Source organism: Pinus tabuliformis, chromosome 3_2, assembly GCF_031772625.1.
Source record: "Pinus tabuliformis cultivar Carrire ecotype Pingquan chromosome 3_2, CPIR1, whole genome shotgun sequence".
NCBI lineage: Eukaryota > Viridiplantae > Streptophyta > Pinopsida > Pinales > Pinaceae > Pinus > Pinus tabuliformis.
Genome location: NC_142302.1, coordinates 285,028,404 through 285,172,582, shown reverse-complemented (window position 1 = coordinate 285,172,582; position 144,179 = coordinate 285,028,404). Strand labels below are relative to the sequence as shown.

Sequence of the window (144,179 nt, the reverse complement as noted above, 5' to 3'; positions counted from 1 at the left end):
ACTTTCACTTAATAATAATATAACTGAGGCAACACATTTTCATGCATATTTTTTTATTGTAGTTGGACTATTGTGGTTTCTTTAGCAATGTATGTTGTTTATCTTATGCATTTTCTTATGAACTATTTTATATGCAATTGTATTAATCTTGTTGAAGGTGTGTTGTTGGATTAAGCTATCACTTTGTTTTGTGGACTATTCCACATTGCATCTTGTGATGTCATTCCACTTGTGTGTTCCTTTTAGTCTACGTACTATTACAGGCTTCTAAGGGACACACTTATTTTTCCCCTCCATCTATTAGAACCCCCACCGATCTCACTTGACTCACTACAAGGTCACACACTTGCTTCTGACCAAAGTCATCATACTTATCTTTGAGCTCTATCACGGTCAAGGCACTACATTACCACCCACTGCTAGGACTCCTACTCCAAATGGTTTGAGGTCTAGTTGGGACTTCTTACTAGGGAGGTCCCCTTAAATGTTGGTGGGTCTAGCACCATCAACATTTTAAGCGCTAGAAGGAGGGCTAGATGATAAGCTAAGCCCTCAAAGTATGTGATGGATCTCTTCACATCATTCATGACTTACATCAAAATCTCAACCTCGACCTATTTTTCTCACGCTCATGATTTCAAAGTGTCATAGGATGTTATAGATGACTTGTCACAACTTAAATATGATGGTGAAAGCAGAACAACCCTGTTAATTCATAGAGATTCCTTTTTGGGTTTCTGTGACAAGAATGAAGTCCCCTCGGACAACATTTCCTATTGGTTGTTCGCTTACACATTCGAAGGGCGCATTAAGAAATGGTGTCTCACATTTCTCGCAACCTCTATACACTCTTTCAATCACATGATAAAACAATTAGGTTTTTCTTTATTTCATTATGACCTTAAAGCACTTAATCAGAAAATTCTAAATTTGTGAAAATCACCTGACGAATCTGATGTGCACTTTTATGAATGCTTCTGTCATCTTTGTTTTGAATTTCTAGAATATGAAGTTGATTGGAAATTTTTTACTGAAATATTTCTGTATTTTCTTCACTTCTCGAAAAATCCACATGAGCTACAATCCTTTAAGCCCCTCCCATCATACCTCAATGTTAGAGCTTTTGGGGAAATTATATGTGTTATAATTCCAACATTAAATTATCAATCAGCAGTTGTAAGACTTAGACGCACAAGCAAAAGTAACGCAAGATCATAGCGTCTAATATAAAATAACATCATGAAATATGAAATATATTAATAAATTAAACACATAATACAAATCACTGAGCAATTTTAATCTCAATCTAAGTAAATTAAACCAATCAAACTTAATCTCAATGCATGCAAAATTTAACTGCAATTCAAACAATAAACTTTAGAAATCTAAAATGAAACAAAACTAATTATCATTCAATATTGTGATGATTCTAATTTAAATCTTAAACAAAACTAATTCTAATCCGAGAAATTCTAAACTAAAGAAAATTGACAATCCAACAAAACCAAATCTAATCACTAAGTCTAGGTCTTGGGATGTGTTGAGCCGTGCAATAGGTATGTATTTACTCTTGATTACATCATCTTTTTCCTCTTTTCTTATCCATTTTGTGCCATGATATAATAACATATTGATAAAATTTTGATGAGGGATGAATGAAACTGCTCTTGATACGATTTGCCCGTCCAAACTAACTTTCATTGTTTTTTATGCAGAAAAACAACAGATGGAATAGTTGTTGTTCCAAAGTCGGAACAACAAAAGCTAATAAAGGGAAATGAGGCATGTCATGTGTGGTCGAACCAAGAAAGGAATCAAGAAGATCAGTACAAGATGAAAGAATTCTCTGAAGATAGCATTTAGTTGTGAATCCCTTAAGATCTCCTGATCCTGAGGGATCACATTTATCTTTTTCCTTTTCACTATAAAGGAGAAAAATGAAGAGAGATCTCTTGCCTTTTACTTCAATTGTAATTTTAATTTACAGAAGCGTGATTCTGAAGAACGAGATCATATTGTAATAAAAAGTGACTTTGATGATTAATATATAACTTGTGTTACTGTTCATTTGGATATTCTGAAGTAGCTAAGTAGTATTTACTGGTGGCTAGGGCCCAGTCTCTAGTCGATCTTACTGTTGTTCCTTGTTTTATACTCTTTCGTTTCCTCCAAGTTTATTCTTCTTTACATCTTTGCAGTTGATTTAATTTCGTTAATTCAGATTTCTGGTATTCATTTTATTAATACATAATTCTAATTGGTTTTATTTATTCATGTCGTGGATTGAATTAGTCATCAGTTAAAGAATCATTTCTGGTTAATTTAAAGGATAGAGTGTTATTAATTAGATCAAATTGGTTATCATTCGAATTGGTTGATTAAGATTGAATTATGGTTTTGTTTGAGATTGAGTCATGATGCTTAGATGAATTACTTCCCTTAAAGTTACAAGCTTGAAATTTATGATTGCATCTTTTTACTCTTGTATTGAATTTAATAACTTTTTTAAAAGCATTACTCTATGGATTTATAGCTTGCACATATTTTGCACAATATTTGAATAAAAGGAATTACCCAGGCTAAAAATTAATGTGAGGTAATTAGGAGTTTTAAAAGACACCTATTAGCACCCAACATTTTGGCGCCATTTTCGGGGAGAGTGTTGCCATTTTACAAAGAGTGATGTATGTTTGATGTTTGTCTACTGAGATAGAATTGGGTATTAAAAATAGAAGGTAAGAACCTACGTAACGAACGAGTAAAATGCTCACTCCTCCGCCTGCTTTCCACCAGAATTGCGTAGGAATTTAAGGTAGAAATGAACGTTTTTATTTTTGTATGAATGATTAAGAAGAAAAGACCAAAAAAATATATAATTCCTCCTCCCAAACCTGAAAAATATAAGGGATCGATGACCCTTGGATGATCAACATTTATTGAAGAAATCATAAGAAAAGTTGAGTCTCAGTCATCCATAGGACCTCGAATTGTAGCTACCAAACATCCTACTGTCTCTCTTCAGGCCACAGGGTCACCATATGTAGCTAACGCTTAGACTCACAATAGGACTAAAGGGTCTGAACAGAGTTTTCAAGACATTGAGAATTCACAACCACACCCTTCACAAGAAGGGAGTTCTTGCAACCTCCATGAAGGAGAATGAGAAATAGGTAATCTTGAAATTAAATCATCAGAACCTAGATCTCCTGAAGTAATGATTGAATAGAGGACACCTAGTGTTCCGGATCGAGGTAGCACTATTAGAATCAATCCAGCCTCTTCTGGACATCCTAGGAATAGCTCTCGAGCTCCAGAGATCTGTGGAGGATACTGGCATATCTTTTACCAAATGGCTAATAATCAACAGCAGCCCCAAACCTCTACGTTACAATACCCTATTGTGGACACAGTTGTCAATGCCCCCATGAAAGCTATCCCATTACAGAATATTCCTACCTTTCATGGACTAACTTCAGAAGATCCCGATGCATTCCTTTTCGAATTCGATGTCCTATGTAGGGGTTATGATTACACCACCGACCCTCAGAAGCTGAAACTATTCCCCTCTACTCTAAAGGGAGCAACCATACATTGGTTTATGGGACTTGGTGAAGGTACCATCAATGACTGGGAATAGATGAAAACATCCTTCCTTAAAAAATACCAAGATTATTGCCAAACTAGAGAACTAAAAGATGAAATCTTTGAAATGGTAGCTAAGCCTAATGAGACTCCGGAAGAATATGTGGAGTATTGCCAATATAATCTACAAATATCTCCTTATGTAAATCTACCTGATAATGTTATAAAAACCACGATGATTAAAGGTATGAAAGACCAATGGGTATAAACAATGAATATAATGGGTAAGGGCAAAATTTATTAAGAAGATTATGACAATATTATAGACTTGTGCATCAAGTGCTCCAAGGATAGTACAAGGCTAAAGCCAGCCGGATGCGATGCGATAACCAGAGACAACAAAGCCTCAGGAGGAAGCATTACACCAGTCAAAATCAGAAATCTATTGGAAAATTTCAAGACTGATATCTTGGGGATCATGACAACACAATTGGATATCATGTAAGCTAAATGAAAGCAGGTTGAAGCAGAACATAACCTTGCTATTTTGTGTCCCCGTTGTAGAAATAAACACAGTCATAAAATATGCCCACTAGATATGATACAAACATGTTCTAAATGCACTAAGGAGCATGCCACATAAAGTTTCCCATCGCTTCCAGGATTAAAAGTAGTCTTCAAGGAAGTGAAAGAAGAAGTTGAACTAGTATATCTATTGAACCAACACCATCAATCACAAGCATGTTAGACAGGTATGCCTACCGATCCATTTTTGTTCTTTCCTCCCTCGCAATATAATTCTCAGCAATATTCAGGGGCAGCATGGTAGAACCAACCACCATTTTATACTTGGCCACCTCAAGAATTTTCTATGCCACCATGGCCCAACCAGTCAAATCCAAACAATAATTGGCCAAATCCCTCTTACCCTCCATCATTCCAGCAGAACAACCCCTATTGATCTCAATGGTCCCCTTCCACCTCACAAAATCATAACTAGCAATCAAATTGGCAAAGATCCACGAACCAGCCTATGGGGACATTTCCTCCACCTCAAACAACTTTGCCAGCACCTTACACGTTGCAGCAAAATCCTTAATCTAATATATGACTACAACTCCCATCTCAACCTAACCGAAATCCTAACAATAAACCAATCCATTCAGTACAAATCATTGAGGGTTTGGACCCTGAAGTTGAGTTGGGAGAGTGTAACAAACTCAAGTTAAGATCTAGACATGTAATCGCTCCAGACGAGGAGAAAAATCCACAACCTAAAGAACCGCACCCAAATAAGCCTTTGACTGTAGATGATCAACAAACAAAACAAGGGGAAGATACAGTCAGGCAAAAAAATCCTGAACAAATCATAACTACTTCCCCCCATTCCCAGAAAGATTGATGATACCACACCCAATTGAATATCCCAACTTTGATCTTTTGGGTGAACTCAAGAATATTTGTATAAAAATACCCCTCCTCCAGGCTATTCAAGAAATTCCAATATATGCCAAAACTATTAAAGAATTGTGTATAAAGAAGTCTATGAGAAAAACAAAAATAACTCCAATTGTCCATGTTGTCGCGACTTTGTCTGATTTATTACTAGGCAAAGAGACACCTGTAAAATATGAAGACCCGGGAAACCCCATTGTCACATTCTAGATAAATGGTTGCTCTTTTCCCAATGCTTTAGTCGATTTAGGGGCAGCCATTAACATTCTCACAACAACAACTTGCGAAATTCTTGGCATCACAACCTTGGAACCACCAACTACCTTGCTAGAACTTGCCGACTACTCAATCATTAAGCCAGGAGAACATTACCAGATGTGATGGTTTCTATAGACACTTGGGAATATCTGATAGATTTTTTGATTATTAACCCTAGGAATTGGCTATATGGACATCCCTTAATATTAGGAAGGCCTTGGCTATCAACTGATGATGCTTATATCAGCTGTCGGACATGTATTATGACCATAACCAGAGGGAATTATGTGAAGAATCTAGCTTTATACCCTCCTACTCAGCCAAGCCTAACCATTGTAAAATTTAGGAAGTAACCTGTAACATATTTAACAGAAAATATTCGGTCACCATTAATTGTGGGAGATGCCCTTGAATTGAAAATCCAAACAGAAGACGATGTCATCAATACTTTTATCAATCACCCTGCTATGGTGTCTGGTTTGAGATGTTACATGATTAAAGAAGTCCTTGATGATGAAATTGAAGAAGATTCCCTAAGAAATATCAATGACCAACCAATAGCAACAACCACAATCTATAATAGAAAACCTATCGCAATCGAGCTAGGGAAGATCCTGAACATTAACAATAATCTGAGTGATGACCGGCAACAAAGGCTTATTCAAGTCCTTAGGAAATATAAAGGGGCTTTTGCTTGGGATTACCTAGACATGAAAGTGATTGACCCTCAACTATGCATTCACCACATCTACACTAAAAAATATGCAAGATCCATTTGACAACCTCAGCATAGATTAAATCCTCACCTAAAGGATATTGTTAAACAAGAACTTCAAAAATTGTTAGATGTGAATTTTATCTATCCTATATATGATAGCAAATGGGTTTCTCCATTAGTTGTGATCCCCAAAAAGAATGGGAAATGGAAGATATTCGTTGACTACGAAGAACTCAACAATGAAACACAAAAAGACCATTTTCCCCTCCCATTTAATGATCAGGTCCTAGATACACTGCCATGGAAGAAATTTTTTTCTATCCTGGATGGTTTTAGTGGCTACAACCAAATTCAGATTGCTCTTGAAGACCAGGATAAAACTACTTTTACCCACTCGTGGGGAACATTTTCTTATAGGATATTTCCTTTTGGATTGTGTAATGCACCTACTACATTCCAAAGAGCCATACTCAGTATTTTTACAGACTTGATGAATGAAGGATTGGAAGTGTACATGGACGATTTCACACCCTATGGAGATGACTTCGAATAGGCATTACAAACATTGGAGAGAGTCCTGGAGTGTTTTATTGCTACTAGGCTATGCTTAAGCCACAAGAAGTACCATATGATAATGATAGAGGGCATGATCCTGGGTCATTACATTTCAGCAGCTGGAATTCAGGTAGATCTAGCAAAAATACAGGTAATCCTCTTATTAGCTACTCCCTGCACTCAAACAGAGGTACGTAGTTTTCTGGGATTTGCTGGATATTATCATATATTTATAAATAAATTTTCACAAATTGCTGCACCATTATATGCCTTGATAGGAAATATTGATTTTATATGGACTGAAAAATGTGACATTTCCTTTGCAGATCTGAAACGGCTAGTATCAATAGCACTAGTATTACGAGGCCCGAAGTGGGATATATCATTCCAATTTTCATCATACGCATTAGATACAACCATTGGAGTAGTTCTTGGCCAAGAAGAAGACAAGAAACCCTATGCTATATATTACATTAGCAAAAACTTAACTCGTACGGAGTTGAATTACACAGTAACATAGAAAGAGTTTCTAGCCGTTATTTATGCTATTAACAAATTCAGACACTATATAATTGGATACCCTGTAGTTCTGTATACTGATCACTCTGTTATCAAATACTTAGCTAATAAACCCATTACGAATGGAAGAGTGACATGTTGGTTACTACTTTTGCAGGAATTTGACATAACTATAAGGGATCGACCAGGGAGGGAAAACCTTGTGGCAGACTTCCACTCCCGAGTGCTAGGAACAGATGATGGAATAGTAGTAGAAGACCAGTTCCTATATGAACACCTATTTTCTATGGCCGTAAAAACACCATGGCACGTAGATGTGGCAAATTACTTAGCAGTGGGAAAACTGCCCAAACATCTGACACCCAGAGAAAGGAAATTGATAGTGCAATGCAACACTCGGTTCTCCTAGATCGAAGGATACCTTTTTCACACAGGGGCTGGTATGCACATCTGCAGGTGTATCAGGGAAGATGAAATTTATGATATCTTAAAATCCTACCATGATGGACCTTGTGGTGGAAATTTTGCAGACCACAAAATTGGACATAAAATTTTACAAATGGGCTACTACTGGCCGACGATTTTTAAGGACGCTAAGAAATTTTTCTAGGCATGTGATAGTTTGCAAAGCATGGGTCGCCTTGGCCAATCTAATGAGATGACCCTGCATCCACAGCTGGTGATAGAACCCTTTGAGAATTGGGCATTAGATTTCATCGGGTCGATCAACTCATTATCCAATCTGAAACCATATATATTGGTTGCGACAGAATACATGACTAAATGGGTCGAGGCAGTAGCGTTACCAAGAACAACAAAGGAAACAGTGATTAATTTTCTTTTTGAAATTTTTGTGCTGTATGGCTTACCCATAGAAGTAATTATTGATGGGGGGCCACAATTTGTAGGCCACAAGATCACTTCTACACTAAAGAATCATCACATTATGCACATAATTACCTCTCCATATCACTTGCAGGCGAATGGGTAGGTGGAGAGTACAAACAAAGTAATTGAAGCTATTCTAATGAACATAGTCTCATCACATAGATGAGATTGGTCTACTCGAGTGCCAGAGGCCTTGTGGACATATCGCATGACTTGGAGGAACACTACTGAACACTCTCCATATCAACTGGTATTTGGTAAGGAACCCATTTTCCCCATAGAATTTGAGATACAAACACTAAGGATAGCCTAGGAGGTGGGACTGGATTTAACTGAAGCCTAGACTAACATAATACAACAAATAAATGAATTAGATGAAATTCAGCTATTGGCTCTAGAAAATACTGTACTCATTCAACAACAAAGAGCCAAATGGCACGATTCTTTGATTAAGAAAAAGACATTTCATGAGGGTGACTAGGCAATTCTTTACGATTCCATGTTTCAAGACTTCCATGGTAAACTATAGACTAGGTGGTTAGGCCCCTATGAAAAAAAGGAAGTGAATGACAATGGCACTCTTACATTGGCCACCACTGATGGGTTTGGTTTTTCCTTTAAAGAAAATGGGCATCGGGTGCACCTCTGCCAAAAACCACTTATAAGAGAATCTTTTTACCAGCAATTCGCGAGGACTCTAGCGTGCAAGTTCTAGCTATAGAAGGCAATCCTTTGGTTGCTTCCTTTTTGTAAAAACTATAAATATGATTGCTGATTTGATTTTCTGTGTTTTTTTCTCTGTTTGTCTACTATTCCAACTTTGGAACAACACTTTTTGTGTCTTTGCTGTTCCAACTTTGGAACAACACTTTTTGCGTCTTTGTTGTTCCAACTTTGGAACAATACCTTTTTGCATCTTTGTTGTTCCAACTTTGGAACAACACTTTTGCATGTTTGCTGTTCCAACTTTGGAATAGAACTTTTGTTTGTTTTTTGTTCCAACTTTGGAACAACACTTTTTGGGAGTTGTTGTTCAAACTTTTGAACAACTTCTGTTCCAACTTTTGAACAGCTTCTATTCCAACTTTGGAACAACACTTTTTGTTGTTTGTTGTCCAAACTTTTGAACGACACCTTTTTCTCTTAGCGTGTTTTGTTGTTCCCACTTTTGAACAGTTGTTGTTCCATCTTTGGAACAACATTTTTTATTCTTATGAACTTTTGTGTTTTCTGAACAACGCCCTTTTCCTTGCATTATTTTGATATCAAACATCACCTCCTTCCTCTTGCGAGATTATTCCTAGCTCATCCCAACCCCATTTTTCTAATTCCATTTCATGGCATGAAGTACAATACTTTGATGAGCACAAGAATTATGGATTCTACTGAAGCAAGTGAATACTCTTAATGTTATGATCTTTAACAAGATAGCTTCTTGATGATAAATTTAAAAGGAAACAAAAAACAAAAGGGACAAAATTATTTATATATTACTTTACTGTATTGATTTCTGTTGTATATCATACTGATTGATCATCTTTACCATGCTGGTTCCATTCCTCCTGGTTATAATCCTCTCTGTCTATTATAAATGAGAGTATGGGTATAATTTTTTTCTATTGACATGTTCAACTTCTTCCACCATCCCTCCTCTTAAGGAGTACTGAACCTCCCTCTATTTATCATAAAAATGTGTAATAACAACAAATTGTTGCCTACTGATAGAGGATAGGGGATCTCATTAAGAGCCAGCCTACAATTTTCATAATGATGTAGTGACGTGACATTCCCACTATGGCCACCACACAAGGGTTATGATCCATTGGATGGCTAAAATATCCTTGCAACATAAGGTCTCATCATGAGCTGGCCTAATCACTTTTGCTACTACCCAGGGAATGGCAGTGTGGTCATCTGGTTACCATGCCAGCACACTGATCTCTTTTGTAGAAACAACAATGGAATTCTCCAACTATAAATTGAGGATCCTAGCTCATATGGGTTAAAAATCAACTCTGTCAAGGCTATGGACGCCTGCTGGCAATAGAAGCTTTTATTATGGTATTGAAGTTCTATTTTCAACATCAATAATTATTATAATACCCTCTTCTTACTTTTATTTTTATCAGAGAGATTATTTCCCTAATTTCTCCCTACTTTGAACCTTTATGAATGAGTTGTTCATGTTTTTAATCAATCATATCATTTTCAGCAAGAATATCATAAGCAAAGCATCTTTTTCTTGCATATTCATATCCTTTTTCCTTACCATATAACCTATCATCAACCAAAGCATCTTGTCTCTTATCAATAACCATCATTACACACCTCGCCTTCATTATACCCATACCTTTTATAGTCCTTTCATTAATATACGTACTCTATCTCATTTACTGTCGTATCTCTTACCCTTGTACATTTCCGTCAGAACAACATTTCCCTCTTCATTTGGTCATAGGCGACCTCTCATTTTGAAGGAGGGAGGGAACCCCCATTATACTCGTGCATGCATTGTAGTTGTTTTATTGGACTTCATAGGTTGATATGGTATCCCATGATCACGTGGCATGTGGCAAAATAGTAGTCCTAGAATTAATTAATTCTCATAGAAATATCGCTTAACATTGTAAAACTTAGCTGTTACAATTACTTGTTGTTCTATCTCTCCGTTGTTGTTTGTTGTTGTGTTTTCTCCATTGCGCTAATCCTTTGTAATAGTAGGAAGAACTAAAGCATTATGGGTGGAAAGATAGTGCACTGAGAACCCTTAGTGCTGGAAGTCTCTGACAGAGGCAAGGAAATTCTGGTTTGTGCAGGGTGGATAACATATTTCACAAGACTTCAGCCCCCTAGTGAGGAAATCGCTATTGAGTTTCTACAACATCTACAAAATGGGAAATCCCTGGTGAGAGGTAGAAGAATCACAGTATCAGACACTGTAATAGCTAAAGTATCTAGGCTGCCAGCAGAAGGAAGTGTATGGCCAAAAAAACACGTAATGTTGCAAGATGCGGTGGAAATTTTTAGAGATGCAGGTGAGGAATTAACCAAAAAAGGCAAGGGAATCCAACCATCTTCTCTGAAAGAACCATGGCATGAGTTGGCAAGTGTTGTCCAGAGGTACATTACTTGTGATGGACGACGAGATGTGGTAAGACCACGAAAACTCAAACTCTTAGTTGTTTTCAAACAAAAGCTCACTATTAATCTGGCATCTTTCTTGGATTCATTGCTGCATGATATTGTTGATAGAATAATATGGGCTAGGCACCCTGAAACCATAGTTAGCCACCATGGATTGATTAGATTAATTGTTAGCCATAATCTTGTTCAACAAAACTTAACTTGGGTGGTCTCATAGTTGCCCTGGAGATTAGTCAAAACCCTGTAATCCAAAATTCTGCAATCTTGGAGATGAGCCAACAGAGCCCTGATCCAAAGAGGAAAAGGATTGCCCACTCAAAAATTGTACCCCATAAGCACAGGCGGTATGCAATGTTAAAACTAGCCTAGAGGATGTCTGTAAATCCTCAGGATAGTGCCGAACAACCTGCGGAGCCATCCAGACCAGTTAGTGTAGAAGACTCTAAGTCAAAACTAGAGGAACAATGCAATTCTGAGCCAGAACCAGAAGAAAAGGATAATTTAGATCCCGAGTCAAAGGAAGAACCTTAACAAGGGGAAGGATGTCATTCACAATTAGAACTTGGGGATGAGGCCAATTCAGAATAAGAACCTAGGGAAGAGGCCAATTTAGAACAAGGACCCGAGGAAGAGGATAGACCAAACTCAAAGCAAGAACAAGCACAACATTTTGATGATGAACTGGAAAATGAAGTAGGGCCTCCTCAAACACCAACCATGAGGCCGAAAAATGATCTTTGCAAGATTTTGAGACAGGGATGGCCCAGGTCCTGGCAAATCTGAATGCATACATGCAGCCTAGAGGATCACTTAATCCTAACCTAATGGAAACCCAATCCCTAGAGGATTCTGGGCATACAAAAATTTTTCCTTCTCGAGAGGCTACAGACTAGGAATAGGAAGCAGACACATAAGTTATTCATGAATCCAACAACCAGTCTGGTGACATGATTCTATTGGAGCACAGCAATGATAAACAACAGAAATCTTTAGATATAGAAGTTATTGACAAGCCCGTTAGTGTAAAAGATGCTCCTCAGAAGAGGCGAGTAGCTGGAGCAAAACTAAAGAGGTGGAGAAAAAATACCAAAAGTTCAAAAGATAGTTAAAAGGCTACGTCAGAAGTTAAAAGAAATTGCAAACGACAAAGCCCAGAGCACTACTCTTGAGGTAGTCACTCTGGCTATGCAAACGGAAATATGTAAGGGTAGGGCAACATAAACCAAAACCAAACTCATTAATACTCAAACAATAGTCACCGAGGAAAATTTTCATGTATAATTAGTGGATGCAACCATTCAAAATGAGGGTTGGTCCTCCCACAATAAGAAAGTGTAGATCGAGGATATATTCTCTTGTAGCATAGGCACTCAGACATAAGAGCAAGCCAAGGATATATTGTCAAGCAAGGACCCTATTCTTCTAAAGCTATAAGAGGAGCTGACACAAGCCCATATTTCTATAGAATGATGTGAAGAGGAGACAGTTCCCCTGCAAAAATATCAGGAGTTGCAGAAGCAGTTTAGGGAATTAACCATAACTAAGAATGGGACTTTTGATAGATTTAGACACGTGGACGAAATGCTGAAGAAGGTGAAGACCAAGCTGGACAGAATCATGAGTCAGATAGATATCATTTTCTCTCTATATTCGGATGTCTTGACATGTAGGTCTCCTGCCACAAATTATGCCTTATTCTTATTCTAACGGTAATTATTGTTAAATATTAAAGCTATAAGAGTTGGCAAGCCAATTGAATTAAAGACAACTAAAGATTTTATAAGTTGCTGTAAGGAACATGGGGCAAAAGTCCAACGGCTTCTTTGTGAATTTTATCTGAATAATTTTGTATTAGAAGAATAAGTGGATAAGAATACTAGCCCTTTTGTTGGGGATATTCAATTCCAGGCTTTTATCTCTTTTGCATTTAATCAACTTAAGTGGTTTAAGGCTTATAATTCATTCGAAAGACAAGAACATGGGTTAGATCTTTGGGTAAGGAGTGAGCCTACTCATCCTTTGCAACTATTTGCTAAACATAAAAGGTTAATGACACAAGAAGGCATGATTCAAATTTTAGGGCCAATACATAAGGAAATTGTACAGAAAGGAACAACATATTTCCTCTCCATTTAGGAAAGATCCTTGATTGCATCCAAAATGAGATGGATGATCTCAACTAATAGTGTTAAGGAAAGAGAACCATTTAATTGTAGGAATTTCAAAGTTGTTGCAAGCCGGTTGATCACATACAACAATATTATCTTGAGGGAAGGGCCTTATTGGTTGGGATGTCGATTTAGAATTCCCATTATTTGGTATCCTCCTGAAGGGTATTGGTCTGACTATGATTTTCCTAAAGGACATGAAAAGGAAACCTTTGCAATTCTAGCACAACATCACGGTTTTAGGCCTGATAAAGTGTAGAAATTCCCACTGTAGATCACCTGGTAATGCAATATACTAAAGCAAAACACTTGATCTACTTCTACAAAAAAATTAGCGTAAGCTTAATCGAACATGAGCAACATCAATAAGAACACATATAACTAATATGGAGAAATCAATCACACATAACATAGAAGAATTTACCCGGGGAAAGCCTCAACCTAAAACCCCACTCTCTGTATTATCATGCATAGGATTTATACAAAACCTTATCTCTCACACAGCTAGCCAGCTCTCAGTACAATCTTCACAGATGAAGGTGGAAATACATCAAGATTACACAAAGCCTTAGCTCTCACAGCTAGCTAGCTCTCAGTGCAATCCTTCTAGATGCTCACGGGCAATCAAGACTTCTCCTAAGCCTTCTCCTTCACCCTCCAAGCCTCCTATTTCCTTGCACAGTTTTTCCTGGGTGATCCTCCTATTACCAAGTGTAACATTGATCCCTCACACTAATCTCACACCCTGTAAAACTGCACAATCCTCAAGGAACCTAAATCCTTCTGCTTGGATGATTTTCCTTTATAGGAAAAATCCATCCAACTAATAGTACATTGTCCCTCCTTTGATCTCAACTGTGTGTTTCTCTAAACTGACATGCATGAGTTATTTATGAGAGAATCTTTAGTTATCTGAAGTGCAGTAGTTACATGCATGCAAGCATTAACTAATTGAACTTACTTAATTGAAACAAACCGTTTAAATCAAATATAACTGGACTTGACTCAGTTAACTGAGCCAACTAATTACTACTCAATAGAGAACTCATCCTTATCTCTTTAACTAATGGATAAATTCCTCAATTAATAGAGAAACTGTTGCATATCGCCACATAGACTTCAAGTTTGATTTTACTTAATAACTAATTAACTCAAGATGAATTAATTAATTAATATACAAACTGTTGTTAATATCAAATTCGAATTTTACTTCTTATTTTTGGTCTAGGGACTGAATAAAATAGGAATCCATCCTGAACTGCTAAAAATAGAATGCTATTTTTAGCATTTCCATTTTTCATTCCCTGTTGGTCAATCTAGCACTGGTACCCAAACTGCTATTTTTAGCATTTCTTGTTGCCATTCTCAACATAAATAAACCTTCTTTCCAACTTACTCTTTAACTACATTACATAGGAATTATTCATTATTCATGAGGGCATGAGGAAAGGTAAGCAGGGGAGTATGTTGAGTCGTGTAATAGGTATGTATTTACTCTTGGTTGCACTATGCTTTTCCTCTTTTCTTATCCATTTTGTGCAATGATATAATAACATATTGATAAGATTTTGATAAGGGATGAATGAAACTGCTCTTGACACGATTTGACCATACAAACTAACTCTTATTTCTTTTTGTGCAGGAAAATAGCAGATGGAACAGCTGCTGCTCCAAAGTCAGAACAACAAAAGCTAATCAGGGGAAATGAGGTGCTTCATGTGTGGTTGAACCAAGGAACGAATCAAGAAGATCAGAGCAAGATGAAAGAATTGTCTGAAGATACCATTTCGTTGTGAATCCCTTAGGATCTCCTGATCCTGAGGGATCACATTTATATTTTTCCTTTTTACTATAAAGGGGAAAACTGAAGAGGGATCTCTCACCTTTTCCTTCAATAGTAATTTTAATTTACAAAAGCATGATTCTGAAGAATGAGATCATATTGTAATGATAAGTTACATTGATGATTAATATATAACTTGTGTTTCTATTCATTTGGATATTCTGAGGTAGCTAAGAAGTATTCGGTGGAGGCTAGGGCCCGGTCTCTTGTGGATATTACTGTTGTTCCTTCTTTTATACTTTTCCATTTCCTACAAGTTTATTCTGATTTACAGCTTTGCAGTTGATTTACTTTCATTAATTTGGATTTATGGTATTGATTTCATTAATACGCAATTCTAATTGGCTTTATTTATTCATGTCGTGGATTGAATTAGTCATCAATTAAAGAATCAATTTTGGTTAATTAAAGGATAGAGTGTTATTAATTAGATCAAATTCTTTCCGACTACCCAGTATTTAAGTCCAGCTGAAAGAGCTTAGTTAATGCTACGGTGCTCTCAATTGATTATCATTCGAATTGGTTGATTAAGATTGAATTATGGTTTTGTTTAAGATTGAGTCATGATGCTTAGATAAATTACTTCCCTTAAAGTTACAAGCTTGAGATTTATGATTGCATCCATTTATGCTTGTATTGAATTTAATAACTTATTTTAAAGCATTACTCTTTGGATTTATAGCTTGCACATATTGTGTACACTCTTGGAATAAGAGGACTTACCCAGGTTGATAATTAATGTGAGGTAATTTGGAGTTTTAAAAGACACCTATTAGCACCCAACAAGATGCAAGCCAATAAGAATTCAAAATAACCTCCAACATCACTCTGCAATTGCTTCAAAAGAAGCTAAGTAAATCAAGATTCTAATTAATATTCTTTCAGAGAAAATACTAAAAAATAAGAAATTATTTTATCCTTAGATCACTTTAATCAAACTCAAGGAATCATTCAAACATAACCACATTGACTAATGGTTCTACCAATAACTAATTAAAACTATAATGAATTTCAAAGCTAAACTACAACTCCAAACAATGATTTAATGGTCTTGTTGCATTGCTTTCAAATACTTGATTACCAAAACAAAATGTTACAAGAAATTATAGTGAATCAATAAGGTACGGGATCAATTTAAAATAAATAGAGTTAGCGATCTCTTGTTTATCCAATTAAGAAGCACCTTTGAGTATTCCAATTGTAAATCTGTAACAAATGGATTGTTCATGCAATAAAACCATTGATAAACACCATTCATTAGCTTGCAATGAGTTGAAGATGATATGTCTATTTAAATTCAAGAAAAACAAATTATAGACTTAAGAAAAGAATCAAAATTATGAGATCTAAGTAACAAATGCTTTCAAAATACAATCCCTACACCTAGATCTAAATCAAACATGCTACCTCTATCCTCTGATGTTTACAAAACTTGTTTCTAGGTCTTCATGAGATCTTGCCACTCCTGGAGGAATATTAAATTAACGCAATACTCCTTTAAAAATAAAAAACACATTAATACTTACAACAAATTGAGTACAAAATGAGAATTATAGTAAAGTTCAAAGTATAAATTCATATGCATACATCCTTTCTCATCCTTTTGAGGCAAAGAAAAAAATGTGTTACAATAGTCATTTCTTCTGTTCAATCCTTCTCCTCCCCAAGATAGGCCATGGCTAAGCAATTTATAAAATTTACAAGGCCATGGCTAAGTCATTTTCCTTAATTGTGGAAAATTGCATATTTTAAATAAATTGGCCTCAAAGATATTTGCATATCTTCCTAACCATGACGAATTTTGGAAAGAGTTTGGATGGAACCTAATTTGTAATATTTTAACAAAAACCTCTCTTATATTTGTCTCATTCAAACCCATGTCCTTGGACAACGTGCCTGAAGTTGGTTGTTTGGCTCTTTTTGCAAAATTCTAGAATTCTAGAAAAACAATGTTTTTTTATGAAACTACCTTAAATGCCCATGTGTGACTTTTGAACCAAAGAAAATATTAAGAAATAGTTTCGGTTATAGATAAGTTGTTATATTTAAAAAAACCCCATTCACTCATATTTTCTAGATTCATCTTCAGTTTCACGTAAATTGAGGTCAGACTTGGCAGTTTGAAAACTATGCAGATTTTGAGCAGATTTGTTGATTTTCTTATAGATACCCATATGTGCGACCTAGTTACAATAAAACTCATGGGAAGGTGTTATAACATCATTTTGGACAATAAACTTCCTCGGTTTTCCCCAGAAGCATGCCGAGATGTCGACGCTCCAAATTGGATATTTTCATGTGCCGGCTTGTGAAGAATTTGGCAATGGAACCCTTGCAGTGAATGAACTTAGAAAAAAACATCATTAGTAAATCATGACTAAATCATCTCTAGTCATAGAAAATATAATAAAAATAATGATAATCAACCATGAAGTGTAGGATATTAAATGGCGATAAGTGACAGAATTATGGTGTGAAATAAGTGTAAACCTGTCAGAATTTGAGTTATGAATAATGGTTTTGTATGACGCAAAAATGGGCATATTCGAGGCCCAACATCCCCCCATGCTTGATTTTTTGAATGTCCTCATGCAAATACATCTCTTTCCCATTAAGAAATTCTTAACACTGTTTTGTAGATGTTGGTTCTTGTGGGACAACATTGCTTGAATATTTGGAGGCGTTGGTTCTTGTGGAGCAGCACTGCTTGAATACATCGAGGTGTTGGTTCTTGTGGAGAAACACTCTTCACATTTAATATGTCACACTAATTTACTAAGAAATTCAAATTGTGGACAAGAAATGAATGGACGAGGAAGAGATGATGGATGAAAATGAGGTGATGATGGAGATGGTGAATGGGTGCTTACATACTCTGTCTTCGTAAGGCCGATGTATATAGGTGGTATCCTTTATCATCTCATGGCTATAATGACTTCATATTGTGAATATAATTATTGGAGAAGACACTATAGAGACTACCTTTATTAATACACCATAAGGCTTTTTCTTTTAGCATGGTCTTGTAATCAGAGTATATGCATAATGAATGGAAGGAAATAAAAGCGCAAGCCCTCGAGACCTTCATTTGGCCCAGCTTCCCTTTCAATCTCTCCTTATGTCATGGGAGCCCTCCTTGTGGGTCGATATTTCAAGGCCTGATATCGTTGTTGGTATGGGATTTGAGTCATATACCACTTGATCCTGCCAGTGGATGCTAGGGTCAGGAAGGGGATGGAAGGCTTAGTTCGACCAGTGATTCCAGTCATGAATGAGATCTATTATATATGTCATTTCTTTCTTTCTTGATTGGCCCATTCATGCACATGACTGGCACCAAAAGATAACGGTTTATGAAAGATGAAATGTGTGGAATAAGAAGTGGTGAATCATTAAGATTATTTAAACTTCCAATGAATTGGAGAATCATAAGGAAAATTTTCCTCAAGTTTTACCATTATTGTTGATGTGCTTGGTGCTGTAAAATGAAGTGGATGATGGAATGCCTGGAGTTGGTGTGACTACTGATCTGATCCGTTGCAGAAGGCTGAAGGATGAACTGAAGGTCTCCTTCTCCCCAATGATTTAGGAATTGTATGTCTCCAAATAACTAGGAAAGATGACCACTACTGCAAATGACAATGGAAATGCTAATACAAAAATCCAAATTGTTGCAAACCTGTTTTGAGATCATAAAATCATATAGCATTCAACCACTACACACCCATGTGAAATATTTCATATGTGAATAAATGGTGTTGATATCAAACATAAGCAAGAATCATTGGATTACCAACCATTGAGGATATCGTTAGCTAATGTGAGATATCCCACTTTTTATGTCAATGGGAATTAAGGCACTAGGTACATTCTACTAGCCATGAATGGATTTGTCAAAGTCGGATGGACTGCATAATTCATCCACCAAGAAAAATTAATGTATTTCCGTAGTAGATGATAAGGATACCTGCCATTAAGGCATGTAGGCTCTCAAGTACCTTATCTAACCCTAAAGTTGGTCCCAAATAATTTACTAATGTCGATGGGAGAAGGCTTGTTGGCAGGTGGGCCTTAAGGGATCCCACATCAACCAACTTGAGTATAAACATAATGACTTGAAAGATACATGATTTGAAGAACTCATACAAATTTACAAACTTTATTGGGAACCTTCCTCGCTAGTTACCTGGTGTCGGATAGGTAAATCCCTTCTGCGGACAGAAGCGATCCCACTAGCCCAACGGGGGTCTAGCGACAATCAATCAAAGCTACTACGCAGGTTCCTAACTGCAAATAACAAAAATAGGTAAAGAAGGACCTACTTGGGGTCCAATGCTAGTGTTGAAGAAGCGGAGCCACTTTCGTTCCCTGGTCCTGGCCGGTCACAATCCTTCGCTATCCTCGCGAACGGACACCTGCACACATAAAGAACGATACAAACACAAGCGTGAAATCTGATATAGGCAATTATATGTCAGTCAGAAAGGACATAACTTTACATTAAACACCATGTAAACGATGAAAGTGGAACCATAATAGTAGTCTTCTATTATTAATGATAAATAGAGAAGAGTACAACCAAGGTTCTGACGCTGAACCTCTCCTCTGTCTGGGCGGGCAGCTATGTGTGTCTTGCAATCGGCAGCATCACCTCTCTATGCTTCACTATCTCTAGCACAAAACTCTAACTCAAGAACTCTAGTACTTCGGAACTCACTCCCAGAACTTAGAACTCCCACCAGCAAACTTGTCAAACTCTAGAACTAGCTTGTCAAATGCATGAGGACAAGCTTATATAGACGAAGAAGGGAGGAGGATACAATGAACCGGGACACCCAATGTGGATTAACATTATCCCTGAAAGCCATAAAAGATGGAGATAGGATAAAGCTCGACATAAGACTGATTTTTTATCCTCAAAAAGCTCCATGTAATGAAGGAAACAACAGTCGGGCGTGCATTAAGGCAAAAAGCATGACCAAATTGGGTTGGCGCGACCGCTGCTCTAATACAGAGCGCTAATAGTCGCGCCCTCTTTTGAGGATTTTCATGATTGGCGCGGGTGAGACACTGGGAACTCGCGCCACTGGAAAAAGAGCACTTTTCAGGGGTAATTTGCAGAAGGTATCTTCAGGGAACATGAAGTACACACTTAGGGGAACATAATGCAAGTGTTTTTAGACTTTGTCACTTCTTATAACTCCCGGGATGAGTCCTCCAAAGTACGACAAGAGGAGTAACAGGGATGGTGACAAATTATTGTGTAACAGATGTCCCCTAAAGCATGAGGTCCGAGAGGTAGAGCGGGGTGAAATGCTTTACAAGAACACACAAGAACACATATAGCTGCCATCGAGGATCTGCATTGAGAAATATGACTGATAGTTCAATTACATGATGTACATGGTATGGTCGCAGCCATCCATATGAGAGTACATAAACAATCTAGATCCATAGTATGGACGCAGCCATCTAGTTAGGATCAATGAATTGACTCAGGTATGGTCGCAGCCATCCAATGAATGAGTCATGTATCAAGAATCACGCCTGGATTACAACAGACACAATCCAGGGTCTTGCGCTCCATCTCGACCCGAACAAGAGTACAAGTTCAAGCATGCGAATATATGAGTTGAAGTCGAACATGCATGAACATCGTCTGATTACCAGTCAATAGTGGAAACTGTTAACAGATGCGAGAGGTACCACCAATAATGACAATGGCCCTTAAGGTACTATAGGTACAATCTACGACGTGCGAATTAATGAGCTGATGTTGAACACCCGTAGAATCATTCGATCGGAGGCCAATGATGAAAAACCTCACGTCGAACACGAAGAACCTGCCATTAAGGCATGCAGGCTCCAAGGCACCGGAAGGGAGTCTCTAGATCAACTTCCTGGATAATGAGCTGGTGTCGACAGGAAGTGACCTTGATCGAAGGTGGGCCATAATGTTTCCCACATCACCGACACGAGACAGAGAAATAATGTTGTGAATCAAGATTATGTGAACTATCAGATGGAGGTTGTTTCTTTTCAGAGGTCAACTTCTCTTGAACATATCGGCGGCACGATATTGGAATTGGCAGTATTTGACATCAATGGATCAGAGGTCATGATGACGAGGCAATGAGCAGATGAGAGGTCAAATAGGATTACCCAAATCCATGGAAGCCAGTGAAAAATGAGATGAGATATCCCCACCCAGACACGAAAACAGATGAGTGCCATGTTCAAGAGCGACATACTGCCGTCACGACAATGGTTATGGTTCCAAAATTTTCTTTTTCCCCACCATTTCTGGCGAGTACCCCAGTTATTTTTAACAAGCTTGATGGGGGTAGCATATGCTTGTGATGTGTCACTCTGACAAAATCCGATGTCATCAGGTTTTAACGAGTCTGACAAAGGAAGAACTCGGCGTCTTTTCATGTTTAGAGAGTTTGAAAAGACAGCGTAAAAGGAAACTCCAGGGGTGTCCTTTTTCGTAAAGTTGTGTCTCCCGAGCCCGAAAAAGTATAAAACAATGCTCGAAAGAACCGCCCGACCATTACGATCGAGGAGTACTTTTCGTAAATAGTGTTCCTAACCTGAAAAAGTAAAAAAGTGGTCAAAGACACGTCGTTTCATGACCATTAACGAGTTTGAAACGACAAAACCCGGTAATCTTTTTGCGTTTTAACGGTCGACAAAAAGAACTTAAAACGACCGCCCCTTATTAACGTTTAACGAGTTAAGAGGAGTAACTCGGCAATCTTTTCTCTTTAAATGGTCAGAAAAAGAGCTTAAAGCGCACCTCCATTTTTATTCTCTTTAAGGAGTCAAAAAGGAAAAATACTCGGCAATCTTTTCATATTTTACGAGTCAAAAAAGAGCGTAAAGGCGACTCGTCCTGAAGGAACGAGTGGTATAAAGGGTAGCAACTGGTTCTGGTAATGGTGGAACTGCTCAAAACATGTAACGGTCAAGAGGCTGGCTAATAAAACCACTCATCGCTGCGGTTCCTCAGGAAAGGATGAACAACCAAGTGAAAGCTTATGATCGGCCAAAGAGATGGTGGCGATGGAATGACACAACCAAGGCTCATCTAGCAGAATTTAGCAGATAAAAGGCAATCACAAGATGTGAATCAGGTATGGGTTCATTTTTACACAAGCTTGAACCATGGAGAACTCTGCTTGGATTCTGTTTCATGTTTACACAAGCTTGAAACGAAAAACTATGCTTGCTATAAATTTGCATGCCCCCAGCATGATAATGCAAATCGAGGTACATGCCCCCCAAGCTTCATGGCATTCACGGAGTGGATGGAATGAAGGTTCACTCTCGAGATCTATGAAAGACTCGACTTGTATTTTACGAGATCTAATCAAGAGACTCGATTTGGAAAGGGAGTTGTTTCATTTTTTAATGAGGTTGACACAGTAAAAGAACTGTCCTCATAACCCTTATTTCATTTTTTAATGAGCTTGATACAAGATCAGGAACTATGCTCGGACACAAGTCGTTTCATTATTTTAACGAGGTTGATACATTGGCAAAACTATCCTCGAGACTCCTTGTTTCATTTTTTAGCGAGCTTGACACAAGACAAGGAACTGTGCTCCATCCAGACTTCATCATAATGAATGGGAAGTAGAGGCTCTCAAGAGGGCCGCTCCGGAGGGAAGCCCAACATCTTGGAAATCAGGGCCCAATGCCCCCAGGACACTATGCACGATGGTGGCATCGCTGGTTACAGGCACGGGATGGGTGCCCACATAGTCGACCTGCGGTGGGGCAGATGCAACTGATGGATGTAAACCAAGAGGGGATGACGACTGCGCAGGGGGGACCCGTGGACGAACGAACGATAATTGATCGATAATCACAATTCTTCCATCGTGTGGAAAGCAAACCACACGGAAAAGTGAAGAGACAAGGGCCCCCATGGCATAAACATAGTCACGACCAAGGAGAAGACTGAAATCTAAAGCACCTGGGGTAACCATTACGTCTATATAGATGGTATTACCTCCCAAAGTAATAGGTAACTTTGGAAGGATCCCTAATGGTTGGTTAGTTCCTCCGTCAAAAGCCGTCAGATTCGATGCGACTGGCACAAGCTGTGGGAAACCCAAAGCTTTCCAAGTAGTGGCAGACATAAGACTAACAGATGCACTCTCATCCAAAACAGTGCCAGGTATTGCCTTGTCATAGGCGTGTACCGTGATCCAGAAAGGCACATGGGATGGGAGGTGGAAGGAAGTCAAACGTCTCCAATCGAAGGAAATGACTGAACTACTTGGTGGGGGAATCGTGTGATTGCCCCCCTGCTCTAAAGAGACCGGAGTAGGACTCTCAGGAACAGCTTGGATAGAAGAGTCTTTTCTGGACTCACGAGAATCTGAGGAGACGAGAAGAACATGATGCTCTTTCGAAATAGAGTGATCGGGTGGTGAAATCGAATCAACACTCTTTCCTACCAATGGTTGGTCGAGAACAGGCTTAGCAGAGCCAGGTTCAGGAAGAGGAGGCTGGACAAGAGAGGAATCTTGGTTGATTTCTTTGTCAGCAGGGGAACGTTCTGCGGATGCAGAAAGACGTTGATAACCAATGGGAAATTTGGGTGAGGGAGCCGTAAGACTTTCCAAAACAATGGAGGCTCTATCCATGAATGGACAAAGGTGAAGGGGATGATTGCCTTCACAAAGTTTGCAGGGGAATCAAATCTTCCCTTTTCCCTTAACATTTCGAGGTGATAAGGTAACATCACCATGATCTCCAGAGGACGATGCAGGGCGGTCTGGATCGTGAGACCATACTTCTAAAACCCTGGGAATGCCAGGACAATCGCGAAGAAGATGGTCTTCCTTGCACAATTTACAAGGAAATTTGACCTTCCGCGGAGGAGCACAAGGTGGCTCGACTTGAGTTACACTTTTAACCTCTCGTTTGGGAGTCTTCTTCTTCTTCGTCTTCTTCTTCTTCTTCTTAGCCACCTGGTTACTTGAATCCGGAGTTTCACCAGGCGAAGTAGAAGATGAGGACGCAGAAATAGGCGAAGAAGGGGAGAGGTCCACCTTGGAATCAACATGATGTTGTTCGGGTGGAGGTGGCGGTGGAACAGGAGTCATCACACTCGGGACCACCGAGGTTGAAAACAACCATATGGGCAAACCGATGGTTAACCCAGGCAAAGATAAAGTTGCCATATACTGAGCACCGACATTTCCAAAAGAAGGAAATGGAGTAGGGTTTCCATCCGGGTGAACACCTTGGCCGGTGGACTCAGGGAAGGATGCCATTGAACGACAAAGAACCGTACTCAAGCTAATGCAAACAACTAACTGGGTAATATTATCGTGGCAAATAAATTTTAAGACACTGAACTTGACCTTTTCATTTTTTAAGAGTCGAGAAAAGGACAAAAAGATGACTCTAGTCTCCTTCGAATATTTAATGAGCACGAAGTGAAAAGAAGCTCACTGGCACCTTTTCTTTTAGAGAGTCTGAAAAGGATCAAAAGTGACTGCTCTGGAGAACTAGGCAAGAGGTTTACCAAACAATCCGTAAAACTGCTTATACACCTTGGCAATCAGATGAAAACCAAGGACTTCCCGTACTGCAGTCAATCTTCCCGAATGCTGTGTTCAGTGCATTACGGCTTGTAAGGCGGCAGAATCAGCTTCCTATGGATAAAGGTTAATAGCCTAGTGGGGTCCCCCAATATATACGCGACGGTACGTGGGAGCACAGTCCGTATTGGCACCTATCGTTTCACCGTGGAGGAATCACCCAACCACTCGACGATAAACTACCAGGTTTAAAGACGCCGGAACACGTCTCTACCTAGACCTCTAGAATGTTCACGTTAGGTTCCAATGCGTTGTTATGTTCATTCAGTTGATTTTAAAGTTTATCTTGAATTATGTTTCAGTTTTTGGTCCTACCGTATGTGATCTCTCAGAAACTTGCTAAATGCAAACTACATGCCAAAATTATATCATTCCATTCAATGAATTCTATCTACAGGAAAGTGGAGATTTTTTCACAAACGAAGTGATCACTCAGCAAAAACAAAGATCCTAATGCAGCTAATAACAAGGAATGAAAATCTTTCTTTTCTTTTTCTTTTTAAAAGCAATAAATCAAAAAAAACTAACTAGTATAATGCAAAAGATTTTTTGTTTTTCTTTCCTTTAAAATGGCATGATGCATGCAAGCAAATTTAAGAGATATTCACAAGTACAGAAAAAAAAAATTCACTTGATAGAAATATGACCAATTCTGAAACACCAAGACGAACTAAGGAAGAACACAAAGACTTTTCAATGGACCATGTGATGAAGTGGAGTAAGCTTCAAACATGCTAGAAGTGAATCACTCAAACCATAGAGAACCAAGCTTTAATAATCACTAGATAGGTGTGAAACACAAGTAACAAGATGACTGGAAAATCAACCAGAACTTCCCACAGAAGGCTCGACATGCAAAGCCACCAGCTATGCTAGGGCAAAGATACAAAATCGATTGAAATAAGCAAACAACTGAAGGATCAAGGCACAACCGGTCAACCAGAGGTCCGACATACTTCCAGATGCTGTGAAAAATATAAAAAACCAAAAATTTGAGCTAAACGAGCTTCCAACCAATCATACAGGCAAAATTCACAGAGCTGGCGTGACTGTCAGCCTGAAACTTGCGCTAACAGTATATTGGCGCGACTGTCAGTCTGCAACCTGCGCCAACTGGCGCGACTGTTGGATGAAATACTGCGCCAATTAAGTTTGGCAGCTTAAAAAATAAATACCACGACCTCAGGTCGGGCTGACAGTATTCAGATGGATCAAACAGTAAAAAAAAAGCTCACAACTGACCCAGAAAGCTCATAGACTCAAGCAAGCAAGAGAAAATTAACATGCAAAGAAAATAGCTTACTCCCCAGTGGAGTCGCCAAATTGTCGGATAGGTAAATCCCTTCTGCGGACAGAAGCGATCCCACTAGCCCAACAGGGGTCTAGCGACAATCAATCAAAGCTACTACGCAGGTTCCTAACTGCAAATAACAAAAATAGGTAAAGAAGGACCTACTTGGGGTCCAATGCTAGTGTTGAAGAAGCGAAGCCACTTTCGTTCCCTGGTCCTGGCCGGTCACAATGCTTCGCTATCCTCGCGAACGGACACCTGCACACATAAAGATCGATACAAACACAAGCGTGAAATCTGATATAGGCAATTATATGTCAGTCAGAAAGGACATAACTTTACATTAAACACCATGTAAACGATGAAAGTGGAACCATAATAGTAGTCTTCTATTATTAATGATAAATAGAGAAGAGTACAACCAAGGTTCTGACGCTGAACCTCTCCTCTGTCTGGGCGGGCAGCTATGTGTGTCTTGCAATCGGCAGCATCACCTCTCTATGCTTCACTATCTCTAGCACAAAACTCTAACTCAAGAACTCTAGTACTTCGGAACTCACTCCCAGAACTCAGAACTCCCACCAGCAAACTTGTCAAACTCTAGAACTAGCTTGTCAAATGCATGAGGACAAGCTTATATAGACGAAGAAGGGAGGAGGATACAATGAACCAGGACACCCAATGTGGATTAACATTATCCCCGAAAGCCATAAAAGATGGAGATAGGATAAAGCTTTACATAAGACTGATTTTTTATCCTCAAAAAGCTCCATGTAATGAAGGAAACAACAGTCGGGCGTGCATTAAGGCAAAAAGCATGACCAAATTGGGTTGGCGCGACCGCTGCTCTAATACAGAGCGCCAATAGTCGCGCCCTCTTTTGAGGATTTTCATGATTGGCGCGGGTGAGACACTGGGAACTCGCACCACTGGAAAAAGAGCACTTTTCGGGGGTAATTTGCAGAAGGTGTCTTCAGGGAACATGAAGTACACACTCAGGGGAACATAATGCAAGTGTTTTTAGACTTTGTCACTTCTTATAACTCCCGGGATGAGTCCTCCAAAGTACGACAAGAGGAGTAACAGGGATGGTGACAAATTATTGTGTAACACCTGGCTTTCAAGCAAAGTTACTACCCAGTTGCGTCAGACAAGCTCATTTTCACAAAAGGACTTATTCTTCTCTTTAATATTTTCATTTCTTTATTTACAATACTAACTTTCCTACTATACTGGAGAAAATATGCCCTCCTTCAAGTAAAAGAGAAATTCCAATGAATCCATGTGTGGATTAGGTACAAACATACATTCATGCGCAGATTTAACATATAAACATTAGAATGTACACAAGCATGAAAAATCAATAGTTTTGAAAGATGTGATACAAAGAGTGTTTGAAGATGAGAGTTTTACTTTCACTGGATTGTGATTTGGAACCAATGCTAGATGTAATCTTGATGGTATTGGCCCATTTCTTCGTTGGAACCACTCTGAAATTCCTCCTCGGTAATTCAAGGAAAAATTGGATAATTGGTCTCCAGAATGTATACAAGTCCTACTAATGGGCATGGTAAAAGTTCTTCGATCTCAGGTTTATTTGGATGATCCCCATTAGATTTGGTACATGATTTCTCAAGCTCCTTGGTAGATAGGCAAGAGGAATCAAGGGATACTTCCAAATCCTTTTCTAGTTGTGGAGAGAGATAATTTCCTAAATGTGGTTAGGATGAACTCGTCTTGAGAGGAAGATATCCTAGCTACTGTTAGGATTTGGGAAAGTACTTCGAGGGACATTCTTCAAGCTCTCTGTCATTCTTGAATTTTTCTTGCTAGTTGATTGTCCCTATCTCGCAACATGAATTAGTACAAAGGATTTCTTACAACACACCAAAAATATTTTGTCATTAAAGAGCTTGAAATTTTAATCTAAATGAATTAAAAAATGTTAATTGAAATAAAACTTGCCAAACTTGAAATCCTTCCTTACTTGGACAACCAAACTTTGGAGTGACCCCAAACAAAAGTGGATGTGTGGCTCTTCACTCACATCTTACCATCTTCTCCGCCCTCTAATTTCTATGTAACTAAGATCACACAAAATGACTTGTGAAACAAACTACGCTCTAGTCCCTTTAGCACCTCCCCCACAATGACACCAAAAAATGTTGGGGAAATTATATATGTTATAATTCCAACATTAAATTATCACTCTGGGGTCATAATACTTAGAGGCACAAGCGCAGGTAATGCAAGATCAGAGCTTCTAATCTAAACTAACATCATGAAATACGAAATCTATTCCTAACTTAAGCACATAATACAAATCACTGAGCAATTTTAATCTAATCTTAAGTAAAGTAAATCAATCAAACTTATTCTCAATGTAGGTAAAACTTAACTGAAATTGAAACAATAAACTTTGGAAATATGAAATCAAACAAAACTGATTATCATTCAATATCAACATTATTCTAATTTAATTCTTAAACAAAACTAATTCTAATCTAGCTGATTCTAAAGTGAAGAAAATAGACAATCCAACAAAACCAAATCTAATCACTAATTCTAAGTCCCTAGATGCAAGCCAACAAGAATTCAAACTAACCTCTAACATCACTATGCAATTTCTTCAAAAGAAGCTAAGTAAATCAAGATTCTAATTAACATGATTTCAGAAAAAAGACTGCAAAATAAGAAATTACTTTATCCTTATATTACTTTAATAAAACTCAAGAAACCATTCAAACATAAGCACATTGACTGATGGTCCTACCAATAACTAATTACAACTATAATGAATTTCAAATCTAAACTACAAATCGAAAAAAAGATTTAATGGTCTCGTTGCATTCCTTTAAAATACTTGATTTCCAAAACACAATGTTACAAGAAATTATAGTGAATCACTAAGGTACGGAATCTATTTCAATTCATATTTAAAATAAATAGAGTTATTGATCTCCTATTTATCTAATTAAGAAGCACCTTTGAGTATTCAAATTGTAAATATGTATGAAATGGATTATTCATGCAATACAATCATTGACCAACACCATTCATTAGCTTGCCATGAGTTGAAGATGATATGTCTATTTAAATTCAATAAAAACAAATTACCTTCTTAAGTACATAATCAAAATTATCAGATGTAATTAACAAATGCTTTCAAAATAAAATCCCTACACCTAGATCTAAATCAAACATGCCACCTCTATCCTGTGATGTTTAAAAAACTTGCTTTCAGGCGATGGTGAGCTCTTGCCACTTTTGTAATAATTTTAAAGTAATGAAGCACTCTTTTAAAAATAAAAAACATATTGATACTTGCAACAAATTGAGTGCAGAATCAAAGTCGTATTAAAGTTCAAAATAGAAATTCACATCCATACATCCATGCTGGTCCTTCTGAGGAAAATACGAAAACATATTACAACAATCCTTTCTATTTTCTATCCTTATCCTTCCCCATAAAGGCTATGGATAAGCCATTTACAAAATTTACAATACAATTTAGTCATTTTCCTCAATTCTGGAAAATTGCATATTTTTAACAAATTAGCCTCAAATATATTGGCATATCTTCCTAACCATGACGAATTTTGGAAAATGGATTGGAGGTAACCTACTTTTTCATATTTTCAACAAAAACCTCTCTTATATTTGTCTCATTCCACTCCATTTCCTCTGAAAGTGTGCCCGGAGTTGGTTTTTGGCTCTTTTTGCAAGATTCTAGAATTTTGGAAAAATAATGTTTTTTTTATGAAACTTCCTTAAAGACCCAAGTTTAAATTTTGAACCAAAGAAAAAATTTCTAATAGGTTTCAGTTATAGGTAACTTGTTATATTTTTGAAAAACCCATATTCTCGTATTTTCCAGATTCACTTCCAGTTGAACGCTAATGGAGGTCAAACTTGGTAGTTTGAAAATTGTGTGGATTTTGAGCAGATTTGTTGATTTTCTTCTAGAGACGTAGATGTGTGACCTGGGTGCAATAAAGCTCATGGAAAAGTGTTATAACATCATTTTGGATAATAACCTTCCTCATTTCCCCCCGAAAGCATGCCGAGATGTCGAAGCTCCAAATTGGATATTTTCACCTAGAGGCTTATGAAGAATTTTCCCAATGGAACCCTACAGAAAACGAAGTCAGCAAAAATTGTCATTAGTGAATCATGACTAAATCATCTCTAATCATATAAAATCTAATAAAACTAATGCTAATAAACCACTAAGTGTAGGATATGAATTGGTGACAAGTGATGGAATTATGGTGTGAAATGATTGTAAAAGTGTCGGAATTTAGATTATGAATAATGCTTTTGTATGACAAACAAATGGGCATATTCAAGGCCTAACATCCTCCGCATGCCTGGGGTTCTTCATTTCCTCATGAAAACAAATCTCTTGGTCATTGACATATTCTTAACATTTTTTTGTAGATGTTGGTTCTTGTGGGACAACATTGCTTGAATATTTGGAGGTGTTGGTTCTTGTGGAGCAACAATGCTTGAATGCTTGTAGGTGTTGGTTCTTGTGGAGAATTACTATTTACATTTAATATGTCACACTAATTTGCTAAGAAATACAAATTGAGGACAAGAAATTAATGGATGCGGAAGAGATGATGGATGAAAATGAGGTGATGCTGGAGATGGTGAATGGGTGCTTACATACTTTGTCTTCTTAAGGCCAATGTATATAGGTGGTTTCCTTTATCATTTCATGGTTGTAATGAATTCATCATGTGAATATAATTCTCGGAGAAGAAACTATAGACATTTTATTTATTAATACACAACAAGGCTTTTTCTTTCAACATGGTCTTGTAATCAGACTATATGTGTAATGAATGGAAGGAAATAGAAGGATAATGGTTTATGAAAGATGAAATGTGTGGAATAAGAAGTGGTGAATCATTAATATTCTTTAAAATTCTAATGAATTAGACAATCATAAGGTAAATTTACCTCAAGTTTTACCTTTGTCATTGATGTGCTCGGTGCAACTGCAAAATGAAGTGGAAGATGGAATGCTTGGAGTTGATGTGACTGCTAATCTGATCTACTGAAGAAGGCTGAACGATGAAGGATGAACTGAAGTGTTGAAGGATAAAATGAAGATCTCCTTCTGCCCCATGCCTATATGTCCCTAAAGAATTGAGGAAAGGTGACTGCTACTACAAATGACAATGAAATGCTGATACAAAAATCCAAACTGCTACAAACATGTTTTGAGATGATAAAATCATATAGTCTTCAACTGTTACACACCCGTGTGTAATATTTCATATGTGAATAAATGGTGTCAATGTCGAACACAAGCAAGAATCATTGGATTACCAACCATTGAGGAGATTGTTAATGAATGCGAGATATCCAACCTTTGATGTCAATGGGAATCAAGGCACTAGGTACATTCTACTAGCCATGAAAGGATTTGTTGAAGTCCAATGGACTACAGAACTCATCCACCAAGAAACATTGATGTATTTCCTTAGTAGATGATAAGGATACCTACCATTAATGCATGTAGGCTCCCAAGTACCTTATCTAACCCTAACCTTGGTCTCAAATAATTTTCCGATGCCGATGGGACAAGGCTTATTGGCAGGTGGGCCTTAAGGGATCCCACACCAACCATATCAAGTATAAGCATAATGACTTGAAAGATACATAATTTGAAGAAATCATAAAAATTTACAAACTTTATTGGGAACCTTCCCCACCAGTTACCTGGTTTTCAAGCAAAGTTCTTGCCTAGTTGTGCCAGACAAGCTCGTTTTCACAAAAGGACTTATTCTTCTCTTTAATATTTTCATTTCTTTATTTACAATACTAACTTTCCTACTATACTAGAGAAAATATGTCCTCCTTCAAGTAAAAGAGAACATTCAATGAAGCCATGTACGAATCAAGTACAAACATACATTCGTGCCCAGATTTAACATATAAACATTAGAATGTACATGAGCATGAAAAATCAATAGTTTTGAAAGATGTGATACAAAGAGTGTTTGAAGATGAGAGTTTTACTTTTACTGGATTGTGATTTGGAACCAATTCTAGATGTAATTATGATGGTATTGGCCCATTTCTTCATCTCAACTACTCTGAAACTCCTCCTCAGTCATCCCAAACAAACTTGGATAATTGCTCTCCAGAATGCATACAAGTCTTGTTGATGGGCACGATAAAAGTTCTCTGATCTCAAGTGTAGTTGGATGCTCCCCATCAGATTTGAAACATGAGTTCTCGATCTCCTTGGTAGATAGGAAAGAGGAATCAAGGGAGACTTCCAAATCCTTTTCTGGTTGTGGAAAGATAGATAATTTCCTGAATGTGGTCAAGATGAACTCTTCTAGACAGGCAGATATCCCAACTACTACTAGGATTTGAGAAAGTACTTTGAGGGACATTCTTCAAGCTCTCAATCATTCTTTGATTTTTCTTGCTGGTTGATGATCCCTGTCTTGCAACCTGATTTAGTATAGAGGAGTTCTTATAGCACCCAAAAAATATTGTCTTTAAAGAGCTTGAAATTTTAATCTAAATGAATTAAAAACTGTTAATTGTAATAAAACTTACCAAAATTGAAATCCTCACTTACTTGGACAACCAGACTTTGGAGTGACCCCAAACCAAAGAGGGTGTGTGGCTCTTCACTAATGTCTTACTATCTTCTCCACCCTCATATGCCCTATAACTAAGATTACACCAAAAATCTTGTGAAAGAAACTATGCTCTAATTCCTTTAGCACTTCCCTGACAACGACGCCAGAAATGGTGGGGAAATTATATATGTTATAATTCCAACATTAAATTATCAATCTGGCGTCATAAGACATACAGGCACAAGCATAGGTAATGCAAGATTAGAGCATATAATCTAAACTAACATCATGAAATATGAAACCTATTCCTAAATTAAGCATGTAATACAAATCACTCAGCAATTGTAATCTCAATCTAGGTAAAGTAAATCAATCAAACTTAATCTCAATGCAAGTAAAACTTAACTGCAATTCAAACAATAAACTTTAGAAATATGAAATCAAACAAAACTAATTATCATTCAATATCAAGATTATTCTATTTTAAATCTTAAACAAAACTAATTCTAATCCAACCGATTCCAAACTAAAGAAAATAGACAATCCAACAACACCAAATCTAACCACTAAGTCTAAGTCCTCAAATGCAAGCCAACAAGAATTCAAATTAACCTCTAACATCACTTTGCAATTGCTTCAAAATAAACTAAGTAAATCAAGATTCTAATTAACATTCTTTCAGAAAAAAGACTACAAAATAAGAAATTATTTTATCCTTAGATTACTTTAATCAAACTCCAGAAATCATTCATAGATAAGCACATTGACTAATGATTATACCAATAACTAATTACAATTATAATGAATTTAAAAACTAAACTACAACTCCAAACAATGATTTAATGATCTTGTTTCATTGCTTTCAAATACTTGATTGTCAAAACACAATGTTGCAAGAAATTATAGTGAATCAGTAAGGTATGGAGTCGATTTCAATTCATATTTGAAAGAAATAGAGTCATCAATCTCTTGTTTATCTAATTAAGAAGCACATTTGAGGATTCCAATCGCAAATCTGTTTCAAAGGTATTATTCTTGCAATAAAATCATTGATAAACACTATTCATTATCTTGCAACGAGTTGAAGATGATATGTCTATTTAATTTCAAGAAAAGCAAATCACAGTCTGAAGTACAGACTCTCAAAATTATGAGATCTAATTAACAAATGCTTTCAAAATAAAATACATACACCTAGATTTAAATCAAACATGCTACCTCTATCATGTGATGTTTACAAAAATTGCTTCCAGGTGATGGTGAGCCCTTGCCACTCATGGAGAATGTTTAAATTAACGCAATACTCTTTCAAAAATCAAAACATTAATACTTACAAAAAATTGAGTGTAGAATCAAAATTGTATTAAAGTTCAAAATATAAATTCATATGCATACATCCTTGTTGGTCCTGTTATCACTCCAAGAAACTCTCCTAGGTTGTAGCTCGGAGATGCCCGGTGACATATAATCTTCAATATTTTTCTCTGAACTATTGGAATAAATGATGGCTTGGATCAAGCTAAATAACCATTTCAACTATGTTTTAAGTCAAGACATGCATGAATACCCTCAACTTACAAATATTTTGTAGATTCAATGAATGGATGGAGAATACTGACCATACTTGCAGATGCATACATAAACATAAATGAATGGCTAGCTATAGGAAACAAAAGACAATACTGACTATATCAGCAGATGCATATATGACCACATATGAATGGCTAGCTATAGGCAGGAAAGAAGCTTGCAAATCTAATTTATCAAAGCAGAGATAAGAAGACAATTATCTAGCCTTAGACACAAAAGAAAACATGAACAAACTATTCAAGTGCAAGCTTAGAACAGAAGAGAAACGGCCATTGAACATATAACAACAAAAGAAGCTTGTATTACTAATGAACGAAGATGAGAAGCTTGAGTAGCAAAGTCTCTATAGTCTCCAAAAGTTTGAACCCATATTAAATTTTTCTTTCAGATATTTATAGCTCTTTACAATGATGTTGAGCCTTTTGAGGCTTGAGAGGTCTTAATCTATCCCTCTATCTCTTCAACTGATTGATTCCCTCAATAGGCAGCATGGTTCAGAGCTTTTTTCTTCTAACAGAAGAATAACCACATTTAGATATTTTGGGTAGCTTGCTGTGCTGTCTGGGAGCTCTCTCGTGCCAAAGATGCCCCATGATGCTTGTTTTTATGAGTTGTGATGTGGCCTTTTATCTTTCTATTTGTTTTGGACAGCTGCGTTGTCTACTCCATGATCTTTGTTGTCTTTGGCTAAGTTGTGTTGATGATGCTCCCTGATTTTGTTTGATTTGGCTATGTGTGTTGTGGTGCTTCTCTTTTCCTTTCCGGGCTCCTGTTTCCCGGTAATATGTCTCTCGGGCCCTGTTATATGGTGGAATGGGTTTTTGGGCCCTTATAATCCCTGTAAATGGCCCCTTTCTGTTAATACATGATAGTTTTCTGTTTTAAACAGAAAACAATGACTGTGAAAATCCCACCCATCTCTGTCCTTTTCAGACTTAAGAAATCCTTAGATATGGCTTATTCTCGATCCACCCTTGCGGTGATAACACATCTCCACCATTGATCTGGGAGTCCTAGATCTGACAGTGATGATCCATTTTGGGCACCTCTTTTGTACTAGATTTCAAATTGTTTTCTCTCTCCTTGTCTTGGACACATGGCAACAGTTGTATGGCATTGAGCAGAACTCAGCCTAAACCACTTACTGCCCATGGCCCACCCGAAATCCTACCTTTTTCTCGATTTCTTTGTCTTTAAAAATGCACCAAAACATTGAAAATCATTAAAAAAGCACTTTGGCAGGCTTGAAAAATTATGTATTTCACTTCTGAAACCCATCAGGTCTAGGTTCCATCACTATCACACCGGCCAATGCTCCCTTAATATTTTCGTTATACAACGAAAATACATGAAATACATTAAAATTTGGGCTTTCGCAGACTTCAAAAAAATATAGTTTTATTTCGAAACCCTTTCGGGTTTGCGTTTTATCGGATTGACGTTCTCTTCCATTCCCTTTTTATTTCATTGAAACAACGAAAATACACAAAAAATGTGGAAAATTTCTTGGGTGCGGATCTCAAAATTTATGAATTCCCAACTATAATGCTGTCAGGTCCAGCTATCAGGTCACCCGTATGTATGTTCATAGGTCCCGCCCCTTGGTATAGCACTGATGCCATATTAGCGATGCGATAAATCGCAATCGCTAATCACTTAGTCCCCGGGCCTCTATATAACAGAACATATGCTTCCCGCTGATCTGATCATCGGTGATCATTGATCGACAGTGTCATGCACCCGCCTTTAAACAGTCCCTTTCGATGGCCACTGCCGATGCGATGAGCCACTTAGATCAGGGTTGTTGATTAGCCAGATCTAATGATAACTCTTCTTTCACTGTTTAAGCCTGTGTTTGTGGGCTTTCCATGGGTTTTTAAGCATTTTAACCTCCCAATAGTGCATTTTTTCCCTTCCAAGGGTTCTCCTCTTATGTCGATTTTGATCACTAGATGATATTTCAGCAGAAATTGAAGATTTCAAGCCCATTAATGGATCCCTTTGCATGATTTTAAGAAAACTTTGGAGACTTTGGGAGTATTTTGGATCCATTTTTGGTCCAAATGTTAACAAAGCTAACACTGGCTCCTTCAAGGGATGAAAGCCTCCCTATGAGGTTTCAAGAACTACAGATCAATGCCTTTCCTGTAAAAAACAAGATCAAATCTTCCTCCTAGTGTTGCATTGGGCATGGAGTCTATTTAGCATGAAATAAAAACTCGAAAACAACATATTTACAATACCAAGGCTTGAAAGCCTTAACTAAAATAAAGTTCGAAGAACAGCCCATTGAATGGGCCATCAAAAACATCTCCTCCTTCCTTTGATGCATTCCTTTTGAGAAAACAGTCACCAAACTGAAAATTGACCCTTTTTACCTTTCTATGAAAGGTTTCTTTCTCTTGGTCAATGTGCATATCAGTTAATTCATCAAAGACTTGCAAAAGCCTATTGATTTGATCCTCTACTTCAAAAACTTTGCAGCATTTGGTATTATCAGGTAGAGATGGTCTATGTTTCACCTCATCTTTGTGTGCTTTCAGCCTTGGATGTTTTGATTAGGAGGTTTTGTACACTTGCTGAATAATAAGGTTTGCTTCATACTTTGTTGTGTCATTTGTGACCTGAAAAGTTAATATGAAGGATGAATCAATTCATTCTTGTGTTGGGGACACAAGGACTTCACCTATTCCTGTAGCTTCCTTAGAGCAAGCCTTATCAAAGAACATGTCCCAAATCCGTGGGCCTTCTTCCTCTGTGATCTGGAAAACTAATTTTTTAAGCTACGTAGAGGCCAACTAATAAGGCTTCGTAATGTTAAGACCGAGCTTATCCACGACAGCCTTGGGCATTGAATTATGGCTGGATCTAGTGTTTAGAGGGAAATTGTGGAGGACTTTATGAAGAATAGTCAGAGAGACATAGAATGATGGGGAGCTGTATTCATAATTTTCAATCATTGGGCTGAGAATAATAGTTGGTTGGTAATCTTGCAGATTTACATAGTCAGTGGAAGCTTGGATGGAACTAGGCTCAAGATCCTCAAGGATATATTTCTTGAAGGACTCATTCTTCACTGGTTCAATCAGAGGCATAGGTATTTTTGGCTTCTAGATTTCTGATTGAAAACTGAAAGAAGAAGGGAACTTGTTAAGGCCTCTTACCTTTGTGGCTACAGCCTTAAGGATGATAGGATCAACTGCTAGTTGCTTCTGCTCATTAGCTTATTGTTCTGAAGGGACAACAGCTTTATGAACAGGAGTTTCTTTGACATTATTCATCATAGACCTCAGATTATATTGCCGTTGATCTATAGTTTGTAGAACAACTACACCATTCCATTCTTGGCTGATCTGGTCCTTAAATAATGACTTCTCATAGGTAGCTTTGGTTAAAAAAGTGGCGTTGCCTTTGTCTTCCATACAATGTATCTCATCATCTTCTTCCAACTGCTCTTCTTCCATGACTGCATTCTGAAAAGGGACCTTCACCCTTTGGTCTTCGTCGGCCTCTTTGCTTCTTTACAAAATCTGGAACTGCACATTAGGTCTTTTATATGGATTTGGATTTGGAAGAGCAAAGGGATTAGGATCCCTTCCTTTCCCAGAATGTTGGTCAACCTTTAGTTTGGAAACTTCAGAGGCTAATGAATCTATCATCTTGGTCATTTTATCGATCTTGGGATCTGAAGATGATGAAGGCTCGCCCCTATGTCTTCTTCTATCATCATTACCTTTGATCTTTTCTGTAGCCATGATGTTTGATTCTACTTCCAGGGCTGCATCTTGTATATCAGCCAAAGAAGCACGTCGCCTCTCCCTCAACAGTAAACAGAAGTTAGAATCAAAGGCATTGGCATAGATGAGTCTAGCAGAGGTAGTGGTGGGTTTTACTTTAGCTATTATCTTGTTGTACATGTGGTTAAGTCTCTTATTGAAATCAGATAGCAGCTCACCATTTTCCCTTTGTAAGTTTCCAAAATCAATGTGGTAGTAAACATGATCCTTCTTATCCCCCCTTTGCTTTAGGAATGCATCATCTAAGGCCTCAATATCTTCTATAGATGTTGGGGTCAGTTCCTTGAACAATTTTATAGCCTCTCCATCTAGGCTTTGGATAAAGACTCTCATCTAGACATCATCTTCACTAATGTCCAGGTTATCAGCATAGCTATAGAATGGCTCAAGATGTTCTTTAGCTAAAACACGTTCGATTCCAATGAACTTAGGCATATACTTCTAATATTCTCCAGTAGGCATGGCATTAAAACGAGTGGGCAGTATAAGAGGTCCATACCTAGCAGCTATGATTCTTTCCATTTTGGTAGGTGCTTGTGGACTTGCCATAGCTGTGGTGGCTAAAAGAGTACTAGCAGTATGAATTATAGAGTGCTGAGCAGTGATTGATAGGACTGAAGGAGTATGATGGATAGGAGGTGAGGTTTCTTTTGGGCATACAACAAAAGGAGAACCTAAAGAATAAGGAGCTTTATGAATCTCTAAGAGTTTTTCTTCATTGCTAGTATTAGAAGCTATACTCTCAACATATATTTGTTCTATTGCATGCCTTTCTTGAAGAGATATAGGAGATTGTTTAGGTTTATCTGAACTTGATGCTCCTTTCTGCAATACCCTTTTTCTTTGATGATCTTTTCCGGGTTAGGTACTGGGTCAGCTTGTAGCTTTTGAGGATTTCTCCAAGTATGCCTCACAAGCTGAGCCAGAACTATGATGTGGAGTCGCCAAGAGATTCGGCCTCTGGTAAAGTCACCAAATAGATGATTACAACCAAAAATGTCCCCAAACATTGTATATCAGCAAAGCTGGATCTATGTCATTTCCCAGGGAAGTTTAGCTTCAGTTTCCTCTCCTTGGCAGTGGCACCAATTATGTTATCACTCGAGGAAACTATCCTAGGCTGTAGCTCGGAGATGCCTGGTAACATATAATATTCAATATTTTTCTCTAAACTATTGGAATAAATGATGGTTTGGATCAAGCCAGATAACCATTTCAACTATGTTTTAACTCAAGACATGCATGAACACCCTCAACTTACAAGGCTTTAGACAAGTAATGCTCAATAGTTTGTAGATTCAATGAGTGGATGGAGAATACTACCCGTACCGGCAGATGCATATGTAAACATAAATGAATGGCTAGCTACAGGCAGCAAAAGAGAATATTGACTATATCGGCAGATGCATATATTACCACATATGAATGGCTAGCTACAGGCAACAAAGAAGCTTGCAAATCTAATTTATCAAAGTAGTGATAAGATGACAGTTATCTAGCCTTAGACACAAAAGAAAACATGAACAAAATTTCAAGTGCAAGCTTAGAACAGAAGAGAAATGGACATTGAACATATAACAACAAAAGAAGCTTGTATTACTAATGAATGAATATGAGAAGCTTGAGTAGCAAAGTCTCTATAGTCTCCAGAAGTTTGAACCCCTATTACATTTTGATTTCAGATATATATATCTCTTTACAATGATGATGAGCCTTTTGAGGCTGGAGAGGTCTTAATCTATCCCTCTGTCTCTTCAACTGATTGATTCCCTCAATAGGCAGCGTCGTTCAGAGGTTTTTTCTTCTAATAGAACAATAATCACATTCAGATATTTTGGGTAGCTTGCTGTGCTATTTGGGAGCTCTCTTGTGCTAGAGGTGCCTAATGATGCTTATGTTGATGAGCTGCGTTGTGGCCCTTGATCTTTCTATTTTTTCTGGACAACCGCGTTGTCTACTCCATGATCTCTATTGTGTTTGGCTAAGCTATGTTGTTGATGCTCCCTGATCATGTTTGATTTGGCTGTGTGTGTTGTGGCCCTTCTCTTTTCCTTTCTAGGCTCTTGCTTCCCGGTAATGTGTCTCTCGGGCTCTGTTATATGGTGGAATAGCTCTTCAGGCCCTTATAATCGCTTTAAATGGCCCCTTTCTATTAATACATGACTGTTTTCTGTTTTAAATAGAAAACACAATGACTGTGAAAATCCTACCCATCTCTGTCCTTTTCAAACTTAAGAAATCCTTAGATATGGCTTATTCTCCTCTTTGGTCCGCCCTTGTAGTGATAACACATCTCCACCATTGACCCGGGAGTCCCAGAGCCAACAATTATGATCCATTTCGGGTGCCTCTTTTGTACTGGAGTTAATCGCCAGATGAGGGTGATTTTCTCTCTCCTCATCTTGGACACATGGCAGTAGCTGTATGGCATTGGTCAAAACTCGGCCTAAACCACTTACCACCCATGGCCCACCTAAAATCTTACCTATTTTGCGATTTCTTTGTGTTTTAAAAAATGTGCCAAAACATTGAAAATCATTAAAAAGGACTTTGGCAGACTTGAAAAATTATGTATTTCAGTTCCTGAAACCCATCGGGTCCGACTTCGATCGCTATCGCACCAACTAATGCTCCCTTTTTATTTTCGTTATCAGGGAAAATTTTAAGAGCCCCCCTAAATTTATATGTATAATAAATGGGCGAATCTCCATGGTATATAGGAAAAATGGAAGGCAAATTTATCAATAATATAATATGTATATATAATTTTTGGCGAATCTCTCACCAGGCATGGCGAATATTTTACTCAATTATATAATCTTGTAAGATCTTGGCGAGTCTTTCACTAAATAATAAAACTTTGTAAAGTCCTAGTGAATCTTAGCATTGTGAACTCTTAGAGAATTTTTTGAAAAAGTATAAAACCATATATGACAAGAGCCACATGGTGGCAATATCACTATTTTTTTTTCACATTTCCACGACATGGAACTTGTTTATAAAATTATAAAAAATCCAACCAAGTCCCTTATAATATGCAGGTAAGCTTATAACAGAGTCTGATACCTCTATTATGCTTTCCTTCATTCAAGTGTCATAGCTACTATACTTAACACTGTGAATCACAACTCTCTCAGAACTCAACTCTATAGAGTAATTAAAACCTTTGGAAATTGAATCTGACAACTCTATAAAAAGGATTAGTGAAATAGAAGATTTTGTGAATGACCCCACTAACTATCACTACTAAACAATCAATCTAGACTATGAAGTCTTCCATCTTGATCACAATTGTGCTCACGATCAAGGGAGTGCGACCCTCTGGCCTGACATAATGGCCATCATAGCTTCCAATAATCAACAACCACCTTGCAAGGACATCCTCGCTCATGTTTCATGAATTTTATTCATCAATCTTAACTGATATAAATCTTATAAAGATAATATTAGAATCCTCTCCAGATTCACTGTTAAAACAAGGGTAAAGGAAATTTTCTAGCTCAAGGCACTAGCCAATACCAACTTTGGTATTTGTGACCCCTTTGTGGGGATGCACCCACCCTACCCCGTTGGGTTTCTGCCTTGTAACATAGTTCAAGGATCACAAGACTTTCCAATCTTCCTACTCCATTAGACACACTTTATGTGCTATACATAGTGAATGGAAAAGAAGCATTATAGAACACACAATTTCACAGAAGGAAGAAAAATCTTAGCCAGTTCAATATCAAAATCTTAACCACTGATTAATAAAGAATAACAAGTAGTGTAATGAATTGTTTCGAGTTATTTATTTACAAGTTGTAAAGAATGTAGTGGAATGGAAAATATTACTTAGGAAACCCTTCAATATTTTCTACTAATATGTCTATGCATGTACATATGAAATTAAGAGCATTGTTGAATACAATGTTCCCTTTTCTCTTGCCTCCATTTTGACGAATCAGTGTGAAATCAGTGTCACTTTGAATCTCCTTTCCTATGTGGATGTTTTGACAAATCAATGTGAAATCAAAGTCACTTTGAATTTCCTTCCCTATGAGGGATCACATCCATGGTTAATTAGTAAAAGATAATCTACTATATATTATGTTCAAGAAACTGACTACAATCTACAGTGGAAACCAGACCTCAATTCTTATTCTAAATTTGAATATCTCAATACAACATAAGAGATAAAAATGCATATGGTCTTAGTAGCTAGAAAACAATCACTCAATCATTATAAGACCACCTAGATTTCGACACTTAATCTAAATAATGGCACTAGTTGCAGTGCTTATTTTCATTAACACCATGGAAAAGCAACAACAATGTTTCAAAGCACACTTACTAGAAAAGTTGTAATGTTCTGAGAAAATTTAATGATAGCATTTGAACCTAGTAGCTATGGTGGGGAAACTAGGGAACCCAAATCTTGGAAGATATCTCATACCAAATCTGAGAAAAAAATAAAAAAGGAAAAAATCAAATTCTATAAATCAAGCAATGCATTGTTTACAAATCAAATACAATTCCTTTAATTAACAGTTAAATTGTGGTGATATATTTAAATATTTAGTAAGAGTAGAACTTCAAACCATGGAATATCACCTTTTTCATTATTGTCATGCCTCAGTGACTGAGATTACAAATCAATACTTATGGAAAGATTATAAGAAATTATGTGAAATAGTAAAGCATAACCTCTATTTTCAAGCAACAAAATCAAGACATTGTTACATCAAGAGCCATAATTGATACATAATCAACGAATCAAGTCCTTGTATGGCACAGGCTTGTTTCACAACCTCTATTTTCTCAATAACAAAATCAAGACATTGTATGTGGTTATTTCCAAAAGGAAACTGTGTTCTAATTTGGAAGAGGATGTTATCAAAAGACATGGATTTATTCAAAGCTACAAAGCCTAGTGAGTTACTAAAAAATAAGTTGGAATATGGGATCATGATACTTAAATTGAAAAAATATGCTTTCCTTTTAGAAACATTACAGTTATACAATGTTTTTTGAAAGCATTAGAATTTGAAATTGGGCCTTTCTATCAAGACAAATTTTCATTAACAGAATGTACTTTCCTACCTGAAACATTGTAGATATCCATGAAAAACTTGAAAAGAATAAGAGAACTTAGCATAATGTACTTTCTTTCCTTCCTTAACATTCTTAAAGAGTTGAGGTTCCCCAAGTCATCAGGTAACTTTTGAAGGAAATGATAGTTAGTAATAGTCCAATTCACAACTGAAGATGTGTCACAAATATAAGGGGGCATCTCCTCCAAATCACAAAAGTGCTCCAGGTTAAAATCTAACATTATTGGAAGCTTAATGCTCGACTGGGAGTTATTGAACCCAGACATTTTTCCAATCTTCACTAAAAGCTTAAAGATAGCTTCTCTAAGCTCTACATGACTTTACCATGCTCTTGAAGTGAGGCCACATGCAGCCTCTCCAAGTGAATAGTCTTAAACTAAGTGAAGATAAGGTCGATATATCATTCAGTGTGGATCTCTTTAACCCATAATTGAATACTATTAGGACTTTCAAATTTTTCATGGAACTCAAAAATGTTGCCAGAAATTATTTGCTTCCAGAAAAGAGTAAAACTAAAGCCTCTGCTTGAGGAAAATTGATGTCACACCACTAATACTTCTCCATGGAATTTGTATAGGTAAACCACAAATACATAATTCCATTAGAATATTGTGTTTATTGAATACACAAATGAAATCATTGCATTTCTTTAAAATATCTTTTGAAATCAAAATTACTGAAATTGCATATCGATAACCTAGTCGGTGTAGGATAAAATTCACCCGTGTCATTCACAAAAAGCATGAGAAAAAACCTAATACTATATATAAAACAAAGAAAAATTCAAATTCATCACTTCTAGGGACCTTGTAACCACCTTTCCAATACACAAGTATGTTCCTATTTGCAGTTAGAAAAATTACCCAAATTACAGTCTGTTTACTCCAGCCTATGTTGGAAAGTTATAGAAGGATGACTAGTGCAATCAATCCATTCCTTTTAGCCCTGGATTTGTTTCAGTTTAAAATAGAAGTATCCAAATACTCTTGTCCAATGTCTACGCTTTAACCATTCACCTTAACATGTTTTTACAATATAATTTCCTAAGTCTATTTAATATCTTCATTATCATAAAAACCAACCTATATCCATCTTAACTCCACATCTACCACTCTTAGGGGGATGCAATCTATTTATCCCTTTGAGCACTTGGTAGACCCAGAATTAAGATGCATCTAAGATGATAGAATTTCCCCTTTAAATAGTCTATGCTCACATGAATACCATGGTATTACCATGGGTCAATACCATGGGTTATCATAAACCTGGAGCTTAAAAATTACTATTAGTAATTTATAAAAGTTAATAAAATTAATAGTTGATTTTTATTTTATTTTTTATTTTAACCAAGCTAAAATGTTTAACATACATTAAATTACAACATCCATTTTTACTCTTGATCCACCTATTTTGCATCTCACGAGGCGGTTAGTAGATCCAGAGTAAAGATGGATCTATGTTGGTTTAATTCCCCCATTTAAATAGGCTACATTCGCGGTGAATACCATGGGTCAATACCATGTGCCATTTTGGTGAATACCATGGATCAATACCATGTGCCATTTTTTGTTTATTAATACTAATATTAGAGTTAATAATGTTTTTTTCCATGGTATTAATAATAATCTAGCCCATGGTATTTGTCCCATAGTATTTTTCCCATAGGTTTCACCTAAATATAATGCATTTTTTGAGTGTTCGTAAATATAAGGTGACTTATGGAGTAAATATAAAAAAAATGTTTTATTTGTTTACCATAGATCTTGTTTATTTATATTTTTATTAATTTACCATACCTCTTTTACAAATATGGTATTTGGCCCATAGGATTCACTTAAATAAAACCTCTTTTTTGAGCTTTCATAAATAGAACGAGGGTTATGGACTAAATATAAAAAGAGATTTTATTTATTTACCATAGGTTTAGTTTATTTATATTTTTATTTATTTACAATACCTCCACTTATATTTTTATTTGTTTACACCCTTGCATGTATATAAGGTGACTTATGGAGTAAATATAAAAAATGTTTTATTTAGTTACCATACCTCTAATTTATTTATATTTTTATTAATTTACCATACCTATTTTATAAATATGGCATTTGGCCCATAGGATTCACTTAAATAAAACCTATTCTTGAAAATAAGGGCGAATGAAAAGTTGTAACTCCTAATTTCAACGGCTAAATTTACCTTTTTTACCCTCTCCCTTAAAATAAGGTGGGCTATTTGAGGTGATTTGTAAAAATGTACTATGATACAAAATATTCGCCCACTAAAAATTTAAAACCCCTTAATTTCGCTAAAGGGTGAACATTCACCCCTAAAATTTTCCATGTTCATTATACAACGAAAATACATGAAATACATTAAAATTTGGGCTTTCACAAACTTCAAAATATATATAGTTTCATTCGGAAACCCTTTCGGTTTTGGGTTTTATCGCATCGGTGCTGTTTCCATTCCCTTTGTATTTCGTTGAAAGAATGAAAATACACAAAAAACATGGAAAATTTCTTAGGTGCGGATCTCAAAATTTATGAATTCCCAACTATAATGCCATCGGGTCTGGCTACCGGGTTGCCTGTATGTATGTTCATAGGTCCCACCCCTTGGTATAGCACCGATGCGATATCAGCGATGCGATAAATTGAAATCGCTAATCACTCAATCCCCAGGCCTCTATATAACAGAACATATGCTTCTCGCTGATGTGACCCGCCAATCCAATCATCGGTGATCGTTGATCGGCGGTGTCATGCACCCACCTTTAAACAATCCCTTCCGATGGCCACTGCCGATGCAATTAGCTACTTAGATCTGGGCTGTTGATTAGCCAGATCTAACGGTAGCTATTCTTTCACTATTTAATCCTACTTTTGTGGGTTTTGCATGGGTTTTTAAGCATTTTAGCCTCCTGATAGTGCATTTCTTCCCTTCCAAGGGCTGTCCTCTTGTTTGGATTTTGATCATTGGATGATCTTTGAGCAAAAATTGAATATTTCAAGCCCATCAATGGATCCCTTTGCATGATTTTAAGCAAACTTTGGAGACTTTGGGAGTATTTTGGATCCATTTTTGGGCCAAACGTCAACAAAGCTAACAGGTTCTTCTGAGGCAAAGCCAAAAATGTATTAAAACAATCCTTTCTTCTGTTTTATCCTTCTCCCCCCCACATAGGCGATTTCTAATTCATTAATAAAATTTACAAGGTAAATTAGTCAATTTCCTTAATTATGGAAAATTGCATATTTCTAACAAATTGACCTCAAATATATTGGTATATCTTCCTAACCATGGCAAATTTTGGAAGAAAAATCAAAGGGAACCTAATTTTTCATATTTTCAACAAAAATATTCCTATAATTGTCTCATTCAACTCCATGTCCTTGTAACGTGTGCTTGAAGTTTCTCGTTTGGCTCTTTTTCCAAGATTCTAGAATTCTGGAAAAATAATGTTTTACTATGAAATTGCCTTAAATACCCACGTGTAACTTTTGAACCAAACCAAATATTATGAAAAGGTTTTGGTATATAGAGAATTTTTTCTACTTTTCAAAAACCCATTTTCTCTGATTTTCCTGATTCACCTCCAGTTGCACGCAAATGGAGGTCAAACATGGTAATTTGAAAACTATGTGGATTTGAGCAGATTTCTTGATTTTCTTCTACAGACCCACATGTGTGATCTGGGTGCAATCCAACTCATGGGAAGGTGTTAGAACATCATTTCGGCCAATAACCTTCCTTGATTTTCCACGCACAATTTGACACTACACCATGATACGTCTGCAGGGTGCCTTTCATGTGTTTCCAATCGTTTCTTTTTTGTAGACGCTTTCAAACTTCAAACTTTTTGGTTTACATTTCTTTACCTTTCTTGCTTGTTGGTATGCATGGATATATTTTTTGTTAGTCATGCCATCACTTACATGGGTCAACCAATGCGTCGAGCGTTGCATTGGAAATATCACTTCACATGAGTCGGCCCATGATCTGCTTAGCTTAGGAGTAGGAGTACTTCTTTCTTTATGTTTTTTCAGCTTACTTTATCTTGCTACTTTCCTTTGTTTGTTTTCCTTTTTTTTGCACCCTTAGGATTAGTTTCCCCATGAAACCATGTTTGGCTTCTTGAGAAACGCAGGGTGAAATACAAGAGGACGTGTACAACTATCAACATTTCATTATCTGTATATTTCTTCTAGTTATGAAGATATTGTGCTTCTTTTAGTCAATGATATCGTGATGGAAAATATGCTCCTTTCAGAGTAAGTCTTGGTGAAATCAAAATGCTTATACTTTTAACTAGTACCACCTACTCTAATCAGTTTTATGTATTCGAATAACCCTTGTCAATTCAATAAAGTAGTGTAAGATGAGAGGGAAAACCTTAACAAGTAAGCTAAAGGTATATATATAAACATTATTCTATGAAGGGACAACCTCTTCTTCTCTCAATAAGTCGGGATCCCTCTTCTGCCTCATGAAATAAATAAGCGCCTATGCATAGTTCTTTAAAAAAGAAAATGGAAAATAAAATAAAGGTAAAAGAAGAGAAAGACTTCCTACATAGAGAGGTGAAGTAATTTCACTGAGGTATTGCCTAGGCTCACTAGCAGTGGAGCAATGCTTGTGTTACTAAAGTGACTCTGTTGTGGTACTATCTAGGCCTGCTAGTAGCAAAGAAAGACCAGAGATGAAACTAAAACTCTGACAATATATATTACTTGTGCATCAATATACCCCTCATCACCAATCGAAACAACTCATTTGACTTTGATTCGTATGTGTGCTGTTGATAAAGAGAATGGTAGGAACTATATCTTTAACTGAAGCTAGTGAAGAACCCATGACAATCAAAGAATCGAACAATACATCTGGAGCAGTTAGACTCGCTTTACATGAGACAATGTTCATAAATAGCGCTGGAATTCTACTAGTGTGTCTCCAATGTTCTAATGGCTACAACCACCCTGCAAAATTTCTCCTATTCTTCGTTTGGGAGCCTCCCTCCTAAAACCACAACAGCTCATCCTACACTAACCTAGGTACTTGTGATTTGGTTGATCTTTATCTTCATATTACATCTTGTGTTTTCTAAGATGCCTTTCTGTCTAACCCAGAAGTTGATCTCTTGACTTGGCTTTAACCCCGTCCCAGACTTGCCTTAGTGCACTGCGCAATCCTTGAGGGAAACAATCCTTTCTCTTGGGAATTTCAAAGTCCTAGCCAAGAATGAACCTTCAACTCCAAAATTGTGCAAAGCCAACTGAAAACTTGCCTTCAACTAGAAAACTGCACAGAGCATGCGGGGCATCTTGGGTCATTCATCCAAGAAATTATGAAAAAGCTTTCCCTCAGCAGCTACCTGATGCATGAGCCAGTAAGTTGTCCAGTTCCCCGCTGGAACTATGCAATACTATTGACAAGGTTAATCCTCTCTATGGATAGAGACGATCCCTCTAGCCCAATGAATGGTTCTAGCAACTGAAGGGACAATCAACTAGACATCTTCCTAGATTATAATTGAAAAGTAGAACAAGAGAGTTAGCCTACCTTGTTCTTATGCTAATCCAATTTCCTTTGTTGAGATCCTCTAACCGCTTGTGTCACAAACTTTTTCCTACTTATTTTAGCACTTATGTACCTACACAAGTGACCAAGAAACAACAAAGCATGCCAAAACCAATTTCAAATCCAATAATAACCTACTTAGCTAATCGAGTAATGACAAACCAATGCATATATCACTACAACAAAACCAGCGATTTGCGCCAGATTTAGCGCCAGATTTTAGTGCATTTTTTTTGTAATTGTGATGAGCAACCTGGCACTAAATCTGGCTCTATTGTACAATTTTTAAAGCGTCCTTTTTTGCACCTGATTTTGCATCCTTTTTCACGCTAGATTTTGCATCATTTTTTACACCAAACTATGCATCATTTTTTGCATCAAATTTTGAACCAAGATTTGCATCTTATTTTATGACAGGTTTTGCTTCTAGTTTTGTGTCATTTTTTGCATCTATTTTTCATTCTCTTTTGCTTCCTATTTTGTGTCATTCTTTGCTTCCATTTTTGCACCATCATTTGCATCAAGTTTACACTGTATTTTGAATCCAATTTAATGTCTTTTTATGCATCCATTTTGTGTCAGTTTTTGCATCTAGTCTTACGCCTAGTCTTACACTAGTTTTTGCTTCTATTTTTGCACCATCTTTGGTGCCTATCTTTGCACCATGTGTTGAATTTGATTTAGCACCAAATTTTGCATCCATTTTTGTGCCCATTTTTGCATCTTTTTTTGGACCATTTTTTACATCCACATTTACGTTTGATTTGTCTCCATTTTTCCCATCTAATTTTGCACCATATTTTGCGTCATTTGTTTCATCCAATTTTGCATCATTTTTAACACCATCTCTTGCATCTAATGTTACATCATTTTGAGCATCCAAATTTGCATTTATATTTGCATCTTATGTTGAGTCATGTGTTGTGTCCACCTTTGCATCTTATTTTGTGTCTAATGGTGCATTCAATTTAGAGCCATTTTTTACGTCTACTTTTGTATTTGTTTTTGCACCAAGTTTTGCATCCAATTTTAAGCTATTTTATGCCCCTTTTTGCACCATTTTTTTGTGTCTACTTGTGTCGAATTTTGCACCATTATTTACACCGACTTTTTCATCCAATTTGCATTTTTTTGGTGTCTAGGTTTACATCGTTTTCACCATCCAAATTTGCATCTTTTTTTGCCTCATTTTGTGTCCACATTTGGATATAATTTTGTGTCTGAATTCGAGCCTAAATTTGCATGTGATTAGGAATCATTTTTTACATCCAATATGGCATCCTTGGTTTCACCTTTTTTCAGCCCCATTTTGCATCTTGTTTTATGTCTTTTCTTACATCTTTTTTTTTTTTTTTTTGCACCCAAGTTTGCATCCCAAATTTACACCATTATTTGCATCATCATTTGTCATATTAATTTGTAACGTTTTTTGCTTCTTTTTAACGCTCAACTTTGCATCTTATTTTACATCTAGTTGTTGTATTTTTTTGCATCTAATTTGGTGCCCATTTATGTGTCCTTGTTTTTGCCCAATTTGATATCCTTTTGTATGCCATGTTTTGTTCCCTTCTTTGTGTCAACTATTGCACAATTTTTCACTTCTAATTTAAAACACTTTGTATGTCAGTTGTTTGCATTTTGTATTAATTCCTAGTTTAACATCCAATTTTACTTTCAATTTTGCATCCATGGTTACATCCGCATTTGACTTCTTATATAGAGTATATTTTTCTTTACATATATGACCCCCTTTATAGATTCATAATGAAATATATGATAGTTTCTAAATATCATTAAAGCATATATCACAATTCAAAATCATTTGTAAAGAAATTTAAGAGAAATTGACAACATCCATCCAAAAAAATAACAATGTGTCATTAACAATTTTCAAAACATGTATAAAATAGCAACATAATACTAATAAAATCAGTATTATTTTTAATCAAAACAAGTAAAATTCAAATATGATTAACAAATCAAAATATTTCATGAATATCATTATTCTACGATAAATTAACAACATACGTAAATCAAACTCATCGTATGATTACAAAATCAAAATGTCTCATTGATATAGGGTAAATTCACAACACCCATCTAAACATAGCAATGTCTTCTACACAATAATTTCTTCATAAAAAACAATGCATGTGCATGCCTAGCTACCACCACCAAGATCATCCTCATGATCATCTTGACCATCCTCATTACTCTGATCCACATAATCACCAACACCACAACTATCATCATCATCTCCTCCTTCACCACCATCATCCTCATCCTCATCCTCATCATCTCCTGATATATGTTGAACATAATTTGGATCATCGTCTTGGCAATCATTACCTATAGCATTCTGACAAAAAAAATCAATATTACATGTTAGTATTAATTACATAACACAACGCATGTTTTTGTTATACAATGTTAACCATAAAATGAGGTAAGATATAATATCTAATAGTACTAAAAAATAAAATGAAAATATGGTTTAAAAGTATATTGGAAATCCAACTAAGATTATATACCATAGAGTCCATCCAAACAACAAATTCAACCCAACTCTTTTGCTGCAGCACCTCCTTTTCCAAATGATTTGGAGGTCTTCCATATTTTAGTTCCTATCAATCAGTAAATAGGGAGAAATTAGATAATAATGACTTTCTTCTAGTACAAAATTTATTAAAAAATATCACATGTTTAATATACTTACAAAGGTTGTTATCAGTGCTTTTAAACCTTTCTGGCCACTACGATGAGTGATTTTTGTCTTGGTTAACCTCGCCTTGGATGCCTTGTCCTTAAACATAAACCAATTCAATTTATTTTCACACAAATACATGTCTAAGATACTTATAAGTATTAATACATTCTAAATAATGTTTAATGAAAAATTCAATACCTGAATGCTCTCATTGCCGGCTTTTCTTTGTGCATCCAACTTCTCATATGATTTTACAAGTTCTTTCCATACTTTAAAAGGTATGTCAATAGGTCTTTGTTTCAGTCTTTGATCTTGAGGCATTTTTTTAATTTTTCTTGTTTGGGTAAAAATTTTGGTTAAAAAAAACCGAACAAGTAATTCACATCAATGGCATGGGGACTCTATGGATATGTGTAAAAAAATAGCTATAAAGAAAACATCCAAAAAACATATGAGCTCTCCCTTTGATGGTCACTTGGGGCATATGGCTGGAAAGGAACAACTCCATTTTCGAAAATCAAGGACAATCATTTCTCAAAGTCCTTCCTAATATTTGCTCCAAATGTCTTAAAATGAAAAACAAAATTCAAACGTCATCCTTAAACATCTCCCTTAAATATAAGGTTGGACCATAAATTCTTCACTTTTATTGTTATCGGCTCTGGAATGATTTTTCTATATGCAATTATATAATGAAATATGTGTGCACTAATGAAAAAACATTGAGTTTCATTTTTCATAATCACAAACAATGAAAAAAGAATCACACGTAACTAGCATCATTTTGGAAATTTTATATTTATTAAAAATATTTAACATGTTTTCCTCCCATATCTCATAAAAAAGGTGTGAAATTTTTTATATACTCTCCAATAAGCACTACAACAAAACCAGCGATTTGGAGGTTTTACACTAAGTTTTTCAACATCGAACTTACTAGGGCTTGCACCACCGGTGTTATTAGTAAGAATCTCATGAGGTTTGCATAGCCATGATTATTAGAATCAAAATAGTAGGATTTGCACTAAAAAACAGTTCATAGAGCTTTCCTGCTGGGGAGAAAATCACAAGTTCAACTTCTGCAGTGCAGAGCACCGAGAGCTCGTAAGCTTTCTTCAGCAATCCACCTACGTTTGGAAAATGTAGCCTGCCTGCTGGCGATGTTCTCAATCCTCTTCCTCTGCATCTTTCCCCTCACTATTCTTGTATGTCCTCTTTCGTTTTTCCCTCCAAACAAACCCTCTCAAATTGAGAAAGCAAAACAACTCACTCGATGAGAATCCGAATCCAATTATCGCTTTTAACAATAACCCAATATGATACCAGAAGTGATTACACAAAACCTCATTGACTCTTCATTTGTTTGGAAAAGAGCCAAGCATATACTTCTGACGAGGGTTTCCGTCTCAAGTCTGGCTCGCAGGACGTCGCTTAGTCAATTGCGAGAAAAGTTTTCCACCTGCCTGTCACATACGGTTTGTCACACTATATATTAAAATAAGGTTGATCATACTAACAATAAAGTTGTATAGTTTAAAAGGAGGGCTCTCCTGACTGCATTTGGTTGGTTTATAGAAAATATTGCTGGAATGTGTAATGTGAATGCTCTGCTAACTATTTTTTAAGCATTTGGAAGTATTAAAACCCCCTAGGATAATTAATGTAAGACCTGTTAATTAATGTGTAAAGATGGCTATTGTCCTTGGGCTACCTTAGCTGTTCGTGTTTAGTGATCTGTGGTATTATGACTCCTCAAGTCACTATTAAACCATGAGAAACATGCCCAGGCAAACTAGTGTGACATTGTGGATGAGAACCAAAACTAGACTCCTATAACCTCCTTTTTCATCCTTTAAATTGCAGAATTAACTGACTGTTCTAGTAATCATTCTTGAGCACCTGAAGATGTGCACCCTAAATAATAAGAATAATACCCTGTAACATATGAATAGTCCATCATGTGCATGTAGGATATGCACATGAGGTCCAATAAAATCACTAACCAGAATACCAGGTGTTATTAAAGCCTCTACAGGTTGATATATATGAATGTTACAGTGTGCAGGAGTATGATTCAATTCCATACGAAAATACAAAACATCTGATAGGATTCCTTATACCTCATAGGCAAACAACCATTGTCCCTTCTATACATGAGCAGAATAAGTGCTTGGTTCTCTACACTAAATAAAGACAAAGTATAGTACTTATTGCTGACAAAATAGGATTTAAATCGCGGTTCAATTGCTTGACATTCAGCTGGTCACAGAATTGTAGAGTGCATAATCATAAGTGATGTTGCGAGCCTCATTGCTCAAAGTCTAAGGGTCTTGCGAGCCATAATCACAGCCATGTATGGCATATCTTGTGATTATGGCATTTTATGAGGTCAATTCTTGTGAAGACATTTCAGTTTATAATAAATTTTGAACCTCAACAGAGTTTTGGCAAGACCTGGCTGAGCTAGGACATCAACAACACAGCTGATATGAATGACATAATCTAGCCTCAAGAGGGAGCCTCTTTTGTTTCATCACTCTAACAATCTATGAAGTGGTGGAAAGCATAACAACTTCCCCTTGAATATGACACCTAAACTGAGTACAAATCCTAAATGATGCAGCCCTTGGTGCATGTCTCTCAAAGTATCGATATTTCAAATGTTGAAAGCTCTTGTGCCCATTTGATGTGCATTCGATTGCAGTTCCCCTGAAGAAAGAATCTTATAAAGGTGAGGCCATGGCCAATATGTTAGCCATATCCATTGGAGTTGCCATTGCTTGACAAATTTAGTGTGATCAGTCCCACCATGATTCACATGGGCTTCTACTCAACACTGGCTGTTGCTATTGTAAGAGTCTTCAAGCTCGTTGAACCCATAGTATTGATAAGTGTATTCTTTGGGTCTCTGGTTTTCAAATTCTGCCTATGTTTTCCTCTCAGTATCATTATTTCAAATGCTGAAAGATCTAATTCCCATTGCTGTGTATTTGATTGTGGTTTCCCTGAAGAAAGAAGCTTATAAAGGTGAGCCCGAGGCCAATATGTTGGCCATATCCATTGGAGTTACTATTTCAGCTTATGGGGAGGCCAAGATGAATGCATGGGAGGTGATTCTCCAGTTAAGTGCAGTTGCATGTGAGACTACCCAATTGGTTCTCATACAAATTCCACGAACATCAAAAGGGATTAAGTTGAATCCCATCACATCTTTGTTGCTCCTTGTTGCCTTGTTTTTCTCAGCACCCCCCGGGCCTTAGTAGAATACCCATTTCTGATAATTAGGGTCTCTTCCTTTGATTTGGATTACATGACATTTTTGCTTGTGCCTTGGCTCTTAATCTTGCAGTGTTTCTTCTGATAGGAAAGACTTCAGCCTTGACTATGAATGTTGCTGGTCTTGTCAAGGACTGGTTGCTCATAACATAATCTGTCTGTAATAAATGAAAAGGTTACAGTCATAAACTTGAGTGGGTGTGGACTGGCTTTTCTGGCTGTCTGTTACTATAATCATTTGAAACTTCAAGCTCTCAAGTCCAATGACAACCAACCAAAGTACCTCAGCAGTGCAGCTGATGCCAATGATGAAGGAGAAGGTTTGATAATGACGAGTGTGAGATTCTCAATCAGAGATTCAGAACCAGTAGAGAAAAATCAAACTCAAGCTTCAGGATTAGGTATTTAGATCATTAATATTGTCTTGTGCTAGAGATTACTGTTCTTGGATTGGCTCCTCTATGCCCAGATCTATTTGCAGGGAACAGGCCAATCATTCACAGTGAAGAAGATAATGACAAGATTAGTGTACAATGATGGACAGGATGGTGCCATGGTGCCAACCTAAATCTCAAGTAAGGAGACATCTGTTCATCAATTTGTCAAGAAGCATGGCCTACAATTCAATTGCTCTAAGCCTATCACTTCTTCCACCTGTCAAATAAATTGTTTCCTGTTTGTTTAGTTGACTATGGTTCTAATAAATATACTATTGTTTGATGTAAAAAGACAAAACAAAACAAAAAATATGGAAATTTGTGACCCCATTTTCTAACTACAAATTGAAATCGGATTACCATAGTGACCACCTCTGCTTATTGGAATCAAAAAGGGGGTGGGTTAACCCAATACGATACCAGAAGTGATTACAAAAAAGCTCATTGACTCTTCATTTGTTTGGAAAAGAGCCAAGCATTTACTTCTGACGAGGGTTTCCGTCTCAAGTCTGGCTCGCAGGACGTCGCTTAGTCAATTGCGAGAAAAGTTTTCCACCTGCCTGTCACATACGATTTGTCACACTATATATTAAAATAAGGTTGATCATACTAACAATAAGGTTGTATAGTTTAAACGGAGGGCTCTCCTGACTGCATTTGGTTGGTTTATAGAAAAGATTGCTGGAATGTGTAATGTGAATGCTTTGCTAACTGTTTTTTAAGCATTTGAAAGTATTAAAACCCCCTAGGATAATTAATGTAAGACCTATTAATTAATGTGTAAAGATGGCTATTGTCCTTGGGCTACCTTAGCTGTTCGTGTTTAGTGATCTGTGGTATTATGACTCCTCAAGTCACTATTAAACCATGAGAACCATGCCCAGGCAGACTAGTGTGACATTGTGGATGAGAACCAAAACTAGACTCCTATAACCTCCTTTTTCATCCTTTAAATTGCAGAATTAACTGACTATTCTAGTAATCGTTCTTGAGCACCTGAAGATGTGCACCCTAAATAATAAGAATAATACCCTGTAACATATGAATAGTCCATCCTGTGCATGTAGGATATGCACATGAGGTCCAATAAAATCACTAACCAGAATACCAGGTGTTATTAAAGCCTCTACAGGCTGATATATATGAATGTTACAGTGTGCAGGAGTATGATTCAATTCCATACGAAAATACAAAACATCTGATAGGATTTCCTTATACCTCATAGGCAAACAACCATTGTCCCTTCTATAGATGAGCAGAATAAGTGCTTGGTTCTCTACACTAAATAAAGACAAAGTATAGTACTTATTGCTGACAAAATAGGATTTAAATCGCGGTTCAATTGCTTGACATTCAGCTGGTCACAGAATTGTAGAGTGCATAATCATAAGTGATGTTGCGAGCCTCATTGCTCAAAGTCTAAGGGTCTTGCGAGCCATAATCACAGCCATGTATGGCATATCTTGTGATTATGGCATTTTATGAGGTCAATTCTTGTGAAGACATTTCAGTTTATAATAAATTTTGAACCTCAACAGAGTTTTGGCAAGACCTGGCTGAGCTAGGACATCAACAAAATAGCTGATATGAATGACATAATCTAGCCTCAAGAGGGAGCCTCTTTTGTTTCATCACTCTAACAATCTATGAAGTGGTGGAAAGCATAACAACTTCCCCTTGAATATGACACCTAAACTGAGTACAAATCCTAAATGATGCAGCCCTTGGTGCATGTCTCTCAAAGTATCGATATTTCAAATGTTGAAAGCTCTTGTGCCCATTTGATATGCATTCGATTGCAGTTCCCCTGAAGAAAGAATCTTATAAAGGTGAGGCCATGGCCAAAATGTTAGCCATATCCATTGGAGTTGCCATTGCTTGACAAATTTAGTGTGATCAGTCCCACCATGATTCACATGGGCTTCTACTCAACACTGGTTGTTGCTATTGTAAGAGTCTTCAAGCTCGTTGAACCCATAGTATTGATAAGTGTATTCTTTGGGTCTTTGGTTTTCAAATTCTGCCTATGTTTTCCTCTCAGTATCATTATTTCAAATGCTGAAAGCTCTAATTCTAAAAGAATTTTCAATGAATTAATTCACATGGAGCAAACAACTCAATGATAATACAAAGATATTTACAAGAATAGAAACATCAGGTTTCTATGTAGAATATCGAACAAGACAGTTTCATCTAAGAAACTGCTAAAAGAATAAGAATAGAAACATCTAAAAGACTGAGCATTACTAAATAGAGATATAGAGATATATTCTAATACCCTCCCTTAATGCTCAATCTATTTACAACACCAATAGACCCGCGAAATTTTACAAATTTATCAGGACCAAGAGGCTTGGTAAAAATATCGGCGGGCTGCTCTGTGGTGGGAACATAGTTCAACTGAACTGAGCCGTCTTCAACCAGCTGTCGAATGTAGTGGCAGTGAGTTTCCACATTCTTTGTTCGTTCATGAAAGACAGGATTCTTGGCAAGTTTGAGCACTCCCTGATTATCACAAAACAAAGAAGTAGGCCCTGTCTGAAAAACATGCATATCTGCAAGCATACGACGAAGCCAAACTGCCTCACAGGCAACCTTAACTGCTCCCCGATACTCTGCTTCTGTTGAGGAGAGAGCCACTACCTGTTGCTTCTTACTAGTCCAAGTAACAGCTCCAGATCCTAGACTAAACACATACCCAGCTGTAGATTTACGGTCATCAACCGAACCGGCCCAGTCAGAGTCAGTGTAGCCACTGAGAACAGGAGTGGAGCTGTGAGTATATAAGAGGCCATAATCAGAAGTACCACGCACATATCATAGCACCCGCTTTGCTGCTATCCAATGATAAGCTTTAGGAGCTGACATAAAGCGAGAAATGTAGCTTACTGCAAAACTGATGTCAGGTCTGGTAGCAGTAAGATAGATGAGACTGCCCACTAATTGCCTGAAAAAGTTTCATCCACAAGAGGAGAGGATGACTGTGCTGAAAGTTTGAGCCCTGGTTCCATAGGAGTCGTGGCCGGTTTGTAATCCTGCATTCTGAACCTTTCCACAAGATTTTTGGCATACTTGGACTGAGAAAGAAAGATCTGATTTTAAGTCTGCCACACTTCAACCCCCAGACAATAATGAAGAAGTCCCAAGTCTGTCATCTCAAAAGTTCTACATAGATCTTGTTTGATCCCATGGATCAAATGTGCAGAGCTGCCAGTAATGATAAGATCATCCACATAGACAACTACAAACAAGATATCATCATCAGTATGCTTGATATACAGGTTTGCATCAGATGGACTCCGCTGAAAACCCTGATCTGTCAGATACTGATCAATTTTTATGTACCAAGCCCGAGGAGCTTGTTTCAATCCATAGATTGCTTTAACTAACCGACACACTTTCTGTTCTTGACCAGCAACCTTGAATCCTGGAGGCTGCGTCATGTAGACTTCTTCTTGGAGATCACCATTTAGGAAAGCACTTTTTACATCCATCTGATGAACTTTCCAATTGAACTGAGCTGCTAGGGCAAGCACCAGCCTGATAGTACTCATCTTGGCTGTAGGAGCAAAAGTCTCCTCATAGTCGATGCCTTCCTGCTGTGAAAATCCTCGAGCCACAAGCCGAGCTTTATACTTGTCTAAGGTTCCATCAGCTTTGTATTTGACTTTATACACCCATTTGCAGCCTATGGGTTTTTTGTCTGCAGGAAGATCAGAAAGAGTCCATGTGTGATTCTTCTGAAGACTCTGAAATTCTGCTTCCATAGCTTGTTCCCACTCAGATATACCCTTAGCTTCTGAATATGTTTGAGGCTCAAAAGTACTGTGAAGGTTAGCCATAAGAGCAAAATTGACTGTAGACTGTTGTCTGTTCTTATGCCTAGAAGTTCTACCTTCAAGGAGCTCATCATCCCGGAGATCACCTATGGTTTTAGCCCACCATTTTGGCCGAAGAGAAGAAGAACCAATATCAGGATTAGAGGGACCAATATCAGGAGGAAGAGAAGCAGGCTCAAGAGCAATAGGGACAGCAAGAGGGGGATTAGCTTCTGGAGGAAGCTCAGATAGAGTAGTATCAAATCTTGATGCTACATCATCCCTCCCATCAGATGGACTGACTGGAAGAAGAACACTGTGAGGCGGATCCTCAGAACGCTGCTCAGAAGAAGAAGACTGAAAGAATCCTCTGTCTTCATCAAATACTACATCTCGACTGAAGCTAAGTCGACCAATGGCTATATCTATCAGCCTATAAGCCTTGTGATGATCACTGTAACCTGTCATCATGAGTTTCTGACTTTTGGAATCCAACTTAGATCGCTTAGCAGATGGAATCCAAACATATGCAACTGAGCCAAAAACTTTGAGATGACTGATCTTAGGCTTACGACCAGACCACACTTCTTCAGGAGTCTTCCCTTTAACAGCCTGAGTAGGGGATCTGTTAAGAAGGTAAACAGCAGTAAATACTGCTTCAGCCCAGAATTTGTTTGGAACACTCCGGTGTTGTAACATGGAACGAGCCATTTCAACAACCGTGCGATTGCGACGCTCGACAACACTGTTCTGCTGGGGAGTGTAAGGTGTGGTGAATTGACGTTTGATGCCATGAATATCACAGAAGTTGGCAAAAGCTGAGGAACAAAATTCCCCCCCATTGTCGGTCCTAAGGGTCATGATATTACAACCAGATTCGTTTTCAACTAAAGTTTTAAACTTCTGAAAGGTACTAAGAGCATCAGATTTATTTTTTAAAAAATACACCCACATCTTTCGACTGAAGTCATCTACAATAAGTAAAAAGTATTTGCAAGCAGTTATAGAAGTTGTATTCATAGGACCACAAATATCAGCATGAAGTAACTGAAGTACCTGGGATGCGCGCCAAGATTCTCCAGTTTTGAATGACGACCGATGTTGCTTTCCCGCTTGACAGGCGCTGCATACCCCCAACTGCTGAGTCTGAATATCAGGTAATCCTGACACAAGTCCCTCCCGAGAGAGCTGAGAGAGATACTGCATATTGAGATGCCCATATCGCTGATGCCATAGAGTACTGATGGGAGAGACACGAGCTGCTAGTGCCACTTCTGGAAAGTCACCGGTGTCAAGTAGCCTGTATAGACCATGGTCCTCGAGGCCAGTAGCAACTGTCAGACTGGTTTCCCTGTCAATGATGGAACACTTGTGTGCACTGAACACAACATCAAGCTGAGGAGAATTCCTCATAATCTGACTAACAGAGAGCAGATTAATCTCCATACCAGGAACATAGTATACATTTAGAAATATGAGCGTGCGTCCACCAGACTGAATTTGAACTGTACCCCTGCCAGCAACAGTGTACTTTTCACCTCCTCCAAATACAACTGAATCACTGAAAGGTGAAAAGTCAATAAACCAGTCACGCCTGTGAGAGAAGTGGCGTGATGCACCAGAATCAATGTACCATGCAGAGGAAGGAACATGTTCTGAAGACCTTTTAGCCATAAAGGCGTAAAAGGCAGAATCTGTCTACTCGGAATGTTCTGCAACATTCGCTGTCTGATGTGACCCTCCCTGTTTCTTTTTTTCAGCAGCAATCCTCTGCCTGCAGTCTTTCTTCATGTGACCGAACTTGTGACAGTAATTACACTGTACACTTTTCTTCCTGTTAGGATCAAAAGACTGAGATGATCCTCTCTGCTGAAAAGACTGAGAGGACTGATATTTTGCAGCAAATGCATTTTCCAAGGGCACTGATGAAGTACCACTACCAAACTGCTGTTTCCACCTATCTTGCTGCAGAAGTTTGGTACATAAATCTGAAAACTTCAGATCAACATTTGTGGTTGTAATGTTGAGTGTTTCAATGAAGTGTTCATAAGATTTTGGTAGACTCTTCAGGGTAATGACTACCATATCTTCTTCCTCCATGGTCCGACCAATGGCGTCGAGCTGATCTCGAATGTCTTTAATTTTGTTGAGATGTTCCTGTAAAGACATATGTTCATCCATCATGATGGAGAACAACTGATTTTTGAGAAAAAAAGCTCTGCTTTTATCAGATGTCTCATGCAATTCTTTCAACTGTTGCCAGATTTCAGCAGCTGTCTTGCCAGAAGCGATCTGTGGTAACTGATCATCAGCGACAGAGAGCTTGAGAAGCATAACAGCCTCTCGATTTCGATCATCAAATTTATCTTGATCGGTCCCGGTTGTACCTGGACGAAGCTCTTTGCCCAAAATGAGTTGATCAAGACGCCTGTACTCAAAAATGGTCAGCAGTCTTTGTTTCCAAATGTTATAGTTGCTGCCATTAAACCTTTGATTTCCTTCTAACATCAGATTGGTAAGTGTGGCCATTTTCACAAAGAGAATACAAAAGTATGACACACAAGAACAATGTAGCTGACTGCTTTAAAGAACAGACTTTCTCCTGTCTAAAACAATAGTAATACTGCTAATACAGTTCTTCCACAAGAGAATGCCGGTCTACCATAAGAGTATACTGATGCAATAAACAGATGTCACAGGTCTGAGTTTGTAATGAACACGGTCAGGATCACAAAAACATTCCGCTGATTGGTAACACACTGCCGGCAACCAGAACCAAAAATACAGCAAATACAAATTTTGAACAAATGGACCCACATGTGCTGTCTCAGGTTCACGCTTCTGCTGAATGGTAACCCACTGCCAGCAAACACCACTGATATATACGTCTCAGGTATCGTTCATATGTTTGAAAAATGGACCACGTGAACCATATAAAACTCGTGGTGAATATAACCACGAATTTTATAACACGCGAATGACAAAGAATATATCACGCGTATGAGTTTTATAATCACGGGCTTGACTTTATAACAAGGGTATATATCACGGGCTTGACTTTATAAATCCACAGGTTATAATGAACCACAGGTGAATATAACCACGAGTTTTTATAATACGCAAATGACAAAGAATATATCACGCATATGAGTTTTATAATCATGGGCTTGACTTTATAACAGAGAATATATCACGGGCTTGACTTTATAAATCCACAGGTTATAATGAATGACGATTGCAAAATATAACAGCGATTGCAAAATATAACGGTGACAATGAACCACGGGTTTCAGATCCACGTGGTTTGACTTATAAATCCACAGGCGCTTGCAAAAGACACAGGATGCGTGATATATATATAGAGCCACGGGTACTTTATAAATCCATGGGTTTCAGATCCACGTGGTTTGACTTATAAATCCACGGACGCTTGCAAAATACACAGGATGCGTGATATATAATGAATACACAGGTTGCGTGATGTATATATAGAGCCACGGGTTTCAAATGAATGTCACAGGATGCAAAATGTATTGCCACGGATACATAAGCCACAAGTTTGACAGCGTTTAACAGCAAAAAAAATTGACAGATGCTCGCAGATCGATTTTCAAAACACAACTCCGATTTTCAAACAAACAAATGAGTTTTGAAAGTAGAACACCTGGATCATGAATGCTGAGAAATTCCACGGTGTGGTCGAGTAGCCGCCAGGTGAAGAAGAAGATAGCCGGATCCGTGATTCCAAGCAGAACTGACCAGCCAAAAAAAATCCCGCTTCCACGAAAACAGTCACCGCCACAAAGTTATTTCTTTAATAAAGTGATCATGCAAGAGAAGAATCCATTTCTGTATCGAGATGGACGACTGTAAGCTTTTATCACAGCGAGCAAAGCCGAGGCTAAGACTCAGTGAAGGCTGCCTGGATTACAGAGGGCTCGACCTTAGAAAGGACTCAAGAGATTACGATGCAAAGAGAATTACTGTTCAAGAAGAATCTCTTAACCTTGCTCTGATACCATAAAAGAATGTTCAATGAATTAATTCACATGGAGCAAACAGCTCAATGATAATACAAAGATATTTACAAGAATAGAAACATCAGGTTTCTATGTAGAATATCGAACAAGACAGTTTCATCTAAGAAACTGCTAAAAGAATAAGAATAGAAACATCTAAAAGACTGAGCATTACTAAATAGAGATATAGAGATATATTCTAATAAATTCCCATTGCTGTGTATTTGATTGTGGTTTCCCTGAAGAAAGAAGCTTATAAAGGTGAGCCCGAGGCCAATATGTTGGCCATATCCATTGGAGTTACTATTTCAGCTTATGGGGAGGCCAAGATGAATGCATGGGAGGTGATTCTCCAGTTAAGTGCAGTTGCATGTGAGACTACCCAATTGGTTCTCATACAAATTCCACGAACATCAAAAGGGATTAAGTTGAATCCCATCACATCTTTGTTGCTCCTTGTTGCCTTGTTTTTCTCAGCACCCCCGAGGCCTTAGTAGAATACCTATTTCTGATAATCAGGGTCTCTTCCTTTGATTTGGATTACATGACATTTCTGCTTGTGCCTTGGCTCTTAATCTTGCAGTGTTTCTTCTGATAGGAAAGACTTCAGCCTTGACTATGAATGTTGCTGGCCTTGTCAAGGACTGGCTGCTCATAACATAATCTTTGTCTGTAATAAATGAAAAGGTTACAGTCATAAACTTGAGTGGGTGTGGACTGGCTTTTCTGGCTGTCTGTTACTATAATCATTTGAAACTTCAAGCTCTCAAGTCCAATGACAACCAACCAAAGTACCTCAACAGTGCAGCTGATGCAAATGATGAAGGAGAAGGTTTGATAATGACGAGTGGGAGATTCTCAATCAGAGATTCAGAACCAGTAGAGAAAAATCAAACTCAAGCTTCAGGATTAGGTATTTAGATCATTAATATTGTCTTGTGCTAGAGATTACTGTTCTTGGATTGGCTCCTCTATGCCCAGATCTATTTGCAGGGAACAGGCCAGTCATTCACAGTGAATAAGATAATGACAAGATTAGTGTATAATTATGGACAGGATGGTGCCATGGTGCCAACCTAAATCTCAAGTAAGGAGACATCTGTTCATCAATTTGTCAAGAAGCATGGCCTACAATTCAATTGCTCTAAGCCTATCACTTCTTCCACCTGTCAAATAAATTGTTTCCTGTTTGTTTAGCTGACTATGGTTCTAATAAATATACTATTGTTTGATGTAAAAAGACAAAACAAAACAAAAAATATGGAAAGTTGTGACCCCATTTTCTAACTACAAATTGAAATCGGATTACCATAGTGACCACCTCTGCTTATTGGAATCAAAAAGGGGGTGGGTTAACCCAATACGATACCAGAAGTGATTACACAAAACCTCATTGACTCTTCATTTGTTTGGAAAAGAGCCAAGCATATACTTCTGACGAGGGTTTCCGTCTCAAGTCTGGCTCGCAGGATGTCGCTTAGTCAATTGCGAGAAAAGTTTTCCACCTGCCTGTCACATACGGTTTGTCACACTATATATTAAAATAAGGTTGATCATACTAACAATAAGGTTGTATAGTTTAAACGGAGGGCTCTCCTGACTGCATTTGGTTGGTTTATAGAAAAGATTGCTGGAATGTGTAATGTGAATGCTCTGCTAACTGTTTTTTAAGCATTTGGAAGTATTAAAACCCCCTAGGATAATTAATGTAAGACCTGTTAATTAATGTGTAAAGATGGCTATTGTCCTTGGGCTACCTTAGCTGTTCGTGTTTAGGGATCTGTGGTATTATGACTCCTCAAGTCAGTATTAAACCATGAGAACCATGCCCAGGCAGACTAGTGTGACATTGTGGATGAGAACCAAAACTAGACTCCTATAACCTCCTTTTTCATCCTTTAAATTGCAGAATTAAATGACTATTCTAGTAATCGTTCTTGAGCACCTGAAGATGTGCACCCTAAATAATAAGAATAAAACCCTGTAACATATGAATAGTCCATCCTGTGCATGTAGGATATGCACATGAGGTCCAATAAAATCACTAACCAGAATACCAGGTGTTATTAAAGCCTCTACAGGTTGATATATATGAATGTTACAGTGTGCAGGAGTATGATTCAATTCCATACGAAAATACAAAACATTTGATAGGATTTCCTTATACCTCATAGGCAAACAACCATTGTCCCTTCTATAGATGAGCAGAATAAGTGCTTGGTTCTCTACACTAAATAAAGACAAAGTATAGTACTTATTGCTGACAAAATAGGATTTAAATCGCGGTTCAATTGCTTGACATTCAGCTGGTCACAGAATTGTAGAGTGCATAATCATAAGTGATGTTGCGAGCCTCATTGCTCAAAGTCTAAGGGTCTTGCGAGCCATAATCACAGCCATGTATGGCATATCTTGTGATTATGGCATTTTATGAGGTCAATTCTTGTGAAGACATTTCAGTTTATAATAAATTTTGAACCTCAACAGAGTTTTGGCAAGACCTGGCTGAGCTAGGACATCAACAACACAGCTGATATGAATGACATAATCTAGCCTCAAGAGGGAGCCTATTTTGTTTCATCACTCTAACAATCTATGAAGTGGTGGAAAGCATAACAACTTCCCTTGAATATGACACCTAAACTGAGTACAAATCCTAAATGATGCAGCCCTTGGTGCATGTCTCTCAAAGTATCGATATTTCAAATGTTGAAAGCTCTTGTGCCCATTTGATATGCATTCGATTGCAGTTCCCCTGAAGAAAGAATCTTATAAAGGTGAGGCCATGGCCAATATGTTAGCCATATCCATTGGAGTTGCCATTGCTTGACAACTTTAGTGTGATCAGTCCCACCATGATTCACATGGGCTTCTACTCAACACTGGTTGTTGCTATTGTAAGAGTCTTCAAGCTCGTTGAACCCATAGTATTGGTAAGTGTATTCTTTGGGTCTTTGGTTTTCAAATTCTGCCTATGTTTTCCTCTCAGTATCATTATTTCAAATTCTGAAAGCTCTAATTCCCATTGCTGTGTATTTGATTGTGGTTTCCCTGAAGAAAGAAGCTTATAAAGGTGAGCCCGAGGCCAATATGTTGGCCATATCCATTGGAGTTACTATTTCAGCTTATGGGGAGGCCAAGATGAATGCATGGGAGGTGATTCTCCAGTTAAGTGCAGTTGCATGTGAGACTACCCAATTGGTTCTCATACAAATTCCACGAACATCAAAAGGGATTAAGTTGAATCCCATCACATCTTTGTTGCTCCTTGTTGCCTTGTTTTTCTCAGCACCCCCCGGGCCTTAGTAGAATACCCATTTCTGATAATCAGGGTCTCTTCCTTTGATTTGGATTACATGACATTTCTGCTTGTGCCTTGGCTCTTAATCTTGCAGTGTTTCTTCTGATAGGAAAGACTTTAGCCTTGACTATGAATGTTGCTGGTCTTGTCAAGGACTGGCTGCTCATAACATAATCTTTGTCTGTAATAAATGAAAAGGTTACAGTCATAAATTTGAGTGGGTGTGGACTGGCTTTTCTGGCTGTCTGTTACTATAATCATTTGAAACTTTAAGCTCTCAAGTCCAATGACAACCAACCAAAGTACCTCAGCAGTGCAGCTGATGCCAATGATGAAGGAGAAGGTTTGATAATGACGAGTGGGAGATTCTCAATCAGAGATTCAGAACCAGTAGAGAAAAATCAAACTCAAGCTTCAGGATTAGGTATTTAGATCATTAATATTGTCTTGTGCTAGAGATTACTGTTCTTGGATTGGCTCCTCTATGCTCAGATCTATTTGCAGGGAACAGGCCAGTGATTCACAGTGAAGAAGATAATGACAAGATTAGTGTATAATGATGGACAGGATGGTGCCATGGTGCCAACCTAAATCTCAAGTAAGGAGACATCTGTTCATCAATTTGTCAAGAAGCATGGCCTACAATTCAATTGCTCTAAGCCTATCACTTCTTCCACCTGTCAAATAAATTGTTTCCTGTTTGTTTAGTTGACTATGGTTCTAATAAATATACTATTGTTTGATGTAAAAAGACAAAACAAAACAAAAAAATATGGAAAGTTGTGACCCCATTTTCTAACTACAAATTGAAATCGGATTACCATAGTGACCGCCTCTGCTTATTGGAATCAAAAAGGGGGTGGGTTAACCCAATACAATACTAGAAGTGATTACACAAAACCTCATTGACTCTTCATTTGTTTGGAAAAGAGCCAAGCATATACTTCTGACGAGGGTTTCCGTCTCAAGTCTGGCTCGCAGGACGTCACTTAGTCAATTGCGAGAAAAGTTTTCCACCTGCCTGTCACATACGGTTTGTCACACTATATATTAAAATAAGGTTGATCATACTAACAATAAGGTTGTATAGTTTAAAAGGAGGGCTCTCCTGACTGCATTTGGTTGGTTTATAGAAAAGATTGCTGGAATGTGTAATGTGAATGCTCTGCTAACTGTTTTTTAAGCATTTGGAAGTATTAAAAACCCCTAGGATAATTAATGTAAGACCTGTTAATTAATGTGTAAAGATGGCTATTGTCCTTGGGCTACCTTAGCTGTTCGTGTTTAGTGATCTGTGGTATTATGACTCCTCAAGTCACTATTAAACCATGAGAACCATGCCCAGGCAGACTAGTGTGACATTGTGGATGAGAACCAAAACTAGACTCCTATAACCTCCTTTTTCATCCTTTAAATTGCAGAATTAACTGACTGTTTTAGTAATCGTTCTTGAGCACCTGAAGATGTGCACCCTAAATAATAAGAATAATACCCTGTAACATATGAATAGTCCATCCTGTGCATGTAGGATATGCACATGAGGTCCAATAAAATCACTAACCAGAATACCAGGTGTTATTAAAGCCTCTACAGGTTGATATATATGAATGTTACAGTGTGCAGGAGTATGATTCAATTCCATACAAAAATACAAAACATCTGATAGGATTTCCTTATACCTCATAGGCAAACAACCATTGTCCCTTCTATAGATGAGCAGAATAAGTGCTTGGTTCTCTACACTAAATAAAGACAAAGTATAGTACTTATTGCTGACAAAATAGGATTTAAATCGCGGTTCAATTGCTTGACATTCAGCTGGTCACAGAATTGTAGAGTGCATAATCATAAGTGATGTTGCGAGCCTCATTGTTCAAAGTCTAAGGGTCTTGCGAGCCATAATCACAGCCATGTATGGCATATCTTGTGATTATGGCATTTTATGAGGTCAATTCTTGTGAAGACATTTCAGTTTATAATAAATTTTGAACCTCAACAGAGTTTTGGCAAGACCTGGCTGAGCTAGGACATCAACAACACAGCTGATGTGAATGACATAATCTAGCCTCAAGAGGGAGCCTCTTTTGTTTCATCACTCTAACAATCTATGAAGTGGTGGAAAGCATAACAACTTCCCCTTGAATATGACACCTAAACTGAGTACAAATCCTAAATGATGCAGCCCTTGGTGCATGTCTCTCAAAGTATCGATATTTCAAATGTTGAAAGCTCTTGTGCCCATTTGATATGCATTCGATTGCAGTTCCCCTGAAGAAAGAATCTTATAAAGGTGAGGCCATGGCCAATATGTTAGCCATATCCATTGGAGTTGCCATTGCTTGACAACTTTAGTGTGATCAGTCCCACCATGATTCACATGGGCTTCTACTCAACACTGGCTGTTGCTATTGTAAGAGTCTTCAAGCTCGTTGAACCCATAGTATTGATAAGTGTATTCTTTGGGTCTCTGGTTTTCAAATTCTGCCTATGTTTTCCTCTCAGTATCATTATTTCAAATGCTGAAAGCTCTAATTCCCATTGCTGTGTATTTGATTGTGGTTTCCCTGAAGAAAGAAGCTTATAAAGGTGAGCCCGAGGCCAATATGTTGGCCATATCCATTGGAGTTACTATTTCAGCTTATGGGGAGGCCAAGATGAATGCATGGGAGGTGATTCTCCAGTTAAGTGCAGTTGCATGTGAGACTACCCAATTGGTTCTCATACAAATTCCACGAACATACAAATTCCCCTTTTTAATGAAGTGGCCTCCTTAAGAGATGACAGAAATTAGTTCTGGGCCAGAATGTATATCAGCAAGAATATTAGCATCACATAGTCATTTTAAACAAGTTCAGTGCACCAAATTAATATTCGTCAACACATTCCAGCTCAGGTACAATGTTTCACAGGACCCAACACAACTTACTCGCTGAAATGAAGATATTACAGCCATATAAACCACATTTACCCCAATGTAAATTACTCAAAAATGTATATCATCAGAATAGTGACATTACGTACTTAATTGAGCAAGAGTACAGTGCACAGAAATGAAAGACTCAAAGAGGAACCTGGTCCATATCAGTGGGAAATATATTGATAGAATGGTGGCTCTTCTTATGGTGTAGCAGTGATCCCTTTTCTGAATAAAGGATATTCTACATGCTGTTTTGATATACATATTAGGCCAGAATTACAATAAAAACTGATAGGAAAGAGACTGATATCAGATTTAAGAAGACACAGACCTTACATTTAATTCAGCCATACAGACAAAATAAAAGAGGTAAAGAGAACCTGAAATACACAGTGAATTCTTAAGGCAGTGGACAGTCTTATATTGTTTGCAAAATTCCAGAGTATAAATTGGAAGAGAACCCTCCTAATCTCTGTCTTTCTCTTCCACAACACATCCAGAACTCCTCCAGTAAATCTGAGATAGTTTGGCACTGATAAGGGAGATGTACGCACAGGTAACAGGATGATATCAGCTCTCACACCCAGGCAGAGGTATCACGGCCTGTTTGTTTTCAAGGCAGCCTCCAAATCTGTAATATGTCCCTCACACCAAAGAGAAAACTCAAACTTGGACCCTTCAATAAGAGTACGCTCAGCCAGGAGTAAATAAAGCCTTGATGCGGATATAAACTTGGTCTCTCAAAAAACAGAACTTGGCCCATAAGTCAGAACTTTTTACCCTTCAGAACTGTTTACTTCAACTCAGTCATGTACCAAACTTCTGGCCCTTTCACTGCTGGAAATTCATCATTACATCACTGACTAATTGTGGTGATTACACTCTTGATAACATACTATTCATGGTAACAATTTGTCCTAGATTACTGTGGTAAATGTGCTTGTATCAGTTCACTGCTCACTCATGTCATTGATTACAAATCTGCTCTTGAATTACTGTGGTAAAATGAGCCTTAAGGCTGGTATATTTCCCCAATATTGATGCCTTAGCCCTATTTCATCAGATGCAACTGGCAGACGTGAAACCTAACTCAGTCACTTTGGTAAGTGTGCTCCTGGCATGTGCGCATTTAGCATCGCAGAAACAATGTAAGTTGATTCATGGTTATATAATTAAAGGTGGATTTAACTCTAATCTTGTTATAGTCACAGCCCTAATTGACACATATGCCAACTGCGGCATTTTAGAGGTTGCACACCAGTTGTTTGACTAGATGTCTGAAAAAAATGTGGTATCATGGAGTGCAATGATTGCTGCCTATGGAATGCATGGTCTTGGTGAGGAGGCAATTTCTCTTTTTCACCAAATGCAGATGACGGGCATATTGCCAAACCACATCACCTTTGTTTCTCTTTTGTCTGCATGCAGCCATTCAGGCCTGGTGCTTGAGGGCAGACAATATTTCAATTCTATGGTTCAATATTATTGCATTGTTCCCAGGGTAGTGCATTATGCATGCATGGTTGATCTCCTTGGCCGAGCTGGGCATCTACATGAGGCATGGGACTTGATTAAAACCATGCCTTTAGAACCAGGTGCGAGTGTGTGGGGTGCTTTGCTTGGAGCATGCAGAGTTCACTGCAATATTGAGCTGGGGCAATATGCAGCAGAGCAACTTTTCGAGTTAGAACCTAAAAATGCTGGATGTTATGTACTGCTGGCAAACATCTATGCTGCAGCTGGCAGATGGGAAGATGTAGCAAGGGTAAGAACAATGATGAAGGACAGAGCGGTTAAAAAGACTCCAGGTTACAGCTGTACTGAGGTAAATAATAGGGTTCATGCATTTGTCATGGGAGACAGATCACACACTCAATCAGAGGAAATTTATGAGATGCTGGAGACTTTGGAAAGGAAGATGGAGGCAGTGGGGTATGTTCCAGATACAAATTTTGTACTACATGATGTGGAGGAGGAGGTGAAGGAAAGTATGTTGTCTACTCACAGTCAGAAGCTGGCCCTTGCTTTTGGGCTAATAAGCACAACCCTGGAACCCCACTTTGGATTACAAAAAACCTGCGCATCTGTGGCAACTGCCATAGTGTTACCAAGCTCATCTCCAAGATTGCTATGCGAGAAATTTACATGAGAGATGCAAACCATTTTCATTATTTCAAGGATGGAATGTGCTCTTGCAAGGATTACTGGTGATGTTGGTTTCATTGCACTAGCAACATAAGCCCATGATTAGGGACAAATGTCGCTCCACGTGTTGTTTTACATTGTGCAGTAGCCTGTTTGTGGAAGATCTTGTTTCCATTAATTAGGCTTTGGATCTTGTTTCCGATCATCATCAACAGGCGAACAAAACATCGAGAACCCGATAAAAACAGATCTTACTAAAAAGGAGAAAAATTAGAAGTAAATAACTGCCCAAATGCATCTTCCTTATAGTCAAGGTCCCATTTATGTGCACAGGAAAAGGGCCACCGAAGAGGCCATGAAAACAACTTTCAAAACAAAATCATGAAATAGCCATGGATTAAGAAATTTACATGTCAAGAAGGACATCCTCCTCTTCTTCGCCCGTGGTGACAGTAACCTCCTCAAGCTTAACAATGGGTGCAACCTGAGCTCCAGTGTCCTCTTCCTTTCTGGCATCATCCTCGTTCTCTCTCGAATCGTAATCTACTGCCCGTGTAAGAACAGGATCCTCCTGAGTTCCAGCCATCCCAATACCAGATAGTGCACAGAGGGAGGGCTCGAATGAAATCGATGGATCCAAAATATGCCAGAAACTCGCCCAATATCAGACACGAATGCGAAACCCCGAGGATTTTGGACAAAGGATTTAACTGTGCAAAAATGCTTCGAAGGCAAAGGGCAAAGAGGTCGACGGAGAGAAAACACTCTATATAAGGGTTTTTGAGGTCGATGGAGAGAAAACACTCTATATAAGGGTTTTGAAGAGGGAAGGCCGGTAGCTGTTAAAGATTGAGAGTAAAAGTAGCATCGTTAAAGATAATATAATAAATTATTACAGGGATGTTTGGGGGGTTTCAAAGGGAGAGAAGGCTATGGAATAACCCCTAAATCATCTCCAACATGAGAGGCCTACTTCATTCATGTTGTCATGTTGGGACCAGAGGTTGTTGTGCGTTTTTTGTTTTCGCAAATTTGAACTTTTTCCTTGGTGATATATTATTGTGTTTATTGTAATAATAATGGGATGGGGTTGAGGGGTTTGTAAATGAGATAAATATGGAAAAGTAATATGAAATATTGGTTTTAAATTATTATAATAAGTATTGTTGTGGTTGATCCATGATAAGTTGTAGGGTAGTTGGTTTGTATGGGGTTTAGTTGTTACGAGGTCTTAAGTTCAAATGTCATGGGGAGGGGTTGAGAATGGAAGTCATTTTGGGGGCATCAAAACTATTCTAAGGGGCATCTTCCACTGAGCTTTACACAATCCTCGATGTTGAGGATGAAAATAATATGAATATGCCAAGCTCACTCTACAGCCTAGTATGGTTATAACCATGTTTCTCCATCATTCCAAGGGGCATCTTCCACTGAGCTTTACACAATCCTCAATGTTGAGGATGAAAATAATATGAATATGCCAAGCTCACTCTATAGCCTAGTATGGTTACAGCGATGTTTGTCCATCATCAAAGTTGAAATTTTGCTAGTGTCGGCCAAAATAAATTTAAAAAAAAAAATTTAAAAACAAAAAATACAAAACATTTAAATAATGTTTGCTCATAAAAAATAATTGCCAATGAAGAAATTGGATCCCTCTCCGCTCATATTATATCTATATTTAAGATGGGTCTATGCTAGTGGATAACACAAAAATCACAAAGTGAAGAAGAGTTTAATTTCAAGCCAAAGCAAAACTTTGGGACTAGCGCAATTCATCTAACTTCTATTGAAATGCGGTATTTATACGTGTAATGTGTATATATATATATATATATATATATATATATATATATATATATATATAGTGTAATTGCTATTATGTTGTTAAATGGTTGTTTAATTAATGTTGGTTATTCGATGGCAAGATGGTTTTGTAACTCTTAATGATGTAATTGTTCATCTTCTTGGTTGTAGTGTGCCATGTTGTTGACATACAAATATTGTAATGGAGCCAAAAAAAATGACAGTAAAGCATAGTTGGAAGTTATAAGTTTATCCTCCTGGAAAAGCAAAATTGTGGAGTTAAAGAACCACTTCTAGGAAATCAATTTCCATCACATCCATAGGGAGCTAAATACAACTGTAGATTCTCTCTAAAAAAGAATTATTTGTCTGGAGACAGGTTACATATATTATGATGAATTAGTTGGCAACCCAGTTCAAAGTTCTCATTCGATGCCCATATACTAATATGGATCAGCTTTAAGTCAAATTTTCAATTAGTTATCAACTAGCTTACTATAAATTTCAAGTGAGTCTACATTCAGCTTTCAATTAGCCTCAAATACAATGTCTTTCTTTTTCTCTTGACAGGGGCCTCTTCATGGTTGTATAATACACTTTCGGGAATTTTTGGTTACAGGCTAATGTCATTTCTAGTCACTGTCTCCATTTTTCTCATAGTAGGGCCCTCTTCGTGGTTGTATAATACACTTTCTACAATTTTTGGTTGCATGCTATTGTCATTTCTAGTCAGTCTTATAATTTGCAGAAGAAAAAAAAATTGTAAAACCCTGGTTTTACAACAACTTCTTTTTCTCTTCTTCTAGGTCGTGATGCCTTGTCTTCTGGCAACCCATTGTAATGACAGAAGTTACAATCTTTTTGTCAATGTTTGTGCTTTTTTTCTTCCTCGTGAATAACAAAAGGGTCCTTTTTTTCTATAGTAATAAGAAGAAGAAGAATAAGAAGAAAGATATTGTAATGGTTATGTCATGGTTGGCATTCCTAAATATAAGCAGATATAGGATAAGCATGCATGCATATTAGAACTTGGTGCGCATGGATGGAATTCAATGTGCCAAATGATGTAGATGTTTCACAAGCATGGGGTGTGACATTTCAACCCTAGTTATCAATAGTGATGAGAGGCCACCAAGGACAATACCCCTTGGACCCTATGATAAGTGTTGCACATTTTGGTGTTAGGAGTGGAAGGGTAAGCTTGGTTCGAGGAGGTTGGTTATGGGATGTTTTTTGGTGCACATGAGGTTGTGCATCAACTACCATGGCTACACTTGAATTAGTGGGTCTTTACAAAAATAAAGTGGGAGAATTAAGTTTTGTGAACAAAAGTAGCCTATGGGTGATATTTGCATTGATCACTTGTGTTAGGAACCTTTTTAGGCAAGTTAACTAATACTTGGAAGGTGTGAACCATGTAATTGAAATAATTCAATAGTGTCCTCCTTCCTTCAAATGAAGCAACAAAGCCAAGAACGTGACTATCAAATAAATATTAGCCCCCTATTGAGCCCTTGTTGCACATTTACAATTTGCTCAGACATTGATGTCATGGTGTTTCACACTAAGTATATCTAAGATTACATGTGATAGTATATGCCTCATTTTAGTACTAACAACTTCATTAGTTTTGTTCTTATATATTACATACTTTTTTTATTTGTGGTTGTTATGTATGTGATGTTTATAATAATTACAAAACTAACTATGTGAAAGCATCCCTAACATAAATTTTCATTTGGCACTAATAATATTTTCCTTACAACCCCCTTCCTTCATTGGTGGTGGGAAGGAAGCTGATCCTTCCTTCCCCCCACACCCCCCTTCCTTCCTTTGGAAAGAGAGGTAAGAGCAAGAGTTGGAAAGATGCCAGAAAGAATGCCTACCTTTGGTAGTTGTGTTGTCGTATCTAGAGAAAGAAAGTCAGTTACTGTCGTCCTCCCTTCGGTAGATGAATGCCTACCTTTGGTAGTTACCTTCGGTAGGAGAGAAAGAAAGTCGGTTACCTATGCTTCGCTTCGGTTGTCGTATCGAGAGAAAGAAAGTCGGTTACCTACGCTTTGCTTCGGTTCGGTAGGAGAGAAAGTCGGTATGAGTACTTTGGGTGTTGTTGGTTGTTCTTTTTTTTCGAACAACTGTTACTTGTTTGAAGAAAGAAGTCTATCTTACTCTGAAAGAGGTAAGGGGCGGCACCGCAGCAGAACGGAACGCTCTCCGGAGGAGCCATCAAAGGTACGAGTTCAAGAAAAAAGATAAGCGATAAGCGATCATAGGGCGAGGATAGGGGAAGGCACGCTTGAGGGTCGTCCAGGCGAGGGTGGGGTACGGGTAGGGAGAGGGGGGAAAGGACAGGGGAATAAGAGAAAGGAGAAAAGAAAAAAGAATGAGAGAGAGGAAATAAGGGAAAGGAGAAAGTAGTCGACACTAAATTCAACAACTAAAAAGAGGTTCTTTGAGCCATGGCTAGCTCTCAGAGAATTTCATTCTCTTCGAGCTCTATACATATTATACTCGTCTAGACATATGATACTCGCATCTCTACGTTTCACTTCTTTACTCTCTTCTCTACCGAGATAAAGATCTAGATCTAGTATAACTTAGCCATTCCAATAGCCAATAGTCTTTAGTCCTATTTAGTACCCTTCTAATAGTCCCCTTGGCATAGTAGGTAGATATTGATTCCTTGTCCATGCATGAAGTTCCATAGCAAGAGATTAGACCCACTTCACCATTGACCTTAGCATATGGAAGGAAGGAGGTGTAGATGCCAGTCATAAGGCCAGGAGGTGCCCTTCTAGATAAGCCCATAGCCGATTATAGAGGAATCCCCTGTTTCATCGCAGATTGATGCTTAATATTGAATTTGCCAGAATGTTCCTTGCTCTCGACATGACACTGGTGAATAAGAAGCGGGGGGGGCTTGACAAAGCACCCAACCCCTACTTTAGCCCATTGATCGGTGAGGCATCCAACCCTTCACCTTCTCTCTTTGACCCTGCAGCGCTTAACTACGGTACTCTCTCACTTCGCCTAGCTAGGTTGTTCCTAAACTTGACCTTGCCTAGCCGGGTTGTGAGCCTAACAATTGGTTGGTCAGGGGAACACCATCAAATACCAGAATTTCTTAGGTAGGGGTTGTGAGCCCTAGCTTTCTATCTTCTTCTGTGTAATTTGAATAGAACACCATCAAATACCAGAATTATCAATTCTCATTCTCCAAAACTTTTAAATGTGCGGAACTGAGACAGAAATCATTCAATCAAACCACTCGAAATGCATCTGAATGCTGATCCATTAACTTAAAGAACTTCTTCCCAAACTCTGCCATTTTTTAAACAAAATTTTGAGCACAACCTTGTCTAGTCCATTTATAAAGAGCGTTAGTTTATGAAATCTTGCCTGTAAGCCAAAATAGAGTCAAAATTTTCCATTGAAAGCTCAGAATAACTGAACCAGAAATAACCCTTGTGAAATTTGCTGCTTAAAACATTGTTTTGAGCACGGCCTCTTTCTTCAGATTTATTTTAGATAATACGGTAGCTTATTTGATGAAATATTTCCAGAAAGTTGAAATATGGCAAATTTTTCCAATCAAGAACTCTAAATAATTTCATTAGGACAAGGCGTAGAGGATTCATGACGGCGACAAGAAAATAATGGCGCTTTGCAATTTTAGCACTCTCTTGCAGAAAAATACCTTTTCTGAAATCGTTTTGACCACGAAGAAACGCAGATGAACTGTTGGAAGTCGTGCAGAGAGAGATCTGGTGGCTCATGGATCGATTCTGGGGCAATGTTTATGCGATTGCAAACCATGATTGTTCATATGCGAGCATCCATAAAATCATCTCATTAACGCCACATGCAGTGCATTTAAAACTCAAGAAAATTCTCTCATATGCTAAGGAATTTATAACATAGAGGGTAAGAAACCAACATACAGAATAATCCATGCAAGTGAGTCAAACTAGATCAAAAGAGAGAATGACACTTGGAAAACAGACCACCACTACCCAACCTAGAAATGACTCTTCAGTTCACCACCGAGTCGAGGTTCTTGCCATGGATCAACCGCCTCCAATTGATCTATGCAATGGGTATTTAATACCTTATTTCATGATATGGTTTCCATTAGCGGTGTCTCACTTTTATGGATCTTTTTATCCATTTGCGTAGGCTTATCTCATAAAAGCTCACCTTTCTCTCCCATGAGGATTTTCCTCATAGAAGATTGCCTTTCTCTCTCGCACAACTTTTATGTTTTTCTCAATGGATATTTATCTCCAATCCATCCAACTTATCTAGAATTAAATCGAGAAGCTTTACCATGAAAGAATTATCCTTTCCCATTCACCAATGTGATTTGGCAAGAATCTCATCTCTTGGTGTCTCGCTTTTCCAAGTGATTAATTTATTAATAATGTATTTACTTTTTATATTACACATCATACCTAGCTTTTCTCAGCTTAGGTTTGCAAAGTTTGACACACAAGGGAGGGGTGTTACATTTTGGATCCCTCTCTTTCCTTAAGATCCCTCCAACTGCAGCTAGAGTTCTTAGATGACTGTAAGGAGGAAGCCCCTATTGGAAAGGGACAGACAGTTTGAAGGTGTCTATCTTGTTGGTAATTCCTATATCAAAAAGTTGTATTTTCATAGTCCAGGGGTTGGGAATACACAATTCCCATCCACTTGAGCTCAATTTTATCTCGCAAAACTTCATTGGGATCTACCTAAACACATATGCAAACATAGGTGAAAATGCCTTTCAAAAGTCTTTCCCTGCCTACTTTGACGAATCTTCCAATAAAATTGCCCACTTTTTCTAAGAGATCTAGATGGGTAAAGTGAATGGGAAAATTGGGAATCTTACCCATACTAGAGTAGTCATCGGCAACATAGTGAGAGGATTGAAGTTGGGAAACCATGGCTTCACTAGAAGACTAACTCATCCCCAAAACCATGGACCTTGGTCAAGGATTTTTTTCTTATCCTCAAGACATTTGAAGATCACCACAAAAAAACATGGGTCTACATCCACCCAAACCGGCGTTCATCCAATCCTATCATAATCGAACAGAAAAACGCTACTTTTTCAATAGAAAATGGGGAATAAAAGTATCACCCAAGGATAATGACCATCGCATCAAGCGCTCAATCATAAGGGAGGAGCAATAATTTGACAATCACACGTCCTTGATTTCTGTTGATTTAACTCTGAACACTCACGTAATATTCTCTTACTTGGCGAATTAAACACCACTGCATGGAATGGACGAGGATTGAGCCGAACCCTGGATGAAGCCCACTTCATTCTCATCTAAACACAAAACTATATATATGTCAAAGCTATTACAATAGATTCTGACTGTCAACACCTCGAGGTTCTGTTTATATGTGGCTACCTTTTATGGTTACTATTGAATGTGTGATTGGCAATAGTAATGGAAACTTAGGGCTGCCAAATTTCCTTCGATTCCCTCACTACATCCTAACGCAAATAGTTGTTCAATGCCTTGGTTGTCTTTCAAAACTGGTAGGAAACGTCTTCTTTGATATTTCTCGATGGTTTTAATTCCACTACAATCACAACTTTCATTTACATAAACTTCGTGTTTTCGCACAAGCGACGATTGTTCCAAGGTGAAATGTCACTTGGATGGTTTCAATGTTGTTGACCCATCATAACTAACTAATGGATATTCCCATTACAATTTTATACCACCCCATTATCAATATCAATTATGCATGGGAACCAATTAAAGCAACTTTTCACATTAATTTTATATGAGCATGAGAACATGTGTTAACAAGCAGCCCATAAAGCCTCATTTTGAATGCCATAGTCACTTAGAAGGAATTCCTCTTGTAGTAGCATCCTCCCTACTAAACTTTGCTAGTGCTAACATTAGAACCACCATTACAACAAGATATCTTTCTAGTGTTGACAACACCATTATAGTAAGATACCTCAAGAGAGACAGAAAATTTAAAAAGTATGATAGTAATACGTATCCAGAAGATGGTATTGAAACTAGTAATTGTTCACGAATCCATAAGATTGTAAGGTCATTCTCATTATCATAATCATTGTCATCATCATCACCATCATCCTTGTCATTGTTATTGGCATCATTACATTATCATCATAATCACCATTCATGCCATCATCATCATCATTATGGACATTGTTTGCAATTGTTCATAATTGTAGATGTTGTAAGAAATATCATCAACCCAAAAAATGTGATCAGTGCTAGAAAAGGGTTGTTTAGGAAACATTGATATACGTAAGAGAAATAACAACTCTATTTTTGACAGATGATCGATGATGATGATCATCACCACCATTATCATCGTCATTGTCATTTTTATCATCCCCATCATCATCATTAATGTAATTTCTATCGACATTGTTGTAATCATGCATCATCATCATTCATGCCATTATTGTTTTTGATGATGACCTAGATGAAAATGATGATCATGACACCAAAGATAATGCTTATGATTATGACAATGACAACATCTAAAATTGGGAAGATTCGCCAACGTCATTAGCATCATCATCATCATAATCATTGTCATTGTAACCTCTATCGTCTTTATCATCATAATCACAATTCATGTCATCGCCATCATCTTCATTTTCATCATTGTCAATATTATTGACATTGTCATCAATTGTTCATAATTGTCAATGCCATAAGGAATATCATCAATGCAGAAAATATGATGAGTGTTGGAAAAGGGATGCAAAAGCGAACATAGAAATGGGGGCAACAATAGAAGTAAAATTGGATGAAAAGTGGATACAACATAAGTAGATGCACAACAACATAAAAAACCTGACACGAAAGTGGATGCAAAAGTAGATGCAGTTGTCAATGCAAACTTGGATGCAAACATGAAGGCAAAAGTGGAAGCAAACATGGGTCTAATGGTAGGTGTAAAACTTGGCACAAATTGTGGTGAAACAAATGTGGATGCAACAACGGAAACAAAAGTATATGCAAAAATGGATGAAACAAAAGTGGATGCAATAGGGGATGCAAACGTGGAAGCAAATGTGGTTGCAATGGTAGGCGCAAGATATGGTGCAACAAAAGTGGATGTAACAATAGACAAAAAATATGCAAAATAAGATGCAAAAATGGATGTAAAAGTGGAAGCAAACATTGATGCAACAGGCAAAACAAAATTGGATGCAAAAAATGGATATAATGTAAGTAGATGCAAAAGTAGATACAAAACGAGATGCAAAACCCAATGCATAAACCTGACATAAAAGTGGATGCAAAAGTAGATGCAATATTTGATGCAAAAGAGGATGTGAACATGGATGCAAAATTGGAAGCAAACGTGGATACAACAGTGAGTGCAAAACATGGTGCAAATTGTGGCATAACAAAAGTGGATGTAATGATAGATGCAAAAAAAGAATCAAAGTATGATGCAAATGAAGATGTAAAAAGGAATGCAAAAAGTGAAATTTAAAATGGGTGCAATAGTGGATGCAAAATTGTGTGCAAAAGTGGATGCAATAGAAGTCGATGCAAAAGTAGATGCAAAACGAGACACAAAACCCGATGCAAATCCCGGTCCAAAATTGGATACAAAAAGGGATGCAAAAATAGATGTAGTAGTTGATGAAAACCTAGACGCAAATGAGGATGCAAACGTGGATGCAAAATTATAATCAAAAGTGGGTGCAAAAGGAGGTGCCAAACTAGGCGCTAATTGTGGCACAAAAATATTAGATGCAATAGTGGGTACAATAATAGATGCAAAAGAGGATGTAAATATGGATGCCAAACAAGAGGGCAAAGTGGATGCAACAAAAGTAGATGCAAAATTTTATGCAAAACTAGACACAAAACACGATGTAAAACTTGGCGCAAAAGGGATGCACAAATGGATGAAAAAATGGATGCAAAAAATGATTTAAAAAAGGATGCAAAAAAGGATGCGAAAGTCGATGCAAAAGTTGATGCAAGTGTAGGTGCAAAAAGTGGATGCAAATGAGGATGCAAAAGTATGTCAAACAAAATTAGGTGCCAAACTTGATGCAAAACCTGGAACAAAACCTGGTGTAAAGGATGACACAAAACTTGGCATAAAATTTGGTGCAAAACGTGGTGCAAAACCTATTGCAATACTTGGTGCTAAACTTGGTGTAAGATTTGGTGCAAAACTTGATGCAAATTTTGTGTCAAGTTTTGCACCATATTTGATAAATGGATGCAAATAGCACCAAAAATGGGCTCTAGATGCAAAAAAAGAAGTAAAAAGGGACGCTAATCGCTGGTTTTGTTGTAGTGTATGAACATACATATTTTAGGAAGATGAAGGAGTAGTTGTATTATTATTTAAAGAATAAAGCGAAGCTTACAACCATAACCTTGATGTTGAAAGGCTCTCCTTGAGTGGTAATCCAATTCCAAGCCAAGAAACTCTCCAACACTCCTTCTCCAAGCCTAATGAATAACCTCTAAGCACAAGCTTAGCATAGGGGTGAAAATGGACATAGATCAACCATTTGAGAATGGTAGAGCGGGAATTTATAGGCTGGGAGAGGGAGTTAGGCTTCTTCCAAAGATAGGATTAGGCCCACATCTTAAGGAGGTAGCTCATAGGTATGAGACCAAGAGGTCAAACTAGGAGGATTCGATGTCATCTATGCGAAACAACCTCTAGCTCGCCACTCTGGAAGCTTCTAGATCACGAAGCTTCTCATCATCTTTGGGAAAAATTCCTTTTTGAGACCATCGCAAGTATGAGAAAGAACAGAGTGATGCCATCGCTCGCTTAACAAGGTGCAACAGGCGATAATCACAGTTTTCAGCTTCATAAGGCCGATGACTCTCATTTTAGGGTTTCAAGAGCCATTGCTCAGGGAAAGCTCCACATATTTTCCAAGAAAAGTTAAAGCGGGATTTTAATTGTATACATGGATGAGTATATTGTATAATGATCATGTTTTGGGAACTTCAGGGTATGTCACAGGGAAGTGCATGAGGCGTGATGAAATATTGTGGAATAGATGCCCCTTAAAGCATGAAGGTAGAATGAGGAGTGATGGGTGAGATGCTTTACGAGATTTTTAGAAAGGACGAGGACATGCACTGTCAGGGGGCCTCCAAATCAAGAACACATATACATATACATATCTAGGATCAAGACATGAATCCACAGCATGGATGTAGCCATCCAGATGATGAAGACTAGTTAAAAGATCCATGATATGGGCACAACCATCTAGATAACAAGGATCATTATAAAGGGGATAACATATGCTTGTTATGTAAGTTCATTCTTAGAATGAATCCATCCCAGTAAGTTTTACAAGCACTAGGAAGGATAAGCTCGATCTCATCATGGTGATGCATCTTTCGTTGCAAAGTTTTAATGAGTCTGATGTAAGAGTATCTCAGTGTCTTTTTCATGTTTAGAGAGTTTGAAAAAGAAATGAAAAAGAAAACTCCATCATGTTGCTTTTTGTAATTTGTCCCTCGAATCTGAAAAGATAGAAAACAATATCCGGGGGAACCTTTAGACCATGTCGACCAAGGTGTACCTATTTTGTAAATAGTCAACCTTAGACCAAAAAAAGGGTAAACATATACTGAGGTGGCGTCAATTCATTTACTTTAACGAGTTCGAAACGACAAGTACTCGATAAGCTTTTAAATTTTCGAGAGTCAGGAAAGAGCTGAAAGATGATTCCAGGGGGTTTCCTTTTTCATTTATTTAATGAGTCCGAAAAAGAGATAAAATAAAACTCCTAGAGTCAGTAAATAATGGCCACTATTCACATTGAAGGAACTTGTAACTACACAAGAAACACACCCATCACTAATATCATGAGAAAAATATTAGAATATTATGAAAACATTTGACAAAATGACTTTCAAAAATTATAAATAGGTAAATGTAATTTCATTTGTTACCATTTTACCAAACTGAGCTCTGAAAGTTCTTTTGTTCCCTAATTCCCTTGATTTCCTGGTGGCTGCTGCGGGAGATCTAGGGTACCATTTCATGATCAGTATGCGATAGGTAAGAACCTGATCTTTGCTCTTGCATTTCATTAATTTTTTATGCAATTTTAATGGTGAATTTTATGCCAGAAAGGAGAATTTTAAAATTTTAGGTGGTCGGCGACCATCGCGGATATGGTCATCGGACCCACAATGGTCGCATTTGAGCCTAAAGGCTCACGCGATGCCATCGCACTATTTTCAAAAACAGGCATGATGGTGCCGAGAGAGATTTTTTGAAGTTTAAAACTCTCTTTAAATAAAAAAATGTTGATTTTTATCCATGTAAAAAAGCATTAATAAGTGTTTAAATGTTGTTTTGGAGGAGAATATGGTCTTGGAATGGAAAGAAAGAGGCCATGAGGCCGAGGATTTCCTATAATCTCAGGATCTGACATGCATAAATTTTCTTAGGTATTGTGATCTATTGAAATTCTTCTAGACCACAAGGTTGAGGGCTTAGATGGAGTTGCTACCCTATCTGATCAGCCTTTGGGATGTAGATCAAGAGATCTTCATCATCAAAGGGAAAGAACTGGAACTGGAGGAGCTGAACATCTATTTCATCACGGGATTATCCTATCGAGGAGAAGTAGTTCAACTCTTCAGATCTCGCCTAGGAGGTGAGAGTACCAGGAGTCTAGTCCATAGATACTGTCTTGGTGTCGAGATAACCAACGGAGGTAAGGTGAAGATTGAAAAAATCACCTAAAACCTCATTTCGAGAACAATTTTGTTCACCATGGCGTGTGTATCTGGTAGAGAAGATTTGCATGAGGTTTTGAAGTCTCAGTTTTAGTACACTCTCGCATGTTTTACCCCCACCATCTTCAATTGGTGTGGAGGCCTTTTGGCGAATATGAAGTGCCAACTGACCAAGGTTAAGCATGGACACTTGAATCAATTCGAGTTCGGCTCTATACTGGTGACCTTCTTCTTGGATGGAGTGCCCCTCTTTTGGTATCAATGGGCAAAAGTACCACATCCCGCCCCCTAGATCCGAGGCTTGTGAGTTGGATCTAGCTGATGCCTCGAGGAGGTATGGGCCAACATATGGATTATTTACCATAATTCTTTGCTTGGCTTGAATGCCAGCTACTTATGTTGGATGGCTACACTTATGCTGGCACAAATTTCAAAGGGGAACCATATCTACCTCTGCCACCAGGCGAACAATGGACAACAAAGGTAAAATCTTGGTTTTTGAACTTTTTTCAAATTTTATGATTTTTATAAAAGTGTGAACTAAGACTCAACTTATGATAAATGTGTAGATGTGGGGCCAGAGGGACCACCATGCGTGTCACCAATATCATGGTGAGCAGCCCCTCTGATAGTGGGTGTGGACTACAAGCAAGGGGTTGAACCCTTAGCTGCGATGGAACACAATCTAGAGGCAATCACTCGAGGGGTTCCTGATTATGCCATTATCGACGATGTTCCAATGCATTAGCAGAGGCATACTGTGGGAGTCTCTATGAGACTGTGTCGGTTGCTAGGCCGAGCGATCAGAGTGGTCTCGTGCTATCATGAGCACTGTGTAGTTTGATAGTTCATCTAGTCTTTTACACATTTTGTAGGCTTTGAAAGCCAAGTGTCTCAGAACAATCTATTTTTTGACATTTTCATGTAAACACTTAGGCAGAAATGATATATATATGCATGTTTTATTTCCACTTATGTGTTCATAACATGATTCAGTTTCATAAATGATGCAAATGTCTATGAAGAACAAGATTTTCTAATGGATCGGTTAATATATTTAAACTACGTGGAATATGTTGATATATAATGTAAGCAAAATTTCTTTCTAGCAATCGAACACGTAGATACATATGCAATATTTGTGGATTTCTTACTGACTAATGATTGTTTAATTGTAACACAACGAGCTGTCAATCCAATTTGACAACTAAATCCCTAATGCTAAGAGAAACTGCTTCTGACAAGAGTTCAATAATTGCACTATATTCAACAATAGTATTGGTTGTCCCACCAAGGTAGGTACCTTGTAAGTTAATCAGCTCGCCATTAGGCTCATAGAGTACCCATGTTGCGGAAGATAGGTTATGTGTGCTAAGACAAGCACCATCAACAAAACCAATGTAATGACCTAATGACATCCGAAAACCAAGTGGAACACATGGTAAAAAGAAAAACATATGTCTGCAAGGCAAACAAATAGACAAAAATTCAAAATGCACACTAATAAATTAACACACTAATGTGCAAAAGTTATTACATGAATTTAATGCATAATACTTTTTGATGGAATCCATTTCTGAACTCGGGTCATCAATCAACATAGAATAAAACTAAAGTCTCACTATTGACATGACATATAAGCATCGACTCAGCCAAACAATAGATTAAAAGTCATAAAAGGCTATACCTCCATGCCCGCTGGGTGAGTGAGGGTTATGAGTCATAAGATGAAAACCATATTGCGATAATGAGAAAATGGTAGAGACTAAAGGATAAAATCTCATGAGAGGAGGCAAGAAAAACTTTAACTCATGATGAGGAAAAGGTGCCCCCAATTGAAAGATTCTGACCATTTCAGGGTGAACTGAAATGTTAAAGGGTAGATTTGTAGTAATTTTTCCCATATTACCCTCCAACAAGACTTCACGCACTAGGGGATGTGTCTGAAGTGGAGGTGTATGAAAATGGGAAACATACGCTTCAAGATAGGAAGTCATCTCATCGAGGCTAGGGAGAAAGGAAGAATGATGATGTAGACCATTCCATCGAACTTTTTCCAAAGACATGACCTCCACAATAATCTCATTAGTGGGGAACGTCTCATTCAAAGGACCTAGAGAATCCCAAGAACCAAGGCAAGGAGATGGCACGTAAGTTTCCAGGTTCATACTAAAGACAATATGACTTTCTAAAGTAGCCATCGAAGCTAACACGATTTCTTGATCATTTATCTCCAATGCCCTTAAATGCATAGCATCACCAAATGATTCAACTTGATTGTAGGTAGGGATAATCCAAGGATTTGCAGAGATCGAGATCATATTGACTGAATGAACATTTGGAGGTCGGAGAGAAAAAGTACCCATTATAGCAGAGTCTTTGAAGATACCTTCTCGCATGGTCTTGTAAGGAATCTCAGTATTGCCCACATAATGAATGTTATCGTTTTATGAACCAAAAGAAAAGAAAGATTGTTCACCAACCATGACTATTTTTTCTTTTTGAGGAAAACGAAGTACAGGGAACAAAGAAGACACCACACAAAACATGGCGTGAGTCCAACTTTACCCGAGAAGAAGGTTGTAATTGAGATTGGAATCTACAAATTCTACTTCTAATTCAACGGCCCTTCCTTCTAATGTAATCGGTAAGTTCGTGAGAATACCATATGGTCGTGAACCTTTGCCATCAAAGGCTTCCAAGGCGTTTGAAGATTAGTCAACTAGAGGAGAGCCGATGGCTTTCTAACACAAAACTGACATGATGCAGGTAGAGGCACCTTCATCAATAACCATTCTATGAATCTTTTTTCCATTGATAAGGACCTAAACCATAAATGTAATCTAATGAGGAAGACATGGTATATGATTCTCTAGATTGAAAGTAATCAAACTCGAATCAGAAGGACCAATAACACCTATATTAGATAGAAATGATTTCTGTTGCGTTGGTCGGGATTTAAAAACCTCAATGGAATACATTACCGAAGGTGCCTGAGCTAAATAGTCAATAATATTATAATGTTGTGCATCTCTAACATTCAAATTGAAAGATGTCTTCCGAAGAACACCTTTGTGGGGTGGCCAAATAACAGACTCACTATTATGGTGCTCGATATGGAGTGGACTAGAAGAGGACAGAGTAGAAGTAGAAGGAGTAGCATTGGCATATTTCTCCATCGTCTGCTTAGACGTAGATTGATAGTCCTTAGTTCGAGTAGCAATTGAGATAGGTGATGAACCTTGCATCATTAACACTTGGGAAACTAAGGAAGCAGAAGACTAAGTCTAGTCTACCAATTGGGTGTGCTTTGATGGAAAGGATTCTTTTAAGACAGTTGGAGTCCCTTTGAGTAAGCAAATAACTTTAGATCGTCAGGGACAATCCTTAGTTTAATGATCCTCCTCACAGATGAAGTAGGGACACTTCGGCTTTCTTCGAGAATCATCATCAACAGAAGATTTAGGGGGTAATTTTCGGGGGCATTAGCTTTGGCATTACCATTCCCCTTCTTTTTACCCTTAGAGGCTTTGTCTATTGCAGTAGACTAGACATCACGAACCACAAAGGTTTTATAGGGACTGGATGAATTATTAGAGGGATTATTGGAACTAGTGCTTGAGACCGATTTCTGCTTCGAAGAAGCTTTTGCGGGAATCTACGACATGGAACCAATGACACTGTCAACAGGTGGTGTATCTAGAGACTTCGATGTTGTTAGATCCGATGATGGTCTCAGAGCATCATGTAACATCTCATACAATGTGTCAGATTGTGAATAGACTAGGTCTAAATACTGGGCACGGGCGATAGCTTGCTCTTTAGTAACACACCCACCTGTGGCTATGTCCTTAGAAATTTTGTTGATGAATGATTTTTTGAACCATTTTGTCGACAACTCATCACCAATATTGAACTTCATGAGGCGACGCCAACATCTCCATTCATGTATATGATCAGTGATGTTGGTTATGGTGTGTTTCTGAAGTGATGTAAGCAAATGGGTGCCAGTTTCATAGTGAACCGGCAACTAGAAATGAGTGAGGAAATCCATAGCGAGATTGTCGAAGTCACTATAGGTACCTTGAGGTAAGTCGATATACCGCTTAGTGGCAGCACTTGTGAGATTTCATTGAAAGAGTCGAAGACAGATAGAATCATCGACACACAAATTGCAAGAGCACAAGAGGTGATATGTCATCACATGGGCTTGTGGATCCTCGTTCGCTTTTCCCTTGCATATGGGCCAATTGCTCGAAATCGTCGTTGGAATAGGAGGCCAATATCGAGAATGAAAAATTGGATCATTCATGAGCCTCGAAACAATGGGCAGCTCCAACGTAGCTAAGGAAGGAAATTGCATGTTAAAAGGCATATAAGGTCTTTGAGGAGACCCAAATTGCGGAGTCCATCCTTGTTGGTAAGGATTTTCCCCCGATAGTGGAGGATTTTGTCCATATGAAATCTGATTTTGTCCCCACTGAGGGTTACCTTTCTCGTAAGGAGGATTCGATCTTGGGTAGGTTTGAAACTGCCTTGCCATAGGTCGCTGATGAGCATTGCATGTGGCATATGGGTTATAAGGCTCTTGGACCTGTTGACCCTAGACATAAGGAGATTGACCCTATTGATGCCAGGGTTAACCTTGACCTTGCAAAAGTTGGCCTTGTTGATATGCATATAATGCTTACCGCTGCCAAGGCTGACCTTATTGCTGCGAAGGCTGGATTTTCTGTTTCGAAGGTTGACCTTGCTGTTGTAAAGGTTGGAATTGTGAGGACAAAGGTTCAGACAACTGCGGCACAAACTGAGTTTGTGGCTGTAAAGGTTGTTGTGGCTGTTGCAAAGTTTTCCTTTGTGATTTTATCAGTTGTCCTTGTTGTTGTAATGCTTTCCCTTTATGCTACAAATATTTCCCTTGCTTTTGTGAAGGTTTCCCTTACTGCTACAAAGGTTGTCCCTATTGCGACAAGGGTAGCTCGATAATTACTGGGGTTATACCTTGAGGGTATTGATAATTCCTGAATTGGATCTGGCCATATCCACCTAGAACAACAGATTGACAAGGCTGAACATAAGGTCTAACTTTAGGAATGTAAGATGGATTAACCAAGGTTTGTGAACCATATGGGACATAAGCCTGTTGGAACCGGACCTAAGCCATATATGGCTACTGGTATTGGATGTTACTTGACCTAGATGGATAAAAAGGGTTAGGAATAATGCCATAAAAGGGTTGATTCATTCCAACCATGTGAGTTTGTAAACCACTCACACTTGTTAGGTCCCTATACTACTATTGTAACCCCTTGCTGTTATTAGTGCGACCCTATATTGTTGTGACCATGTAGTACACATATTGTTATTATTATGCCCTTGAGAAGCCCACTATTGTTATTTTTGTTCCCTTACATAATTATTGTTATGTTCGCTATAATTATATTATGACCCCTTAGACTCCTATATATAGAAAGGAGGTCTTGTCATTTGTATCATCCAAGAATTGTTCATCTGTCTAATGTAAAGGAGGTTTACCTCTCGAAGAGGCTTATTTCTAAGGCGTTGATCTATCTTTTCTATATTTTTGTGATCTAGTTTCATAACATTTGGTATCAGAGCTTTGGATTCTAGGGTTCTGCTTCTCCAAATAGGTCATCGTGGAATTTTCTCTATAAGTACTTTTATGCGACGTTTCAGAATCTAAAAAAAAAAGAATTTGAGAGGAAATCTCATTGAACCTGGGGTCTGAATTTCATATCTTGTCTCACTATAGTTTCAGAGATGTGATTTGAGGACGTTAGGGTTTTTTAAAGCTTAGGAATTCCATCTCAAATAGGTCATTGTGGAATTTTCGTTCTACTTTGTTTTCTACGAAATTTTAGATTCTGAAATTAAAACTCATTAGAGCTGAAAAATTAGTGACACTCAGGCCCAAATTTCAGATCTTTCTTCAGTATAGTTTCAGATATACAACCCAAGAAATTTAGGGTTTTGGTAGGCTCCCGAATTACATACCAAATAGGTGACCTTGGGAAAATCATCATACCCTTCTCTCTGAGCATCATATTGAAATTTAGTAAGATGTTATAGAAACAAGATGGACTGTAGTGTATTTTTTATTGCTTTCAGGTCCAAGGGTCAAAACAATGACATGTGGCACTTCGTACAAGTTCACTCTACTGAATTAGTCTATAATCAGGTCATCGTGGGAGATTTGACATAACTCTTCCTTGGAGAATCCAATCTTCATTATATTGATGGGGTGAGAAAGAGGACTTAGAGTGCTACCACAAAACACAATTTCAAACCTTGGAGATATGAAATTACAGGCATACATAAGATTCATGATCAAGCTCCTAAAATCAAGAAAAAGAGATATGAGGAAGATTGATGGCAAGGATCCAGTAAATTGGATACTAAAAATGGAGCAATATTTTGATCTACATGGTGTACCATTGTTACAATAGGTACATATTGCATCTTTATATTTAGAATTGAATCAATTTTTAGGGTATAAAGGGCTTTGTTCTCATATAGCACTAGTCACTTGGTCAATTTTCATGGAAGAAATGATGGCACATTATGAGAATACAAAGAGTAACACCTTCTTTAGCCAATTGATAAATCTGAAACAAAAGGGTTCAATGGCAGAGAAAATTGAGGACTTCCAACAATTGAATATAAGGGTAAATGATATTCTAGATAATCAAAGGATTGATGTCTTCATAGGGACATTAAAGGATAACATTCAACACGAGGTTCATCTTTGGGGACCTAATTCATTGGAGAAGGCATTCAGGTTGGAAAGAAAAATTAAAAGCGGAATTATGGAAACAAGGAATCCTACCACTAACAACTATAAATATGAAAGTTTTTTTTCTCCTAGCCTTCCACAACCTTCAAGGTTTACATGACAACACTTGGAAGAAAAAAGAGAGAAAGGGCTTTGTTACAGTTGTGATAGAAAATACACTAAAGGTCATAGGTGTGCTCAGAAGAAATTATTTTACATAGATTGTGAAGAGGAGGATGAAAAGGATCAAGACATGTCAAAAGAATAGGATATACACCAAGATACAACCCCATATAAATAAGAAATGAATCCGACCATATCTTCTAAATCATTGACAAGAATTACCACCCCTCAAACCCTCAAGATAGAAGGACATATCAAGAAGAAAAAGGTTCAAGAAGTGAAAGATCACATCGAGCATCCAAAAATGAATCCGACAATATCTTGTAATTCATTGGACAGAATTACCACTCCTCAAAATATCAAGATAGAAGGACATATTAAGAAGAAAAAGGTAATAGTGTTGATTGATTCGGGTAGTACCCATAATTTTATTCATTGTAAGGTAGCCAAGAATTGAATTGCTTTCTATATCCAACACCAGAGTGTCAAGTGATGGTTGCAAGTGGGGGAATCATAAATTACTCTAGAAAGTGCCATAATATCAAGCTATCCATGGGAGAATATGTATTGAATAGCCCAATTCTTTCCATTCCAATGGGTGGTGTTGATGTTGTACTAGGAGTCCAATGGCTACAATCCTTGGGTACAATATATTTTAATTTTCAATAAATTTTCATGAAATTTACTTTGGAAGGAAAGGAAGTTGAATTAAGGGGTATCAAAGGGAAACTGGGAAAGATAATCATCTATAACAGAATGACAAAGCTTCTAAAGAAAAAAAAAATAGGCGTAATTGAACAATTATGTTTGCTAGAGGTTCCCACATCGAAATCATCTATTTCTCTAGATCTCCAAAAACACTTGGACAATAGTTCCAAGGTATTTGAGATTCCCAAAGGCCTCCCACCTATTCGTGATCATGATCATGCTATTCTTTTGATTCCAGGAAGTGTTCCTCCAAGCATCAGGCCTAACAGATATCCATATGCCCAAAGGAGTAAAATTGAACGTATGTTTGCTGAAATGCTAGAGGTTGGTATAGCTATCAAACCAAATCTGATAAATGAAGCAAGGGATGAATGGAAGAATGATGAAGCATGGTGGGAACTCATTTAAAAGTTGCAGAATATCCCAGTTCAAATAATTTTGTGAGAACTTGACAATGAAGGAAAAACCATATTGGAACTTGAAGCAGTCATAGAACCCAGAAATCGAGAGCTACGAAATCGATCAATTTCAGAGTATCTCATCAATTGGAAGAACTTACCCACTGAAGATTCCACATGGAAGGATGATAATTTTATACAAAAGCATCTAGAACCACTCAAGCATTGAGGACACATTTTTTGAATGGGAGGGACATGTTAGGTCCCTATACTACTACTGTAATCCCTTATTGTTATTAGTGCAACCCCCTTGTTATATTGTTGTGCCCATGTAGTACCCATATTGTTATTATTATGCTGCATAGAAGCCCACTATTGCTATCGTTGTGCCCTTACATTATTATTATTATGTCGGCTATAATTATATTATGAAACCTTAGACTCTTATATACAGAAAGGAGATCTTGTCATTTGTATAATCCAAGAATTGTTCATTTGTGTAATGTAAAGGAGGTTCCCCCTTCGAAGAGGCTTATTTCTAAGGCGTTGATATATCTTTTCTATATTTTTATGAGATGTTTTCATAACAACATTGGTTTCACCTGACATAATAGGGATATTTGGATCTTCACCCCCATGTGGTGGCATAGTCTATCCACTTGATGGAGGGATAGAAGAACTTACTGAGACCTGACCTGAGACAATCAGTTGAACTAGAAGACTTGGTTGAAATGATGAGGTAGGTTGAGATGCAATGGTAGGTTGAACTAGAACCGAAGTGACTATTGTTTAATCATTTGGGAAGTCATGTTCGAGATGAAAAGACCTAATGTAGGTATAGCACTGGAAGACCAGATGGGGTTGTGATACAGTGACGAAGCACTAGGAGCACCCAAAACTAACTAAGCTAAAGTGGTGTAGCCATGTGGCAACATGGGTCCACTAGTATCAAGATCGGAAAGAGACGAGAATATTCCTGTTTAAAGAAAGACTTCTCGATAGAACTCATATCCCTGCTCATCATATATGTGAGGAGTATGGGTAGCAGAAACTTCTGAAGGACCCGGAGAGGACACTAGGATTTCACCTTCTGACTCCATAGATGGAAACAATTCGCGACAAGGAACTAGAGATGAATGAGGAGATAACTCCAAAGGAATACCAGGGAAATCATATGGACTATATGGAAGTTGTGGAGATATCACAATATGATCAAACAATGGGCTCGATGGATAAACAACTAGTCTTTGCAGACTTTCACGAGTTTGCAGACTCTTGGGTGTTTGGATTAGATTATAAGAGGAATCCAAATTAGATTCTTTAGGTGACCCATAATCTGATGCAGGCAGATGAGAAGACAAAGGTTGGGTACTAAGAACAATTCCAAGTTCAACACCTTGATTCTCAAGCAATTAAGGAAGTTCTGGATGAACTCCTTGGGAAGACCCTTCAGTATCAGACAATGAAGGGGAACTATGAGATGGACTCAGTGGTTCAGCCATGATGGCTTCCCATCAACAAAAAAGGGTAAAGGAAAAAAACTTTTTAGGGCTTTAACAATCTTGAAATTAACAAGGAATTACCCAATTTGGTCTAAGAAGCAACTACTTGGGATTGACATGCTTATCATGGGCAGTTAAATTTTAGAAATAGAAACATTGCCTTTTCATCTTTTAAAAGTCAATAAAAGGGTAAAAAGGTGACTCTAGTCGCTTTCAATAATTTTGTGAGCTTGAAAGGACAAGTCGCTTGATGATCTTCTCAAATTTAAAAAGTCAGAAAAGATCAAATGACTACTCAGGCAAATCTAGGTAAAAGGAGTACCAAGTAACTGTGAACTACAATATACACCTTAGCCAATAAATTGACTAAGGACATGACATATGTGTAGGCAGTCTCCCCGAATGATGTGTTCAGCGTATCACATTTACAAGGTGACATACATGGCTTCCTATGGATAAACGATTGCAACCTAGGGGTGTCTCCCTTTATATACATGACGTTACAGGGAGAAAAAGTCCATGCTAGCACTGTCTAATGCTGAAGCAAATGAAAATTGCTAAGTTTTTAAGATGTCAAAACACGTCCCTAACCTAGACCACTAGATATCATCGTTAATGTTCCAAATGCTCCTTAGGTTAATTGATATATTTTAAGGTTGATCTTGTAATTATGTGTCAATTTCAAGGCCTTAACGATGTTGCATTTTCCTAAAATGAAAACTATATGATGAAATTGAATCCTTCAATTTGATGAAATCTATCTATGTAGCGAAGAATATCACTCAACTCATGCATCAAACCAAATGCAAAAATGCATCCATGACACTCTTCAAATGCTAAATGCAAAATATGAAATCTAATCTTTCATATGATAAGCAAATGCAATGCCAAAACAAATCTTAAAGAAAAAATTCCTTGAGATATAATGATGATTTTCCTCTTTTTCAAAATGCAACTAATGTAATCGAGTGTAAAGGAAAATATAATTCAAGAAAACCAAGAAGTACGAAAATCTCTTTCACATCAATGATTCGAATGCAACTCAAAATGTTTCGAAAACTAGGAAAAGAATAAGAGTTTCACTTTTAATTTGAAACATAAAGAACTTGAAAGAAAACACTTTCTTTTGATTCCAATGAGACAATCGATTTGTAATCTATCGTTCACCAAATGAAGCTTAACTAACTTTCACTATATCCAATAATGAAAAAAACATAAGGCACAAGAACCAAAATGTAATCTTCAAAACACCTCTGAACTCACAAAGACTCTTTAACATAGGAAATCAATCTCTGATGTCTGATGGGAAGACCAACGATTGTATGAAGGTTGACCTAGAAATCCTAGAACACTAAAAGGCTAATCAAAATTCAAGGACACTCAAGCCAAGTTAAAAGACAGTTGCAATCAGACAATGATAGACTTAATGAAAAACACACTGGTAAATCAAAGGGAGAAGAAAACTAGAACTGAAAATCAGGGAGAAAACCTTAAATTTATTAATTTTCTGCAATCATCGCACCTGTTAGGAGCAAGGTAGTGATCATCGCTACTGTAACTAAAAAACCTTGATATCATCGTGACTGTTAGACTCAAATCCATGATGGCCGAGGAAAAGGAAAAAGAAATCCAAAATTAAAAAAAAAAATCAAGTTAACAATCTTGAAGCATCTACCAGACATTGACATTGACTGCAAACAAGAAATGAAGTCTAAAAACAATGGCTGATCAAACTCTTCAAAAGACAAAATGAAGGAAGGGAAGGAAAGGGTCATATGCTCCCCATCAACGTCTCCATTTTGTTGACAAGGTTAATCCTCTCTATGGATAGACACAATCCCTCGAGCCCAATGAATGGGTCTAGCAACTAAAGGGACAATCAACTAGACTTCTTCCTAGATTATAATTGAAAAGTAGAACAAGAGAGGTAGCCTACCTCGCTTTAATGCTAATTTAATTTCCTTTGTTGATATCCTTGAACCGCTTGTGTCATAGACTTGTTCCTTCTTTTAGTGCTTATGTACCTGCACAAGTGAGCAAGAGACAACAAATCATGCCGAAACCAATAGCAAATACAATAATAACCTATTTAGCTCATTAAGGAATCCCAAACCAATACATACATGAACATATATATTTTAGGAAGATGAACTAGCAGTTGTATTATTATTTAGAGAATAAAGCGAAGCTTACAACCATAGCCTTGATGTTGAAAGGGTCTCCTTGAGTGGTAATCCAATTCCAAACCAAGAAACTCTCCAACACTCCTTCTCCAAATCTAATGAATAACCTCTGAGCACAAGCTCAGCATAGGGGTGCAAATGGATATAGATCAACCATTTGGGAATGGTTTTGGGGGATTTTATAGGCTGGAAGAGGGAGTTAGGTTTCTTCCGAAGATAGGATTAGGCCCACATCTTAAGGAGGTAGCTCATAGGGATGAGACCAAGAGGTCAAATTAGGAGGATTCGACCTCATCTATGCAAAACCACCTCCATATTGCTACTCTGGGAGCTTCTAGATCATGAAGCTTCTCATCCTCTTTCGGAAAGCTTCCTTTCTGAGACCATCGCAGGTATGGGAGAGAACATAGCAATGCCATCACTGGCTTAATAAGGTGCAATAGGTGATCATCGCAATTTTGAGCTTCATCAAGGCAATGACTCTGATTTAAGGGTTTGAAGAGCCATTTCTTCAGGGAAAGCTCCAAATATTTTACAAGTTAAAGGAAGGATATGAGTTGTATACATGGATGAGTATATTGTATAACGATCATGTTTCAGGCAGTTTAGTGTATGTCATAGGGAAGTGTAGGAGGTGTGACAAAATATTGTGTATCAAATACCTCCCTACATGCGTGGCAGCTTTTTTCCTGAAATAGCAATAAATCCAAAAGAGAAAAAGTATCACTAAAAAATAGGGATATATTTTTAGCAGTTGGAGTTGCACTAGAGTTATTTTTGCAAAATTGTCACCAAGTGTCACTTTGTCTGAGATTTTTGGCCTTCACATCATGAACCCTAAGTCGACCAAATCTATTTAACAGACACCCCCAAAGCTCATTTTCACATTCAATGTTGGAGCTATGGCATTTTCGAGGAGATCTAGGAAAATTTGGCACAATTGTCGTAACTTTCCCAGGTAAGTCCTGCTTTTCTAGTATTTTGTTGTTTTTTCTCTCGCTTTTGTTTTCTTGGCGAGTGAGAGTTTTGTTTTACTTATTTTATTGAATCATCACTAGCATTTTGATTTGTTTTATCTTGTAGAAGCATTGTTTAAGTTTTTCATTGCCTCTCCCAAGTGTCACATGCATAATCCATTTTTTGCACTAACATTCGTCATTGTGGAAACTCTCTCAACATGCTTCATTGTTCTTCAGTTTTATTGATTCCTACATGCATTTTATTTGCATGATCAAAATTCACTCATATCTGCACCCACGATCACTTCTACTTTTAGACATGCTCATTTTCATGTTTCCATTGGGCATATCTATGCCTCCTTGGCCCAGATCTAGCTCTTTCCAAGCATGCACTGCACATTTTTGGATCTCAAGGCTTTGCCTTCGCCACAAGAATTATGCAGAGGCCACTGATGAGCCCCAAATTTGGTAACATTTTGGGCTCATTTGGCCTAACTACCCTTGCTCAACCCTTCATTTTTCATGACTTATGCATCATTTTCTTAGTATATTTATGTTATTTGTATGAATGAGGGCAGTCACTATTCCTAGGTGGCTAACACGTGCTTATTTCAGGTTTTTTGACATTTAATGGAGCAAAACCACGCAGATGGGGGCTAGGAGATAGCCAAGATGGGATTGATATTTTGTAGGAAGGTTGTCCACAGCATTGAATGGCCTTCCTCGTGATCTTCACCCCCAACTCCGAGCTCTGACAGCCACCATCACCGAGTTAGAAGGCAACCAAACAGATTTTGAGGAAGCAGCAGTTCACTCCTAGTTTGATCAGCCAAATCCCACTAATTTAGGAGGCCAGCTTGGCCCTTGTAATGTATAAATTATGAGGCTGTAGCCTTCGAAAATGACTTTTGAAACCTTGTTGCACATTCTGGATTACGAGCTGTAGCTCTATTTTGCTCTTTTGTAAGCCATTATTGGCATGTTATTTGACTTATGATTATTATCTTTTAATGGAAAGCAGGCAGATTTGAGTTCAGTTCTGAGTTCTTAAAGGAGCCATAGCTCTCGGGGTTGGGCCCAACCTGAGAGCCTAAGGCCTCCTTCCTTTGTATTGTTATCTTTCCTTTAGCATCGTGTTTTTGTTCTTTTCCTTTACATGCATTTGGAAACGTAGTTTGCTGAGCCAGATTTCTTGGTGTGGTTAAGTAGGTTAGTTTTATGAGACAGAGTTGCTTCAGCAGTTTTAGAATAGGGTAAAGAGATTGGAGGTAATAAGAGTTCCAAAAAAGGGTTGATTGCACACTCATTTTCACCTCTGTCTAGGGGCTGGAATTGTAGATAGTGCCACCCACCAAAAACATTGTTTTACATGTTCATGCAATCTTTGATGCAATATTTTCATTTGTAGAAGTGTTCATGCGTTCAGACTTAGTGGAATGATTCTTTGCTTCAGTACCATGCATGATTTTCCTTGGAAATAACGTTGCTGTTCTTTGGATTTATTAAACAGTTAGAATAGGTTCATGATATTTCGGTTATGTGCAGGACGTGGATGATTTGTTTCGTTTACATTGTGCAGGACTACTCCCTCACTCTCTTATCCTTCTAAGCCGTGCCTAGACCAACTACTCATCACCCATTTAGACCCCCTGTCTCTCAGCCATTCTATCACCCTCGTTATTTTACCTTTCCGGCCTTCCACTCCCTCTACCCTCTTCAAGACAACCTAGCTTAGTACACCTCCTCTTCATCTCATCTCTCTGTCACTGAGTCACTACAAGCCCCTCCTCTACCTCCCTATCCATCCATGCAGACTCTTCCACTCACCCATCACCCAAAAATCCGATTATAGGACATCCTGTAGGAATTACTGAACTTCCCGTAGAAATTCTGAACATCCTGTAGAACCCCTGCAAACTTCCTGTAGAAGCTCATAAACACGGTTGCTTGGCATCCAAACTTTGTGAAACTCTCTGAAAGGATGTTAGGGACTCCTTAGACCCTCTCTGAGCCTTCCTGACCTCTTCCAAGCATTCCTCCCCTTGACCTACCCCTGCATAGCAAAGACCCAGTTAGAAGCACACGCATAATAATTCCAACAACTTGAACAAAAATACAAAAATACGTTCTCTTCAGATAAAAGTAGTCTAGACACATGCATCTCACCTTCATAGAAGTAATGGCATCACTTTCAGTAGTTTCCATTCTCACCGTTGCATCAGTAGGACTAGCTGGTAGAATTAGGGTTTGCTAGGGTTTGCGTTTCTTTTTGGCTTTCAGTTCCTTTCTGCAAGTAGGTTAGTCTCCTTTGAGTTAGCTTTCGTTCATCGGTTAAAAAGCTTCTTCTAAGAGCTCATAGAAGTTGGCTTGAGCCCCTAGCGGACTTGTGCCAGCTGACCAAGTGACAGCTGCGGCAAGAGCTAGTACTTGTGCATACAGCACCGTCGCTTCCAAGTTTGTTACGAACTACCGGGTTGATAAAATTAGAGAAGGAAGCTCCAGGAGTTGTAGCATTATTGCTACAATACTGAAGCCCACCATCTTTTTGGCGCCGTTGTCGGGGAAGCGTCAGAGTATTAGTGATTGTTGCCTTTCTTCTATTTTCCTACTCTCACCTACTGCCAAGTACTTTATTTCATTTCCATTCTGCAAAAGTAGCATAGACATTTCCTGCTTTCATAGATTAACATTTCAATTGCGCAATTTCATTTTTGCAAGCATAGATTAGCATTTCAATTCTGCAAGCGTAGACTAGCATTTCAATTCCTGCAATTTCATTTGAGCAAAATAGATTAGTCCTTTCCTGCTTTCATTTCAATTCTGCATTTTCATTTCAGCAAGATAGTTAGTTGTAGTTCAATCTGTTTCAGTTTTTGCAGGTACCAGAGAAAAACAAAAGCAATCAAAAGTCTTTCCATTTCATGCCTCGTAGGAATCGAGATAAAACAGGCAAATTCCTACCCAACACCCCCACCACATCACTGAGTCACCCTTCTCTCTTCTTTGGTGACAATGATCCAGAAGATCCTATAGGCGAACCTCCTGAGATATACGAAGATCCTATAGCAGGAGAAGAGTTAGAGAGCACTCCATCTGAAGCCATGGCTGACCATAGGGGAGAAGATGAGAGAATAGAAGGTGCCTTCCCCATCCGAGAGACCAATGGGGACATGAAAATGAAGAACATAAGCCCTTCTGCTTTGCCCCACTTCCATGGACTAACTACTGAGGACCTTGATACCTTCCTGTTTGAGTTTGCTATCCTTTGTCGAACCTATGACTATACTGAAGATGAGCAGAAGCTGAAACTCTTCCCCTCAACCCTTAAGGATGCAGCATTACGCTGGTTCATGGGCTTACCTGGGAACAGTATCACCACTTGGGCTCAGATGCAGCAAGCTTTCAATACCAAATACTGGGACTACTGTAGGTCCAAGGAAACCAAGGGAGAAATCTTTCGGATGACCATGGGAAATGATGAGTCTTTAGAGGATTACGAGGAAAGGTTCCAACTTAGCTATAAACGGGCCAGGTGCACACTTGACCCTGAATCCCTCAAGTTGGTTCTGCTTCGAGGAGTCCCTGAAGACATCTTAGATACCCTTCACATGCTAGCTGGAGGAGATATTTACCAACTACCTTATGAGGACATAAAGACTGTGTTTAGAAACCACTCTAGGGAAGCCTGGAAAAGAGGTAGAGGAAACCTCCTCTCAGCTGGTATTCCTTTCTCCAAACATGAGTTTGCAAATCAATTAGAGGACCTTAAGAGTGAGGTGAGACAAACCATTGCCATGCAACTTGATACATTCCGAATCAAGCAGAAGAAAGAAGAAGCTGAGAGGGCCTTGGCTATCTTCTGCCCTAGGTGTACAAGGAAACACCCTAAGAACGAATGCCCATTACATTCAGTTGAAGTATGTTTTGTTTGTGAGGAGGACCACCCCACAAACCAATGTCCAACCTTACCTAGGCTTAAAGCCATGTACCAAGGGACAGAAGCACCCACTGAACCTCTCTATTTCCTCAACCAAAGGAGGCCACAAGGACCTAGACCTTACCAACAGGGGATGCAAGGGACACCCCAAGCTTATTACAACCCCAACCAATCCACTCCTATGCCTTCTTGGGGACCCCCTGTTCATTCTTCCTGGTCTATGCCTCCTCCATGGTCTTACCCACCTCAGTACCATACTCAGCCCACTACTCATTCGTTTCACTCACATGCCCAGCTACAGCCTCAGTGGAATGCACCTCAATTGGGGTGGAGGCCCCAGTACAATACTCCTCCCGCCATTTTGCCTCCACCACCAGTTCAACCACAACCATTACCTCCTGCTCCTCCAAGGCAACCTCAAATGCCTGCTCAACCGAATCCGAACCCCAACAACAGACAGGCCCAGCAGGTATATACTGGGGAAACATCATGCCCTACCTATGATGTGGAGATCCAGGAGATCAATCTGCGATCTAGAAAGACTCTTCCGGATCGTCAACCTCCTCCACCAGAGGACGAGGAAGATAAATAGGAAAGTGAACCAAAGGCCATTCCACCCTTTCCTGAGAGACTAACAGCCACCACACAACCCAACCCAGAGGAGGATGAGCTTCTGGGAGAACTCAAACAGTTGTGTGTGAAAATACCACTTCTCCAAGCCATCAAAGATGTACCGATATACAAAAAACTGGTTAAGGAAAAGTGTTTCAGACACCCAGGCAGACGAAAGAGAGATGCTTCGACCATCAATGTCATAGGACAACTGTATGATCTTATGTTGGGACAAGTCATCTTCCCAAAGTATTTGGATCCTGGGAGTCCTGTAGTAGATGTCCACATCAATGGCACCATCATACCTCACACATTGATTGATCTGGGGGCTGTCATTAATGTGATGACCAGGGATACCATGCTCAAACTCAACCTTCAAGGTTCCTTGAGAAAGAACTCGACAGTCCTGCAACTAGCAGATCACTCCACAGTGACTCCTGAAGGGATTGTAGAGGATGTCTTGGTCTCTGTTGACTCTTGGGAATACCCTGTTGATTTCTTGGTTCTGCAACCAAAGGCAAAGCTTACTGGATAACCTCTTATTTTGGGAAGGCCTTGGTTAGCCACTGCAGATGCTTACATAAGCTGCCATGCAGGAAACATGACCATCAAAAATGGTCCTATGTCCAAGCAGCTAGTCCTGTACCCTCCTACCCAACCCTCATTAGAGCATGACTTACCACTTTGGTTGGAGGAAGGAGAGGAGGATGAGGTGTACTCAACACCTTTGTGCACCCTAGACACCACTAGGGGAGACCCCCCAACCAAGGATGATTTGATTGAGACCTTGATCCAGAATCCACCTCCCAGTGCATTGTCCTTAGAGGAATTGGTGGAGAATGCCCAAGCCAGCACCTTAGTGGACCTTTGTGTGACCAACCCTGTCACTCCCAGAGTCAAAAGTGTGGAGTTCGGCCCTGAGAGAACGTTAAATATCAGCTCCTTCCTATCTCCTTCCCAGGAAAAGGAGCTATGTAGTCTGTTGGCCCGTCATCTAGATGCTTTTGCTTGGAGCTATAAGGAGATGAAAGGAGTCCATCCTTCGGTTTGTACCCATCATATCTACATCAAAGAGGATTGTAAACCAGTTAGGCAACCCCAGAGGAGAATGAATCCAGCCCTTAAGGACATCGTCAAGGAAGAATTGCAAAAACTGCTGGATGCCGGATTCATTTACCCCATCTCGGATAGCGAATGGGTGTCCCCTCTGGTGTTGGTTCCCAAGAAAAATGGGAAGTGGAGAATCTGTGTGGACTACCGAGAACTGAACAAAGCTACCAAGAATGACCATTTTCCTCTACCTTTCATAGATCAAGTGTTGGATGGACTGGCAGGAAAGAAGTTTTTCTCTTTCCTGGATGGGTTTAGCGGGTATAACCAGATCCAAATCAGCCCGGAAGACCAAGATAAGACCACCTTCACTTGTCCTTGGGGTACCTTTGCTTACCCAGTTCTTCCCTTTGGACTATGCAATGCTCCTGCCACCTTCCAGAGAGCCGTCTTGAGCATCTTTTCTGATTTGGTCCATGATTCGGTGGAAATCTATATGGATGACTTCACTCCTTATGGGTCCAACTTCCAGGAAGCATTTTCCAATCTGGGAAAAGTCCTAACCAAGTGCATTGAGATGAACCTGACCCTTAGTCCTGAAAAGTGTGAATTCTTGATAACTGAAGGGACCGTGCTAGGCCATACCATTTCTTGCCAAGGGTTACAAGTGGATCTTAACAAAATTGCTCTTATCAAGAAGGTTCCACCTCCTCAGAAGGTAAGGGATGTTCGAAGTTTCTTAGGATTAGCAGGGTATTATAGGAGATTCATTAAAGACTTCAGAAAGCTAGCCTCGCCATTGTTTCGCCTCTTGGCAAAAGATGTGGAGTTTAAATGGACTGACGATTGTCAGAAGGCTCTGAATGAATTAAAGGACATGTTGGTGTCTGCCCCAATCTTGAGAGGTCCAAACTGGGCCCTACCTTTCCACATCCACACTGATGCCTCGAACAAAGCCATAGGGGCAGCCTTAGGACAAGTTGAACAAAAACTTCCATATGCCATCTACTTTGTCAGCAAAAACTTATCCAAGGCAGAACTAAATTACACTGTAACTGAGAAAGAATTCTTGGCCGTGGTCCATGCACTGAACAAGTTCCGACATTATATCACTAGCTATCAAACATTTGTACATACTGATCATGCTGCAATTAGATATTTAATGAATAAACCAGATGTGAATGCTCGTATTATTAGATGGTTACTTTTGTTGCAACATTTTGATTTGACTATCGTTGACAAACCAGGTAAAGAAAATGTTGTTGCTAACTTTTTGTCTAGATTGGATTTATTTGCAGATGAGGATGGAACAGTGGATGACCAGATGCCCGACGAACATCTGTTTTCTATTTCAGTACTCTCTCCACGGTTTTCTAATATAGCAAACTACCTTGTTTCAGCACAGTTCCCTCTGCACCTATCCTCAAGAGAGAAGAGCAGAATCATCAGAAAAAGTGCCTCATTCACTTGGATCGGGGGCAACCTGTTCAAGCTTGGCCCTGATCAGATCTTAAAGCATTGTGTAAGGGAGGAGGAAGTCTTTGATATCCTCCTCACCTGTCATGATGGCCCTTGTGGAGGACATTTTGCAGCAAAGAGGACTGCCTTGAAAATCCTACAGGCAGGCTACTATTGGCCCACACTTCATCAAGATGTCAGAAGGTATATCAGCCAGTGTGACCGATGCCAAAGGATGGGGAAACCGACTCCAAGGGATGAAATGCCTCTCCAACCTCAAGTGACTCTTGAGCCATTTAAGAAGTGGGGTATGGATTTTGTGGGTCCAATCAATCCTCCTTCGAGGCAAAGCTCTTACATCATTGTGTGCACCGACTACCTGAAAAGGTGGGTAGAAACCAAGGGAATCAAAGCAGCGACAGAAGAAAAGGTGGCTGAGTTCTTAACAGAAAACATTTTCTACAAATTTGGCTACCCAAGAGAGCTAGTCACCGATCAAGGAAGCCAGTTCACCTCCAACTTAATTGAAGACCTACTAGCTCATCACAAAATCAAGCATAGGACTTCCACCCCCTATCATCCTCAAGCAAATGGGCAGGTGGAAGTCACCAATAAAGCATTGGAAGGGATCTTGACTAAGGTGGTGAGCAGCAGCAGGAAAGATTGGGCAGATCACCTGGTTGAAGCCACATGGGCTTACAACACCACTTGGAAGGCCACAACTGGTTTCACACCTTATGAGCTGGTCTATGGGAAGAGAGCTTTGTTGTCGATTGAATTCGAGTACAACACTTTGAGGATGGCAGCTCAGCTGGACCTAGATCTCAGCCATGCCCAACAAGAAAGGTTATTGCAGCTGAATGGATTGGACGAGCACCGAATGTAGGCCCTTCTTCACTCATAAGTGGTTCAACTTTAGAGGAAGGTGTGGCATGTCCAACACCTCAATGACAAGCAATTTCAGGCAGGAGATTGGGCGTTGTTGTATGATTCCAGGCATAAAGATTTCAAGGGGAAGCTGAGAACCAGATGGCTGGGACCATATGCAGTGGAAAAATGTAATGACAATGGATCTGTTCTTATTCGTACCATTGATGAGGAGGCCATCCCTATGCTTGTCAATGGGCATCGGTTGAAGATCTATAGAAAGCCTCTGTCAAGGCAAGAATTCATCAAAACTGTGGAAAAATTAGTGCTGGTCATAGAGAGGGGTTCTGCCTCTGTTTTGGGCATACCCTAAAGATCTTAGAAAAAAAGAGGAAAAAAATAAAGATCCTTGGGTGAAAACCTTTCTGAGGCGCTCAAGGCAGATGGTAAGGGTGAAAACCTCATTGAGGCGCCCCTGCTGTCTTTCAAAAAAAAAAAAAGAGAAAAAGAGGAGAGAAAAATAAAGATCCTTGGGTGAAAACCTCTCTGAGGTGCTCAAGGCAGATGGTAAGGGTGAAAACCTCTCTGAGGTGCTCAAGGAAGATGGTAAGGGTGAAAACCTCATTGAGGTGCCCCTGCTGTCTTTCAAAAAAAAAAAAAAAAAAAAAACAATAAATAAAAAGAAAAAACAGGTAAAGCAAGTTCACAATGTGGCAATGCATGCAGGTTGCAGGTATTCCATGCAGGAAAGGAGGCCCACAATTCAAAGACAAGGGTCCCTACGATGTTACCAGGTGACCTCACTAGCACTCCCTCCAGAAACACTCATCTCTTCCAAGGTCTGGGCATGATTTAGCCTCCTACAGGAAGCTACAAGACTTTCTACAGGAAGTCCTGTATTTCTACAGGAAACTTCCTGTAGAAGCTTGGGACAGCTCAGAATTGTCTGTGTGAAGAGATCTAACGCCCAAGGTCAGGCATGGAGGCATGCAAGCTACTCTTTTCACCATCACGCACTGCTGTCACCTCCTTCTACCACCCCAGTTGCCATGCAAAGGAAAATACCTGCTCAGTCAAATCAGAACACCGGATTATCAGAGGCAGCGATTCTCAAATGGAAAGAAGATGCAGAGATACCATGCAATATTTATCAAAGCCATCTGAGGGCCCTGCGATCATGATCGTGATGCCACCGTCTCCACCATTCAGCATGCACCCGAGGAGGAAAAACTGCTATAGGACATCCTACAGGAGTCCCGTAGCAGTTCAGCTAGCTGGAGTGTACACTATAAAACGCCTGCAGAACATCGAGCAGGCACATGCACCATCCGCAGCCAGGTAATAAGCTCCGTAGCCAGTAGCAGCCTGCGAGGAAGAACCCCCGTGCCTGTGCACGACGCAGCAACCAGCAAATCCAATCACCATCGTCCTGAAACCTGGAAATCATGTCGCGGCCACACAGGTAAGTGCCTCACCCTTCTTTCGTTCAAATTACATGAATAATGCTATGAAATGTTTGCAAGCGTGAGAATGAATGGGTTGAGCAGTCGAATGGCCATTCAACTGGCCACGACGACCAGTCAGCTGGTCTAGTCGGATTTGGAAAGTGGCGGTCGTGGCAAGAAAATCGGGTAATAGACACGTGAGAAGTGTCCAGTCGGGGAGAAGCGGTGTTTTAACAGAAATGACGGCAGCGGATCTGCGGAGAAGGATGCGGCAGTCAGAGAAACTTGCAGTGGAATGATTAGGTGACGTCGTCCAACGGTTCAGCAGGGACAGCTCACCCCCGTGCCACGAATTTCGCCGGGATTCAAATCCATCGGCTAGATCACCACCCCACGCATTTATCATCAGCCGTTTTGAAGTCGAGTGAGCGTCCGAATTTTTCTGAAGCTCGTTACTCCAAGTCTTCGGCCTGTTCGAACGTCTGGTAGCAACACAGAAGTTGCAGAACTACTGCAGTGCTCTCCAGAGCCCGTGCGCTGCTTCTACAGGAAAGCTACGCTACAAGAAGCTCACTGCCACGAGGAAAATTGGTTTCTTCACGTCAAAGGTGGCGAATTGGGAAAGGTAAGCCTGAACCTGTTCCTCCCATGCAATTGGTTTCGAGGGTGGCGGAGTCGACGTTCTCAAGAACGTAAAACTACAGTCTGGTCATAAAATTGTAAGCGTCGTCGTTGAAATATATGTGGGATTTTCTACAGGATGTGATTTTTAAGGTTCATCTGTAGATAATTTTCGTGAATTGTGTGCGTGGCAGAGGCGTAGTCCTACGCTCTGTCCCAAAAGGCTAGTTTTTGATACGCACCCGCCACCTCCAGCTAACAGAGCAGGTTTTCACCATGTCGGGTGGATTTATCAGAAAAGAACCGACCGACTCAAAGAAAATAAGGGAGAACCCTGAGGTGGTAGAGCTATTCACTCGGGCGCAATGGATGTCGTTCTGTGACAAACTTCAAGGATATGATGATGAGGTGGCAGAGGAGTTCTTGCGGGCTCTTAAGCCAAAATCAAAGACGCTGACCACCATCAATTTCAGGGGTTTGAGTCTCAGACTCACCCCACAGTTCATCAGCCGAGTCACTGAGCTCCCAATGGGGGTACTGTGGGACAAGGAGGAGAGGAAATTAGGCCAGAAGGCTAAAAAGGAATTCTTTCCACCAGAGGAGCAATTCTCAGAGGATAAGAACGGGGTTCGCAGAACTAGCTTACTGCCACTTTGGAGTGAGGTCAGCCTCCAAATAATGAAATACATAACGTGCGAGGGACGGTTCAGCATTGTGTATGGGTACCATTTCCGGCTACTCACAGAATTAAGGCATCAGATGGACCTACCTACAGAAAGAAAACTAAGTATTCCCTACTTCCTCCTACAGTTTATGATTGAATATGCCACTCAATTACGAGAGGGCACACCAGACCAGGTAGCTCATCACGGGCTCATTAAGCTCCTCATGGAGGATGCACTCCACACATTCAAAGTCCCTCTCTCGTGGGGAGCCTTCCGAAATCTGACTAAGGATGGCGATATAAAAATGTTGACTGAAGAGCTTGGTTCCTCCAGCAGCGAGGAGAAGGAGTCAGTACCGCCAGAGAAGAAAGGAAAAGGCCAAGAACCCACGGCCAAAGCACCGAAGAAAGAGAAAAAACAGAAACAAGAGAAAAAGGTTGCCAAAGAGAAGGATGACACATCCATATTGACTCCCAGAGAGAAAAGATTACAAAGTAGGGTGGACAGGACTGAGTCGGTCCACGTCAGTAAAGGTACCTTGACAGCAGCCTTGTCCAAATCAAAAAGCAAAACACACTCAGCAAAACAGGCTAAAACGGTGCCACCTGTTTCTACAGGAAAACCAAAAACGGCTTCTACAGGAAGCCAGAAATCAGCTGAAACAGGGCCTTCTACAGGAAGCCCTGAGAAAGGAAAACCAAAGGAAAAGAGAGCGGAAATTCTTGAAAGGGAGGCAGCCGCCGTGCTGGCCGCCCTTAGTACACCTCCTAAGCCGAAGGAAAAGAGAAAGAGGGAGATCCCTCTGTATTTTAAAGCCCGGAGAAGTGTAAGAATAAAAACAGGTAGGCCACAGCCTCCCTCCAGCAGCCCAATTACTATAGAGGATACCCCTACTTCGCCCAGGGAGAGGTCCCCCTCAAAAATATCAGTCACCTATGAGAGGGGGAGCCCGAAGACAACCACGTGGAAGGAGAGGATGGACAGGTTGGCTTCAGAAGCTCGGCTACAGGATGCTGAGGCTGCTCTACAGGAAACCTTAGCTCGGCTTAAGGAGACAGAGAGGATGGAGGGAGAAGCACCCTCATCACCACCGAGGGAAGACGAAGTAGAAGCACTGAGAGAAGAAGAGAAGGAGCATATTCCGGAGCCCAGTCCCCAGCCAAGTCTGAGCTCATATTATAATTTCTTAGAAGTTGGAAAGATTATACCACAAAAATTCACTGTGCCACTTTTCTTTGCATTGGAAGAAAAAAGAGTGAGAACGCACATGTGGATGAAAATAGCTAAGTCAAAAGGCGTGGCAGATATAGGCCCCTTGGAGGAACAACTCAAGGAGGCACGAAAGGAGTTAGTTATGGCCAAACACGTGGCAAATTGCCAGCGGGTGTTCCTACAGGAAGAGAATGAAAAATTGAGACTACAGCTACAGGAACTGAAGAAAGGAAAGGGCACATCCTCAGGGGACATCACAACAGAACAGCAAGGCAGAGAAGGACTGCAAGTCGGTCTTGGGGAGCCAACCACGCATCTACAGGAAAGGGAGCTGCAAGCACAAATTGAAATACAAGTTCTCAAACAGCAGTTGCAGCAAAAAGAGGCACAATTGGCCTGCATGGCCAGTTGGGCCATGGATGTTATACAATGCAGACAGTCGGCCAAATCCTATGGCCTGTACCTGAGAGACCAATGGCTACAATTTCATATTAACGAATTAGCACAGAGGGGTATCTCTCAGCTCCAATACCCGTAGCAGTTCACTGAATTATGCAATACCAGTTCATCAGAGGATAAGGCCAAACTAGCGGAGTTTTATCTCCATAATTTGGCCCTTCCTAATGTGACTTCATAGGATCCAAACACGGTCTAAGGGGATATGCAGTTAATGGCGTTTGCCTCATGGATGAACCATGAAGACAAGAGAGCAGCAGAAGTTAAAGAGGTCATGAACCGAGAGCTGAATGAGCCATTGCTAATTAGAGTAGAGCCAGGGGATCCAACTGCATTAATATCGGCACACCAACACTTATCCACCGACCCTCAAGCTTCATTGAAATATATGGGTCAGTAGGCCCAGGCCATAGCGCATTTCGAGGACATGGAGAGACTGTTAGGGGACAACTGTGTTCAAGCTTGCACCCGCCGATGGAACACATTGGCCCATAGTCTAAAAATCAGGGAATATCACACTCCAACTTGAATGAGGGAAGCTCTAGTACGGGTGCCCCTCTATAAGAAATCCATGCAGAACCTCCAGGCCAGCTGGATTGGCCTCAAGCTAAGCCCACCTCTGCTGTTAGGATTGATGGAAGGCAGCACAAAGAAAGATGAGCATGAACAGTGGGAAGAGGTGGACAGAAAGGCTGGGTTCCATATCAGTGAGGAGGACACTACTGCAGAAGCCTGGGATGTGAAGGTGGCAGTGAAGGCAATGAAGGACGAGGAGCTGGATTAGTTGCTCAAGGATGAGCAATCATTTTAGCTGGGGGGTGATGATGAGCCCCAAATTTGGTAACATGTTGGGCTCATTTGGCCTAACTACCCTTGCTCAACCCTTCATTTTTCATGACTTATGCATCATTTTCTTAGTATATTTATGTTATTTGTACGAATGAGGGCAGTCACTATTCCTAGGTGGCTAACACGTGCTTATTTCAGGTTTTTTGACATTTAATGGAGAAAAACCACGCAGATGGGGGCTAGGAGACAGCCAAGATGGGATTGAGATTTTGTAGGAAGGTTGTCCACAGCATTGAATGGCCTTCCTCGTGATCTTCACCCCCAACTACGAGCTCTGACAGCCACCATCACCGAGTTAGAAGGCAGCCAAACGGATTTTGAGGAAGCAGCAGTTCACTCCTAGTTTGATAAGCCAAATCCCACTAATTTAGGAGGCCAGCTTGGCCCTCGTAATGTATAAATGATGAGGTTGTAACCTTCGAAAAGGACTTTTGAAACCTTGTTGCACATTGTAGATTACAAGCTGTAGCTCTGTTTTGCTCTTTTGTAAGCCATTATTGGCATGTTATTTGACTTATGATTATTATCTTTTAATGGAAAGCAGGCAGATTTGAGTTCAGTTCTGAGTTCTTAAAGGAGCCATAGCTCTCGGGGTTGGGCCCAACCTGAGAGCCTAAGGCCTCCTTCCTTTGTATTGTTATCTTTCCTTCAGCATCGTGTTTTTGTTCTTTTCCTTTACATGCATTTGGAAACGTAGTTTGTTGAGCTAGATTTCTTGGTGTGGTTAAGTAGGTTAATTTTATGAGACAGAGTTGCTTCAGCAGTTTTAGAATAGGGTAAAGAGATCGGAGGTAATAAGAGTTCCAAAAAAGGGTTGACTGCACACTCATTTTCACCTCTGTCTAGGGGCTAGAATTGTAGATAGTGCCACCCACCAAAAACATTGTTTTACATGTTCATGCAATCTTTGATCCAATATTTTCGTTTGTAGAAGTGTTCATGCATTTAGACTTAGTGGAATGATTCTTTGCTTCAGTACCATGCATGATTTTCCTTGGGAATAATGTTGCTATTCTTTGGATTTATTAAACAGTTAGAATAGGTTCATGATATTTCGGATTATGTGTAGGACGTGGATGATTTGTTTCGTTTACACTGTGCAGGACTACTCCCTCACTCTCTTATCCTTCTAAGTCGTGCCTATACCATCTACTCATCGCCCATTTAGACCCCCTGTCTCTCAGCCATTCTATCACCCTCGTTATTTTACCTTTTTGGCCTTCCACTCCCTCTACCCTCTTCAAGACAACCTAGCTTAGTACACCTCCTCTTCATCTCATCTCTCTGTCGCTGAGTCACTACAAGCCCCTCCCCTACCTCCCTATCCATCCATGCAGCCTCTTCCACTCACCCATCACCCAAAAATCCGATTATAGGACATCCTGTAGGAATTACTGAACTTCCCGTAGAAATTCTGAACATCCTGTAGAACCCCTGCAGACTTCCTGTAGAAGCTCATAAACACGGTTGCTTGGCATCCAAACTTTGTGAAACTCTCTGAAAGGATGTTAGGGACTCCTTAGACCATCTCTGAGCCTTCCTGACCTCTTCCAAGCATTCCTCCCCTTGACCTACGCCTGCACAACAAAGACCCAGTTAGAAGCACATGCATAATAATTCCAACAACTTGAACAAAAATACAAAAATACGTTCTCTTCAGATAAAAGTAGTCTAGACACATGCATCTCACCTTCATAGAAGTAATGGCATCACTTTCAGTGGTTTTCATTCTCAACGTTGCATCAGTAGGACTAGCTGGTAGAATTAAGGTTTGCTAGGGTTTGCGTTTCTTTTTGGCTTTCAGTTCCTTTCTGCAAGTAGGTTAGTCTCCTTTGAGTTAGCTTTCGTTCATCGGTTAAAAAGCTTCTTCTAAGAGCTCATAGAAGTTGGCTTGAGCCCCTAGCGGACTTGTGCCAGCTGACCAAGTGACAGCTGCGGCAAGAGCTAGTACTTGTGCATACAGCACCGTCGCTTCCAAGTTTGTTACGAACTACCGGGTTGATAAAATTAGAGAAGGAAGCTCCAGGAGTTGTAGCATTATTACTAGAATACTGGAGCCCACCAGCCACCAACTCCTAGCTCCAACTATACACTTCGCATTTCCAAGGGTGAGTCCTTAGCCTTGGTCACTAGGATTGCATAATGCACAGCCCCAACTAGCCTAATCCTGACTGAACTGTGCATTGCGTGGTTCTAGCCAGAAGCACTTCCCCACTAGCAGTTGGGACTGCGCAATGTGTAGAACCAGCTTGAAGTCAGTCACCTCTGAAAGCCAGTATTGCGCAATTGTTCCCAACAATTGCCTAGTTTATTTTTTGATCTATTCTTGAAGTTCTTTTGGTTTCATGCTAATATTTGCATGCCATGAGTTTCCTCTCTGTGTCCAGGTACAAGAGTTCTTGAGAAACTCTCCAATAGCTATAGGTAACATGGCCTCCAAGAGATATGCATCAAAGGATACTGTTCAAAGTAGCATTGGGGATGTAGTTGAGTAGGCGTTAGTAAATTTCCTAGTTTATGCAGACACTCAGTTGTTCAATGAGAAGAGCATGAAGTTAACATGGCAGGAAATCAAGGATATCTTTGTAGGGGACTTCAAGGAACATCAAGAGGACTGATAGCTGTATATCAATATGTGCTGGTCAGGATTACATAATTTTACATGCAGGTACCCCTCCTTCCCTTGTGAAAGCATCATCCACTAGATTGTCTGACACATAGATCCTGAGGCTATGACATTGAGTAGTGCTAGTGAAACACAACTTGCTAGCTTCAAGGTAGACAATTATCATCATATGTATCACTTACCTCATCCATTGAATGGCATGGATGAAATTTTATATGCCACCCACAACTATGTAAATACTTGAGATATTATTAAGGTTTGGGTGAAAGAGCCATCAAAATTCATATCAACACCTAATCATGTTTACAAGATGAAGTCATTGAGAAAGGCCTACCAATTCCTAATCATATTTGCATGCCGATTATATAGTCAAGAGATCACAAAGACCTTTCCGCAGAATTGGGTGGTTGTGTTGGACCAGTTGGTGAATGATGGAAAACCATTCAACTGGTCAGATATGTTGGCTCATCAATTGAAAGTTCATTTGACTAATGCCAAGAATCCATCCAAGGATGAACAAGTGAGATTCTATATGTTCGAATAATTACTTGATGTAATTTGTGCCCAACATTAGTTTCTTGGCATGGGTTGGATATGGACACCAAAGGAGCATGTCGTCAACATTTATTTCAAGTTTTTTTTTTTAGTCTAGCTATGGAGGCATTATGGGGAGGCTAGCTTCTATTTGATAACCTTGGTGTACAAGTTGATCTTTGAGTAGGATTCACCTTGCATGTCCCAAGAAGTGATGCAGGCATTACTTAACATTGGATATTGGTATGCCTCACCTAGTGGCACCTTCATGAGGGTGTTTGGCGAAGAGACACCTCCAAATTTTCTACCAATGTATGCCATGGACAAGTTGGTAATGCAAGAGGTTTCATATCACATCTCCACAGGGTTATCAATAAGGATGGATAGGAGGAATAAGGCACATTTTCTTGCTCTTCCTTTTTGGATTGTATTGTAAGAGATTAAGAGCTTGAACTATGTGGATGCCGCAACTAAGGAGATATCGAAGTTTGAGTTCGGCACCGGAGATTATAGTCTTTATGATCCCCACGATATTTGCAAGAACCATTGCATGAGAGTGTATTATCATTGGATCCACAGGGCATGTCATTGGGTAGAAGAGTATGCTTGGAGATATTGTTACAACCACTCTAAGCTCAATAAACCAGTCAGTATAGCCACATAATGGAAAAATGTTATGCAGGCAGCAGCACCATAGGAAGCAACAACGATGACAACAACAATAAGCAACATATCGATGTAAGACAAGGGTAAGATGAAGATTTTCAAGAGCCAAAGGGTTGAGAAAAGATACAAGTTCAAAGAATATACTCTCATTGAGAAAGCAACTTTGGAAGCAGAAGCAAAGAGGAAACAACACATAAAGAGAGTGGAACAAAGGAAGAGAGAGAAGAAAAGTTTGGAGGAAGCAGAAACAAAGTTGTAGGAAATGAAAAATAAGTTGAAGGAAGAATAGGTTCTAACAAGGAGAGAGAGGAAAGAGAAGAAGAAACGGGAACAGGAAGAAGGGAAAGGCGAGATGATAGAGAAAATTGTGCCCATACAGGATGACAAGTCAAAACAGTTAGAAAATGAAGAAGAGGGTGAGCAGATCTAGGATTGGGAGCTTGATCAATAGATTGATAAAATGGTTGAAGCAACAGACATGGAGTTACGAAAGGAGGCACAAGACCAAGATACCAACCTCATGCCAAGAGCATCTGAGGTCACCTTAGAGTCCCCATGGCCTCTAGTATCATAACCATTCCAAAGTGAGAAAGGAGAGGTTATTCTCCTTGATGATGATCTGATGATGGATGTGTACAATATTTCATTTGATAAGTTGTAGCAGAAGATTGTACTGGCTCAAAGAAATTATTTCTGGTATGATCACGCATAACCTACATTTATGAAGGAAATGGTGATAGTGCTAGATGCCCAAAATTAGCCAGTCACCATGGACGATGCCACTTTGCCTTATGCAGGAGCCATGATCTTAAAATTCAAGTTCTTATTAGTAGAGAATGAACAGTTGGCAAAGAACTTGCAAGCCCAGGCAAAAAGCATAACAATCTGCAGGATCCAAAATGGAAGAAATGAGGAAAGTGATACTTTCTGAAGTATCAACTCTTGAGGCCACCATGTAGAGACTCTATGATGTATTTGTCACCATGCATAAGGCGGTTGTCTATCTATTTGGTTTCCAATAGCAGAGCAGAAATATTTTCCAAAATCTTAGAGACAAACACACTGCAATCACCCATGTGCAGGAATGGACAATGAGATATAAAGGAGCCCTACTTCGCTTGTCCAGGATGATGAGGAAGCAGGCAAAGCTAGAAAAAGAAAAAATCCAGATGCATATCCAAAACTATGAGAAGCTCGCTCGGTTCATTAGTAACATAGAGGCTTCATATGCACGGTCGTTCAAGGGTTTGGATGTCATGGTGAGAACGCACATGATCCCTTCAATCGATTCCCTAACCATAGCCAAGGAGAAGGACCAAGTCTGATGAGAGATCGATAGGTACATGGAGCAGCTAAGGTGAGAGGCCATGAGTGATGAATTGGAGACGAGCATAAAAAATACAATGCTGCACATGCTTCAGGATGAGTTGGACAAGGGTTTTGAGGCCATATACCCGGAAGCTATGGAGGCAAGAGTCCACTATCAGAAAGAAACTGTCAAGTAATATGGGGACACCATAGCATATTACCAAGCTTGGTATTAGTACATCACTGAGAGTCGTCAAGTGGATGTTGCTAAGTTGGTATTTCCCCAAACTTCTAGGTCATAGTGTTTTGTCTTGTTAGGTTGTCTCTAGCCTATTTTATTTCACATGGGTACATGTGGAAAATGTATATTATTCGTAAATATGTTGTAAGTGAAATTCCAAGTTTCATTAGTGGAATGTGAACAACCACTATGTAATGTAATGAGTTATTTGTAAAGAATGTGAAGAGTCACCCCACCATTTGTTATAAATAGAACCTCATAACTCATAGAGCGTGCTTTTGGGAATGAAGATTTTGGCTAGGATTAGGCTTAGAGAAGGATTGGGAGTATTGTGACAAGCCTTGGATTCTCCACAAAATAGAGTGAGTATACTTCCTAAGAGGAGCAGGTATTCATGACTGTAATGTTCCACTATTGGGGCTAGTGGGTGTCAATGGTGTATGTATGGATGGAACCTTCACTTAATAATAATATAACTGAGCCAATACGTTTTCATGCATATGTTTTTATTGTAGTTGGACTATTCTGGTTACTTTAGCAATGTAGGTTGTTTAACTTACGCATTTCCTTATGAGCTATTTTGTATGCAATTGTATGAATTTTCTTGAAGGAGTGTTGTTGGATTAACCCATCACTTTGTTTTGTGGACTATTCTACATTGCATCTTGTGATGTAATTCTACTTGTGTCTTCCTTTCAAGTTTCGTACTATTACAAGCTTCTAAGGGACATACTTCTTCCCGCCCCCATGTGTTAGAACCCCCATGCATCTCACTTAACTCACTCCAAGGTCACAGAATTGCTTCCAACCAAACTCATCATACTTATCTCTATGCACTATCGCGGTCAAGACACTACATCACAACCAACTGTTGGGAATCCTACTCAAAACGGTTTGAGCTCTAGTTGGGATTTCTTATCGGGGAGATCCCCTTAAATGTTGGTGTATCCAACACCGTCAATAGGTACTTGGCTAACCCCCTTTGGAGCTTGGAGACAATAGCACATGCCAAAGGCCACTATGGAAGGGCATGCCAATAAGAAGTGCCAACATTGTTATCCATGATTTGTAATATTTTTTACCCGATTATTTTAATGACCGGTGGTACTAGAAACGTAGCGGACTCATTGGATCTTATGCAAGATTACATGTGGTTTCAATTTGGGTTTGGTCTCTCTATATGGGATCCTAACCCACAGAGGTCATTGGGCTCCATAGTAGTAGACAACACTCCATATATCTTCATGGATGCTCAGATATTACTAGTGATCCATTTTTGGGATGATGGTGATATGCTTGGTACATTATGCCTTATTGCACCCCATAGGAGCCCCAAACTCTTGCCAAGTGTCCCAAGACTTGTACGATGTCATCGAAGCATTCATTCCAATGATTTGACCTTTTTAGAGGATTTACATGCATCATTGATTCATATGGAGACCCATGGGGTCATTTATGTGCTCTTAGACCCATTGGGAGCACCACAGGTCTACTACTTGGAGAACAAGGGGCCACCCCCTTTACCATCACGTTCTGAGGAATTTATTCCTCGATATGGCACTTGTGGATATTATTATGCCTTTGGAGGGCCATATGACATGTAGTTATTATTATTTATCCCCTTTGTGAGGCTTACTTTACACATGTAAGCTAGTTTGGTGGGCTTGTCACCAATAGGGGTTTTATTTGCACATTATTTTATCATTAGGGGCTAATGTAAGACCATATGCTAATTCAAAATAATCATGAGGCTATATATTGATGTTAGATACATTCATTTGGATCATCACTTGACTTGGGGATCTCTCTAATCATAGAGAACTTCACACTTTTTCCTTGGAGGATTTATTTAGACATGGATGAATTTTTATGTATGGATTAGGGTTATTTTTCTTGTCTTGGAGATTTTTCTTGGAAACAAAATGTTGGTTGGACATATTCTATAATCTTGTAACTAAATTTTGACATTTTTATTCATGTTGTTGCATACTGGTAAAATTAGGTCTAGTTGCTACATAAATCAAATGTGGAATTGTGCATGTTTTGGTGAATTTAATGTATGGACCAATGTTATATGAATGAACTGTCCTAGAGATTATTTATCTTGATAATCTTGGATCATTTTCTTTGAAGTATAAATTATTTAAGGTCACTTTTCTTTTCATTCTCTCGACATTAGATGAAGCTGACTTTTTAGGCCTCCTTGATCAAGAAACCAAGTTATTACTCATCATCATCCTTGACTCAATATCCCCAAGTGAATCAGGCATTGATCCCAAAAAAGCGTGATCATTTTAACCCTATTTTTCCCCTTTCCCCTTTTTCCCTAGGTCTAGCCCCACTAGGTCACCTAGGGCATCGATTTCCTGGGAATTGACTCAAGGAAAAATTTTGATCTCCTACAGGCTACTGTGTTGGTGGGTCCCTTCCCTCTCCTCCAAATTTGAGGCAATTCTAATGGTGGAATCTCCAGGAATCCCAAGAGCTAGCTCTAGCATCGAGTTTTTCCTAGGCATCCCCAAGACTATAACTCAACAAGATCAATTCAACCTTCTTGATGTAAATATTCTTGTTTGGTCCTTTCCTTTCACCTTGTCCAACATAGGAACATCATTGGTTGCTACATTCCATCCCCAAACCTAGACTGGTTCCACTTACCCCCGTGTGGTCCCACTTCTCAATAAAGGCTATATGTCAAGGACCATTTAGGAATGCACATTTCCCAATGGTTATATGGATTCAGAACCTCATCTATAAGCATAATCCTTGTCCCTCAACCCTACAATCCTCACCCTTACCCTTGGAAGACCAAGCCCCTTGCTGAAAGAGAAAGCAAGTTCAATTCTTCACTCCATCATTGGGAAAGTGTTTCTAGGGTCACTTTCCACCTTTCCATTGACATATACTTTACAAGTGATCCCTACACTACCGGGACTCCTCCCATCAGTGAACGTCTGTAAAGAGGAGGGAGACTTAGCTATGGTGACAGTGGGCTAAGCCTCCATTGTTGCCCTCTTAGGAACCCCTTTTAGGTCCCTTACTGGTTTGAGTGGTAATGCACTCGAGATACATTATGATGTAACTATGATGATATGAGTCCTACGATACAAATGGAAATTTCTCCCTCGCTCAGACGAAGTATTAAAAATTGGGCAGCATGGGGACAAATTTCCTCTAAGGGAAACCCTAAGCCCCATATGAAGTTCATCTCGCGAAAGGAAGAATTATAAGATAAAATTACTTGGGAATATTTATAAGAGGTTTTGGGAAAATAAAGTTAAATAATAAGGGTGAAATTTAAAATTTTAGAATTTCCTTCAACATTATAAAGTTGGCGTTAATAAAATCCATTTTTTTTTATTAATATAAATAGAGATAAATGTGAGGTTTGAAATAATAATCGTAAGGGATACTTCGTCTGAGGTTCGTAGATATTAAATGTATGGTTTGGGACCACTAAGGTTCAATAAGGATCACTTTGTTACAATTCTCACTTTACATAAATATATGATTCGTTTTAAATTCACTCTTATGTAGTTCCATTAATATCGTGCTCTTTTATAGTTGTAATAGAAGTTACCTCTATGGATCCATATGTGACATTACCTATGCGACATTGGGCATGTCAACGCATTTGGTTTACAATGGAATTACATATACAGTGGCTCACACTCTCTTAACAAGGCTTGCTAGCTATTTTTCTCTGAAACTCAGTGGGTTGGAATTATCTTCAGTAGATGCCATCCCCTATGGCTACATTCATCACGACCGTAATTGTCGGCTATACCTCATAATTCATCCTTGGTTTTGCTCAACATATTACCAAATTTTCTCAAGAATATTATAGTTAACAATGGTTTCACTCTTATTTAGACATATTTGTAGAAGTCTCTCAAATTCGTAGAGGTAGAGCCACGTGAACCAATAAAGGAAACATGTGTTCACAAAATTCCATAGTAGCATTATATATATGCAGAATGTTTGGATTAATATAAGACAAGTAATATTCTCTGAAGCATCAATAGTCATATCACTTCATGAATAGATTATTGGAGTATACCATGTTTTGTTAGGGACCATCATAATTATCATTTCACAATTGGTCTCAACTCGGTAGTATTTTATTTATTCTTGTTGATATTCACAACACCCTTATGTTTGGTATTATATTTGCGATCTATGTGAATGTCATACTCAATATATATATATGCATGTTATGTATGGTTTCATCTCACATATATCTACATTATACATGGGTCTCTCTCCATGTTATGTTGGATCTTCAATGTCTTGGTTCTGCTGTGTATGGTATCTCTGCACAATATTAGTATGACATCTTAAGAGCAAGAAACTGGTAAGGTAACTTCATATATATGTGTTTTTGGTATTATGGTGTATATGGCACCATCTTATTTTTGGTATTATGGTATATATGGCACCATCTTATGTATCTTTTAGATATATGTAAATCTCTTGTCACGGGTAACCTTGAAAAGAAATTTTGATTCTCATTCAATAATGTTACAATAACCCTACTTCATATTTACCCTGATTTTATTATCAATATCAACATTTGAATCTTGTTCACAAACAAAGTTGTGAAAAAAATATTTTAGGCCTTAGTTTGCATAATGTGAAGGATTATGTCTCATGATATTGTACCTTGTATCTCAGTTAAAAAATTGATGAAGTCTAATAGAAGAAGAATTGAATTTTAGGTTTCCCCCCTTGTGGGGTTTTTCCCTAGTCTCCTACCAATCCTAGTGTCCCTCTGTGTGCATGTTTTTCCTCCACTGCTTATTTTATTATTCCACTCCATTATAGATAACTTTTTTCTTTCTATATAATTTCTAATTATGTGATGATGTTATGTGGTGAATGAATATGTAAATGATGAAAAATATACAAATGAAATTATCAAAGAAAATAACAATATATCCCTATGAAAAATTAAGAAATATAGGATGTAGAATTTTTGGAGACGCTGAAATATATTGAGAAGGATCTCAACTACCTATCCATTATTAATGAAGAGGCCATTTCTCCTCAATTGGTAATCAATGTCTTATTTGAAAATTTTAACATTTTAGCTAGAATAGATAAACTTATATAAAATCTCACCAAAACCCGCTATCAACCTAAGTCTTAGCTGATCATGGTGGTGACTAAGTTCAAGGATGTAACATGGTTATCACTATCTAACTGGGATAAGGTTTCTAATGTCAGAAAACATCTAAATCAAAACGTCATGTTAGAGCATGTTGAGTGCAAAACACAAGAATTTCAGCCAATGCAGTTTGTTACTGATCAACTTGAAGAATGGTCCAAAGTAGAGCTTAATATTCCTCAATTTCCTAAATCTGGGATCTGGGGAGTTTAAATTTCCTCACCAAGAGCCATATCAAAAAAGTCAAATGTAACCAAATTATCTATTAAATGAGGAGGCACTCATATAAATGTCTTTTATCATTTAAGTTTTTTCAATTTTAATGTTTGTTTATTTGAAGAAAGTTACTATCGAACCATTATTTTTCAATGACTCTTATAAATGACTGTGTATCTTGCTGAGAGGGGTTTGGTGACATAAGGATTTTTTTTTCATATTGAAATATCTTCATGTACTTGATACACATATTACTTATTGACTGAATCGCTCATTTCATGCAAATTTAATGAATGAATCATTTATGTTTTTCATGTGTGTTTAAAGTAGTATATAATGCTACGAATCACTGAACTTGATTCATGATCCTATGAATTCACCTTTATTTAGTTTCCCTACTTTCCTAATATTATATTATTGAAATATAGGTGTTAAAGTGTTTAGTCTTCAACTTCTTGGTTAAAGCTTCTTGAGTGTGCCTTTGGAAATTTTCATTGGTCATTTACTGGATAAATTTTAAAAATGTAGGATGTTCGTCGTTAATTTATAGTTACATTAATTTTACTGCGTTTATGAATCAAGTTCCACTTTGAATTAATTTGACTTATTCATTTTAACTAGTATCAGATTGTTGGTGATACTTATATTTCAATATTTATATTATTGACGCAAAGTTTATTATTGGATTGTTTTGGAAATCGAGAAAGCGACTACTTTTTATGTAGTGTTTCCAATAATTCGATGTATTCAGAATATTGACTTAAATCTTAAGAACATGCTTTCTCTTTGATTTCCTTTTTAGGTGTGTATGTTTTCTTAACTTTTTTTATCATTACATTGTCTCACATCTTCATTTTAGACACACGAATTGTGTATTTTGTCAATGATATTTTATTTTAATGGATTAAAATTCCTTCTATCTATGGCATTCAATAAGTACGAAAATTTATCTTTATTAATAATTGGTCTTATTCAATTTGTCTATTGAAAACATGTGTAATATTAAGCAGTGAATACCCCCATGATGTGTGGGATACCATCTAATTACACCTGAAGTGAGAGGACAAGGTCCTCATTGAATGTCTTCTTGAACAATTTTAGTAAGCGAATCATTTTTTAACCAACATTCTTCTTCTGTTATTGCTAGGGAAAAAGATTTATAAGTTTTTATTTCATGACTATTTTAGACCCATTTCATTCTATTGAAGCCTCGAAATTCACGGCAACAACATGGGGGATGACCACCGAGTCTGGACTTTAAAGCAACTCCTTTTCCATTTGGAATGGTGGTTTCCACTGGTTCAACTAGGTCTAGTTACCTTCTCTCAATCTCTAATGGCTTTAAAATATGACTTTCATTTACCAATGGAGAAGAGACATTAGATCAACTCTGTTGCTGATCAGGCAAGAGGACTTAAAATGATGTACAAATTAATCTAAATGAAAACTTATTCTATAATGCAAGGAAAAAATAACTAAATCTTAATCCTATCTCAATTAGGCAAATATAGATCTAACCCAACTGACAGCAAGATATTTAGAGTATTGGGATTTAAATATGCCCGTCTTATAATGAATATCAAGCTAACGAAGTAGTTCAATTAACTGACATTATGAATACCAAACACATCTTATTTAGAAACCTCTCAATTTAAATAATCAGCGAACAACACTCATGAAGACGTTCGCAGAATGATTTTGATCATTTAATCAATAACTTAAATAATTAAACAATAATATGTAGAAAAAGTTCACAACATATCACTATTTATTAAACCAGTATTAAAAGATATATTTCTGAGTAAATAGTTACTCAGAAATCAGAATTTAGCCCAAAAGAGCAGAGATAAATAATAACATAAAATAGAGACAAATTACCCATACCGACAAAAGTGCACAAATATGAAAGTAAATTGACACATCTCTATCATCATAAAATGCAATCAAAATTTAAAACAATAGTATTATAAATACCAATTTATTAAATCCATTTCTCCATCTCCGGTCTCTAATAGTCCTTTACAATGCCTAAGCTTCTGCTTTCAAACCAGAGCTACAATAATGCAAACTCTTTCCATTATACATAACTCAGAATGTAGAAGAAAAACCTCAATAATCCCCAGATTTAAGATTCTTCTTCTCCCACCTACAACTCTAAATCCCTATTACAGAAGTACTTTTAGAATTCCATAATTGCAGACGGAAGAAGCCTTTAGTACATTTTGCAATCTGTTATTTATAATATTTGCAAAGGAATTCTTGAAAAGAAAGTTTGTTGAAGAAGAGATCTGCTCAATCAATTTTCATTTGCTCAAAATTTCATTCTTGAACTGCTGGAGAGTTCTCATTGATTGAGATCTTGTTCTCCTAATCTTTTCAACTATTTTCGTGTAAAAACAAATCAAAAGAAAATTAAAATGTAAAAATAAAATCAAAATAACAAATCTGGAATTAAAACAATCTAATCAAATTGAACTAAATAAATAATTGAAAAGAAAATCCAAGCTTTCTATTAATGCCTGTAATAATTTAATTGGCCAAAGATATCATTGACGCATGGATTTGGATTCAAAGAGGCTTGGGCAAATGAAAATGAAGAAAATAAAACTTAGGAAAATTAGTTTTATTGAAAATTCGGAGCTTGATCTTCTATTGGATTGTAGACCCAATAAATGATAAAATATGTTAATGAAACCACCTCAGAAATGTTCTCCATGATTTTATCTTTCCAATGAGCCATTGTGGGCCTCATTTGGCCAGGTAAAACTCAATCTATTAGCCTCCAAAGTTGATGAGTCAAATCTGGCATAATTCTGGAAATTCTGTTGCCTAGGCTAAAAATCAGCGATTTTTAATTAAATTTTAATCCTAAATTAGATTTTAATTAATTAATAATTAATTCTAGCTTAATTATTAATTAACTAATATATACAATTAATTCTAATTAATTCTAATTAATTGTGATTACAACTTAAAATAATTATTTACAGAAATTAATTAAGATGGAAATGATTGAACAGAAATTAATTAAAATGTAATAATTTATAATTTAAATTATATTAAAATTATAATAAATGTTATAACTATAATATAACTATTATAATATAAATGTAATATTAAATTAAAATTTTTATATACAAACCATTGAAATCAATCCAAAATCCATTAAACAAACCGTTGAAATCAACCATTATTCATTAATTCCATCCACGTGAAGAGGAGTGACGGAGGAAGGAAGTGAGTGTGAGGTAGCACGAGGTGAGGTGGAGGTATGGGAGTCATAAGGAGGTGATAAAAAAAAACTTTATATTAAAAATTGTTAATGCCTCACATTTTTCCAATCATAAATCTAATGATGTTTAAATTAAGGAGGTTAAAAAAATTGCGATATCGCAATATGGCATTGAACGAAACATTTTTAATCGCTTTGCAACAAATTCCAAACAAAACGAAAGACTTTGTGATTATCACATTAGCTTATTGCACTTCTGTGTTTTGAAATGTTAAATGTTAATGTTTATGTTTTTGCGATAAGATTTTGCAAGAATTTTTTGTGAGAAGTTTTTTGCGAGAAATTGTTTTTGCGAGAAATTTTCCAGGATATGATTTTGTTTTATAAGTTTTTTGTGATGTGGGTCTCAGGGGCCATTTCTTAAATGAAGATAAGTGGTGTCCACGTGAATTAGTAATCCTAGAAATTGGACTTCAACTATTTTACAATTTTGAGATTCTTGTCGTGGAAATTTGTTTTAAAAGAATAAATTGGAGTAAATTACCAAGATTGTGAAACGTGTTTCCATCCATTGTGCAATTTAGCTGGGTCATTTTGTAGGACCTTTAGTCAAAATTGAAAGAAATAGCAAAAATTAACTAAGAGTTACTATTTACAATGAATGACTATTTTAACTACGAGAATTAAAATATTGGCACATTTTATACATTTTCTAATCCAGGCGACATAAATTATCAAACTCCAAAAGAGTGTCATTTACAAACTGGTTGACCAAATGAGATGAAACAAGTATCGATGGAAAGCTTGCTAAAATTCAAATTCAGCAATACAATCAAAATATAAATCCAATGAAAACTAAGAAAATAAGAAAATGTAAGATAGTTAACAAAAATAAAAATCATAAAAGATGCTTAGCCGGAAATTAATGGAAAGGGTCCCCATTATTTGTGTCAATAAATCAAAAATTGGGGGTGTTGGGTTTTCCCTACAACAATGGTGACACACGGGAGAAGAACCAGTTATCTCTGTTTTATATGAATAATATTTTCCTAAAATTAAAGTAAAAATAATTAAAGAAGAGAAAATTATTTTTGAAATGTTTGACTAGGTTCATTAGTCAAAATAAAAACAAGAATCATCTAACTATATTTTTTCTTAAAATTCCTCATAAATCAAAATATCTCATAACTCTATATCATTCTTTAATTAGTTGTAGAGATAAAGCAAGGGTCAACTTAGCTTTTAAAATATACTAATTTGTCATAGGTAGATCCATTACTGCTATAAAACATCTATAGTCTCGATAGGGTTACCTATTAATCATCAACGATTCAGAATCCCATCTATTTAAGAATTATTGACCTAGAGATAAATCCATTTATATATGTTTATTTTCATTGTTTTTGTTTTTATTTTTTAACTCTTAAAAACCATTATCCTGGTTTGGTAGCCAGATAATTGACAATGCCATTCACTGGTTATAATTGGACTGAACAAGCTAGTTCGTGATGAAACCCCTTGTCTTATAATTGTTTGCAATCATAAGCCATTACCCTGGTTTGTCTAGCAATGTTGGTAATGTCAGCTTATTTTTCCCCTATGATCATGGTAAGCAAGCTCATGATGAGACATCTTATCTTTTAAGTTTAAATATATTTTTGGATTACACTCTAGAAAAGCAAGACTTTTGAACAGGGAGAATTAATGACTCCTTAAAATTTAAGAATGAAAATTTCAGAGTTAAAGGTGCTTCACTGTAAAGTGTCTTTACTTGGTTAAAAATAACTTTTCTTAAGTGATAATAGAATTTTCAAATATCTTAATAAAATATTGAAATCTCAAAATAATTACAATTTTGATGAAAAAAATTCTCAGATTTTATGATACTTTGCGAATTTATATTGTTTTTTAATCTCTTCCCTAAGTATGTCTACCTTTATAATAAGAAAAACAATCTTTATTAAGAGATTTAAGAAAAAGCCAATGTTAGACTATTAACATTCTTTTTCTGCATATGCCGACCATTGTTCGGTAACAAGAAAGCCTTTCATATAAATTATGGCAAAGTCACCAAAATCAAAATTGAAAAATAAAAGGAAAAGAATTCCTATCCTAAATTGACAAAACAGATCAACAAACAAAAATAAAATTGAAAAAGGTAAGAGCAAAAAGGAAAATCCAAGCTTTTAAAATATAAACTCCAACAAGAATGTTTATACCAATGTCTCAAGAAAATGAAGTAAAAGAAAATAATCATGTAACCATTCCTTCTTATGTCGAGATTCATATAAATTTTACCTTGCAGGGTTATAAGTGTTTTAGGCTTCAGATAACAGTGATGATAAAATTCAGCCACAATGAAAAAAAATTGTCTCGTATCAATCTTCTCATTTCAAAGCATCATCTTAATCATTTTCTAATAAATGGAATACTTAAAGAAACAAACTAAAGGTTTAGAAACTTTCTAGTGTAGCTGTTTTGACAAAGGTTATCACTGCTTCTTAAAAGAAAACTAGGAAAAGAGTATAGGGCTTCAAAATCTGATATGGTGGAGGATTGAAAGATTTTATGAAGAGCTCCAAAACATATTTTTATATTAGAATAATTTAAAAACAAAAATGAAACAAAAGTAAAGTAATGAAAATAAATGAAAGTGGGTATATGAAACTTACCATTGGAGAATTGCATTTAATCTTACCTATGAGGTATCATCTCCTCCAATGCTAGCTAACTTCTTCTTCTAATCAAAATCAAAAGCAGGAAGAAGTTAAACTAATCGTAATCTTATAACCAAAAATCATTATTTGTTTTACTTAAGCCAAAGCAAGCAGTAAACTATAAGGAGATAATGCTTTGGGTTCAAGGAATCAAAAGTAAAACAAATCCATCAGAAATGAGAATGAAATTTTGCTTCTTAATGAAGTGCAACAATGAATGTTCTCACAATATTATAAGTTTCATATCAACTCCATTTCCTTCAATTGTCTAGAATTAAAACCAAATATAAGATAATGAAATTTATATGTATAGATGGGAAAGTCTTAATTTTCATATTAAATATGGAGTGATATATCTAACACTAAAATATAAGAGAAATCAAAATGATCTAACTTTATTACAAATTTCCTATCAATTGCTTTAAATACCATAGTGATTACGCAAGATTGCCTTAAAATATTTTGTACAATGTAATACCTCAGCAGATGTTTCATATCACAAGATTCTTCGCCATACTTAAATTTCAATCTACCATTTTTACCTTTGCTAATATGGGATATAACAATTGAATGTTAAAGGCGAAGGGGCATGTATCATAGTTTATCGCATCGGAAAATCTTAAGATAGGGCTTCATTTGAGTTTTGTGATCTGCGATATATTTGTTCCGGTGGAAAATTCGTGATATGGACATATGCTATGTGAAAATATTCGATGCGATGGGGCGATGGCAATATCGAAGAATCTTTATATCGAGGATTGGAGAATAGTCACATCACACATAACACTTCGCACAAATTCAGAATTTTGATATGAGCATATATAATAAAAATTACAATGAAGCGATTGCGATATCAACATATTGGGATATTGGGAAATAGTCATGTCAGAAATGTCAATATTATTCTGCGACTATGGGGATGCGATAGATGATGTGGAAAATTCATGGGACTAGCTTTGGATCTCAAAAGAAATCGGTGATCAGAAAATTTAAGTACATGATGTAACATTGTTGATACGCCTATGTGCGATGAAGAACATACCTAATAAATTTATTATGTGAATTTAATATCGTAGCGGATCTAGAACATCGAGACTTTTAAACATATGCCCCTATCATTATTGTGATTGAATGGATGTGATATTTTTAATGAACTTGATTTAAAATTTATATCGAGTCTGGAATTGTGTGAACATAGCAATATTAGCAAAGTCAACTATCGGATATGCGAAATGCAAAATGCAATATACGATATGATAAATGTGCAATTTTGCAAGTGAATGAGTGTAAAATAACATCAAAGGTCTTGTATCAATAATTCTTTATCAGTAAATGCTAAGAGTCGCTTCGGATGGAATATTGTGATACAAATAGTTATGATATGGATGATATAATATTGAAAGGAAAGAATTGACGAAGATGAGAGAGAATGGAACATCACAAATGTATATTCATCGTAGTATCAATGATATGAAAGTCAAGTTGAAATATTCTGATATGAATTTTGTGAAAATGTTTTAAAGGCCTATTGTGTTTTTTAATGAATGAAGGAAAAATTAAAGAATGCTCTAATTCTAATGAACAACAAATAAAATTTCCCTGAACCTTTTGTGGATTTGAAATGGGTTTGCTACTTACCTCAAGTTTTGAAAATGAATGAAAACGTACAAATGAAACAGAAGAAAAATAAGAAATAAACTAAGGAAAATGAAAAAGAAATAATAGATGAAAATGAACTAATGAATGCGTACCTGGAAGAAACTTGTTTGTAAATTTTATCTCATGAATCTTCAATTTTTTCCATGGATTTCTCAAAATTCGGATTTTGTGCAAAATCATCTCATCATTTATTCTAAATTAAAGTGTGCAATCATATTAAAGAAAATCAGTTATTCATGTTCGGGAAATCTGAAATTCATAGAATTCACTGGAAATGTAAATGAAAATATGCTCCCACTTGAATTGCAACAATAGTTATTACCTTTTCTCATTCCGAATTAACATAACCGAAGTTTGTATTGTTAAGGTAGTTGTTCAATAATGTCTTTAGTAAATAAATATGGTGCATATTACAACATCAATTAATAAACTAAATATCAGCATAGAATAAAGCCACTGATTATGAAAGAATATCAACATAGAGTCAAATGTGTGCACACAGCAAAATGGACACCCTTAAGGTCATTTTAACAAATTCTGAGGAAGATAACATGAACTTCATGTGTTTAGAACAAAAAGTAAGACTGGTTAATAATAATCGAATTCACATTAAGCTTGCAAGCTTAGACATTCATATATTTTACGGGATAATGATATCAGGAAGCTTTTGCTTCATCAAAATTTTCAACATAACAATCTAAGAAGAAAATATTAGAAGCAAATCTCGAAATAGAGAAAACTAGCTTTGAGGTGATGTGTACCAAGTGCATACCCAATTAAATTTAGTCAAGATATTATTCAAAATAGGCAGGGATGTAGTCATTGGTAGAGGTATTGCTGCAAGAAATTTTTGATTTAAAGATGGGTAGAAAAAATAAAAATGTTTCTAATGAAAGGAAAATATTTATCTGAACATGTATATGATATGAGAAGGGTTTATTGCTTGCTTTATTTTTATATGCGGAATTATTAAAAATAAATTACCTATATAAGCAAACTAATTACATTAATTCTACTCCTATCCTAACTATATACATGGAAATGACTAGGTATACTCATATTTCCAATGTAACCACTCTGTCATTTTAATTCCTACATATATGTAAAGTTCAAACATTAGTAATAGAAATACATACCGTTATTGTTAGCAACTTATTTAAAATCTCCTTCTTTTGAAATGCCCCTTCCAACTAGATTTCAATTGGATCGTATAAATCTGAATGGATTTCTATTAATGGTTGGAAGAGATTTAAAAGAGAAGATAACAGGCCAGATTATGGATATGAGCTTTTAGATTACAGGCCTTAAAAAAATTGTTAGTGTTATGTGTAGGTGTTAAACTATTAACAATCTTCCATGACGGAAAACTTTCCAAATATTTTTCAAACGAGTTAATGAAAAATGCATGGAAATATGTTAGATACAATGGAATATTATTAATTGAATTAGATTGTTGGTCAGATTGTAAAAATACACTATCTTGTAAATACTGTGTTTGAGAAGGTAGAAGCTTTTGATAAAAATTAGCATCTATTGAAATTAGAATATTGATAGCTTTTGATGTTCATGATTATAATATGAAACTTTAATTTCCCAATAGGGCAATGCATTAATTGAGTGTTTGATGGTGCAATGTTCAATATGCCAACATAAACTATAAAAAATTTGAAAAATAAAATCAGAAGTTAAATCTGATTTTAAACAAAATAAGTGAGGAAACAAAAATAAAATAAAATCACAACTAATGTTACAACACAATTGGGATTGTTTTGAAATAATTTCTTTTTCACAAGATTTGGCCATAATAATGGAATTTGGATGATTGCCAATTACAACTTGTGAATTAGAAGGATAATTATGACCATATAGGAATGAGAGCTTGATCATGATATGAACCATAAATTGGAATGATTTTTTGGATGTCGAAAACATGAAGATAATTTGCTCCTTGAGAATAAGGATTAATTGAAATAATTTCTGAATTAAAGCATTCTTCATCCTCATATGTGTTTTGAATTTTCTCATGAGGATTGACTTCAGAAGAATAGAAATCAACATCTTCATTGTCAAAGTAATTATCATAAATGACTTCATGACATTTATTAGAATTCCCTTCGATCTCATCCAATGTATCAAAACAAGAAGGAATATATAGTACATGTTTGTTAATGCCAAAAGAAAGATCAATTATTGTTTCTCTATCTTGATAAAAACTAACTGGAATTTCATTTAGATCAACCTTTGTATTTTCTAAAATACCATTAATACCAAGAGGGGAAATATTACCATTAGTAAAAATATAAGGATAAAAGGAAAAATGAGAATCAGAAATAATGAACTTAAAAGTTTCTCTGTTTGAGAACTCTTGTTCATTATATTCACTATAAGTTTCAGATTCTAGATCATTTCTTTGTGTACTCATGCTTTCTTGAAGAAGGTTGCTTTGCTACTCTGATTTTGGCATTTTCTCATCATGAAAGAATTTAGAAATTTGTATAGAAGTTTGTGAGTTATTGGTTACTTTCATTGCTGCTTGTACTTGTTCATTTGCAATCTGATTTTTTGAATTCAATGTAGATTAATTTTCAGATTTCAAGGCAGCTCTTTCTCCAAAATTGTTGTTGTTGTCTTCTTGTAATTGGATAGAAATATTTTCCAATCTTTGTGAGACCATTTCATCATAATTTATTTGCACATCCATATTGGAATTCTCATTTATGTTGGAAGGTGATGGAACAAATCTTGAACTAATTTCATATGGATTATGAATGGGAGGAAGAGAACAAATATGTTCAAACCAATCTAATGATTCTTCTTCTGAAGGTTTATCTTCGACTTTAAATTTTAAACAATTCAAATGAAATCGAACATTAAAATCAACAACAAACTCATTTTCAAACCTTTGTAGATATTCAATTTCATCACATACATGTTCATAATCATAGACCTCAAATTTACAAATGAAAATTGTAACAAATTGATTCCAACTATGAATAGAGGCAACTGGAAGTGATTTATACCAGCTTCTGGCTTTTTCTAAGAATGTAAGACTAAAAATTCTGGATAAAGTACCTACATCAATTTCTTGAAAAGCAGAATTAGAAACATTTTGAATAAATTGAAAGACATGATTAAATGCAGAAGAATTTTTCTTACCATTAAACTTTACCTGGGACAAGAGTCTTACAAATTCAAGTGGAGTATTGGAATATGCACATCCATGGTACAACTCCAAATTAGAAGATTAAGAGGAACCATTGTGATTAAATAAAATGTTAAAATTCAAAAGACTCCAGTAGACAACAAGTTTCAAGCCCTCCATCTAGCGTCAAAATGTTGAAGCCTTTAAATTTGCTGCAACACTTGGGGGATGACCACCTAGTCCGAACCTTAAAGCAACTCCTTTTCTATTCGGAATGGTGGTTCTGACTGGTTCAACTAGGTCCAGTTACCTTCTCTTAATCTCCAATGGCTTTAAAATATGACTTTCAATTACCAATGGAGAAGAGACATCAGATCAACCATCTTGCTGATCAGGTAAGAAAGTGTTCCTTAAGCTAATTTGGGGCTCAGCCAAGCCACAACTAAAGTTTGTCTCGTTGGGAAGACGACTTAAAAAAATGTATAAATTAATATAAATGCAAACTTATTCTATAATGCAAGAAAAAAGAACTAAATCCTAATCCTATCTGAGTTAGGCAGATATAGATCTAACCCAACTTAGAGAAAGATATTTAAAGTATTGGGATTTAAATATGTCTGGCTTATAATGAATATCAAGCTAACGAAGTAGTTCAATTAACTAATGATGCAGGAGCATTGAGCCCAAGAAAATCAATGTAATTTAGTAGACATAAGGGGTCTTGTGTTTTCAAGAAAATAGGTTCCTGAGTAGGAAATAATGTGAATATTTAGGCTTATGAGTGATTTTAATGAGAATAGGAATGAATTAAATATTGTGGGACATGTTTATAAATTTTCTCGAATGTAGGAGAACATGAGAGGATTAGGATAAGTTAGAAACTAGTTTGAAGAAACTGATGAGAAACTGAAAAGTAACTGAGGAATAATTCCCCAACTGTAAAGAAACTACTAATATTGTATTGAAAAGGAAAAAAGAGAGAGGTTGGAGAGGCTAGATAGAGAGAGAGAGAGTTGGATATTTAGTTGTGTTAGTAAGCCTACAGGCAGATGATGATCAGAGGCCATTGTAGTCAGAAGATCAGGCCAAGATAGAGGAATTGTATTGTTGTGTGCTTATATATTCAAAGATTAATTCAAGACTGTGTGAAATGTGTGTTTTGAGTATCGAATCATAAATTATGTGTTAATTAGAGATTTGCATAATAAATATATGCTGGTGGTACTTGGTTGAATACACACAGAGGAGAAGAGGAATGATTCAATGGAATCATAAATGGATCATGAGTCCATTCACAGGATCAAATAATGCTCTGTAAGGATATTGATCAAAGGACCGTGCAAAGTTAAGCTCAGGAGGGAGCGTGTAGCTGAATAGCTAAAGACCCAGATCTTTGAAGGAACCCAAACCCACAGAGAAAACATTAGAGAAATTTTATAAAACATAAGTGAAGAGAAGAATGTGAAGTGAAGTATCGATGCACAAGATCCGCTAGATCTAGAAGATCAACGGCCAAGATTAAGTCACATCAGCATAACCCTTTGGGTGTTATTGGACCCCGACCATAGAGACAGAGCAATTGCAATAATGTGATGAAGAAACAACCATCAGATCAAGTTCCAGCTTGACAGTCATGATGTAATCGCAAATCAGAAAAAACAGAGGCCAAGTGATAGCGGATAGCTGCGATGGGCCGATATGCCGATAACTAATGATGCGTTGATTGGGGATCGGAAGAGTGTGGCGAAAAGGAATGTGACAAGCGATATGAAGCAGATCTGATAACGAATTAAATGTGGGTTATATAATATTTGAAGTCCAATTGCGTTATCACATATCGGATGTGGAGGAGCCTTGCGTTAATGTGCCCCGTGAAGGATTGGGTTGACGATTAGCAATAAAGTTAAACATTGGGAGCTATGCAGAGGCCATGTTAAAAGCAGAAATGGTATGGTTCTCATGTTCTTTGTGAATATTTCTATTATAAAAGGATTTATAATAGAAATAAATCGATCACGCCGATAAGGGTTATGTGGGTTAAGTCCAATGTAACCATAGTTATAAAGAGCGGGGTTTTGGTTCTACATGGAGCTTAAAGTTATAACCTAAGGTTAAATGAGGGTTTAGAAGGGTGATTAAAGTCCCGATACTAATGTTAACCAAGGTTATGAAGGGTTTTAAAAGTATCGATAAGAGATATTTGAAGAAGGCTTTAACAAAAGGGTTAATGAAGGCTGGAGGGTTGATTTAATTCCCGATATGTGGATTTTGCCTAAGAGTTAGGCTATGTTGGGTTTTAGCAAATCATTCAACATTAAAACTAATAAAGGGGCCTTAACCATTGATGATTGAAGATTTGACTCCTTAGAGAGTTAAATTCCTGGGGAAAATGTGATTATGCATTTGTATATGCATACTGTGGGTAAAGCAGGGGTAATCCCTGCGTCAATTGGTATCAGAGAAAGCTAAAGCTCTTTGAGAAAACTTAGAATAGTGCTATGTTTTAAGATGTTTACTTGTTTGGACTTTTTCAGTCCTCTCTGCCCGGGTTTGCAACCGCTTCTCCCTTGGCATTTGTGTTTTTATTTCTCCCACAGCTTTGGCCTCAGTAGCTTGGCCCTTTTCTTACTTTTCCTCTTGCCTTTCCTGTGGCTTTTCCTGTGATGGTCTACCCTAGGTTTTCTTACCCTTAGCTTCCTTACCCTTAGGTTTCTTCTCTGCCTCAATATTCTCCTTCACCTCACTGCTGGATGAAGTGAGTTCCTCGGCCAGAATCCGAATATCATCATCCTTGGTCATATTGCGAAAAATCTCCTAGGAGATAGGGACAGTATAAGTATGGAGGGCATATTCCACGAGGAGCTTGATAAGCCCATGATGATCCAGCTGGTTTGGTGTCCCCTCCTTCAGTTTTGTGCCACACTCAATCAATGACTATAGGAGGAAGTATGGGATGATCAATTTTTGTTCTAAGGGCAAATCTATCTTATGCCTGAGCTCGGTTAACAAGCGGAAGTGATAACCATACACAATACTAAATCACCTCTCACAGGCAATATATTTCATAATTTGAAGGCTGACCTCGCTCCAAAATGGCTGAAGGCTGGCTCTCTGGACCCCATTCTTATCCTCTGAAAATTGTTCTTCTGGTAGGAAGAATTCCTTTTTGGCCTTCTGGCCCAATTTCCTTTCCTCTTTATCCCAGGGTATCCCCAATGGCAACTCCGTGAACTGAATAATGAGTTGTGGAGTGAGTTTTAAGGTCAATCCTCTGAAATTTACAGTTGCCAATGTTTTTGATTTGGGCTGCAGGGACCTTAGGAACTCCTTTGTTATTTCATCATCGTGACCATAAATTCTGTCACAGAAGGTCATCCACTTTGCATGGGTAAACAGGTCTGCCACCTCAGGAGTTTCTCTCAACTTCTTGGAATCCAAGGGTTCCTTCCTAATAAACCCTCCTGGCATGGTGAAAATACCCTATTTTCGGCTTGAGCTCTGGTTAGAATGGAAATTCTGATATGGTTTTCCTCCTCGACTCTCAGGACAAGGTTTCTCCATTGTTTGTATCTCCCCTTTCACCAATTCTCTGGTTATAATATTGCTGCCACCCAAAACCCGACTTGTCAAAAGGAATTAAGCTCTCACAGACAGAGTGCAGAGCTAATTTTCACACCAATCGTATAGCAGTCACAAAAATTTTATATGTGCACAGGTGAGCCTTACAGTGGTTTATCATTATAATGGGGAGAGTTTGTTAACAGGAACCATGGAGGTGAATATGACGCAGCACCATTTAAAAGAAATTATGTGTATCATATAAGCAACCCACAATTCTTGACCCATAGGCAGACTGGTTTTAATTTTCCCCACTTCAAACAAGCTAGTTCACCACCTTTTGAAAATTAAGCATGGGGATGGCATGTTCAAGCCTACCTCTCTTCGAAATTTCGAATTCCGATGCAACAGACACGGGTTTCTCTGCTCCGGGAGCTTTCGTTGTGCTTCCTGTAGAGCTCCTTCCTGTAGAGAGCTTCTGCTGCTTTTGGAGGACGTCACGGCGGTGCTGATCAAGTCTAGGACATGGGAAGAGTTTGAACCGGTCCGAGAAACTTGGGCTAACGAACTACAGAGGAGGAGGACGCTCACGTTGCTGAAAACTGGTGGTAGGCATGAATAACTGTGGTTAGTGTGAGTGCTCTGGCTGAATGATTGCAATTCATGGCGCGGGGGGTGAGGTGTCCAGGCTGAGCCGTTAAACAACGTCACGATCATCATTCCCCGACATGTCTCTGACTGCCAATGTCTATCTCCGCCATTGCCCTCCATCATCCCTATCAGTCCGCCGATTTCACTGCAAATCCACTGATTTCCCGACTGGAATCTTCCCACGTGTCAGCTCCACGTCCTTCTAGTGGAATCGAGCGTAACCATGCTCGTTCGGATCCCACGAGGCAATTCTACTGGCTGTGGGTGGCTAGTTGACTGGCCATTGCATTCGTTCAATCCGCCCCATTCACAGATATGCAGTGTTCATAGTATAGCTTATGCAATTTGATGAAATAAGGTTAGGCACTTACCTAGGGTGATTGTGGACATGTTTCGCAGGTTTTTGGACGTGAAACAATGGCTTTGCTCACTACTGCTTTGTGCACAGGCGTTTGAATTCCCTTGTTCAGTGGCTGATGATGGATGCAAGGCTTCAGGACCCGGTCCTCTGGTGGTGAATGTTGCATGCACGGCCCCATCTATTCTCAGCTGTTGAGGAGGTGTTCACATTTACGCGGAGCTGGCTGCATGCCTCCTGTGTTGATTTCAACTACTCTTGACTCCATAGTGTGTATTCCAGGTGGATCAGCTGCTACAGGATTCCTGTAGGACATCCTGTAGCTGCTTCTCCTCCTGGGCTGCATGCTGAAACGGGCACGGCTATGGTCACGGATGAAGGGTCCTATTGAAGCTTTTGACAGGTAGAGTGTGCGAGCTTTTGAATGCTTGATTTGTCCCTTAGGAAAAAAAAAATCACTCTGAGGAAAACAGGACTTTTTGCATGACTGTGCAGGAATACGGGACCAAATTGTGGTAATGGTGGTGGAAAGAGATGAAACAGGTGATGGATGGGAGAGAGAGGTGGCTGCAGGCCTCATCACCAAACCTCAAGCTTTAAATCCCGTTCCAGAATCGATTTTTGCCTGCCCAAGGGTTCTACAGGATGTTTCTTGTAGAAATGCAGAACTTCCTGTAGAAAGCCCTGAAACTTCCTGTAGGAGGTTGAATCTTGACCCGAATGTGTCCAAACCCTGGAAAAAGTGTGTGGCCATGGAGGGAGTGTCAGTGAGGATGCCTGGTAGCTTGGGATGGACCCCTGTCCTTGATTTGCGTGACCCTCTTTATCTGCATTATATCCCTGCAACCTGCAATAATTTCAAAGATCATACCTGTTTTTCTTCTTTTTCCTTTTTCCCTTTTTTTTTTTTTTTTTTGAGAGACGACAGGAGCGCCTCTATGATGTTTTCACCCCCACCATCTGCCTTGGGTGCCTCAAAGAGGTTTTCACCCAAGGATCCTTTTTATTCCATTTCTTTATTTTCTGAGAGACAGCTGGGGCGCCTCCCTGAGGTTTCCACCCTCACTGCCTGCCCTGGCCGCCTCAGGGAGGTTTTCGTCCATGGATCTTTTTATTCCTCTCTTTTTTTTTTTCCTTTTTTGTTGATCAAGGTGCGGCCGGAATAGAGGCAGAACCCTACTCTATTACCAGCACTGATTTTTCCACAGTTTCAATGAATTCCTGCCTCGAGAGGGGTTTCTTGTAGATTTTCAGTCGATGCCCATTGACAAGCATGTGGATGTCCTCTTCATCAATGGTCCTGATAAGGAATGAACCATTTTCGTTACATTTCTCCACTGTATATGGTCCTAACCACCTTGTCCTCAGCTTCCCTTTAAAATCCTTGTATCTTGAGTCATACAGCAGTGCCCAATCTCTGGGCTGGAATTGCTTCTCACTAAGGTGCCGGTCATGCCATATCATCCTCTGGAGTTGAACTACCTCTGAGTGGAGAAGGGCCGACATCCTTTTTTCATCTAATCCATTCAGCTGCAATAATATTTCACGTTGAGCATGGCTGAGATCTAGGTCCAGCTGAGCTACCACCCTCAATGTATTGTACTCGAACTCTATGGATAGCAAAGCTTTCTTCCCGTAGACCAGCTCATAAGGTGTGAAACCGGTTGTGGTCTTCCAAGTGGTGTTGTAGGCCCAGGTGGCCTCAACTAGGTGATCTGCCCAATTTTTTCTGCTACTACTCACAACCTTAGTCAAAATCCCTTCCAATGCTCGATTAGTGACTTCCACCTGCCCATTTGCTTGAGGATGATAGGGGGTGGAAGTCTTGTGCTTGATCTTGTGATGAGCGAGCAAATCTTCAATCAAGTTGGCGGTGAACTGGCTTCCTTGATCTGTGACTAACTCTCTTAGGTAGCCAAACTTGTAGAAGATATTTTCCCTCAAAACTCAGCCACCTTTTCTTCTGTTGCTGCTTTGATTGCCTTCGTTTCTGCCCACTTGGTCAGATAGTCGGTGCACACAATGATGTAAGATCGTTGCTTTGAAGGAGGGTTGATAGGACCCACAAAATCTCAAATGGCTCAAAGGTCACTTGGAGTTGGAGAGGCATTTCATCTCTTGGAGTCGGTTTCCCCATCCTCTGACATCGGTCACACTAGCTGATGTATCTTCTGACATCTTGATGAAGAATAGGCCAATAGTAGCCTACCTGTAGAATTTTGAAGGCAGTCCTTTTTGCTGCAAAGTGGCCTCCACAAGGTCCATCATGACAGGTTAGGAGGATGTTAAAGACTTCCTCCTCCCTAACACAACGTCTCAAGATCTGATCTGGGCCAAGTTTAAATAGGTTGCCCCCGATCCAAGTGAACGGGGCACTCTTCCTTACAATTCTACTCTTCTCCTTTGAGGATAGATGCGGAGGGAACTGTGCTGAGAGCAAGTAATTTTCTATATCATCAAACCATGGAGAGAGTACTGAGATAGAAAATAGATGTTCATTTGGCATCTGGTCATCCATGGTTCCTTCTTCGCCTGCAGGTAAGTCCAATCTAGACAAGAAGTTAGCAACAACATTTTCCTTACCCGACTTGTCGACAATCGTCAAATCAAATTTCTATAACAAAAGTAACCATCTAATAATACGAGCATTGACATTAGGCTTATTCATTAAGTATCTAATTACAGCATGATCACTGTGCACAAATGTTTGATAACCGGTGATGTAGTGTCTGAACTTGTTTAGGAAATGGACTATAGCCAGGAACTCTTTCTCAGTTACAGTATAGTTCATTTCTGCCTTGGACAAGTTTTTGCTGACGAAGTATATGGCATATGGGAGTTTCTCCTCAACTTGTCCTAAGGCTGCCCCTATGGCTTTGTTCGAGGCATCAGTGTGGATGTGGAAAGGTAGGGCCCAGTTTGGACCTCTCAAGATCGGGGCAGACACCAGCTTATCTTTCAATTCGTCCAGTGCCCCTTGACAGTTGTCAGTCCATTTAAACTCAACATCTTTCCCTAAGAGTCCAAACAAAGGCAAGGCTAGCTTACTGAAGTCTTTAATGAATCTTCGATAATATCCTGCTAAGCCTAGGAAACTCCAAACATCTCTTACCTTTTGAGGAGGTGGGACCTTTTGGATGATAACAATTTTATTAGGGTCCACCTGTAATCCTTGTCGAGAAATGGTATGACCTAGCACGGTCCCTTCAGTCATCAGGAATTCACATTTTTCAGGACTGAGGGACAGGTTCATCTCAATGCACTTGGTTAGAACTTTTCCCAGATTGGTCAATGCTTCTTGGAAGTTGGACCCATAAGGAGTGAAGTCATCCATATAGATTTCTACCGAATCATGGACCAACTCAGAAAAGATGCTTAATACTGCTCTCTAGAAAGTGGCAGGAGCGTTGCATAGCCCAAAGGGAAGGACTCGATAGGCAAAGGTACCCCATGGACAAGTGAAGGTGGTTTTATCTTGGTCTTCCGGGCTTATTTGGATCTGGTTATACCCGCTGAACCCATCTAGGAAAGAGAAGAACTTCTTCCCTGCCAGTCCATCCAACACCTGATCTATGAAAGGCAAAGGGAAATGGTCTTTCTTAGTGGCTCTGTGAAGTTCTAGGTAATCTACACAGATTCTCCACTTCCTGTTATTTTTGGGCACCAGCATTAGAGGCGAGACCCACTCACTATCGAAGATAGGATAGATGAATCCTGCATCCAATAGTTTTTGCAATTCTTCTTTGACAATGTCCTTAAGGGCTGGGTTCATTCTCCTCTGAGGCTGCCTGACCGGTTTACAATCTTCTTTAATGTAGATGTGATGGGTATAGACTGAGGGATGGACTCCTTTCATCTCCTTATAGCTCCAGGCGAAAGCATCTAAATGATTTTTCAGTAAGCTACACAGCTCCTTCTCTTGGGAAGGAGATAGGGAAGAGCTGATATTTAAAGTTATTCCGGGACCAAACTCCACATTCTTAACTCTGGGAGAGGTTGGATCAGTCACACAGAGGTCCACTAAGGTGCTGGCTTGGGTGTCCTCCAATTCCTCTAAGGATAGTGCACTGGGAGGTGGATTTTGAATCGAAGTCTCAATCAAATCATCCTCGGTTTGAGGACCTCCCCTAGTGGTTTCTATTGTGCACAAGGGTGTAGAGTAGACCTCATCCTCATCTCCTTCTTCCAACTAGAGCGATAAGTCATGTTCTAGCAGAGGCTGGGCAGGAGGGTATAGGACTAGCTGCTTGGAAATAGGACCATTTTTGATGGTCATGTTTCTAGCTCGGCAACTGATGTAAGCATCTGAAGTGGCTAACGAAGGCCTTCCAAAAATGAGGGGGTATCCAGTAAGCTTTGCCTCTAGTTGAAGGACCAAGAAGTCCGCAGGGTACTCCCAAGAGTCAACAGAGACCAAGACATCTTCCACAATCCCTTCGGGAGTCATGGTGGAGCGATCTGCCAACTGCAAGACTGTCGAGGTCTTCCTTAAGGAATTCTGAAGGTTGAGTTTAAGCATGGTGTCCCTGGTCATCACATTGATGGCAGCCCCTAGATCAATCAAGGTATGGGGGATAATGGTGCCATTGATGTGGACATCAACTACAGGACTCCCAGGGTCCAAATACTTTGGACAGATTACTTGCCCCAACATTAGATCAGACAGTTGTCCTATGACATTGATAGTCGAGCCATCTCTCTTTCTCCTGCCTGGGTGCCTGAAACACTTCTCCTTAATCAATTTGTTGTATATCGGTACATCTTTGATGGCTTGGAGAAGGGGTATTTTCACACACAACTGTTTCAGTTCTCCCAGAAGTTCAGTCTCCTCTGGGTTTGGTTGTGTGGTTACTGTTAGTCGCTCAAGAAAGGGTGGAATGGATTTGGGTTCACTTTCCTGTTTCTCTTCCTCATCCTCTGGGGAGGAGGTTGGCGATCTGGAAGGGTCTTTCCGGATCACAGGTTGATCTCCTGGATCTCCACAACATAGGTAGGACATGTTGTCTCCCCAGAGTATACCTATTGGGCTTGTCGGTTGTTGGGGTTCGGGTTCGGTTCGACAGGCATCTGGGGTTGTCTTGGAGGAGCAGGAGGTAATGGTTGTGGTTGAGCTGGTGGTGGAGGCAGAATGGCAGGAGGAGAGTTGTATTGGGGCCTCCACCCTGGTTGAGGTGCATTCCACTAAGGTTGTGGCTGGACATGGGAGTGAAACGAACGAGCAGTGGGTTAAATATGGTATTGAGGTGGATAAGACCACAGAGGAGGTGCAGACTATGAAGGATGAGCAGGGGGACCCCAAGAAGGCATGTGAGCAAATTGGTTGGGGCTATAATAAGCTTGGGATGTCCCTTGCATCCCCTGCTGGTAAGGTCTGGGTCCATGCAGTCTCCTTTGGTTGAGGAAATAGAGAGGTTCAGTGGGTGCCTCAGTCCCTTGGTACATGGCTTTGAATCTGGGCAAGGTTGGGCATTGGTTTGTGGGGTGGTCCTCCTCACAAATGAAACATACCTCTACTGAGTGTAATGGACACTTGTTCTTAGGGTGCTTCCTCGTACATCTGGGACAGAAGATGGCCAAAGCCCTCTCAGCTTCCTCTTTCTTTTGTTGGATTCAGAAAGTATCAATTTGCATGGCAATGGTCTGTCTCATCTCACTTTTGAGGTCTTCCATCTTATTAGCAAACTCATGCTTGGAGAAGGTAGTACTAGCTAAAAGTGGATTCCCCCTACCTCTTTTCTGGGCTACCCTAGAGTGGTTTCTAAACACAGTCTTTATGTCCTCATAAGGTAGTTGGTAAATATCTCCTCCAGCTAGCATGTGAAGGGTATCTAGAAGGTCTTCAGGGACCCCTCGGAGCAGAACCAACTTTAGATATTCAGGGTCAAGTGTGCACCTGGCCCGTTTATAGCTAAGTTGGAACCTTTCCTCATAGTCCTCTAAAGACTCATCATTTACCATGGTCATCCGAAAGATTTCTCCCTTGGTTTCCTTTGACCTACAGTAATCCCGGTATTTGTTGTTAAAGGCTTTCTGCATCTGAGCCCAAGTAGTGATACTGTTTCCAGGCAACCCCATGAACCAGCGTAATGCTGCATCCTTGAGGGTAGAGCAAGAGTTTTAAATTTTGCTCGTCTTCTATATAGTCATAAGTTCGACAAAGGACAACAAACTCAAACAGGAAGGTATTAGGGTCTTCAGTAGTCAATCCATGGAAATGAGGTAAGGCTGAGGGACTTATGTTCTTCATTTTCATGTCCCCGTTAGTCTCTCGGATGGGGAAGCTACCTTCTATTCTCTCATCATCGTCTCTACCATTTCTATTGTCAGCCATAGTCTCAAAAGGAATGTTTTCTTGCTCTTCTTCTATTATAGGATCTTCGTATATCTCAGGAGGTTCACCTATAGGTTCTTCTGGATCACTGCCACCAAAGAAGAGAGAAGGGTGACTCATTGAAGTGGTGCGGGTGTTGGGTAGGAAAGGATTTTTGGTTGCTTTTTCTTTTTTTCTCTGCTTGTACCTGCAAGACTGAAACAGATGGAATTGCAACTAACTAAAATCTATCTTGCAGAAAAGGAAATGCGGAATTGAAATGAAAGCAGGAAAAGACTAATCTATTTTTCTGAAATCAAATTGCGAGAAGGAAATACTAGACTACTCTTGCAAAACTAAAATTATATTTTACTCTTGCAGAATTGAAATTCTATTTTACGCTTGCAAAATTGAAAGGTTAATCTACGAAAGAAAGAAATTTCTAATTTACTTTTGTAGAAATGAAATTCCTGAATGGAAATGAAATAAACTACTTAGCAAAAGGCGAGAGTAGGAAAATAGAAGAAAAGCAGCAATCACAAATACTCTGACACGTCCCCGACAACGACGCCAAAAACAGGTGGTGAGCTCTAGTATTGCAGCAATAATGCTACAACTCTTGGGACTCCCTTCTTTACTTTTATCAACCCGGTAGTTCGTAACAAACTTGGAAGCGACGGTGCCGCATGCACAAGTACTAGCTCTTGCTGCAGCTGTCACTTGGTCAGCTGGCACAAGTCCGCTAGGGGCTTAAGCCAACTTCTATGAGCTCTGAGAAGAATCTTTTTAACTGATGGATGAAAGCTAACTTAAAGAAGGCTGATCTATTTGCAGAAAGAAACTGGAAAGCTAAGAGGAAACGTAAACCCTAGCAAACCCTAATTCTACCAGCTAACCCTACCGATGCAAGAAAGAGTATGTAAGCTACTGAAGGAGATGCCATTGATTTCTAGAAAGGTAAATACATGCATCTAAGCTACTTCTACAGTAACATCTGGAAAAAAACATCTTTTTGTATTTTTGAATAAGTTGCCAGAGTTATTATGCATATGATTTGACTGTTTTTGGGCTGTGCAGAGGTGGATGGGCGAGAGGAAATGCTTGGAGGAGGTCAAGAAGGTTCAGAGAGGGCCTAAGGGGTCCCTAACACCCTTCCATAGAGTTTCACCGAGTTTGGCTATCAAGAAACCTCATTCGTGAGCCTCTACAGGAAGTCTGCAGGGGTTCTACAGGATGTTTGCGATTTTCTACAGGATGTCTGTAACTTTCTACAAGATGTTCAGAAATGAGGTTTTTGGTGGATGAATGGAGAGGGAAAGGTGAAGGAGTGAGTGTGGAGGTAGGGTGAGGGCTGGAGATGGTCTAGGACTCGGTGGATGGAGTTGTGGACAGGTGTGGATGGCTGGATTTGGTTTAGGGAAGACTGAAGCAATGTTACACACAAAACTAGGGTTATGGGAGAAAATGGCGAACAGGAGGCAAGGATTCTAAGCAGAGGGTGGAGTGGATGGTGCTGATGGAGAATAAACAGATGAAGGAGTTGTATAGGTGCTCTGCAAGGCATTTTTCCAACTGATCCAACGAAGACTTGTAAATTCAAAAACCTAACTATGATGACCTAATCTGCTAGCTGCCAGTAAAGAGAATGAACAGAAGTCTGACCTACAGTGAAACCGTGTATTTTAACTCATGCAACTAAGCAAACGAAAGTCTGAACTTGTAACCAACTTCTACACATGAAAATCAAACACTAGTGATTGCATGGCAAAGCAAAATCAGTGTTTTTGTGGGCAGCAAAGTTATCCTAATCCCAGCTCCAGATCCTAATGAAGGAGAGGTGAAACCAGAGATGTTTGATGGCCCTTTTCTTGAAGCTTTTTCTATTAACAACCTATCAACTAAATCTGAGCACTCAAAAAGTCTTTCTAACCATTAACATTGACCTAGTTAATCAACAAACTTTAATCTACTTAACAGAAATGTTTTTGCAAATGCATAAAGAACAACTAACAATACATAGAGGAGGCCTTAGCACTCGGGTTGGGCCCAACCCCAAGAGCTGCAGGCTCCTATAAA

General features: G+C 38.3%; 1 protein-coding gene and 1 pseudogene across 1 annotated transcript; one reads left to right on the top strand and one right to left on the bottom strand.

Annotated features, from left to right (window-relative positions):
* Window positions 1-50,810: 50,810 nt before the first annotated feature.
* On the bottom strand, window positions 50,811-55,511 carry LOC149180733 (uncharacterized). The gene is made up of 3 exons (XM_089418215.1): window positions 51,426-55,511; window positions 51,241-51,333; window positions 50,811-51,068 (listed from the first exon to the last, which is right to left on the bottom strand). Exons 1-3 carry the CDS (start codon window positions 51,552-51,554, stop codon window positions 50,871-50,873), a joined length of 420 nt encoding a protein of 139 aa, XP_089274341.1. The 5' UTR covers window positions 51,555-55,511; the 3' UTR covers window positions 50,811-50,870.
* A 14,946-nt stretch (window positions 55,512-70,457) lies between these two features.
* LOC149180732 (putative pentatricopeptide repeat-containing protein At3g49142 pseudogene) lies at window positions 70,458-71,333 on the top strand (annotated as a pseudogene).
* Window positions 71,334-144,179: the final 72,846 nt, after the last annotated feature.

Coding starts and splice junctions, on each gene's coding strand:
- LOC149180733 (XM_089418215.1), bottom strand. CDS start 51,554: ATGTATTTGTGTGAAAATAAATTGAATTGGTTTATGTTTAAGGACAAG. Junction 51,334..51,425: donor AAGCACTGATAACAACCTTT/GTAAGTATATTA, acceptor ACTGATTGATAG/GAACTAAAATATGGAAGACC. Junction 51,069..51,240: donor TTGTTTGGATGGACTCTATG/GTATATAATCTT, acceptor TTTTTTTGTCAG/AATGCTATAGGTAATGATTG.